The sequence below is a fragment of the Anomaloglossus baeobatrachus genome, chromosome 2, assembly GCF_048569485.1.
Source record: "Anomaloglossus baeobatrachus isolate aAnoBae1 chromosome 2, aAnoBae1.hap1, whole genome shotgun sequence".
NCBI lineage: Eukaryota > Metazoa > Chordata > Amphibia > Anura > Aromobatidae > Anomaloglossus > Anomaloglossus baeobatrachus.
The window spans coordinates 726,434,014-726,578,192 of record NC_134354.1 but is presented as its reverse complement, the minus strand read 5'-3'; the positions used below and the strand labels follow the sequence as shown (position 1 = coordinate 726,578,192).

Genomic DNA, 144,179 nt, shown 5'->3' with positions numbered 1-144,179 from the left:
GTTTAACCCTTCACGACCGGCTGATTTTGCGCTTTCCGGTGTTTTGTTTTTTTTTGCCTGCGCCGTAACTTTATTTTTCAGTCAATCTGGGCATGTGAGGGCTTGTTTTTTTTTTTTTTCTGCACGAGCTGTACTTTTAAATGAAACCATGAGTTTTACCATATAGTGTTACTGGAAAACGGCAAAAAATTCCAAATGCGGAAAAATTGCAATAAAAGTGCGATTGCACTATGGTTTTTGAGATTTTATTCACTATGTTCACTAAATGTTAAAACTGATGTGTCGCTCTGAGGCTTGAGGTCGGTGCGAGTTCATAGACACCATATATGGGTTAACTTTTATCTAAGGGGTTAAAAACAAAATCAGAAGTTTGCCCCAAAAAAAGTATCATACATTTTTGCGTACATTTAAGTTTATCACTTAACAGAATAGGTAGATTAGTGCCTGCATGATGCTGCAGTGAGGAAGCTGAACTGCTGTGTACTTGGCTTTATTATCTGTGTATTCTGAATATTGTAGCTGACCAGCCGCCATGTTTGTTTTGCAGACCCTTCTCAGTGCGAGATGATTGGGAGAGCCGCACATGATGATGGAGCACAAGTTGGGCTTGTTGTGATAAATTATTCCAGCTACTTGAATAAAATGTTCAGATTCTTTTGTAAAACTCTGAGGACTGTGTTTATTTTAGGTGTTTGAAATCGTTATTTTAGCCATTATTTGATTTTCAAGGGTTATTCCCAAGATCCTATCCCAATATATAGTAGGTGTAATAATATTAGCAAATACCTCCAATTAGAAAATTGACCTTTTTGGCATGGCATATCAGCTCTATGTTCAGACGGAAAAATGAAGCATATCAAGAACACTGTCCCTACTGTGAAACATGGAGGAGGCTCTGTTATGTTCTGGGCTGCTTTGCTGCATCTGGCACAGGGGGTCTTGAATCTGTGCAGGGTACAATGAAATCTCAAGACTATCAAGGGATTCTAGAGAAATGTGCTGCCCAGTGTCAGAAAGTTTCGTCTCCGTCATGGGTCTTGCAGCAGGATAATGACCCTAAACACCCAGCTAAAAACACCCAAGAATGGCTAAGAGGAAAACATTGGACTATTCTGAAGTGGCCTTCTATGAGCCCTGACCTAAATCCTATTGAGCATCTTTGGAAAGAGCTGAAACATGTCGTCTGGAAAAGGCAACCTTCACACACCAGACAACGGGAGCAGTTTGCTCTTGATGTTCTGCCTTCGTCCACGTGTGAGCTGTGTGGACTCCGGCATACAGCTAACCTTCATCCACTGTTTCAATAAACAGACTGTGTTGCCTTTTAAGTCTTTATTTATTAAATGATGATGGATAGGTGGATGATCATAAGAAATGGATGATTGATTGGTAAAAACTATAACAAAAGATACAGATCCAAATCAGTACAGGCATATCACAAATAACAGAATGACATACATAGTAGTACTGGTATTTACAGAATCTGCATAACATAGAGCAATGCATATGACTGAACACAACATTTACACTGCTGAAGCTTCCCTACACCTGCTCTGCATGTATCACGGCCTATGTAATCTGAGTAGAGCCACTGTCACTTCACAGTGCCTACATAACAACTGTACACATATTCTAAAATAAATATGTAGTTTAGTACAATGATTCCTACCGGGATCCACTAGTCAGGAGGAACGATTGAAGAAAAGGAACTGGAGCCAGCTAATAGCACCTCTGAATCCTATGGAGGCACCAAGACATCTGGTCTCCAACTCAGGAAGGGCAGGGAAAAGGGGCAGTCCAAGGAAGTATCTTTTCCTTAAAGCAACAGGCTCCAACCCACAGAAATACTGTAGAGAAGTATGAGGAAAACATAAGAAAGCCAACAGTGACCTCTTGTGGGCAACAAACGATATTACCCTTATCCTATTTAATGAATAGGAGTCAGAACACTTGAGGAGCGGCCAAAATACTTGTCGAGAGGAGCAGAAGTCTCATTGACAGTTACAGGAATCGTTTGATTACAGTGATTGCCTCAAAAGGTTGTGCAACAAAATATTAAGTTGAAGGAAGGGTGCCAGTATATCTCTCCAGGCCGATTTTATGTGTTATTTTATTTATTTTTTTAATTCTGTGGAAGCAGAAAAGCAGCAAGGTCTTGACTGTCCTTTGTTCATTTTCATACATTTTTTATTTATTACTTTTGTCAGATTCAAGTTATTTCTGTGACCGTGGGTTCTTCTTTCATTAAACTAGGGGAACCAAGAATTTTTACCATGTGTGTAAGATGAAACGTGCACAGCAGTAGTTATTACATTGCTGTGCATTATGTTCACTTTATGGGACTACTTTTTGCATGGGATTGTGTGCTCTCCATGTTGCTGCTTGTATGGGATTGTGTGCTCTCCATGCTGCTGCTGCTTGTATGGGATTGTGTGCTCTCCATGCTGCTGCTGCTTGTATGGGATTGTGTGCTCTCCATGTTGCTGCTTGTATGGGATTGTGTGCCCTCCATGCTGCTGCTGCTGCTTGTATGGGATTGTGTGCCCTCCATGCTGCTGCTGCTTGTTTGGGATTGTGTGCCCTCCATGCTGCTGCTGCTTGTATGGGATTGTGTGCCCTCCATGCTGCTGCTTGTATGGGATTGTGTGCCCTCCATGCTGCTGCTGCTTGTATAGGATTGTGTGCCCTCCATGCTGCTGCTGCTTGTATGGGATTGTGTGCCCTCCATGCTGCTGCTGCTGCTTGTATGGGATTGTGCGCCCTCCATGCTGCTGCTGCTGATTGTATGGGATTACGCGCCCTCCATACTGCTGCTGCTTGTATGGGATTGTGTGCCCTCCATGCTGCTGCTTGTATGGGATTGTGTGCCCTCCATGCTGCTGCTTGTATGGGATTGTGTGCCCTCCATACTGCTGCTGCTTGTATGGGATTGTGTGCCCTCCATGCTGCTGCTGCTTGTATGGGATTGTGTGCCCTCCATGCTGCTGCTGCTTGTATGGGATTGTGTGCCCTCCATGCTGCTGCTTGTATGGGATTGTGCGCCCTCCATGCTGCTGCTGCTGCTTGTATGGGATTGTGTGCCCTCCATGCTGCTGCTGCTGCTTGTATGGGATTGTGTGCCCTCCATGCTGCTGCTGCTGCTTGTATGGGATTGTGTGCCCTCCATGCTGCTGCTGCTGCTTGTATGGGATTGTGTGCCCTCCATGCTGCTGCTGCTGCTTGTATGGGATTGTGTGCCCTCCATGCTGCTGCTGCTTGTATGGGATTGTGTGCCCTCCATGCTGCTGCTGCTGCTGCTTGTATGGGATTGTGCGCCCTCCATGCTGCTGCTGCTTGTATGGGATTGTGCGCCCTCCATGCTGCTGCTTGTATGGGATTGTGCGCCCTCCATGCTGCTGCTGCTTGTATGGGATTGTGTGCCCTCCATGCTGCTGCTTGTATGGGATTGTGTGCCCTCCGTGCTGCTGCTGCTTGTATGGGATTGTGTGCCCTCCGTGCTGCTGCTGCTTGTATGGGATTACGCGCCCTCCATACTGCTGCTGCTTGTATGGGATTATGCGCCCTCCATACTGCTGCTGCTTGTATGGGATTATGCGCCCTCCATGCTGCTGCTTGTATGGGATTGTGTGCCCTCCATGCTGCTGCTTGTATGGGATTGTGTGCCCTCCATGCTGGTGCTTGTATGGGATTGTGTGCCCTCCATGCTGCTGCTGCTTGTATGGGATTGTGTGCCCTCCATGCTGCTGCTGCTGCTTGTATGGGATTGTGTGCCCTCCATGCTGCTGCTGCTTGTATGGGATTGTGCGCCCTCCATGCTGCTGCTTGTATGGGATTGTGCGCCCTCCATGCTGCTGCTTGTATGGGATTGTGTGCCCTCCATGCTGCTGCTGCATGTATGGGATTGTGTGCCCTCCATGCTGCTGCTGCTGCTGCAGTATGGGATTGTGTGCCCTCCATGCTGCTGCTGCTGCTTGTATGGGATTGTGCGCCCTCCATGCTGCTGCTGCTGCTTGTATGGAATTGTGCGCCCTCCATGCTGCTGCTTGTATGGGATTGTGTGCCCTCCATGCTGCTGCTGCTGCTTGTATGGGATTGTGTGCCCTCCGTGCTGCTGCTGCTTGTATGGGATTGTGTGCCCTCCGTGCTGCTGCTTTTGAATATAAAGACAGGAGAACAGAGATCCTTTTGTCTGCTGTGAATTAGAGACCTCATAGCGGCGTCTTCACCCACCAGCCCAGTCACCGTATAAAGTCTGCAGTGGGGAAAACTAGTGAAAATGCAGAATATGAGCTAATGCCCAGAGATAGTATTACTTTCCATGTACATACACACTACTGCTTATTCTGAAATCACAGGTACGATTTATCTAATGGGATTTGTCAGCAGTGATGATTTCTTTGTCGCTCCATTGGGAGACCCAGACAATTGGGTGTATAGCTTCTGCCTCCGGAGGCCACACAAAGTATTACACTTTAAAAAGTGTAACCCCTCCCCTCTGCCTATACACCCCCCCCGTGCATCACGGGCTCCTCAGTTTTATTGCTTTGTGTTGAAGGAGGCACACATCCACGCAAGCTCCACATTTTAGTCAGCAGCAGCTGCTGACTATATCGGATGGAAGAAAAGTGGGCCCATAACAGGGCCCCCGGCATGCTCCCTTCTCACCCCACTCTGGTCGGCGGTGCTGTTAAGGTTGAGGTGCCCATTGCGGGTACAGAGGCTGGAGCCCACATGCTGTTTTCCTTCCCCATCCCTTAGGGGCTCTGGGTGAAGTGGGATCCTAACCGGTCACCAGGCACTGGGACCGTGCTCCCTCCGCAGCCCCTGGGGGAATCTGCTGGACAGGAGACCGGGTATCGTCAGGGACAGGCCCTGCTCCTATGAGGTACTCTGTGTCCCCTTGGGGACGGCGCATAGAGCGCCTGTGTAATGGACACTGCAGCAGCTGCTGGGTGTGTTTGTGCGCCGGGACTACCGCGCTGACCGCGCTTGTTTGCCGGCCGCGCTTATAACTTTAGTCCCCGGCTTTTGCGGCCTAGTACCGCATATTCCCGCCCCCGGGCCTGCCAGTCAGGGGTAAGGGCGGGACGCTGCACTGGACGTCAGCGCTGAGGGCTGGAGCATACTTTGTATCCTCCTCCCCCCTCACTGAACACCGTGGGGCACCAGATTCCCGCACTTTCTGAGGCACGCCCACGGCTCCCTCCTCCTCTCAGAACGCTGGCAGCCATTCCTATCAGCACGTCTGACGCTGGAGAACTTCAGAGGGGAGACAACAACCGAGCTCCACAGCTCTGGGAGGCCCAGGCAGGGAATCTGGTGGTCACACAACCGCTGAGGGCGGTTGGTAAGCCGCACCTGTTACTAGGTGCTGGCCCCCCTGGGTGCCGAAGTGTATATTTATATGCTTATATTGTATACATTTACTCTGTACGGCCGCACTATTAGCTTTTGGCTATATACCCTCACTGATTGCTCTAAGAGGAGACAACAGCATGTCGTCCGCAAAAAGCAAGGGTGCCAAGGCACAGGCTTACTTTGCAACCTGTACCTCATGTGCGGCAATGCTACCTGCAGGTTCCACCTACCCTCATTGTGTGCAATGCTCGGCCCCTGTGACACTCACTCAGCCGGAGTCTCAGCCACTGGTGGGACCCCCGGCCCAGGTGGAACCACCGGCCCCCACTGTCCAGGTGACAGGGACAGAGTTTGCAGTATTCGCTGACAAACTTTCTGAGTCTATGGATAGATGGTCTGCTAAGATACTAGAAGCTTTGCAGTCCAGACCTGTAACACAGGCCCCGGGCACTGTTGATTCATTGCCCCCAGGCCCCCCTCGGTCGGAGCAGCAAAGTGCTCCTGGGTCGACTCATAGGTCCCATGGGGAGGACTCCGACACGGACCGCAGTCCCAGACCGACTAAGCGGGCTCGCTGGGAGCTTCCCTCGACTTCATCACACTGTTCAGGGTCTCAGCATGAGGACTCTCTAGAGGATGAAGCGGATGGGGCAGATCAGGGCTCTGATCCTGACGCCGCGCTCAACCTTGATACGCCTGAAGGGGACGCCATAGTAAACGACCTTATAGCGTCCATCAATCAGGTGTTAGATGTTTCTCCTCCAGCCCTTCCGAGTGAGGAGTCAGCTTCTCAGCAGGAGAAATTTCATTTTAGGTTTCCCAAACGTACACGGAGTGCGTTTCTTGATTACTCCGACTTCAAAGATGCAGTCCAGAAACACCGAGCTTTTCCGGATAAGCGCTTTACTAAGCGCCTTAATGACACACGTTATCCCTTCCCCCCTGACGTAGTCAAGGGTTGGGCTCAGTGTCCCAAGGTGGATCCTCCAGTCTCTAGACTGGCGGCCAGATCCATAGTTGCAGTGGCAGATGGTGCATCACTCAAGGATGCCACTGACAGGCAGATAGAGCTCCTGATGAAATCCATCTATGAGGCTATCGGCGCGTCCTTTGCTCCGGCATTTGCAGCCGTATGGGCACTCCAAGCTATCTCAGCTTGTCAGTCTGAGATTAATGCAGTCACACGGGCCGCTACTCCGCAGGTTGTGTCCTTAACCTCTCAGGCGTCGGCGTTTGCGTCCTACGCCATGAATGCTGTACTGGACTCTGCGAGCCGTACAGCGGTAGCATCCGCCAATTCAGTGGCAGTCCGCAGGGCCATGTGGCTACGTGAATGGAAGGCAGACTCTGCTTCCAAAAAGTTTTTAACCGGTTTGCCATTTTCTGGCGACCACCTGTTTGGCGAGCAATTGGATGAAATCATTAAACAATCCAAGGGTAAGGACTCGTCCTTACCCCAGTCCAAACCTAATAGACCTCAACAACGGAAGGTACAATCGAGGTTTCGGTCCTTTCGGCCCTCAGGCAGGTCTCAATTCTCCTCGTCCAACAGGCCTCAGAAGGGTCAGAGGAACTCTGATTCATGGCGGTCTAAGTCACGTCCTAAAAAGACCGCCGGAGGAACCGCTCCCAAAGTGGTCGGTGGCAGGCTCTCCCGCTTTTGCGACGCCTGGTTCCCACATGTCCAAGACTGATGGGTGAGAGACATTCTGTCTCACGGTTACAGGATAGAGTTCAGTTCTCGTCCTCCGATTCGTTTCTTCAGAACATCTCCGCCCCCCGAGCGAGCCGATGCTCTTCTTCAGGTGGTGAACACTCTGAAGGCAGAAGGAGTGGTTATCCCTGTTCCCCTTCAGCAATGGGGTCACGGTTTTTACTCCAACTTGTTTGTGGTACCAAAAAAGGACGGATCTTTCCGTCCCGTTCTGGACCTCAAACTGCACAACAGACACGTGAAAACCAGGCGGTTCCGGATGGAATCGCTCCGCTCAGTCATCGCCTCGATGTCCCAAGGAGACTTCCTAGCCTCAATCGACATCAGGGATGCTTATCTCCATGTGCCGATTGCACCAGAGCATCAGCGCTTCCTGCGTTTCGCCATCGGGGACGAACACCTTCAGTTCGTGGCACTGCCTTTCGGCCTGGCAACAGCCCCACGGGTCTTCACCAAGGTCATGGCAACAGTGGTAGCAGTCCTACACTCTCAGGGACACTCAGTGATCCCTTACTTGGACGATCTTCTTGTCAAGGCCCCCTCTCGGGTGGCATGCCAACACAGCCTGAACATTGCTCTGGAGACTCTCCAGAGGTTCGGGTGGATCATCAATTTCCCAAAGTCAAAACTGACACCGACCCAATCGCTGACATATCTCGGGATGGAGTTTCATACTCTCCCAGCGATAGTGAAACTTCCGCTGGACAAACAGCGTTCACTACGGACAGGGGTGCAATCTCTCCTCCGAGCCCAGTCGCACCCCTTGAGACGCCTCATGCACTTCCTAGGGAAGATGGTGGCAGCAATGGAGGCAGTTCCATTTGCGCAGTTTCATCTGCGTCCACTTCAATGGGACATTCTCCGCAAATGGGACAGGAAATCGACGTCCCTCGACAGGAACGTCTCCCTTTCTCGGGCAGCCAAGGGCTCCCTTCAGTGGTGGCTTCTTCCCACTTCCTTGTCGAAGGGGAAATCGTTTCTGCCCCCATCCTGGGCTGTGGTCACGACGGACGCGAGTCTGTCAGGGTGGGGTGCGGTCTTCCTCCACCACAGGGCTCAGGGAACCTGGACTCCGACAGAGTCCTCCCTTCAGATCAATGTTCTGGAGATAAGGGCAGTGTATCTAGCCCTAAAGGCGTTCCATCCGTGGCTGGAAGGCAGGCAGATCCGAATTCAGTCGGACAACGCCACGGCGGTGGCATACATCAACCACCAAGGCGGCACACGCAGTCGGCAAGCCTTCCAGGAAGTTCGGCGGATTCTGCTGTGGGTGGAAGCCACCATCTCCGCAGTTCACATCCCGGGCGTAGAAAACTGGGAAGCAGACTTTCTCAGTCGCCAGGGCATGGACGCAGGGGAATGGTCTCTTCACCCGGACGTGTTTCAAGAGATTTGTTGCCGCTGGGGGAAGCCGGACGTCGACCTAATGGCGTCCCGGCACAACAACAAGGTCTCGGCATTCATGGCACGGTCTCAAGATCACAAAGCTCTGGCGGCAGACGCATTAGTTCCGGATTGGTCGCAGTTTCGACTGCCCTATGTTTTTCCTCCTCTGGCACTGCTGCCCAGAGTGTTACGCAAGATCAGGTCCGACTGCCGCTGCGCCATCCTCATCGCCCCAGACTGGCCGAGGAGGTCGTGGTACCCGGATCTGTGGCATCTCACGGTGGGTCAACCGTGGGCACTACCAGACCGACCAGACTTGCTGTCTCAAGGGCCATTTTTCCACCTGAATTCTGCGGCCCTCAACCTGACTGTGTGGCCATTGAGTCCTGGATCCTAGCGTCTTCAGGGTTATCTCAAGAGGTCATTGCCACTATGAGACAGGCCAGGAAACCAACGTCAGCCAAGATCTACCACAGGACGTGGAGGATCTTCTTATCCTGGTGCTCTGATCAGGGTTTTATTCCCTGGCCATTTGCCTTGCCCACTTTTCTGTCCTTCCTTCAATCCGGAATGGAAAAGGGGTTGTCTCTCGGCTCTCTTAAGGGACAAGTCGCGGCGCTCTCTGTGTTTTTTCAAAAGCGTCTAGCCCGGCTTCCGCAGGTACGCACGTTCCTGCAGGGGGTTTGCCACATAGTCCCCCCTTACAAGCGCCCGCTAGAACCCTGGGATCTGAACAGGGTGCTAACGGCTCTTCAGAAACCACCTTTCGAGCCAATGAGAGATATTTCTCTTTCTCGCCTCTCGCAGAAGGTGGTCTTCCTAGTGGCAGTCACATCACTTCGGAGAGTGTCTGAGCTAGCTGCACTGTCATGCAAAGCCCCCTTCCTGGTGTTTCACCAGGACAAGGTGGTTCTGCGTCCGGTTCCGGAATTTCTCCCTAAGGTGGTATCCCCTTTTCATCTCAATCAGGATATCTCCTTACCTTCTTTTTGCCCTCATCCAGTTCACCAATGTGAAAAGGATTTGCACTTGTTAGATCTTGTGAGAGCACTCCGGCTCTACATTTCTCGTACGGCGCCCCTGCGCCGCTCGGATGCGCTCTTTGTCCTTGTCGCTGGCCAGCGTAAAGGGTCGCAGGCTTCCAAGTCAACCTTGGCTCGGTGGATTAAGGAACCAATTCTTGAAGCATACCGTTCTTCTGGGCTTCCGGTTCCTTCAGGACTGAAAGCCATTCTACCAGAGCCGTGGGTGCGTCCTGGGCATTGCGGCACCAGGCTACGGCTCAGCAGGTGTGTCAGGCGGCTACCTGGTCGAGTCTGCACACTTTCATGAAACACTATCAGGTGCATACCTACGCTTCGGCAGATGCCAGCCTAGGTAGGCGAGTCCTTCAGGCGGCGGTTGCCCACCTGTAGGAAGGGGCCGTGTTACGGCTCTATTACTGAGGTATTCTTTTACCCACCCAGGGACTGCTTTTGGACGTCCCAATTGTCTGGGTCTCCCAATGGAGCGACAAAGAAGAAGGGAATTTTGTTTACTTACCGCAAATTCCTTTTCTTCTAGCTCTTATTGGGAGACCCAGCACCCGCCCCTGTTCCCTTCGGGCTGTTGTTCTTTTGTGTACACATGTTGTTCATGTTGAATTGTTCTTTGGTTCATGGTTTAAGTTCTCCGAACATCCTTCGGATTGAATTTACCTTAGACCAATTTATAAGTTTCCTCCTTCCTGCTTTTGCACCAAAACTGAGGAGCCCGTGATGCACGGGAGGGTGTATAGCAGAGGGGAGGGGTTACACTTTTTAAAGTGTAATACTTTGTGTGGCCTCCGGAGGCAGAAGCTATACACCCAATTGTCTGGGTCTCCCAATAGGAGCTAGAAGAAAAGGAATTTGCGGTAAGTAAACAAAATTCCCTTCGTTGCGATGATGTTGGTGCAGAATCGGTGCGGGGCAGGTTGGTATCATGCAATGAATGACGCTATAATGAATACTTGTACGAGGACAGGACAGATCGTCAGTTTTATTTACTGTAAGTCATCACTCTATTCCCAGGAGAAGAGGACTGTTTACACTGCAGGTTTTGGCTCCGGAGCTTGTGATCCTGCAGGTTACTTATTTGCAAGCTCTGACTTTTCATGCCCAGAAACTGCTTAGTCACTGGTGCGGCTGCTGAGCGCTCGCTGGAGGCCTCGGCTGCTGCGTATGGGAAGCAGGACGTATATCTCACTGTCACTAATCAGGGAAAAGGCTAAAAATGAATCACAGTAAGCATATTTCTTTCATCTCATCATGGAAATGTATTCTGATTGAAAAAGGCACTTAGCCGCATAAAGCAATTTCCAAAGAGAAGTGGATTAGAAAAAAAAATGCTACAAAATGACACAAAGTATACAGTGAAATGAATGATGGCGCATCTACAGTGTGTCCACCCATATCCTGTCCACCATTATTAACTTAAGAACGGCGGCAGCTATAGGCATAAAAGTGGTGTCTAGGTATAGTAAAGTAGTCATGCGCTACGCAATGAAACCACCTATAGCGCCACCTGGTGGAAAACAACGGAGTTAGCATTTTTATCTCAAAAATGGAACAAGATAGAGAAAAAAGTGAATTACAAAATTGTAGGGCATCATCAAATCAATACGAATCGACACCTTGCATACAGAAATGCTATGATATGAAACCCATGACCCCCCCCCCCCCAAACATTGAATGCTGGTCACGCATATGGCGCTCATTTAACTTTGATGCTCAAAGTGGCCACCGTCAGCTGCAATGCACATCTGGAATCTGGACAGCATACTGTATCTTGCTGCACGTTGTGCAATATGGTAGGTGACACGTTTGCACAAGCTATATGCATGAGTGAAAATGTGAAAAATGGAACCTGCATTACTACCATGAACATATGAATCAAGAGAAATTTAGCTACTGAATTGATCAATGCAATAGAGCCCCAACACTACGCCAAAGTATCTCTCTACGTTGGGGTCCCTAGCTTGTGTGTGTCCTCTCATGCAGTTAAAAATTTTACCGTGTATGGGACGCTGAGACCCAGGCTATTTATGCGTATTGTATGGATTGGCAATAGGTGTGTATGGGGAGGGTTCACAAACGAAAAATACTAACAAATAGGAATAACGTTTGGAACTCCATTCTAAGTCCGAACTGGGTGCAAAAACCTAAAAAAACATCACTATGGGGAGATAAGGTATGCACACCAGTGACTATGGAAGGGGAATATATGAAATAGCAGAAACTGCTGTGTGAATACTGACTTGAAAAATCCAATAGCTATATGCAAGAGTGAAAATGTGAAAAATGGATTTTTCAAGTCAGTATTCACACAGCAGTTTCTGCTATTTCATGTATTCCCCTTACATAGTCACTGGTGTGCATACCTTATCTCCCCATAGTGATGTTTTTTTAGGTTTTTGCACCCAGTTCGGACTTAGGAATAATGTTTGGAACACCATTCTATTTATTTATTTATATGTTTGCACAAGCATCTGTGATACGTCGTCGTAGGTCCTGCAGTATTGGTGGAGAGGTCGCATACACCTGCTGCTTGATGTGACCTCACAGAAAGAAGTGCAATGGGGTCAGGTCAGGTGAGCGTGGAGGCCACTCCATATACCCACTATACCCAATGACTTGTAGGAAGGTCTCCATGAGGTATCGCTTCACATCCGCAGCCTTGTGAGTTTTACACATTCTAATCATAGCATTTCTGTATGCAAGGTGTCGATTCCTATTGAATTGATCATGCCCTACAACTTTGTAATTCAATTTTTTTCTCTATCTCGTTCCATTTTCGAGATAAATATGCTAACTCCGCTGGTTTCCACCAGGTGGCACTATAGGTGGTTTCATTGCGTATCGCATGGCTACTTTACTATACCTAGACACCACTTCTATTCCTATAGCTGCCGCCGTTTTCAAGTTAATGGTGGTGGACAGGATATGGGTGGACACACTGTATATGGTGTAGTGTATAGTGGAGATACAAAACCTTCACTGCCCAGAGGGCCATACTTGTAAGATTGAATCAATTGCAAGGGCCACATTTACCATCTGCAAAACAGTCCATGGTGTAGGGGTGTATGTGTCCAGCGTGTGCTATCCGTGTGACATCTGCATAGCACACGGACAGCATGCACTGCTATACTTACCTCTCCTTGGTGCTGCTGCTTCCGGTCCGAGGTGCAGTGAATATGCAATGAGCATAATGAGCGGCGGTCGGAAGCAAGTGACAGCAGAGACAGGTGAGTATAGAAAAGCATTTTATTTAACAGACACATGGTTTTCCCTGGTACATGTCACATTGAAGTCACATGGATCACATCAGTGTGCGCTCCATGTGACACCCGTGCTGCCGGAGAAAAACGGACACATGTATGGTCTACATGGTCCATGTGAAAACACGCATGTGTGTGCAAACTCATTGATTTTAATGGGTCTGTGTGAAAACTGACCTCACATGGATGTGTGAAGGGGGCCAGAAACAGTATGTGTCTGACAGGGTGGAGATGTGGAACCTGAAATCTGCATGTATTGGGGAAAACAGAGGCTCCCGTCATCCTCATTAATACCTGAGAAACAGAATTGCACGCGGCTCTCTTCATTGCAGGGTATGTGTTTTGTAACAATAGACAAGTACTTGGTCTCCTCATCTACTCTTTTTCTGGAGGGACACACGGGTCAGGTGAACCCCATTTTGGTGATATGTGGGGACCCCAGAGTTGGCAACACATCCATGCTACCTGTCTGGCTGCCACAGATCCTCATCCGGTCCTCTGCTGCTCGCTCTGGTCTCATTTTTAAACCCCTTTTTGTCCATAAAAAGAAATTCGTAGATAATTCAATTTTCTCCAAACTGAATGGCTCGTCTCTAAGATGGTTTAGGTCTCCCGTTGACGACCATGGAAGGTCATACTTTTCCATCTATTGTATTCACAAGGTAAATATATTCCTCTCTGGTATTCATCTTCTATGAACCTCCATCCATATGACAGCGCTTCAATGGACATGATATATCCAGCCCAGTCATCTGAATGGCTGCCATGTCTGGCCTCGTTTTCCATGCGGTTCCTGATGTAGTGTAAATGTCTGTCTGGCCTTTTTTTTTCTCTCTAGCCAAATCTGATGTAAATTTGCATTATAGTTTGGGAGAAATAGTAAAATGTTTTACTTATTTATTGTATTGATGGCAACATTTTGGCATAAATTGCAACATTACATTGTCGTAAACTCCTAAGCCAAATGTATCACCATTTTATCCGTTTAGTACTTATACCAAAACATAAAGATGATCAGAAAAGGGGGTGCAGTTAATTTTTTGTCGTAAAGTATAACATTTACTGATGCATTTTTACATAAGTCGCAAAAAAGTTGCATATTCTAGATGGGTCGTGGTGGTCTGAAAACAGTCATATATGAAATACATCTATATTGCAGCCATTTAAAACATGCAAAGAACTTTCTGTGCCAAATTGCTGTCATTTTTTCTCATTAAGTAGTGTACTAACTATAATTCACCAAATTCTATCATTTGCATGCAACAATTTGCACACTGGTGCTCTCTGCATCAAGACTTCTGTTGGAATCCCCAAAATACAGGAACAGGATTTAGACTGAAAGCCCCGGAGCCGTTCACTATTTGGAGGATGACCTAGTCACGGAGGATATTGCCTGGCCTGCCATTCTTCATTTCCAGTTATATTTTTTATATATATATATATATCTATATCTATCTCAAATATTTTATATTTCAGACCATATTTTTGTGCAGGTCTGAAAAAGATGAACATTGGGAGGACGGTGGCCATGTAGTGCCCAAAGTGACTGTCAGCCTCATAATTGTGAATGGCTTCAGAAACGCAGTGCTCAGGCTAGGTTCACACACATACAATGCTCCCTGCTAAGGATGGACTTACATTTTGTGTTGTGGGTTTCTCTGTGAATGTATCTATTTGCAATAAATGAATGAAGAAAGACCAATACCGGCTGCCCTTAGTCATCTGAGCCCGCACCCCATATTTCAGTAGAGTAAGCCATCAGATTACGGTGTCCTGATGCTCCCCGGACAGATGATGGGGTAGAGAAGTTCTGGCCCCTGTATTTCATCAGAGCCAAGCGTTCCTGTTTATGGGATAGCTGTCAACCAAGTGATCGGTCGGACATCTGCCAGCTAATGTAGATTGGGGCTTTGGCTTGCTATTGAATGACAGTGAGTGGAGATTTTGAATACCATACTTTATAACCATACAAGTTTCATTCCAGTGAGTGGAGATCGACACCTAAGCTAGTTTCATAAGATCGGATAGTGGCCATATTTTACAACCCAGTTTGGGGTCTCCAAATTCACTGTTAGTTGAGGTCCTTAAAGAGAATCTGTCACCAGGATCTTGCAATGTAAGCTGAGGACAGCATGACATACACCCCAGAGTACTACAGGAATTGAGTTCTGTAATAGACCGACCATTATTTTTAATCTTCACAGATTCCTTAATAACAGGGTCGGTACCGCAGGACTGGCGCATAGCAAATGTGGTGCCAATATTCAAAAAGGGGACAAAAACTGAGCCGGGAAATTATAGGCCGGTAAGTTTAACCTCTACGGTTGGTAAAATCCTTGAGGGTTTCTTGAGAGATGCTATACTGGAGTATCTCAAGAAAAATAACCTTATGACAGAGTATCAACATGGGTTTATGAGGGATCGATCCTGTCAAACTAATTTGATCAGCTTCTATGAAGAGGTAAGTTCAAGCCTGGACCAGGGAAATGCAGTGGATGTTGTGTATATGGACTTTTCAAAAGCTTTTGATACGGTGCCACACAAAAGGTTGGTACATAAAATGAGAATAATGGGGATAGGGGAAAATATGTGTAACTGGGTTAAAAACTGGCTCAGTGATAGGAAACAAAGGGTGGTTATTAATGGTACGTACTCGGACTGGGTCTCAGTTCATAGTGGGGTACCACAGGGGTCAGTATTGGGCCCGCTTCTTTTCAACATATTTATAAATGACCTTGTTGGGGGCATGCGGAGTAGAATTTCAATATTTGCAGATGATACTAAACTCTGCAGGGTAATCAATACAGAGGAGGATAATTTTATATTACAGGGAGATTTATGTAAATTGGAGGATTGGGCTGAGAAGTGGCAATTGAAGTTTAATGTAGATAAATGTAAGGTCATGCACTTGGGTAGAGGAAATAACATTTATCATTATGTACTTAATTGTAGAACACTGGGTAAAACAGACACAGAAAAAGACTTTGGTGTATGGGTGGATGGTAAACTTCACTTTAGTGGACAGTGTCAGGCAGCTGCTGCCAGGGCTAATAAAATAATGGGATGTATTAAAAGAGGTATAAGTGTTCATGAAAAAAATATAGTTCTACCTCTGTACAAGTCACTAGTGCGACCGCACTAAGGTGGGCTTTGTACATTACGACATCGCATGCCGATGCTGCGATGTCGAGTGCAATAGTCCCCGCCCCCGTCGTACGTGCGATATCTTGTGATTACTGGCGTAGCGAACATTGTCGCTATGCCAGCTTCACATGCACTTACCTGTCCTGCGACGTCGCTCTGGCCGGCGACCCGCCTCCTTACTAAGGGGGCGGGCCAGGCGGCGTTACAGCGACGTCACACGGCAGGCGGCCAATAGCAGCGGAGGGGCGGAGATGAGCAGGATGTAAACATCCCGCCCACCTCCTTCCTTCTCATAGCAGCCGGGATGCAGGTAAGGAGATGTTCCTCGCTCCTGCGGCTTTACACACAGCGCTGTGTGCGGCCGCAGGAACGAGGAACAACATCGTACCTGTCGCTGCACCGGCATTATGGAAATGTCGGAGACTACACCGATGATACGATAACGACGCTTTTGCGCTCGTTCATCATATCAAAAAGGTTTTACATACTATGACATCGCAAGTGACGCCGGATGTGCGTCACTTTCGATTTGACCCCACCGACATCGCACGTGCGATGGCGCAACGTGCAAAGCCGCCCTTAGAATACTGTGTACAATTCTGGTCACCCATATATAAGAAGGACATAGCTGAACTGGAGAGGGTGCAGAGAAGAGCGACCAAGATTATTAGAGGAATGGGTGGGATGCAATACCAAGACAGGTTATTAAACTTGGGGTTATTTAGTTTGGAAAAACGAAGGCTTAGGGGGGATCTAATCACAATGTATAAATATATGAGGGGACAGTACAGAGACCTTTCCAAAGATCTTTTTACACCTAGGCCTGCGACTGGAACACGGGGGCATCTGCTACGTCTTGAGGAAAGAAGGTTTAATCATAATCACAGACGAGGATTCTTTACTGTACGAGCAGTGAGACTATGGAACTCTCTGCCCCATGATGTTGTAATGAGTGATTCACTACTAACATTTAAGCAGAGCCTGGATGCCTTTCTTGAAAAATGTAATATTACCAGTTATGTATATTAGATTTTATGACAGGGTGTTGATCCAGGGAACTAGTCTGATTGCCGTAGTGGAGTCAGGAAGGAATTTTTTCCCCATTGGAGCTTGTTTGCCACATTGTTTTTTTTTTTGCCTTCCTCTGGATCAACATGTTAGGCTACGGGTTGAACTAGATGGACTTAGGGGTACTTTGCACGCTGCGACATCGCTAGCGATCTCGTTAGCGATGTGAAATGCTAGATCGCAGGTGCGATCTTTCGGGATCGCACATAGGTCATTTTACGCATGTGCGATCTCTAAAGATCGCACTTGCGATCTAGCATTTCACATCGCTAACGAGATCGCTAGCGATGTCGCAGCGTGCAAAGTACCCCCAAGAGTCTCCCTTCAACCTTAAAAACTATGATACTATGCTGCGAGAGTTAAAAAAGAAAAAACATCTGTGTTTCTCTTATTTGTGTGCAAGCTATTGTTTACTTATCCTAAAGGGTTTATTGCTCTGTGATTAACATTGGTGTGCCTCTTCTGAGCCTGTAGAGCAGTCCAGCACACCCCCTGCTGTGATTGTGCATTGACTGATGTGTCAATCTCTATTAAGACCCTGGTGTGGACAGGAAATCTCCCAGCTCTGCTATACTCAATTCTGAGATAAAGTCAGAACAGCTGCACACAGTGATCTAAGATAAACATTGTTAGGCTGGAGTCACACTAATGTATGGCATCAGATGCGTTATGCTAATAACCCTCGGCTCCCGCTCTGATGCAAATGTGAGCAGAGTGTCATACAACTATGATCCGATCTTGCAATCGGATCACAGCTGCAGAGGGAGGGAGTAATTTCTCCATCTCCTCCATTATCATTCTATGCATGTATTGCACTGCACTTAGATGTCTTCTGAGTGCAGTCCGCTGTTTTACTTACACCCATAGACTTGTATGGGTGCGAGTGATCCAAGATTCTCAATCACAGCATCTTGGAATACAAAATTCCACAATTGGATGTTTAAAAATAAATAAATAAATAAATGTTCCTGTGCTGAGATACTCTTATATGTGTGTCCTTGCTATGTACTGTGTAATGGCCGTGTCTGACCGTACAGGTACATGGTCTGATCATACCACAGCTCCTGGGCAGGGGACACAAGAGAGTATACAGACATTACAGCATGGTATCACAATTAATCCTTTCTTTGAGCTAAAACATTTAAAAAACAGGCAGAGAAATGTTTTACCTCACGAGAAGAAATCGGCTGTGACCCCGTGCTGTAATATCTGTATACTGTTACTGCCTCTCCAGCCCAGGAGCTGTGGTATGATCAGACCATGTTCCTGTACGGTCAGACATGGCAATTACACAGTACATAGCAGGGACATATATATATATAAAATTATCTCAGCACAGGAACATTTTTTTTGTAAGCACATCAAATTGTGGAAATTATTATTATTTCAAGATCTATTGCTTAAAATGAACTTTAAAATTTATTAGTGGAAAAACCCCTAAGTAAATAAATTACAAAGCTTCCCTTATATTTTGCAATGTTAAACACATACAGCGCACATATTATATGGATTTTGCACTGTTGTTATCAATGTGCTGTACATGTTTGTCACAGACCCATAAACTTCTATTGGCTCTTGTTATCCGTGATGCTGGAAAAAGCAAACAAACAAATATACGCATATCACCATAAATAATAGGTACGTGTGGAATTCTTGAAAAAAAAAAAAAGTGGACACCACACGGATGTCTGACTGAGGTCTAGGGTTGCATTCACACCTCCATCGTACAGTCCATCTCATTCTGTTTTTATAGAAGTCTGAAGAAAAAAAATGAGTTGGGGCACAGAGTTTTCTCCCACCATTGGCGACTCTTCTTTCGATTTGCCGGCCTGGTGTGATGTCACAGGTGCATCACGCCACAACAATGACATTGCTAATCAGAAGAAGAGCCGTGATTGCGGTGGAGCAACATCAAGGGGGAGCAAGGCGACACACACCAACACGAAAGAAGGAGAAGGGAAACGATCGTCTACAGACACGGACTGGAAGAGCTGCAGAGAAGCCAGGGACCCGTGATCTGGAGCCGGAGCGCTCGACCTGGGTTCTCAGACAGAAAGGGGAATCACAGGGAGTGCGACAGGCACTCGAGACCCGTTCCCCTGACCAGGTGCTGGGGTGGAGGGACTACCACAAGGAAGGACTCCGTGGAAGAAGCACCGGCCCTGACCTTCGAACTATCCAGGATCGGCTGGGACCCATGACAGCGGAGCTCAGCACCCCAGAGGCAGTGATACTTCAGCGAGTAAAGAACATGGACTGCAACGTGCGTCGTCCAATCAATCCCGCGCCCCGTCCTCGCCTTAGCTGCACGACAGCAGGAAACTATTACGCCCAACATCCCCGGGGCCGAGCTCTGCCTGTGGAGAGCTGTGCCAAACCATGCTCTGGAGGACGCTTCTCGTAGTGGCGGCTCCTATGTTAGCCGCAAACCACAGGTGGCGTCACAAATAACTACAACCCCCATCATCATCCCCTCCATTTATTGACACCGCCGGGGTCATGGAACCGGGCCTGTCCACCACGGCGGCCCAGAAGTAGGACCGCGGTCCGGTATAGAGTAACCCCAGACCACGTGGGCGATTCATTCTCCTTACTATATGGTATGGACATGTCAAGACTTGGTGCCGTTTTACATTCATCTTATATTGTTCTTCCAGGAATAAAACACCAGACACTTTTTTATTTTAAGATTTAATGAGAATATTTCCTATTTGTATTTCCATGTAAATTACAAACTATTGCTGGCCGGTATAATTCCTCGTTCACATTATTTTGTATTGTACGTCGTCATTTACCGATTTATCTTCCAGCGTTTCCCTTATTTTAATAAATATATATTTATCCCAGAAGATATTTAGAAAAAAAAATAAATTTGTGTTAAAAAGAAAATATACATTTGTATATAAAATATATTACAAATCTTTGGCAATAAATATAATTACTGTCCGAGACTCAGGACAAACGAGTGCAAATGGAAACCAGGTATTTCCTCTATTTCTACGTAAACCCAGTATGGTAATTATTAAAGCTACATTCCCATGATAAGCTTTTGACGCGGAGTATTTTCACTCAAAAAAAGCAGCGTCTTAGGTCTAGTGCACACATTGAGTATTCGGTGAGGTTTTTTTACCTCAGTATTTGTAGCCAAAACCAGGAGTGGAACAATCAGAGCAAAAGTATCATAGAAACCTGGGCACCACTGCTGGATTTATCACCCACTCCTGATTTTGGATTACAAATACTGAGGTAGAATACTCACCAAATACTCAACGTGTGAATGTGGCCTTAGTCAAGAGCAAATGTTGAGTATTTGGTGAGTTTTTTACCTCAGTATTTGTAAGGCCCCCTTCACGCATCCGTGTGTCTGGTGTGTGACGTCCATTTTCACACATACTGGAGACACGGGCACATGTAGACCCATTAAAATCAATGGGTCTGTGCACACGTGCGTGTTTTCACATGAACCATGTGGCGCATACGCGTGTCCATGTGCTCCACACGTAGACACGCCCGGTTTTTCTCCGGCAGCACGTGTCACACGGACCGCACATATGTGATCCGTGTGACATCAGTTTGACACATACCAGAGAAAACCACGTGTTTGTGAAATAAACTTGACTCACCTGTCTCCACCGCTGATGTCTCCAGCATTGCTGTCACTTGCTTCCGACTCCGCTCATTATGCTAATTGCATATTCACTGCACAGAGGGCTGGAAGCAGCAGCAGCGCCTGACACAGAAGCACCATGGACAGGTAAGTATAGAAATTCATGCTGTCCGTGTGCTAAGCGGATGTCACACGGATAGCACACGCTGAACAGACACAAACACACCTACACCATGGTCTATGCAAAATGTGTGTGTTTTCTATGGACGTGAGAAAGTGGCCTCCAGGCAAAACAAGGAGTGGGTGATAAATCCAGAAGTGGTGACGTGTTTCTATTATACTTTTCCTCGCATTGTTCCACTCCTGGTTTTGGCTACAAATATTGAGGTAAAAAACTGACCAAATACACTGTGTGTGTACGTGGCCCTAAAGTCATACTAGCACTGTACATGTTAAGACCACGTGCACACGCTGAATTTTGGTGAGGTTTTTACCTCAGTATTTATAGCCAAAACCAGGAGTGGGTGATAAATACAGAAGTGGTGCCCGTGTTTCTATTATACTTTTCCTCTGATTGTTCCACTCTTGGTTTTGGCTACAATACTGAGGTAAAAGTTCATCAAATACTCCATGTGTGCACGTGGCGTAAAACAGTCTTCATGCCTTGCCATCTTTATGACAGGTTTGCTGTCAGTGAATAGAAACATTCTCATCTACAGCCTCACAGATTGAACAGGCTCACTAATGAATCTTTTACATTTGTTCCCAGTCTTGGCAAAAATCTGTGTACTAAATATATGGACAATCACCAGTCCTGATAGTCTTCTGCGATGTATCGGCCTAGAGTTTAGGCCTTTATGTGCTCAGGGGACGAGGTCTAGTCAGGGGGCAAAGGTTTTCTTATCTATGAAAAATATGTCCGGATGCATTGTCCTCCTGTAGACAAATATGTTACCAATCATTTCCAGCAAAGTACAAAAGGAGGAAATACTGTATATCAGAAAATGCAGTTAGCCACGTGGTTACCTAGAACCACATAAATCCCTTGGACGATCAGGTTTTATATTTCTTACATATTATTGAAGTGGTTAAAAAATGCTCAAAAAACTGAGCATACACACGTGGTCAAAATTGTTGGTACCCCTCAGTTAATGAAAATAAAACCCACAATGGTCACAGAAATAACCTGAATCTGACAAAAGTAATAATAAATAATAAATCTATGAAAATGAACAAAGAGAGTCAGACATTGCTTTTCAACCATGCTTCCACAGGATTTTAAAAAAAAATGAAACTCATGAAAACAGGCCTGGACAGAAATGATGGTACCCCTAAAAATAATGTGACAAAAGGGACATGTTAAATCAAGGTGTGTAAACTAATTAGCATGACGTGTGTCTACAATTTTGTAATCAGTCAGTGGATCTTTATATAGGGCTACAGAGACCCACTGTGCTGTTTGGTGACATGGTGTGTACCACACTCAACATGGACCAGAGGAAGCAAAGGAAAGTTGTCTCAGGAGATTAGAAAGAAAAGTATAGACAAGCATGGTAAAAGGTAAAGGTTAAAAGACCATCTCCAAGCAGCTTGATGTTCCTATGACTACAGTTGCACATATTATTCAGATATTTAAGATCCATGGGACTGTAGCCCTCCTCCCTGGACATGGCCACAGGAGGAAAATTCATGACAAATCAAAGAGACAGATAATACAAATGCATAATTATAGAGGAAAGAAGAAGGATTAAAGGGTCTATGCAGTGTAAAAAAAGAGAGTAAAGGCTCCTTGTGAATAATGATAATACAAATGGTAACAAAAGAGCCCAGAAAAATTCTAAAGACATTAAGGTGAACTTCAAGCTCAAGGAACATCAGTGTTAGATCACACCATCAGTCATTGTTTGTGCCAAAGTGGACTTCATGGGAGACGACCAAGGAGGACATCATTCTTGGAAAAAAAAAAATCATAAAAAAGCCAGACTGGAATTTGCCAAACTACATGTTAACAAGCTTCTGGGAGAATGTCCTATGGACAGATGAGACAAAAATGGAACTTTTTGGCAAGGCACATCAGCTCTATGTTCAGACAGGAAAATGAAGCATATCAAGAAATGAACACTGTCCCTACTGTAAAACATGGAGGAGGCTCTGTTATGTTCTGGGGCTACTTTTCTGCATCTGGCACAGGGGGTCTTGAATATATGCAGGGTATAATGAAATCTCAAGACTATCAAAGGATTCTAGAGAGAAATGTGCTGCCCAGTGTCAGAAAGCTTGGTCTCAGTCGCAGGTCATGGGTCTTGCAACAGGATAATGACCCAAAACACACAGCTAAAAACACCCAACAATGGCTGAGAGGAAAACATTTGACTATTCTGAAGTGACCTTCTATGAGCCATGACCTAATTCCTATTGAGCATCTTTGGAAAGAGCTGAAACATGCCGTCTGGAAAAGGCAACCTTCACACACGAGACAACGGGAACAGTTTGCTCTTGAGGAGCGGACAAAATACCTGTCGAGAGTAGCAGAAGTCTCATTGACAGTTACAGGAATCGTTTGATTACAGTGATTGCCTCAAAAGGTTGTGCAACAAAATATTAAGTTAAGGAGGAGGAGGAAGAGAAGGAGGAGGAAGAGGAAGAGGAGGAGGAGGAGGAGGACGCCATCATTTCTGTCCAGGCCGATTTCATAAGTTTGATTTTTTTTTTATTCTGTGGAAACAGAAAAGCAGCAATGTCTGACTTTCATTTGTTAATTTTCATAGATTTTTTATTTATTATTACTTTTGTCAGATTCAAGTTATTTCTGTGACCATTGTGGGTTTTTCGTTCATTAAACGAGGGGAACCAACAATTTTGACCACGTGTGTATGAACAGCAAGTTCATTCTTTCGATTGTGCAGGTAGCGCTTTTTCATTCAGTGTTTGACGCAGAATCAGCTTGAAAAAGACATAAAATTCACATACTCTAAGTCAGGGGTTTTAAACACACAGGCCGCATGCGGTCCCTGATACTCCTCGCAGCCCGCAGACACAGAGACCTCTTGGTGATCGCAGCCGATGCAGGGGGCGACGCCATCAGCATTTTATGTCAGGTGAGTGTATTGCCGGCGCCGCTCTGGAATGATGTATATAAGGGATCCAGTGCTGGTGGCCACAGCCTATCAGGGAAAAACCTAGTGATAGGTTCCCTTTAAACATTAGGAAACAAAAATCTAGTTCTTGCATGTTTTAGTTCCCTTTTTGAAAAGTGTACGTAATGGGAATGTGTCATCAGAAATCTTGCCATTTTCACATTGGCCACTGAGGCTATTTTCGATTCTTGAGTCTTGTCTTTTCAGAAAGCGTTTTCAGAAGACATCTTCTCATCAGAGACAAGATTACAATAACTGGTGAGAACACCCATCACAATATGTGATGTCGCATATGACCGTTTCTTCACCATGACCTTTGCACACACTCATTAGATGCTTCAATAGAACAATAGGGCGGGGATCCTACCATTGCTGCTAATGTACACATTCTGTTCCCCTAAACAACAGGAGGTTGAAGTCCAACAATGCTCAAGTGGTTAGTGTGAAAAATGAAAGATTTCTAATTTTTAATACAGACCATAATATATTAAAAAAATAAAACTGTAATATGCCTATGAGACTGTTGAATCCGGTTTAGGAGATCGGTGCACACCGTACACAGACTTAAGCCTGCTTTACACGGTACAATTACGCATATGATATCGTATGCGATCGTACCCGCCCCCATCGTCTGTGCGGCACGTTCAATTTGTTGACTGTGTCGCACAAACGATTATTTACCGTCACACGTACTTCCCCTTCCATAGGACCTCGATGTGGGCGGCGAACGTCCACTTCCTGGAGTGGGAGGGACGTTCGGCGTCACAGCGACGTCACGCGGCAGCCGGCCAATAGAAGCGGAGGGGCGGAGATGAGCGGGACGTAAACATCCCGCCCACCTCCTTCCTTCCGCATTGCCGGCCGGAGCTGCAGGACGCAGGTAAGATCTGTTCATCGTTCCCGGGGTGTCACACACTGCGATGTGTGCTGCCTCGGGAACATTGACCAACCTCACGTGCAATTTTTAGCTTTTGAACAACGTGTATGCGATGAACGGTTTTTCGTTCAATCGCAATCGCACGTAGGTTTTACACGCTACAATATTACTTACGATGCCGGATGTGCGTCACTTACGTCGTGACCCCGCCGACACATCGTAAGATTTATTGTAGCGTGTAAAGCCCGCTTTAAACGCAGTTTGTGAAACCAACCTAAATTGGGATTCATCAATGGAAATTTCTTCTCAGTGTGGCTTTAGAGATCCAGTGTGGATATTGACTCTTTACTTGCCAGCCTTCCTTGTATGATCATGTATACACAGACCACTGTCGATCACTGAGGAGGACCACCCACTGGACCCCTTGGCCATGACTTTTACAGGTTTCAGTGAATATTATTCCGCAAAACTATACATAAATCTTATCTTGATCTATAACCTGAAGCCTGTGATGGGATAGTACATTCAGAATGACCAGTTCCCCAATTTTGGGATGATTTCCTGGTCATTTCCATTTCATGTCCTCTGCTCTGTAGACACTAAACTGTATATACTGTATGTGCTACAGTTACTACAGAGTCTTATTTCAAGTCTGTGATGATCTGCAGATATTATTATGCTAGTAATAAATAAAGCAAAAAACAACCCTGTGTCGTAATGAGAAGCCATACAATAATTCAGGACGTATTTCCCTCAAAGACAGAGATTCATGGATTCTCCTCAAGTGTCATAGATTATACTAGGATTCTGCTTCAGTGCTGGATTCTTCATTAATCAGGAGAACGTGATCCCTTTCTTGATACCCGATGCACAGCAAAAGCCTGAAAAACAAGAGAAATAAGAACTTAGCTGGAGACTTTTCTGACAGAGTCAACATGCTGCACACCCACAGGAGTGATGTAAGCCTAAGGCTGGGGCCACACGGGGACTACTGCGATCCACTTGCATGACACTCGGCTCGTGCTGGCAGTACAGCAGAGCCGAGTGTCATGCGTGTGTCCTTGCAACTGAGGTCCGTTCGTGCGAGCAGACCTCAGCTGCGGGGGGCGGGCCGGCTCTCAGGAGGGGAGGGAGGGATTTATCTCCCTCTCTCCTGCGTAGCCGGCTATTGCCATTCTCGCACTGCACTAGCGGTACACCGGTGTACCGCGAGTGCAGTGCGATTTTTCTCTCGCCCCATTCACTTGAATGGGTGCGAGAGAAAGTGTCTCGGATTACAATCGCAGCATGCTGCGATTGTTTTCTCGGTCCGATTAGGGCTGAGAAAATAATCGCTCATGTGTGCTGTCACACAGGCTAGAATTGGTCCGAGGGGAATGCGATGTTTTATCGCACTCCACTCGCACTGTTTTTCTCGCCGTGTGGCTTAGCCCTTAATGTGAGACCGCAGCCCACCATAGTACTTCAAGGGGTATTCCACTCTACATAAATGATAGATTGTGGTGTGGATCCAACTGCTGTGACCCCCAACAATCACCAGAACCTGTGCCCCCTGTTCTCTCCTGGCTACAAAACCATATCAAGGAGCAGTCTAGTAAACGAGCTGCTCATGCATGTGCCGTGCCGCTTCATTCATGCATGACCAGGCGCTCCATTCATTTCCTCCTGGCCACATTCTTTTTCCAGGGAAAAAATGAACACCCCTTTAATCAAATAAGTGCATATATAAATGTGTGTGCTTATTTGCTTCTATATTTGCACGAAACATTGAATAATCTGAAATCCCCTCTTGCAAAATGCAAGTGTAGCACAGTCGTGGTCAAAAGTTTTGAGACTGACACAAATTTTGGATTGCAAAGATCACTGCTTCATTTTTCATAGAGGCAATTTGTATTAATGCTACATTGTTAGTTCTTAAAGGGAATCTGTCAGCAGGTTTTTACTATGTAAGCTGAAGACAGGGTTAAAAGCATAGAATTCAGGGATGTCTGACTTGTCAAGGTTCCCATCTGTTGTTTATTTGCTATGTTTGTTTAAGCAGCAGAACCCTTATAATTGCAGGACTGCAAAGTCAAGCAGAAAAAATGTAATGAGAATTCAGCTTACCCTAGGCAACTGCGCTCCAGGACTTGCAGGTGCTCGTGGTCCTCCAGACCGGCCAGGCTGGTATATAACTGAGAAGAAGTGAAGAGTGGACCCAGCACCACAATTCAGTATATTAAAATATCAAAAATTTATTAGATATGAAAATATCCAATGTATCCAAAACTTGAGAGAACGCTGATGAGGGTACCTTACGCGTTTTGGACAACAAGTAAAAACAAGTCCTTAATCATAGGTGACTATACATAGATCAGACACGTTTTAAATACTCAAAGGCAAACTCCCAAATGAGCACCAGAGGACAAGGAACGCCCATGCTCCTCGTTGGGGGCAGGGTGAGACAGATCAGCTGAAAAATGTTATTAATTAGATTGTGGTGCTGGGTCCACTCTTCACTTCTCAGCTACAAAGTCAAGCGCAGGCCAGTCTGTGATTGACACCTCACTGTCAATGTACAATCTCTATAGAGAGCCTGATGGGGGCAGGGGCAGCTCTCTCAGCTCTGCTACATGCCAAATCTAAAAATTATGATTGTGTCAGAACGGCTGCAGCCATTAATCTAAGTGATACATTGTTGGATTCAGGATCTCTTTGCCTACATTATGCTGCTCTCAGATGAGTTAGCAAAAACCTGGTGACAGATTCCCTTTAAGAGTGCAATTTTGATACAAGTCATTTTATGCCATGAAAATTACCTTAAAATCACAAAGCTCCATTTCAACTGAATTTCAGCCCTGCAGCAAAATAACCCACTTACATAATTTCAGCGATCTTGTTGTTAGCTCAGGAGAAAGTGTCACGGAGGAGAGACTGTTAAAGGGGTTGTCCAGGCTTGTGATGGAAGTCTGCACTCACTCTGTCACTCTGTGAGAGTGGGGACAATTTGCATACTTTCGGCCACATTCTGACTAGTCGTGAGCTCACACAGTTCCCTTGTTTTCAGAGAGGCCAACCATGTCTAGTCGGAATGTGGCCTGAAGTATGCAAATCGAATACTTGCAAGAACATAACCACCCGGTCTCACCATCAGCACTAGAGAATCCTGACAGAGCACAGTGCACCCGCTGTGAGGATTCAGAAGTCTGAACTCACACAGAGTGACCGAAGACTTTCATCACAAACCTTTCCAACTTAGGGTAGCGTCACACTTTAGCAACGCTCCAGCGATCCCACCAGCGATTTGACCTGGTAAGGATCTCTGGTGCGTCGCTACAGGGTCGCTGGTGAGCTGTCAATCAGGCAGATCTCACCAGCGACTAGTGACCAGCCCCCAGCAACGCGTGGAAGCGATGCTGCGCTTGGTAACTAAGGTAAATATCAGGTAACCAAGCGCTTGGTTACCCGATATTTACCTTGGTTACCAGCGCACACCGCTTAGCGCTGGCTCCCTGCACTCGTAGCCAGAGTACACATCAGGTTAATAAGCAAACCGCTTTGCTTAGTTACCCGATGTGTACTCCGGCTATGTGTGCAGGGAGCAGGGAGCCGGCACTGGCAGCCTGAGAGCAGCGGGCGCTAGTAACCAAGGTAAATATCGGGTAACCAAGCAAAGCACTTCTCTTGGTTACCCGATATTTACCTTGGTTACAGCTTACTGCAAGCTGCCAGAAGCCGGCTTCCTACTCCCTGCACATTCAGATCGTTGCTCTCTCGCTGTCAAACACAGCGATGTGTGCTTTAAAGCGGAAGAGCAACGTCCAAAAAATGAACCAGCACTGTGTGTAACGAGCAGCGATTTCACAGCAGGGGCCAGATCGCTGCTCAGTGTCACACACAGCGAGATCGCTAATGAGGTCACTGCTGCGTCACACAAACAGTGACTCAGCAGCGATCTCGATAGCGATCTCGCTATGTGTGAAGCACCCCTAAGAGTAAGGCAGCTGATATCATTCTGTCATGCTGATTGGTTGCATTAAAGGAGGCGGCTGATACTTGAAATCATTGTCTTCTTCTGTTAACCATGATTACCTCCAAGGAAACATGTACAGATATCATCATTTTGCATCTAAAGGGCTTTACAAGCAAGGACATTGCTGCTGAACAAAATGTTCGTTAATCAACCATTTATCGGATCATCAAGAGTTTTAAAGAGAAAGGTTCAATTGCTATGAAGGCTTCGAGGTGTCTAAGAAAGTTTAGCAAGTGCCAGGACCATATCCTAAAGAGGATACAATTACAGGGTTAATTCACCACCAGTGCAGAGCTTGCTCAAAAATTGCAGCAGGCAGATCTGTACACACAGTGAAGCAAATACTTTTGGAAAATCAAAGACAAACTGACATTTTGCAGGAAATACGTGAATTGAACTACAGAGGACTAGTGTAAACTTATTGTCTTTGATGAAGACCTCTGCAGGATGTTTGAGACATCTGGAAAAATAATAACCCAAAAGCTGATATCCAGCATGCCAGGGCATCTTGAAAAACAAGGGACAACAGTGTAAATATTGAGTATTTGCATAAGCTTTATGTAATTGTCAATAAACGTCTAAAAACGTATGCAAATGCTTACAACTGTACTTCAGTAAATATAAAAACATCTGAGCAAAAGATCTAAAATCCTAAAAACTGAAAAACAAAATTTGTGTCAGTCTCAAAACTTTTGGCCACGGCCATACCTGCCTCCAAAAATGGTTTTTGCATGTATTGTTAGCTATTTTTGACAAACATAGCTACTTGCTCACAAGAGTCTTAGGGGTACTTTGCACATTGCGACATCGCAACTGCGATCTCGTCGGGGTCAAATCGAAAGTGATGCACATCCGGCGCCAGTAACGACATCGCAACGAGTAAAGTCTAGAAGCACCGATAAACGATCGCAAAAGCATCGAAAATCGGTGATCTGTGTAGTGTCGGTCATTTCCATAATTTCGCTGCAGCGACAGGTACGATGTTGTTCCTCGTTCCTGCGGCAGCACACATCGCTGTGTATGAAGCCGCAGGAGCAAGGAACATCTCCTTACCTGCGTCCCGCCTGCAATGAGGAAGGAAGGAGGTGGGCGGGATGTTTACGTCCCGCTCATCTCCGCCCCTCTGCTTCTATTGGCCGCCTGCCGTGTGACGTCGCTGTGACGCCAAACGACCCACCCCCTTAGGAAGGAGGCGGGTCGCCGGCCAGAGCGACGTCGCAGGGCAGGTAAGTGCGTGTGAAGCTGCCGTAGCGATAATGTTCGCTACGGCAGATATCACAAGATATCGCCTCTGCGACGGGGGCGGGGACTATCGCGCTCGGCATCGCTACAATCGGCTAGCGATGTCGCAGCGTGCAAAGTACCCCTTAGGCCTTTATGCTTATCCATGATAGCACTGTCTAGGGCAGTGATGGCTAACCTATGATGCATGTGTCAGAGGTGATACGCTGGGCCATTTTTGCTGACACGTGCAGCAGGGGCAGGCGGCAGCATCCCGACCCATAAGACAAGCCGTGGCCGCTGGTGATTTAATTAGAACTGCATGTGCAGACTAAACTGTTCCGAAATGACAGGCCCAGGGGGAGCCACACATTCAGTTCTAGTTAAATTACCGGCAGCCACAGGTCGTCTTATAGATCGCAATGTGGCCGCCGGTAATTTAATCAGGGTCTGAGTGAGGTGTGCTTATGCAGTACATAACACGCCTCACCTAACCCAGGGGTCTCAAACACAAGGGACATTACGACAGGATGGGACATAGCTAAAAGAAGGGGACAAGGATGGGCACAGGAATGCACACCTTACTACAAGGGTGACAAGATGGGCACGTTACTAAAGGATGGAGCACATTACTACAGAGGACAAGGATGGGCATATTACTACAGGATGAGAACAAGGATGGGCACATTAATACAAGTGACAGGATGAGCACATTACTACAGGATGGGGACAAGGATGGGCACATTACTACAGGATGGGGACAAGGATGGGGCACATTACTACAGGATGAGGACAAGGATGGGGCACATTACTACAGGATGGGGACAAGGATGGGGCACATTACTACAGGATGAGGACAAGGATGGGCACATTACTACAGGATGGGGGCAAGGATGGGGCACATTACTACAGGATGAGGACAAGGATGGGGCACATTACTACAGGATGGGGACAAGGATGGGCACATTACTACAGGATGGGGACAAGGATGGGCACATTACTACAGGATGGGGACAAGGATGGGGCACATTACTACAGGATGGAGAACAGGATGGGGTCATTACTACAGGGGACAAGGATGGGCACATTACTACAGGATGGGGACAAGGATGGGAACATTACTACAGGATGGGGAAAAGGATAAGGTCATTTCTACAGGGGGCATGACTTCTGGGGGGAGAGGGAGAGGAGATATTCATTATCTCCTCTCTCCCCCCAGCAGTCATTATCTCCTCTCTCCCCCCAGCAGTCATTATCTCCTCTTCCCCTCCCTCCAGCAGTCATTATCAGATAACGTTTTGTATTAGAGCTACAAATTTCAAGACGTGACACACCACCTAAGTTATGCATGTTTTTTTTATAAATTCTGACACACCAAGCTCAATAGGTGGGCCATCACTGGCCTAGGTCATGCTGTGAAGACAGGAGGGCCAGCTCCAGCTGGTCTCATTTCTCTAATAATGGGTGACAACATCAGAATTCACAAGAGGAACAAACAAATGAGGTGTAGACAACAAGGGGTCACGTAACAAGGGTAGAAAACTAAAGGAACACCAGATCCTTATTCTCTTGCCACAATGCCTACATGCATCTACTTATTCATGCTTCCGTTTACTATAATAAGCTTAATGTACGGCTCGTGCTCACCGCCCATCACAAGCCAGTTCTGCTATAACCACAGATCATTACATTACGGTAACTCAATTATGGAAGATTAGATTATGATTTAATTACTGGGGAGAAATTAAATTTATATTGAAATGAAATTCCCAAAAGGTTAATATATTCAGTACAAAGGTTGCTCTTACCAGACCACGCCAAATGGGACTAAGCTGATGATGGCCGATAACAGGAAGGAAAACCCAGGAAACCACAGCACCGTGGCTCCGTATATGCTGTTAAAGAAGGCAATGGTGAGGCTTCCTGTTAAACTCTCCAGACAGGCGATGCAAGCAAACAATGCTCCTGTAATACAGTAATGAGGTTATTTAGAGAGGAAGTTCAGAGGGTCACAACTGTGAAAGAAATGTCTGCACATGCAACCATCATGAACAGCGTTTCACTGCCCGCACTGGATAGTATAGGTGATGTCACAGGGTGTGGGGGACCAACGAGGATCCTAGACTGGCCCTCAGGTTAGGGGGGCCCGAACTGTCCCTACTCACAGAGATAGGTCTAATGGTGACGAAGTCTGGGCTGCCTTCCTTGCCCAGCACCTGGCCAACCCTGATCTAATACCCCTCTCCCTCACCCCAGGGGAAGGCCAAGGAAGGCCCACAAATATGGACAAATGGAAAAACCAAAACTCGATCACATATCTAGCACACACGGACATATAAGACAATAAGTGATCAGCACAAAATAACTAGATGATGAGAGGATTTCCAGAGCATACAGGAAATCACCAGCAACAGGAACACAAGAGCATACGGACTGGGACAACAAAAGCTATAGCTGGCATGGGAAGACAGATTCCTCCATCTTAAAAAGGCATGGAGTAACTGTGATAGGTCTCCCACAACACGTGATCCAAAAGCTAATCTGCAGACTAGCAGAAATGAACTCCTGATAGGTCAACCACTAATTAGCACTCAGCTGGTTGACATCGGAGCCTGTCGTCCAACTCAGAAGCATCAGAGAAAACATAACGTGGACTGTCAGAGTCTGCAGTCTGAAAAGTGTCTGATGCCGCCATGACACTCGGTGAGTTTAGAGCCAAACATCGTGTGGCAGGCGATGAGTAGTTGATCGCAGGGGTCTGATCCCAGGACCTCACACATTGTTGACCAGTCACTGTGTATGTATACCTGGAGGATATATGCAGTCCATATTGCAAGGGGTAAATCGGTGCATATTACAGTAGTAGACTTCAATCTGCAGCAAGTAAAATCTGTCTTTAGCTTCACCCATAGTAATCCCTTAATTTGTGCCAAGTTTTTTCTCCTATGGCCAATGGCCTGAGCTATGGTATTTATCCCCTCCATTCGCCCCAATAAGGCGTTTCCATATAGCAGCATGTTTTTATTCTTGAAGCAAAGAAAGGAATAGTTCAGTAATAAGAAGCTCAATGGAGCTTGGCCTGCCTTTTTTCTCATGTGCTCATACATTTTAATGGATGGTTTATTACAGACCTATATAATGCAGGTGCAGTCATGTATGATCACTGCCCTTTTTCCATTGTCTTTCGGAAAAGTGAAAACCTATTTATTGAGGAAAAGGAAACATTACATGCCTCTTATAAGTCAATGGAGCCCATTAGTATCACTTATATCTCTTCTGGTTAATTTTAAAATGTAAGCCTTGACACTAGTGTGATCAGAGCCTGACATCTCCGTGCATGTGAAGGGCTGTGTGATATACAGTGCCTTGCGAAAGTATTCAGCCCCCTTGAATTTTTCAACCTTTTCCCACATTTCAGGCTTCAAAGATAAAAATTTTAAAAATTTTATGGTGAAGAATCCACAAGTGGACACAATTGTAAAGGTGAACGATATTTATTGCTCATTTTAAATTTTTGTAAAAAAATAAATAAATGAAAAATGGGGCGTGAAATATTATTCGTCCCCTTTAAGTTAATACTTTGTAGCGCCACCTTTTGCTGTGATTATAGCTGCAGTCGCTTGGGGGTATGTGTATTAGTTTTGCACATCGAGAGACTGAAATTCTCGCCCATTCTTCCTTTGCAAACAGCTGGAGCTGAGTGAGGTTGGATGGAGGCGTTTGTGAACAGCAGTTTTCAGCTCTTTCCACAGATTCTCGATTGGGTTCAGGTCTGGACTTTGACTTGGCCATTCTAACACCTGGATACGTTTATTTGTGAACCATTCCATTGTAGATTTTGCTTCATGTTTGGGATCATTCTGTTGTTGAAAGACAAATCTCTGTCCCAGTCTCAGGTCTTTTGCAAACTCCAACAGGTTCTCTTCAAGAATGGACCTGTATTTGGCTCCATCCATCTTCCCATCAATTTTAACCATCTTCCCTGTCCCTGCTGAAGAAAAGCAGGCCCAAACCATGATGCTGCCACCACCATGTTTGACAGTGGGGATGGTGTGTTCAGGGTGATGAGCGGTGATGTTTTTATGCCAAACATATCGTTTGGCATTGTGCCCAAAAAGTTTGACTTTGGTTTCATCTGACCAGAGCACCTTCTTCCACATGTTTGGTGTGTCTCCCAGGTGGCTTGTGGCAAACTTTAAACAACACTTTTTATGGATATCTTTGAGAAATGGCTTTCTTCTTGCCACTCTTCCATAAAGGTCAGATTTGTGCAGTGTACGACTGATTGTTGTCCTATGGACAGACTCTCCCACCTCAGCTGTAGATCTCTGCAATTCGTCCAGAGTGATCATGGGCCTCTTGGCTGCATCTCTGATCAGTCTTCTCCTTGTTTGAGATGAAAGTTTGGACGGACGGCCAGGTCTTTGTGGATTTGCAGTGGTATGATACTCCTTCCATTTCAGAATGATCGCTTGCACTGTGTTTCTTGGGATGTGTAAAGTTTTGGAAATCGTTTTGCAACCAAATCCGTCTTTAAACTTCTCTACAACAGTATCACGGACCTGCTTGTTGTGTACCTTGGTCTTCATGATGCTCTCTGCGCTTTATACAGAACACTGAGACTATCACAGAGCAGGTGCATTTATACGGAGACTTGATTACACACAGGTGGCTTATATTTATCATCATCAGTCATTTAGGACAACATTGGATCACTCAGAGATCCTCAATGAACTTCTGGAGTGAGTTTGCTGCAATGAAAGTAAAGGGGATGAATAATATTGCACGCCCCAATTTTCATTTTTTTTATTTTTTACAAAAATTTAAAATAAGCAATAAATATCGTTCACCTTCACAATTGTGTCCCACTTGTTGTTGATTCTTCACCATAAAATTTTACATTTTTATCTTTATGTTTGAAGCCTGAAATGTGGGAAAAGGTTAAAAAATTCAAGGGAGCCAAATACGTTTGCAAGGCACTGTAGTAAAAACACGCTGCTGTTGCTTTTGAAATTTCTCTTCTTACCTTGCTCATTTTCCAAAACCACTTTGGACATCATTGACCTCAGGACAGGCAGGGGCATTGCAGAAAACACCAAAGGAAGTCTCACTGCAAAACATAAAATAAGAGAATGCTAAACACAGAAAATGCACAAAAGATTACACAGTATCCCAGCGTTATTTTTCTATTATTACTATTAAATTAAGATATAGAGGATAAATAAATCTTCTCTATCTCAGGACCTCAGCCTCGTCCTCCTCCCTATCCTGTGTGCGTCTGTAAAAGCCCCCATACACGATAGACTAAAGTCAACCAAAATCTTAAAATCGGCAGAGAGCCCTACATGTATGGTGGCCTTCCGACCTCGATAAACTATGTCATGGGAGAAAAGGATCCGGTTGGCTGAATTTCACTGAGGAGTCAACAGTCTGCAGTCACATGGGGCGCCAGAGTCCCAAGCCAGGACAACACTTAAGACAAGAGAATGCAAAACGAGCCTCCGCTAGTGGCCAGTCTGCATTACAACAAGAGATTGCTAAGCAATGCCACTTGGATAAGAAGGCGAGTCTTTAGTTCCTCAAGCTGGTGACCAAATGAATTCTGATCAGCAGGTTAATCCCTTGCTTTCTGCAGGATTTCAATAAAGGCCCAGTCACACTAAACAACTTACCAGCGATCCCAACAACGATCAAACCTGATAGGGATCGCTGGTAAGTTGCTAGGAGGTTGCTGGTGAGATGTCACACTGCGACGCTCCAGCGATCCCACCAGCAACCTGACCTGGCAGGGATCGCTGGAGCGTGGCTACACGAGTTGCTGGTGAGCTCACCAGCAACCAGTGACCAGCCCCCAGCGCAGCGTGGAAGATGCTGCGCTTGGTAACTAAGGTAAATATCGGGTAAACAACCCGATATTTACCTTGGTTACCAGTGCACGCAGCTACACGTGCAAAGAGCAGGGAGCAGCGCACAATGCTTAGCGCTGGCTCCCTGCTCTCCTAGTTACAGCACACATCGGGTTAATTACCCGATGTGTCCTGCAGCTACATGTGCACAGAGCAGGGAGCAGCGCACAATGCTTAGCGCTGGCTCCTTGCTCTCCTAGTTACAGCACACATGGGGTTAATTACCCGATGTGTGCTGTAGCTACATGTGCACAGAGCAGGAGCCGGCACTGACAGTAAGAGCGGAGGAGGCTGGTATCAAAGGTAAATATCGGGTAACCAAGGACAGGGCTTCTTGGTTACCCGATGTTTACATTGGTTACCAGCCTCCGCAGAAGCCGGCTCCTGCTGCCTGCACATTTAGTTGTTGCTGTCTCGCTGTCACACACAGCGATCTGTGCTTCACAGCGGGACAGCAACAACTAAAAAATGGCCCAGGACATTCAGCAACAACCAACGACCTCACAGCAGGGGCCAGGTTGTTGCTGGATGTCACACACAGCAACATCGCTAGCAACGTCACAAAAGTTGTTCGTTAGCAGCGACGTTGCTAGCGATGTTGCTAAGTGTGACGGGGCCTTAAGGCTGACTTTTAGGGATCAGGACAATGCAGCAAAGGTGAGAGACTAAAACAGTGAAGGCCACAATACTAACCACTGAGCCACGTGCTGCTCGTTGTGCTGTCTAACGCCCCCTTCACATATCCATGCAAAAAACGAACATTTTGCATAGTCTGTGGTATAGGAGTGTATATATGTGTGTGTATGTTCACGCGTGTCTGTGCGCGTGTGTATGTTCTGTGTGTTATGCGTGGGACATCCGGATTGCACAAAGACAGCATGAACTTGTATACAGTACTTGCCTGTCTCCAGTGCTGCTGTCTCCGGCGCTGCTGTTACACTTGCTTCCGGGTCAGTGCAGTAAATATTCATGAGCATAATGAGCAGGCCCAGAAGCAAGTGTGGCAGCAGCGTCAGAGGCAGGCAAGTATATATATTTTTTTTTTAAGTGACGTGTTTACTCCGGTATATGTCACACTGATGACATCAGTGTGCGGTGTGTGTGCCACCCGTGGTGCCGGCAGAAAACGGACATGTCGCCATGTGGAAAACACGGATATGCGTTGTGTGTGAAAATACGAACGTATGCGCAAACCCATTGATATTAATGGGTCTATGTCAGTACATGTCTCCGGTACATGCGGAAACAGACGTCATACGTACCAGAAATATGGATGTGTAAAGGGGGCCTAAGAATTAGGCTGAATTCAGAAGTCCATGAACAGATTGAACTGTACAAACCGTCCACTGGTTTCCCAACCTAAAATCAATAACCTTATATTATATAATATTTATCAATACTGTCTAAGGGCAAACTCCGACATCTGTGAAACATGGTGCGAGCACAGACCACGCTGCATGGACTTGGCACAGGTCTGTTATATATATATATATATTCAGATCAGGAGACCTGTGCCAAGTCCATGCAGCGTGGTCTGTGCTCGCACCATGTTTCACAGATGTCGGAGTTTGCCCTTAGAAAGTATTGACAAATATTGTTTAAAAAAATATTCTCATGTCACACAAACATGTGATAAGTGAATAGATAACTAAATATTTGCTGTGCGTCTACAAGTCACAAGTTGCTTCTGCCAGTGTACAGGTAAGGCTAAGTTCACATTTCCGTTGTTTTGTATCAGTCACATGCATCGCTTGACGCATGTGACTGATGTGTTGTACAACGGGTGACAACGGATGACAAAGAAAAGAATTTCATTGTCGGACTCCTTTGTGTGCGGGAGGGGGCGGAGCCAAGTGGGGGGCGGAGCCGAGTGGGGGGGGCGAAGCCAGGCGCTGAGGATGTCAGTGGCATTGCTGCGGTCTCCATGGCTGGGGACAGGTGAGAGTGTGAGTGAGTGTTGTGAGTGAGTGAGAGTGTGTGTGTGTGTGTGTGTGTGTGAGAGAGAGTGTACACGTGCGGAGTGTGGGAGGGGGCGGAGCTGAGCGGGGGCGGAGCCAGGCGCAGAGGATGTCCGTGGCAGTGCTGCGGTCTGCATGGCTGGGGACAGGTGAGAGTGTGAGTGAGTGTTGTGAGTGAGTGTGTACATGTGCGGAGTGCGGGAGGGGGCGGGGCCGAGCGGGGAAGTGTCGGCCTCCCTGCACACGTAACCAGACAAAATATCGGGTAAAGCAAAGCACCCGATGTTTACCTTGGTTACAGGCATACACCGCTTCGCGCTGGCTCCTTGCACCGTAACCAGGTTAAATATCGGGTAACCAAGCAAAGCTGGTGACGTGTGCAGGGAGCTAGAGAGCATGCGCAGCGAAATCCGATGGATTGCACTGCTCAAAAAACGTTACATGCTGCGTTCCTCCCGCCCAGCGGTCAGTCGTTCCACGACTGATCAGTGGGGCGGAGGGTGCAACGCAGCATCATCAGTCACAATCCGCCGCTCATTCAAGTCTATGGGAACAACGGAATCCGCTAAACGGATTCCGTTGTTTACCAGAACAGCGGATTGTAGCTGATACAATTTAACGGAAGTGTGAACCTAGCCTAAACAGGTAAATGTAGACTGTAAAAACAGTATATTAGTAGTATAACAGAATAGTTACATCATTTATATTATACAGCATATATACTCTGTGTGTGTATATATATATGTATATATATATATATATATATATATATATATATATATACACACATATTTTAATATATATATATATTATATACACACACATACACAATACTGTGCAAAAGTTTTAGCCAGGTGAGGAAGAAAATGCTGCAAAGTAAAAACTTTCCACAACAGAAGTGTTAATTGTAATTACTTAGTTGATGAATATAAACTAAAGGCCGCTTTACATGCTAAGACATCGCTAGCAATTGCTAGCGATGTCGAGCGCTAAAGCACCCGCCCCATCGTACATGCAATATCGTGTGATCGCTGCCGTAGCGAACATTATTGCTACGGCAGCGTCACACGCACATACCTGCTCTGCGACGTCGCTGTGACCGGCGAACTGCCTCCTTTCTAAGGGGGCGGTTCATTCAGCGTCACAGCGACGTCACAGGAGCGTCACTGAACCGCCACCCAATAGAAGCGGAGGGACGGAGTTGAGCGGGACGTAACATCCCGCCCACCTCCTTCCTTCCTTATTGCGGGCGGCAGCAGGTAAGGTGAGGTTCCTCGTTCCTGCAGCATCACACATAGCGATGTGTACTGCCGCAGGAGCGACGAACTACTTCGTACACCGAGCAGCAGCGATATTCGAGAATAGGGGGGCATGTCACCGATGAGCGATTTTGACCGTTTTTGCGACGATGCAAAATCGCTCATAGGTGTCAAACACAAAGACATCGCTAAAGCGACCGGATGTGCGTCACAAATTCCGTGACCCCAACGAGATCGCTCGAGCGATGTCGCAGCGTGTAAAGCGGCCTTTAGTGAATGGACAAGATAACTCTCACACTGGAGTTTATTCTCTCCTCCAGGAGAATCGGATGCATTGTGCAAATGACACTTGGCTCAAGCTCTTCTGGGAGTACGTCATGCAAAAGTGCCGGCATTGAGGTCCTGCGCAGGTGCACTTTGATCTGCCCTGAGAAGGGCAGATCAAAGTATTCTAGTGCGCCTGCGCAGGACCTCAATGCCGGCGCTTGTGCATGACGTAGGACGCATCCTGCACCCCGGCTTCAGAAGGAGGACGAAGATGGCTGAAAGAGGAGGCGCCGCACCGGGGAACAGAGACACCCATCTGACCCATCTGCACAGTACTGATCGTTTAGGTGAGTATTATAAAGTGTTTTTTTTTTGTTTTACACAGCGGCCTGGGCTCTTATATACAGCATGTTAGAATACTGTATATAAGAGCAGCTTATAGGCCCCAAATCTGGTGACAGGGTTCCCTTTAAAGGGAAGTAAGCATGAAGTGTTTTTCTTCTACCGCAAGTTTCTTTGGCCAACTACTAAGTCTACAATTCTTTGTTAATGGAGAAAAATATAAACTACACTTCTATTATTTATTTATTTTTTAAAAACAGACCTTCAGCACTGAATCACTATTCAAACCAAGCACAGGTGCTCGGTGCATCATGTCATGGCCAAACATTTAAGTGCACCTTCCCACCTGCATCTCCACCCTGCTTTGGCTTTATGAAGCCAGAGATGTCAAAGAAGAGTAGAGGGTGGAGATCGAGGGAAAACAAGCAGGTCGGAAGGCAAAATTTGGCGCCACTCACATCAGCTCTTTTTTGACGGAAAGCCGGATCCAAATGCGTTTCAGTTCCATTCATTTACAATGGAGGCGAAGCAAGATCCGGTCACATGCGGTTGCGCAAGTCATATACAATACCGCGCTTCCATTGTAAATGATTGGAACTGAAACGCATTTGTGCTGGATCCAGCTTTCCGGCAAAATACCACTGATGTGAGCGACGCCATATGTTTTGCCACGCCATGATGCACTGAGCGCCTGCACTTGGTTTGAACAGTCATACTTGCTTTGCAGCATTTTTTCTCCACACCTGCCTAACACTTTTCAATATTGAATTTGCAACACCAAGAAGGAAAACTTGGGGAATTATAGAAATCACAGGATGGATAGAGATGTTAAGGATTTGTAAAATTATGGAAAAAAACAATTTCCAGATAACTCGATTAATTTAATATCGATTAGGAAATGACCACCATGCCCAGAAATACACACATTTACGAGACTTGATCATTGATGTCAATAATGGCTATCAGATGAATATTCTGATATTCTGCCATGCTGAATACACTTAGGTAAATCATCAAGATCTGCTGCTGGCAGCTATCACAAGATATTGCAGCTGCGACGGGGGCGGGTACTATCGCGCTCGGCATCGCTACCATCGGCTAGCGATGTCGCAGCGTGCAAAGTACCCCTAAGCCTTTCTTTTTCCCATCATTTTGGTACAGGCTAATCTTAGTTTAATCTGTCCATAGAAAGCTTTCCAGAGTTCGGCAGCTTCTCTAGATGTTTCTTGGCAGTGTAATCTGGCCTTTCTATCTAGGCTGATAAATAGTTGCACCTTGTGGTGACCCCTCTGTATTTGCTCTCATGAAGTCTTCCCGTTATGGTAGACTTAGATACTGAAACACCTTTTTCCTGGAGAATGTTCTTCACTTGGGTGGATGTTTTGAAGGGGTTTTTCTTCAGAATGGAAAGGATTACGTGTTCATCCACCACTGTTGTCTTCCGTGGACGTCCAGGCCTTTACTCACAAGATGACTAGTTCACGTTTTTTTTCTTACAGAATCTATCAAACCGTTGATTTGGCCATCCTAAAATTTCTGCTATCTCTCCAGTTTTTTATTTTGTTTACTTTTTTTTCAGCCTGATGATATCCATTTCTCTTCCATTAAGAGCTCCTTTGACTGCATATTATAGGTTCACAGCAACAGCTTCCAAATGCAAATGCCACACCTGGAATCAGCTCCAGACCTTTCCCTGATTAATTGGATGATGGATTAATGACGGAAGAGCCCATATAGCCCATTAAAGAGCTTTTAAGATAACTGTCCAATTACTTTTGGTCCCTTGAAAAAAAAGAAAGCTACATGTAAGGCCTCTTTCACACGTCCGTGTCTCCGGCACGTGTCTAGTCCGCTTCCTCACGTACCGGAGACACGGGCACACGTAGACCCATTTAAATCAATGGGTCTGCGCTCACGTGCGTATTCTGCCATGGACCGTGTGTATGTGTGGAGCATACGTGTGCCTGTGTGCTCCACACGTAGACATGTCCGTTTTTCTCCGGCATCATGGGTGTCACACGGAACGCAAAATGGACCACACGGAGGTGATCCGTGTAACACGCGCCGGAGAAAACACACGTGTCTGAGAAAATAATAAAAAAAACTTTACTCACCTTCTCCAGCCCTCCTGTCTCTGCCGCTGCTGTCACTTGCTTCCGACCGCCGCTCATTATGCTCATTGAATATTCACTTCACTGCGGCCGGAAGCTGCAGCAGCGGGGAGTCGGCAGGACCGGAGACCGAAGATCAGCACCACGGACAACGACACCAGGGACAGGTGAGCAGAAAGTTCCCGTTCTCCGTGTGTTATCACGGATAACAAACGGAGAACACACGTGTGCCATAAACACAACTCACGGAGGGCAAAACGCACCTTTGACACGTCCGTGAAAAACGTGCGTGGTTTTTCACGGACGTGTGAAAGAGGCCTTAAAGAGCTGCAATTCAAAAAATCCTTATTCATTAGGCTGTAAGTTGTAGCCAATACTTATTATACAACAATATGTTGACTAAGTTTGGTAATCAGGTAAAATGCCAAAACCTGTGTCAATGTCCAAATATTTCTGGACCTAACACTACTATACACACACACACACACACACACACACACACACACACACACACACACACACACACACACAGTATTAATGATCCGTTCCATAGCTGAAAAATATAGTAACTGGCCTAAGGAGTATTTTGGGGGCGATAGGGAACTCCTTTTGTACTTTGATTGGGCCTTTCTTTAACCTGTAATGTTTGACTTGATAATCCGCTGAAAGCACTGATAAGTGTCAGCAGTTATATAGAAAACTGGAAGAAACTAATGTAGGTGCAAAGAGGGCAGACTTCTGTTTTGAGTAAATTATTAATAACAAATAACAGAAACCTTTAACTGGTTAATAAGCAATGATCTACATATTCTTCATTCATGCAGTCTGCACTGATCGCGGCTGTTTAAAACAGATTAAAGAGGACCAATCATCAGGATTTTCCAATATAAAGTAAAGCCAGTGCTATACTGGTTCTAGGAGGCTGAATGTAAGCATAGGTTTTGTTCTGAGATTGGATGTTTTAGTTCCAGCAATGCACCGCTATTTGATTGACAGGTGCAACAGGAAGGGAATATGTGGGTTGGGTTTTGCTATCTATTCCCGCCACTGTCTGCTGCCTGGCCTCTGTAGATGCTAAACTGTATGGGCTCTTTCCAGGTATGAATCATTTCCATCACGTGATAGGGGTGTGTTTGAAATGCAGCCCATACAGTCTAACATCTACCATGGCCAGGCAGCAGACAGGGGCAGGAAAAGATAGGAAAACCCCACTCACCTCTTAGATATTCTGTAGCAGCTATCAATTAAACAGCAGTGCATTGCTGGAACTTTAATTGCACATATTTCTGAAATAAAACATCCAATCTCTGAACAAAAGCTATGCTTACATTCAGCCTCCTATCTCCAGTATAGCACTGGCTTTACTTTATATAGGAAAATCCTGATGGTTGGTCCTCTTTAAATGCTGCTGTAAGTCTTCAGGTAACTCAAAAATGTATAACCCTGATATACAATTTTAAAAAAGATTTTCTATAGCGTGGATGGAGAATTGAAAGAGTTAACACTGCGCTGCCAAGGTCATGAATTAGACAGAAATTATTGAAAGTGATCTTATTCTACATGTTTCGGAGGCTATGCCTCCTTCCTCAGGACAAATCACAAATATACTCTAGGTATATTTGTGATTTGTCCTGAGGAAGGAGGCACAATCTCCGAAACGCGTAGGGTATATTTCTGATTTGTCTTGAGGAAGGAGGCACAGCCTCCAAAACGCGTACGGTATATTTCTGATTTGTCCTGAGGTAGGAAGCATAGCCTCTGAAATGTGGAGAATATATTTGTGATTTGTCCTGAGGAAGGAGGTATAGTTTCCAAAACACGTAGGGTATATTTGTGATTTGTCCTGTGGAAGGAGGTATAGTCTCCAAAACATGTAGGGTATATTTGTGATTTGTCCTGAGGAAAGAGGTATAGTCTCCAAAACACGTAGGGTATATTTGTGATTTGTCCTGAGGAAGGAGGTATAGTCTCCAAAACATGTAGGGTATATTTGTGATTTGTCCTGGAGGAAAGAGGTATAGTCTCCAAAACTCATAGGGTATATTTGTGATTTGTCCTGAGGAAGGAGGTATAGTCTCCAAAACACGTAGGGTATATTTGTGATTTGTCCTGAGGAAGGAGGTATAGTCTCCAAAACTCATAGGGTATATTTGTGATTTGTCCTGAGGAAGGAGGTATAGTCTCCAAAACTCATAGGGTATATTTGTGATTTGTCCTGAGGAAGGAGGTATAGTCTCCAAAACACGTAGGATATATTTGTGATTTGTCCTGAGGAAGGAGGTATAGTCTCCAAAACGAGTAGGGTATATTTGTGATTTGTCCTGAGGAAGGAGGTATAGTCTCCAAAATACGTAGGGTATATTTGTGATTTGTCCTGAGGAAGGAGGTATAGTCTCCAAAACACGTAGGGTATATTTGTGATTTGTCCTGAGGAAGGAGGTAAAGTCTCCAAAACATGTAGAATATATTTGTGATTTGTCCTGAGGAAGGAGGTATAGTCTCCAAAACACGTAGGGTATTATTTGTGATTTGTCCTGAGGAAGGAGGTATAGTCTCCAAAACACGTAGGGTATATTTGTGATTTGTCCTGAGGAAGGTGGTATAGTCTCCAAAACACGTAGGGTATATTTGTGATTTGTCCTGAGGAAGGAGGTATAGTCTCCAAAACACGTAGGGTATTTGTGATTTGTCCTGAGGAAGGGGGTATAGTCTCCAAAACACGTAGGGTATATTTGTGATTTGTCCTGAGGAAGGAGGTATAGTCTCCAAAACACGTAGGGTATATTTGTGATTTGTCCTGAGGAAGGTGGTATAGTCTCCAAAACACGTAGGATATATTTGTGATTTGTCCTGAGGAAGGAGGTATAGTCTCCAAAACGAGTAGGGTATATTTGTGATTTATCCTGAGGAAGGCAGCATAGTCTCCGAAACGCGTAGAATAATATACTCTCCAATAATTTCTATCTGATTCATGATTTGGCAGTGCGGTGTTAACCCCTTCACTTCTCGATCCATACTATATCTACTTCAAGGGGACTGCTGCGGCTGAGGTTTTTCAAGCAATTTATGGTGGTTGTGACTGATCACAGCCCATCAAGGTGAGCAATTTGATTTCTTATCCTTCTATCCCACAAGTATAAGACTCCGTAATGCGCCTCTTGTCTTTTCAGAATTTTTTTCTGGCTACTGTGGTTCCGTGAGAGTAAAAATATTTTCTACTTAGATACAGGAGAATTATCAGAGCACACGGTCAGGTCACACCATTATATAGTACGTGTCACAAAGAAACGCAATCTCTGATCTCTAGATAAGCAAAGTCTTGTTGATAGTTTCAATTGCCAAGAAATCCACCCACAGGTACAGAATTGCAACACACATGTCTGCTTCGTCTGTGCTCAGTTAGCCCTTTAACCCCTTACTGCCGAAGCCTGTTTTCATCTTCCATGACCAGACCAAATGTTATGATTCTGTCAATTTATGTAACGGGAGAAAATGGACGATACAATTTGTTGTGTAATTTCTCCTGAGTATACAGACACCCCATGTGTGGTGGAAACTACTGTTTTGGTGCATGGCAATGCTCTAAAGGGAAGGAACGCCATTAGACTTTTAGAAGCGCAAAATTGACTGAAATAAGTAGTGGATACCATGTCACGTTTGCCGAGTCCCTGATGTGCCTAAACCGTGGAAAGCCCTCTCAAGTATCCCCATTTTGGAAACTAAAACACCTTAAGGAGTTTATTTAGGGGTGGCACGGTGGTTCAGTGGTTAGCACTGAAATCTTGCAGCGCTGGGGTCCTCAGTTCCAATCCCACCAAGGACAACATCTGCAGGGAGTTTGTATTGTCTCCCTGTGTTATTGTGGGTTTTCTCTGGGTATTCCGGTTTCCTCCCACACTCCAAAGATATACAGATAAGGAATTTAGATTGTGAGCCCCAATGGGGACAGTGTTGATGATGTATGTAAAAGCGGAATATGTTGGCTCTACATAAAAATAAAGATTATTATTATTTAGAGGTTTGCGGAGCACACCCTATGGGACTTGCTTGGCAATTCATTATACCTGTCAATGTGACACTGACAGAACACCCGTTAGACCATGCTCCTGTGATGGTCTAACAGGCCACGATAGCTAGCTAACCCAGATGTCAACATTTGACTTCGGGTTGCCATGGTAAGGCTCAGGACCCTGTGATCAAGTAAGGGGGCCCTGATTTGGTGGGAGAGGAAGCGCACTCCCTCTCCTAGCCTCCTAACTGCTACGATCACTATTGATTGCGGTTTTATTGATTGAAATTAAGGGGGTTAAAGAGTCAAGGGCTGTGCTTTCAAAGGCCCTAGGTCTGACAGCCGGAGCTCAGCCATCACTTAAGCCGAGGTCCCAGCAGCAAATGCTCAAGCACAGCTCCAGGTCCCGCACAATCGCCATGACGTACCATTAGTACATTTTCACAAACGTGCTGCAATACATGACATAGCATTATAGGATGTAGAGTGCACCAACAAAAGAAGGAAAACAAAAAACAAAACATGGAAAAACCCTGAGCACCCTCCCCCCAGAAATGATCTGTTTATGGCTGGCGGTATTGGGACAGAGACTCAAACTGCCCAATCAGTGACTTCCATTGGGATTTAGGTAAAGTCCAGGTCTCAAATCAAACTTTAAAGACCAGCTGATCCCATCGAACAGAAAAAAAACAAACATAAGTACTGTATTTTTCAGACTATCACATGCACTTTTAAATAAGAAAAATTCCTGTGAAAAAGTGTGTGGGTCTTATAGCCCATGTGATGGAGGAGAATGCCGACAGCGCGTCCTCCCTGATCACAGAGAGAGCTGCCCTCTCTCCTCCTGCTCTGCACTGACCTATGTGATGGGTGCAGAGCAGCAGAGGAAGCTACCGCGATCTGAATGGAGGCTGCTCCAGTTAAGTAGATGAAAAACCTTCTATTTAGTTAACCTTAGAACCTTTCAGGTCATGTGACTGATTGATCAAATGACCTGAAAGGTCCTAAAGTTAACTCTGTGGAAGGTCTTTCAGCTGCTTAGCTCCTGGAGCCTCCGTTAAGATCACAAGCAGGCATTGCAAGATGTGAGCATATGTGCATGTTGCAGAGCTGTAAGTGTGTCTATACGTGCATATTGTTTGCATGTAGCAGAGCTGTGCGTGTCTATATGTGTATGTAGTTTGCATGTAGTGGAGCTGTATGTGTCTATATGCGCATTTAGTTTGCCTGTAGCAACGCTGTGTGTCAATATGTACATGTAGCTGAGCTTAATGTCTATATGTGCATGTAGTTTGCATGTAGCAGTTCTTTGTGTATGTCTATAGGTTACATCAAGAGGAGGAGGGAAGGAGAGAAGATCCGGCACCGACGTAATAAAAAAAAAAATCTTTATTCAAAATTCATAAAAAAGGTAATTCCAACCAAGTGCAGAGTATATTTACGCTTGACGCGTTTCGGAGATGTGACTGATTACTCCTCTTGATGTGACTGATTATTCAGCTGTGGAAGCCAAACCACTTGTTCTGTGCACCGGACCAGAAGTTGGAGATACCTGTTTTGGAGTGGTGAACTGACCTAAATTCCTTATTTATGTCTATATGTGCATGTAGCAGAGCTGTATGTGTCTACATGTGCATGTAGTAGAGCTGCGTGCATAAAATACACACTGCAAAAAGACACCAAGAATAAATTTATTACCTCCCTATTCTACCCCACTACTTTACACCACCAGAGAAGTTTGTAATTAATATGAAAAACGTTTTTCATATTTTTCCAGAAATACCTTTTTTACTTTTCTGTTGACAAAGCAGGACAAGCAGCACATTTCACGGTAGATACAAAATTTACAAAAACTCAAATACTTACGGTATATTTTATTTTCCGTTTTCATTTACATTTTTGAAGCACCACGCTAGAGTGGTGCATTAAATCTAAGCCCTCTTCCCCGTGCCTTATACTTACCCTTTGGCATCTTCACCTTTTTTTCGCCACTGCTCCGGTCCCACGGCGCCATCTTATGACTAACTTTTGACTGGCCAGAAGTCAGAAGTTACGTCACAAGGTTTCACTGCAACATTGCTACATTTTTTGGGGGACTTTTTGTTAATTCATTTATTTATTTATTTATTTTTAAGCTGGAACCCTAGTTTACGCATTACTATGGAAAACATCATAGGCCCAAGTGCAATACGAGAAATAAAAGAACAGGTAGCGCTGCCTCTAGTGAAGCCTAAGGGGCTTAAAAAAAACTGTTCTCATTATCAGTGGGTCTCCCAATGATCAATGCTACAAAAAACAAATATTGATAGTATATTCATTGCTCAAAATAATGTGATGCATAATACTATGTGGGATGTCATATTTTAGAAAAACAGGGCCTACAGTAAAACTTACCCAACATCATGGTGACTGTTGTGGTGGCAAAGGCAGCCATAGTAATGCCTCCAATGCAGGACGCTATTCCAATCAGGACGATGTAGGCATCCTTCAGACAACGGGTAAAGAGGAAAACACCAATAAAGCTTATAACAAAGCACAAAGTGGACAGGGCAGACCCCCATCCGACTCGTACTGGATCCCAACAGAGAGGAGAGTCCAACTCGTAAAGGGTGAAGAGACTCACGGCTCCAAAATTTGAAAACAGATAAGACATGAAAGCAAACATGAGCATGCTAATGGCCACCCGCTTCTTGCAGGATGCATGCTTAAAAAGCAGAAAAACTCCAGAGAAAAGCTCCTTGAAGCCTTCTTTACTCATCACGTTCTGCTGAAATTCCGATCTTTTCACAGTCTCTTCTAGTATAAAAAGGATATATAAAATATTGAGGATGTGCAGAAGAGCTGGAAGCATAAAGGACCACTTAAATCCCAACGCTCTGAGTATATACCCAGAGGTGATCCCCGCCACTCCGCTCGACACCCCAAGGACCATGTCAATAAAAGCAATGCGTATGTTCTTCTTCTGCATGTCTTTAGCTATGTCCGCTATGTAAGAGAAGCATCCACCAATAAATGTGGCAAATCCACCCAGGAATCCACTGAAGACAGCGGACACATATAAGATTTCAAGAGGCAGATCAAAGAAAGAAGCTGAGCAGTAAGCACCGATTGTCAATAAGGCACCTAGGGAGGGCAGCAGCAACGAGGCTTTGCGCCCATGTTGATCACCGTACGACACCAGGATTAACGCCATTAACAGACTTGGGATAAGTGAACTTAAATCCAGAGTTGTATAGAAGGCGGACGCTCGCTTCTGGACCTCCTGAAAGAAAACGAGAGAAAAAAAGTATTTTTAGCGTTAAAATGACTCACTAAAAAAAATCTCCAAAAATCAATAATACTTGTATGTAAGATATCATCTGGTAGAGTTCCTAACGCACGCATGTCTTGTCATACATACAGGACCCTACGTTTAGGTTGTTTTCACACATTTGATTACTTTTGATCTTTTTGTTTTTCACCACCTAGGGCGTTCATTTTTCATAAATGCTAAGAAAAAGCAATGAAGCCCAAGAGGGAGTACCCCACCTTGGCAGCTGTACTACCATGTTTACCCGAAAATAAGCCCTAGCATGATTTTACAGGTTTTTTTCTGCCACTAGTCTGTACATTAGTCTATTTGGCCTCGGCAGTTTCCATCTTCTGCCACTAGTCTGTACATTAGTCTATTTGGCCTCGGCAGTTTCAATCTTCTGCTACTAGTCTGTACATTAGTCTATTTGGCCTGGGCAGTTTCCATCTTCTGCCACTAGTCTGTACATTAGTCTTTTTGGCCTCGGCAGTTTCCATCTTCTGCTACTAGTCTGTACATTAGTCTATTTGGCCTGGGCAGTTTCCATCTTCTGCCACTAGTCTGTACATTAGTCTTTTTGGCCTCGGCAGTTTCCATCTTCTGCCACTAGTCTATTTGGCCTCGGCAGTTTCCATCTTCTGCCACTAGTCTGTACATTAGTCTTTTTGGCCTCGGCAGTTTCCATCTTCTGCCACTAGTCTGTACATTAGTCTTTTTGGCCTGGGCAGTTTCCATCTTCTGCCACTAGTCTGTACATTAGTCTTTTTGGCCTCGGCAGTTTCCATCTTCTGCCAATAGTCTATTTGGCCTCGGCAGTTTCCATCTTCTGCCACTAGTCTGTACATTAGTCTTTTTGGCCTCGGCAGTTTCCATCTTCTGCCACTAGTCTGTACATTAGTCTTTTTGGCCTCGGCAGTTTCCATCTTCTGCCACTAGTCTGTACATTAGTCTTTTTGGCCTCGGCAGTTTCCATCTTCTGCCACTAGTCTGTGAGTTTTTGCTTAGCTTTTGGGGGATTTTTATTCTTCTTTATGTTGTTGTTTTTTGGCGTATGCTTGAACTATAAGCCGTACTCCAAATATAAGCCCTAGTTACAGTCAGGGCCGGCGTTAGGGGGAATCAAACTGGGTAATTTCTCAGGGATCCCACTCTATAAGCGAGCCCAGCAGTTGGAATTATGTTAAGATTGTTTAAGGCCCTTTGATGACTTCACAGTCATGTGACATGATGTAACCAAAGGTCTCCTAATTGCTGGAGTCTAAGGCCCGTTTCACACGTCAGTGAAAAACACTGACGTTTTTCACTGGCGTGTAAAACACGCACATGTCCCTGCGTGTGCCGTGAATCACGGCACACGTGGGTTGTCTAAGTGCAATCCGGGCTCCGTTCTCCGTGGCCCGAGATTGCACTTAGAGATTAACTCACCTGCGCCCGCTCCTGCTCTCCATGGTGCTGATCGATCCCGCGGTGCAGCATCCGGCCAGCGCTGACCCCCGCAGCAGCTGCTTCCGGGTCGGCTGTGTCGCGCATCATGAATATGCGCGACAATAATGAGCCGGCTCAGAAGCAACAAGCTGCACGGGCTGCAGAGGACATCGCTGGACGCCGGGTGAGTTAAAATGTTTTTTATTTTGAAAGCACGTTTTTTTCCGGCACGTGTTTCACGGACCACACCACTGCGTGGTCCGTGGGACATCAGTGATGCCAGAAAAAAAATGGACATGTCTCCGTGCGGCAATCACGCACACGCGGGTACGCTGCACGGAGACACGTGCAGTGTAAAATCACTGACGTGTGAGCAGACCCATTCATTATAATGGGTCTGCGCATGTCAGTGATTCTGGTACGTTTAAAAAAAAAGCACAAACGTCCCAGAATCACTGACATGTGAAAGGGGCCTAAAAGAACTGAACAGGAGACAGGCATTAGTGGGAGGGGAAAGCAAACTGGGTAATTTCACAGGGCCCCCATTCTCCTAGGGGGTCCCAGCGTTTATATTCTGATCATAAGACAGGTAGCATTTGGTGTTTGCGTATTCGGTCCATAAAGCAAAATCCCTGGAAGATAGTCTTATGATTCTTAAAATCACTGGGAGAAAGAATAATCAAAATACCAATACTTGGCTTACAGTAATGGTTAATTACAAATGCAGTTGACCGAAGTGCGGCTTATGCAATTTTATGTTGAAAACTTCTAAATTTTTCTTCCCAGTATAATAAACACTTATCAAAAACGCCTTTATAAACTGTAATACGGCTTGTGATTTATTTAACAATGTCTCAGGAATGCAATGTCCAGTATGTGGGATGGACAAGTCTCAAGTTAAAAATTAGGATATTGGAACTTGTCCATGATGCCTTTCCCAACCCATTCTCCAGATTGTCAAAACATTTTCTTGAAAAACATAATTGAAATCTTTCTTCCCTAAAAATCATTTGGATTGAAAAAGTTACCAGATCATCAAGAGAGGGGGATTGGAAAAAAATATGACTTAAGGCAAGGCTGTCAAGATAGTACTGAAGTGACTGGGAATCGGGACTCCTAAAGTGACCATCAGGCTATGGGAGCCCCTAACTGTCCCTTATCCCAGGTACCAGTCACACGCATGGTTATGGTCACACGTGTGTCATACGTGTGTCTCACCTGTGGCATCCGTGTTTGCATACGTGTGACAGGTACCGGAGAAAACATGGGTCTGTGAAATAAAAAGATTTTTCATATTTACCTGCAGTCTCCCGCTCATGACCGACGCTCATTATATACATCGATTATTCACCGCACTCCGGAAGCCGGAGCATCGCGGGTACAGCACCGCCGGGGACAGCACCGCCGAGGACAGAACCGCCGAGGACAGCACCGCGGGGACAGCACCACGGGGACAGGTGAGTATTCTACAAGCACAGTGACATCCAGGAGGTCATTGGAGTTCCCAATGAACTCTGCTGACATCCTGATGACCCACCGTGACACCTGCGCTACAGCTTCACGGGTTCATCAGAGTTCATTGGGAACTGTGAGTCCCCGATGCTGTCCCCGCAGTGTTCTGGCTTCCAGGTCCTTACCACACACACACACACACACACACACACACACACACACACACACACACACACACACACACACACACACTTATACACTGAGCACATGTAAACACACATGTGTATACACACAAAGCAGACACACACACATGAATACACAGAGCGCATACACACATAGCGCACATGCATGTATACACTGAACACACACACACACACACACTCTGCTGTATACTCACCCAGCGATGCGGTCCCCAGCACTGAAGTCCCCAGCGCTGTCCTCGCTTCCAGCTCCACAGTGCACTGAATATTCAGTGAGTATAATGAGCGGCGATAAGGAGCGGGAGGCAGCAGAGCCGGAGACAGCATTGCTGGAGAGAGGTAAATATAGAAAATATTTTCATTAAAAAGACCCATATTTTCTCCGGTATGTTTTCCACTGATGTCACACGGATCACATCAGTGTGCGATCTGTGTGACATCCGTGCTGCGGAGATGCCTGCGTGTGTGCGTGCGGGGTCATGAAAGGTCCCACGGTCCGTGTGCAAACACGGACGTGTGAGGTACATCATAGAATAACATGGGTACGTGTGACATCCGTGTTAAAAACGGATGTCACACGTACCTAAAACACGGATGTCTGAAACCAGCCTAAACAATACAGAAGCACCGGTGGCATGTGAGACTCTGCAGTGTGAACAGAGTCTGAAGTCGCCATGACACCTGATACGTACAGAGTTGCTCACTGCAAGACAGAGGCTTAATGGATCCTTAAATTGAATCCTAGACATCCTAATAGTTTCAACTATATGCAGCACAGGGGCCCTGGGTTAGAATCCCACCAAGGACAACATCTGCAAGGAGTTTGTATGTTCTCCCCGTGTTTGCGTGGGTTTCCTCCGTGTTCTCCGGTTTCCTCCCACACTCCAAAAACATACAGATAGGGGCTTTAGATTGTGAGCCCCAATGGGGACAGTGTTCCTGATGTATATAATGCACTGCGGAATATGTTAGCGCTATATAAAAATAAATAAAAAAAAGAGAAAGAACCAAAGAACTCATTTATTGTACTTGTATTGAGTGATTAATTTTCGTAGTGACCTGTATCAAAAATTATTTGTTTTTTGTTTTTGTGTTATATTTCTTGTATGTTACATATACAGTGCCTACAAGTAGTATTCAACCCCCTGCAGATTTAGCAGGTTTACACATTCGGAATTAACTTGGCATTGTGACATTTGGACTGTAGATCAGCCTGGAAGTGTGAAATGCACTGCAGCAAAAAAGAATGTTATTTCTTTTTTTTTTTTTTTTTTTTTAAATTGTGAAAAGTTTATTCAGAGGGTCATTTATTATTCAACCCCTCAATCCACCAGAATTCTGTTTGGTTCCCCTAAAGTATTAAGAAGTATTTCAGGCACAAAGAACAATGAGCTTCACATGTTTGGATTAATTATCTATTTTTCCAGCCTTTTCTGACTAATTAAGACCCTCCCCAAACTTGTGAACAGCACTCATACTTGGTCAACATGGGAAAGACAAAGGAGCATTCCAAGGCCATCAGAGACAAGATCGTGGAGGGTCACAAGGCTGGCAAGGGGTACAAAACCCTTTCCAAGGAGTTGGGCCTACCTGTCTCCACTGTTGGGAGCATCATCCGGAAGTGGAAGGCTTATGGAACTACTGTTAGCCTTCCACGGCCTGGACAGCCGTTGAAAGTTTCCACCCGTGCCGAGGCCAGGCTTGTCCGAAGAGTCAAGGCTAACCCAAGGACAACAAGGAAGGAGCTCCGGGAAGATCTCATGGCAGTGGGGACATTGGTTTCAGTCAATACCATAAGTAACGTACTCCACCGCAATGGTCTCCGTTCCAGACGAGCCCGTAAGGTACCTTTACTTTCAAAGCGTCATGTCAAGGCTCGTCTACAGTTTGCTCATGATCACTTGTAGGACTCTGAGACAGACTGATTCAAGGTTCTCTGGTCTGATGACACCAAGATCGAGATCTTTGGTGCCAACCACACACGTGACGTTTGGAGACTGGATGGCACTGCATACGACCCCAAGAATACCATCCCTACAGTCAAGCATGGTGGTGGCAGCATCATGCTGTGGGGCTGTTTCTCAGCCAAGGGGCCTGGCCATCTGGTCCGCATCCATGGGAAGATGGATAGCACGGCCTACCTGGAGATTTTGGCCAAGAACCTCCGCTCCTCCATCAAGGATCTTAAGATGGGTCGTCATTTCATCTTCCAACAAGACAACGACCCAAAGCACACAGCCAAGAAAACCAAGGCCTGGTTCAAGAGGGAAAAAATCAAGGTGTTGCAGTGGCCTGGTCAGTCTCCTGACCTTAACCCAATTGAAAACTTGCGGAAGGAGCTCAAGATTAAAGTCCACATGAGACACCCAAAGAACCTAGATAACTTGGAGAAGATCTGCATGGAGGAGTGGGCCAAGATAACTCCAGAGACCTGTGCCGGCCTCATCAGGTCTTATAAAAGACGATTATTAGCTGTAATTGCAAACAAGGGTTATTCCACAAAATATTAAACCTAGGGGTTGAATAATAATTGACCCACACTTTTATGTTGAAAATTTATTAAAATTTAACTGAGCAACATAACTTGTTGGTTTGTAAGATTTATGCATCTGTTAATAAATCCTGCTCTTGTTTGAAGTTTGCAGGCTCTAACTTATTTGCATCTTATCAAACCTGCTAAATCTGCAGGGGGTTGAAGACTACTTGTAGGCACTGTACATGTAGCTATATATATATATATATATATATATATATATATATATATATATATATATATGTGTGTGTTCTATGCTTATTGGATGTTCATTAGTTGCCAAATGCCATCCTTGTTGTATTCTCCTTTTCATTGTTGTGTCAATTCATTTGTATATGTATGCGAATATAATCTCTTCACTGGCTTCCCATTGCCCAAAGACTCAGTTTCAAAACTCTAAGGGGCACTTTGCACACTACGACATAGCAAGCCGATGCTGCGATGCCGAGAGCGATAGTCCCCGCCCCCGTCGCAGCTGCGATATCATTGTGATAGTTGCCGTTGTGAACATTATCGCTACAGCAGCTTCACATGCACTCACTTGCCGTGCGACGTTGCTCTGGCCGGCGACCCACCTCCTTATTAAGGGGGCGGGTCGTGCGGCGTCACTGCGACGTCACACGGCAGGCGGCCAATAGGAGCGGAGGGACGGAGATGAGCGGGATGTAAACATCCCGCCCACCTCCTTCCTTCCACAACATCCTACGGGAGCCACGGTGACGCAGGTAGGAGATGTTCCTCGCTCCTGCGACTTTACACACAGCGATGTGTGCTGCCGCAGGAGCGAGGAACAACATCGGACCGTCGCGTCAGCATAATTATGGATTTCGCCGACGCTGCACCGATGATACGATTACGACGCTTTTGCGCTCGTTAATCGTATCATCTAAGATTTACACACTACGATATCGCCTGCAATGCCGGATGTGCGTCACTTTCAATTTGACCCCACCGACATCGCACCTGCGATGTCGTAGTGTGCAAAGTGCCCCTAACCATGACCTACAAACAAAGCCATCCTCAACCTGTCTCCATCATAGATCTGTGACCTAGTCTCCCGGTACTTACCTGCACGTAACCTCCGATCCTCATAAGATTTCCTTCTCTACTCCTCTCTGATCTCCTCTTCCCACATTCACATTCAAGATTTCTCCTATGCATCCCCCATACTCTGCAATTTTCTGCCCCAACATATTAGGTTCTCGTCTACTGTGGAAACCTTCATAAGGAACCTGAAGGCCCACCTCCTCCGACAAGCCAACAACCTGCCGTAACCCTCAGTCCAGTAGACCACTGCGCAACCAGCTCTGTCCTCACCTATTGTACCCTGACCCATTCCCTGTAGACTGTGAGCCCTCGCGGGCAGGGTCCTCTCTCCTCCTGTAGACTGTGAGTCCTCGTGGGCAGGGTCCTCTCTCCTCCTGTACCTGTCTGTTTTGTACTGTAAATGATTGTTGTACTAGTTTTTATGTATATCCTTTTCCACTTGTAAAGCGCCATGGAATTAATGGTGCTATAATAATAGTAATAAGTAATAATAATAATAATAACCCACAGTCCACTATACCACCGCACAATCTCCTCCACCCTCACTTACTGTATCCTCACCCATCCCCTGTAGACTGTGAGCCCTTGTGGGCAGGGTCTCTCTGCTGTAACAGCCTGTGCCTTGAATTGTTCACCATTATTATACTTATGTATGTATGCCTTTTTTTCACATGTAAAGCGCCATGGAATAAATGGTGCTATAATAATAAACAACAACAACCACAGCAGCAGGTGATGACATTGCTCGGACCAGCCGTATAACTAGGTAATTGTGGTTGTTGCTGTGTATTTTGCATGTTTACTACAGACTTTGCTGACAATATGAGATCAGTCCATAGCGCTGATCTTCAAGTTTAGAAGGCGCTAGCTGTTTTGTATAAAACAGCATTATTATAGAGTCGTTTGATATCAGATTTCAAACATTTTTACCAAGCAAATAACACAATGCATGAAGGCGTTAGAAGGGACCAGAACAAACCAAGTTATTAAAGGGAAACTACAATAAAAGATATGTTATTTGGCAAATTTTAGCAGCATTGGTTGGCAAGAATCCGCCCATATGTGTTTGTGCCCTTCTACCAACAAGTGATGTGAGTTCCCTAAAGACCTTGGCAAATTGTATTCATCCAGACAAAGGAGCATCTAACCAATGTGGCAGTGATGGTATATTTAAAAACTACAAAAATCTAATATATAAAGCTGAGTGTGTGTGTGTGTGTGTCACGCTCCCCGGGTCCTCTGCTCCGCTCCCCGGGTCCTCTGCTCCGCTCCCCGGCTCACCTGCCACGCTCCGCGCTCTCCAGCCTCCAGTGCCCACGCTTCCCAAGCCTCCAGGTTCCCGCTCCCGGCGCCCGTCGGCTTCCCAGTCCCTGGCCGGCTCTGCTGCGTCCTCCTCTCAGCTTCCTGCCCTGGCTTCTGGCACCCGGGCCGCGCGCATGCGCATTAGGGCGCGCGCGCGGTCACTGACCCTTTCTTAAAGGGCCCGTGTCCACTGACAGGAAATGATGCATACAGGTACAGGGTATAAAGGGGGTTAATGTCCAAGGGAGCGGGGCCTGTTCTTCGTGTTTTCCCAAGCTAGGAGTCAGGTCTCCTTGTGTTTCTGTGAGATACTCACCTCTCTGTCTTCTAGAGCCGATCCTGCATCGCCATCCGGTCCTGCTGTATCTCGAACCCCGAACGCTGCCCATCTGCCATCCTGACAGTCCGTACCATCTCGGTTCCCTGCGGTGACCCGTCATCTCGCTCCAACGGTTCCGGACCCCGCCAGACATCATCACGGCTTCCGAACCTGAGCTCCGTCACCCGGACCACCATCAGTGACCTCGTGGTCCCAGGGACTTCTCCATTGTGTTCCAGTGCACGGACTGTCCTGCTACCTAAAGTGCTCCGGCTACCGGACTCCTTTCCCTCATCGGGGAGTTCGGCCCAGTGGATCCACCTCCCGGGTCTGTCCGTCCATCTGGCCCTAACAGTGTGTGTGTGTGTGTGTGTGTGTGTGTGTGTGTGTGTGTGTGTGTGTGTGTGTGTGTCCGGGATTGGCATGTTTTGAGGGGAAATTTTAACCCCGCGCTTTACAGTTATTCACCAAAAAACCTGCCTCCATTAAAGCGAATGGAGCTGGGAGCCACAGTGCAGCCAGAACTTCAGAAGAATGCGCAGCCACGCCCTTAAATGGAATGTTGGCGTGTCACAATGCAGCCAGAGAAAGAGACAGACACAGACAGGGAAAGAGGCAGACACAGACAGGGTAAGAAATAGACATAGACAGGGTAAGAGACAGACACAAAGAGACAGACACAGACAAAGAGACAGATACAGGGAAAGAGAGGGAAAGAGAGAGACAGGGAAAGAGAGAGACAGGTTAAGAGACAGACAGACAGGTAAAGAGACAGACACAAAGACAGACACAGGGAAAGAGACAGAGACAGACACAGGGAAACAGAGAGACAGGGAAAGAGAGGGAAAGAGACATACAGGGTAAGAGACAGACAAAGACAGGTAAAGAGACAGACAAAGAGACAGACACAGGGAAAGAGACAGAGGGAAAGAGACAGACAGGGAAAGAGAAGGAGAGAGAGACAGGGAAAGAGAGGGAAAGGGAAAGAGACAGACAGGGAGTGACAGAAATAGATAGACAGACAGGGAAAGAGATAGACAGACAGGGAGAGATTGAGACAGACAAAGAAAGAGATAGTCAGAGACAGACAGGGAAAGAGACAGACAGACAAAGAGATAGAGAGAGAGACAGAGAGATATGTACAGAGGGGGAGACAGACAGAGAATGGGAGAGAAACAGAGAGACAGTTACTATCCCGGGCGTTAATATATTCTAATTATACATTCTATCCCGGGAATGTTAATACATTCTATTTTGTTAACAACAGTTATTAACCCAGGAGAAGCCGGGTAGTACAGCTAGTAATAAATAAAAATAACTAAAAATATTAAAAACTCTCCAAAAGATGTACATGCATTTTAAACCTAAAATTAACCATCCCTTTTTTGATAATTCTGCAACATCTGTGCAACTATCATGTGCAACTGTAGAGTATAGGGATGAAAGAATAGACAAGTTCACAGGTATTTCAGTGTTACCGTAACCTCTTGCGCTCATTTGTCCGCCATCGATGGGCGTGTTTTAAGCCAGATCCACATAAAAAAAAACAAAAACAAGTATTGTGTGATGAAATTCAACATGCCTGACCTTTCTCTCCCCTGATATCATCTATCAATTAAAATGTGGTGTTGTCCAGGTTTGGGATGAAAGTCTGAAGTCACTTTATGTGACTGCAGACTTCTGAATCCTCACAGTGTGCATACAGCACGCTTTAAGGATTGTTTGGTGCTGGTGGGGAAGGCGGACGGTGATGTGACCTCAAGAATGTGATCTGCATATTTCTGGCAAAATTTTAACTACATCCACCTGGCCTTACTCAGTACAGGTGAATTGAGTGAGGTGGCACACATCTAGTCAGCACGAAACTGCATGTATGCAAATCTTATCATTGCATTTGACTACCTGCTCTCGCTCCTGGCACCAGAGAATCCTGACAGCATGAGGTGTGCGTACTATGAGGATTCAGAAGTCTGTGGTCACAAAGATATCTGGACAACATTTTAAGAGTCAGATACTGTGTTTTCCCGAACATAAGCCCTTCCCAGAGAATAAGCCCTAGCAGGAATTTTTGCCATTTTCGGAGTAAAGCTTAAATATAACCCCTTCCCCGAAAATAAGCCCTAGCTGTGGTGGTTCAATAATGAAGTGTCCAAGCAGCTAAAAAGGTAAAGAATACTGCGACACCCTTAAAAGAGAGAATACAGACCCTGCAATCATACTCACCAGACCTCACACCGGATGCTGTGGAATGTGAGGACCTGCAGTGGAACGCACACACACGGTGATACCGTACTACTCGAGGGACCTGGGATGTGGTAGAGTACAAGAACCTGTAGTGGAACGCATCGAGAACCTGTAGTGGAACACATCGATGCGTTTCACCGCAGATCTTTGCGTTCCACAGCGCTGTCGGCTGGAAGCAGTACGGTATCACTGGATGCTTCTGTGTGTGTGTGTGTGTATGTATGATGTTCATGGAATCTGGTGTGTGTATGTATGATGTTCCTGCAGTGTGTGTGTGTGTGTGTGTGTGCGCGTGCCTGAGCTGGATGCAGGGGATACCACTGTGGAGCACACAAGGACCTGCTAGGAGTGCCCGCTGTAACTTGTAGGACGACCTGGGAGTGCCTGCCTTTTTTCGGGGGGGGAGAGGAGGGGGGGTAAACTTACCCCAAACCCATGTCTTTCCAGAAATAAGCCCTACCCTGAAAATAAGCCACAACACATTTTTTTGGGGGGGAAATAATATAAGACTGTGTCTTATTTTTGGGGAAACATGGTAGATAATCAATATTCTACTACATTATTTTCACCCAATTGTTCAATCTAGTTTAGATTGTTGGTAAGTTGAATGACCTGTATACGTTTTTTGCATTGTAAACTGTACTACCAATATATTGCCATTTGGACAGTGTGTGAATACTAAAACTAGCAATCCCCCAGAAAACGCCCTTATCAGCCATCAACAGCATGGCTGCTGATGAGCACTCCTCCGAGATAACCTGCAGTAAGCCTGTGCTGCCATTACATGCTCCTGGTTATACTCAATATACCCATCAGCTGCTGTGTGCAAACATTACACACCGACTTCTCAGAAATAAACTGACAGTGAATATCACATGCCGTCCTCCTCCACAGCATCATGCAACTGTAAAGAGTCAGAAAAAAGAGCAATTAAAGGAACCACAGTTATGTGTACATTACAGACACTATGAAGGAGGGACGGCTGTGTGTGGGCTCAGTACAGATAGCACTGGAGGCAGGGGATTGTATATTTCACTAAATATTGTTCATAGAGAAACATTGTGTTCTTTAAGAATAATAAAAGAGCAAGATTTGAGAAACCCTTTAATAAAGCCATATCTAGGGATACGTTAGTATTATTCTCATGGGTCTTTGACTGTTGGCTGCTGGGAATGGCGAGGTGACCCAAATCATGGACGGCTCTTCATTCACTATGGAAGTTCCAAAATTAACCAAGCAAGTGTCTGGGCTGTTTTCTGAGCTCTCACTGAAGTTAATGGATCGAGCCATAAATATAACCTAGCATGTGTTTGTGGCTAATTTTGGAACGCGCATAGAAGTGAATGGAGAAATGCATACCCAGCCACCTCGCCCCAGTGGCAGAACGATGGGGCCATGTTCTTGAGAATGGTGCAGGTCCTAGTGGGAGGATTCACATCTATTAGATATATCCTGTGGATATGCCATAAATATCCATGATGAGAATACCCCATAAGAGCTCGCAAGTGCCCAGAGTGTGAGTCTAGGCCCGTCAAGTGATCCATTTTTTCTTGAACATGATGGATGACTCCAAAGCTCTGACATGGAAGGGTCAGTATTTACTGATAATTGGATCACTTGACCACCCTCTGGTAGCCTTTGACAACTGTAAAACACTGCATTTGATAAAAACAAAAATGCATCCAAAACGCATGCATTTTGGATGCGTTTTTGACAGTGCGGTCCCACAGCAATTCAGCTCTGCTACATCCTGTTCTGTCACAGCAGCACCATAGAGCATGACTGACCGCTGGAAGCAGACAGGGCCGCGCAATGAGAATGAACTCAGGTGAACCTCTGACCTAAGTGCCACGACACAGGCAGTAGTGCAGGGCCCGCAGCTGTGACATCGAAGTTCACCCGAGTTCATTGTCATCTCGTGGTTCTGTCTCTGTGTCGCAGCCTAATTTGTGCTAACAGGTGAAGGACTCCAGCTGTGACCGCAAATCACCTGAGTGACGGCACCGCTGATCGCACGGCTCACTTCAAACTCCCGGGTGATTTGCTGTCACAGGTGGAGGACTCCAACCTGAGTGACGTCACTGCTGATAGTGCTTATAGTTGCTGTGTGGCGCTCACAGAGAGCGGTCGTGCTTTAGGGCCACTCGCTGTGAGTGTCAGATGTAGCAGTGCCAGAAGCATCGTGGGAATTCGTGTGGATTACGCCGAACCTGGAGGGGTACTTGGGGATTAATAAAGTGGTAAAAGAGGGGTTTTTTTGTCTTTTATTTCAAATAAAGGATTTTTCTGTGTGTTTATTTACTTTCACTTACAGATTAGTGATGAGATGGTGTATTATAGACGCCTACTATCGCTAAGCTAGGACTTAGTGGCAGCTTGGGGCTGCCAATAACTCCTTATTACCCCGATTGCCACCGCACCAGGGCATTCGGATGAGCCGGGCAAAGTCCCGGGACTGTCGCATCTAATGGATGCGGCAATTCCGGGTGGCTGCTGGCTGATATTTTTGGGGTGGTGGGCTCCCAATAATGTGGGTCTCCCCAGTCTGAGAATAACCGCCCTCAGCTGTGTGGCTTTATCTTGGCTGGGTATCAAAATGGGGGGGGGAGGGGGAAAATCACACGCCTTTTTTTTATTTATTTATTTATTGTACTGTACGATATAGACCCGCCCATTGGTGGCTGTGATTGGTTGCAGTGATACAGCTGTCACTCAGCATTGGGGCGCGTCTGACTGCAACCAATCATAGGCGCCGGTGGGCGGGGGAAGCAGTGAATAGGAGATGAACCTAATGAGCGGCCAGCACTTTCAGAAGCAGGAGAGGCCGCGTCAGGAGAGGGAGAGAGAGAGAGAGAGGGAGAGAGAGAGGGGGAGAGAAAGAGAGAGAGAGAGAGGGAGAGAGAGACACACCGAGAGAGAGAGACCGAGACAGGCAGGCAGATATGTTCTCCCAAGGCAATATGTTCTCGCCTTGGGAGAACATATCGCCATTGCAGCTGCACTGCTATTTCAGATGGATGACATTCGAGTGTGGTCCGATTTTCACAGACTGACACAATGGAGAAGATAGGAAAAAAAGAAACATTTTATCTTCTCCACATCTGAGAAAATGTCGTTACACTCATAAGGCCACGTTCATAGGTTTAGTTTTTTGTCTCCTTATTCAGGAGTGGGTGAATAATACAGAAGTGGTGCCCGTATCTCTATTATACGTTTCCTCTGATTGTTCCACTCCTGGTTTTAGCTACAAATACTGAGGGATAATACTGAACGTGTGCACGGGGCCTAATTGATCCAATAAAATACGCTTCCTCGCCCAAGCCTTAAAGCTACCAATAGATGATCAGATATCTGATGACGTGTGATACATTATTATACACAATGCACAAGTAACCTGACTAAGACTAAACAGAATTTCAATCACATGTTTGCCTCCTACACATCATTATATGACTAAGGACGGAGGCACACAGTAAATAAAGGAGCGACAGTTTTACTGGCCGTAGTGGTTTAAGTGGATCGTCCCTTTAATTGTAGAGGCTGATAGGTAAGAGCTATGGAGGCCGATACATTGCAGACTCTATGAGGAGACCGGCTGTGTATGGACGTAGTACAGATAGCACTGGAGGGAGGGGATTATATTTTACCATATATTATATTGCAAAAACATCTTCCTATTCATGCATAAAAGAGCAAAATTCGAGAAACCTCTTTAATAAAGCCCTATCTATGGCTACATCAGTATTATGCTCTTACCGAATGGAAAAGGAAATCGTGGATATCACCGCAACTTTCTTCATAAATCAAACCGAGTCAGACAAAGGGTTAAATCTACTACACTAACACCACATCAGGGTGAGGAGTAATCACACCCTGGACACGTGTATGAAATACCATGTAAATACCCCCTAAGACACAGACAAAGCTGTAAATTAATTTTCCTAAATATGTAATAAAAAAAAACAAAAAAACTTGCAAGTGCCATAAAGGGAAGTCTCAGGCTCGCAAAGTGCTCCAGTTCTCCTCAGTAGTTACCGACCCTTCTGTTTTGGCCATACTGGATGACTACACCACTCCAGCTCTCTTCAGTAGTCCTCAACCCTTCTCTTTTGGCCATATCAGATTACTGCACCACTCCAGCTTGCCTCAGTAATCCCTGACCATTCTCTTTTGGCCATATTGAATGACTGCACCACTACAGCTCTCCTCAATAGACCTCAACCATTCTCTTTTGGCTATACCAACTGACTTTGCCACTCCAGCTCTCTTTAGTAGTCTCTGACCCTTCTCTTTAGGCCATATCAGATGACTGCACCACTCCAGCTCTCCTCAGTAGTCCTCAACCATTCTCTTTTGGCCATACCAACTGACTGCACCACTACGGCTCTCCTCAGTAGTCCCTGACCATTCTCTTTTGTCAATACCGAATGACTACACCATTGAAGCTCTTCTCAGTAGTCCTCAACCCTTCTCTTTTGGCCAAACTGGATGACTGCACAACTCCAGCTCTCCTCAGTAGTCCTTGACCATTCTCTTTTAGGGTACTTTCACACATCCGGATTTTTGCTCTGCGGCACAATACGGCGTTCTGCAGAAAAACCGCAACCGGCTTTTGTAACGCCGATTGCGGTTTTTTTTGCATTGACTTACATTAGTGCCGCATTGTGCCGTAGGGGCTTGCGTTCGGTCCGGTTTTTGCCGCATGCGGCAGATTTAGCCGATGCGGCGGCCGGATCGAACGTACCCTGCAACGTTTTTTGCTCCGGCAAAAAACACCGCATCGCGCCGCATCCGGCCGCTGCGGCGCATTTTTCAATGCATCCCTATGGAGGCCGGATGCGGCGCGATGCGGAAAAAACCGCATCCGGTCGCCGCATGCGGTATTTTCCACTGCGCATGCTCAGTAGCATGCCGCAACCGGAAAAAACCGGACCGGCCGCATGTAAAAACGTATGCAAAGGATGCGGTGTTTTCACCGCATCCGTTGCATAGTTTTCACAGCCGGATTGAGCCGCAGGGCTCAAACCGGATGTGTGAAAGTAGCCTTAGCCATATTGGATGACTACACCACTCCAACTCTCCTCAGTAGTCCTCAACCATTATCTTTTGGCCGTACTGGATGACTACACTACTCCAGCTCTCCTCAGTAGTCCCTGACCCTTCTCATTTGGCCATAATGGATGACTGCACCACTGTGATGGTAACAGAAGGTCAGTGCCTACAGAGGAGAACTGAGCACATTCTAGGCCTTTTTCTCAACAATGCTTTATGTTTATGCATGTCTGTACAGATCATAAAATTGCAATTACTTGCGGTCATCAATGTTGTTAGTTTGCAGGGCATAAAGCGACCAGCAGACTTCTAGCACATTCTTACCTTCTGATGGGTATAGTTGGGGTTACTTTGGTTTGTTTCACAATGCGATATGTTGTCGCTGTAGAAGACGCTGGAATTGAACTCATCCTCCCAGAATCTCTGGTACACGTACTGCTGCATCAAAGGGTAACTGGCAAAGCTGGCAAAGCAGTAGATGGCCATGACCGGCTCCACCAAATACAGGAGGCCCATCTTTAGTTCTGATTCTTTCGCAGAGGGTCAATCACATGTCTATAGTGTTTCCGCTGCCTGCAATAAGAAGTATTTGTTATTACGTGCCATATAAATGCATCATCTCTTATCAATAAAAATTTGCACATTTATATCAGTTACATTAATTCAGATTTAAATCTGAAAATAAGGAGCACTAATAGTGTAATACTAGATGGATAGGTACGGTATATAGGAATATACACTCACCGAATTTGGTTGTGAAAGTCACAACCACTAGTGCGCATGAGATACTGGCGTCTGCTGCAGCTCCACGTGGATGAATATTCAAAATGGAGTAGAGAAGGGGTTAAAGCCGCGCATCAGCCAAAATGAAGATGTGGAAATGTTGATGATAATGAACTATCTTTTTATTCCATAGGTTTATGCGTTTCGAGGTGAAAACCTCTTCCTCAGGACCAGTACATCAACAGAAGACTTCTGTTGATGTACTGGTCCTGAGGAAGAGGTTTTCACCTCGAAACGCGTAGACCTGTGGAATAAAAAGATAGTTCATTTGCGTTTATGAAAATATAAAAAATTTGAACATTTCACAAATTTTCAATTTGTATGCCCTTAAATCAGATATTTATTAACTTCTTTGTGAAGCATAACTAACAATTCCCACAGGTCTCCTTTTCCTCAGCACCATTTTTGAAATATAATTTTTTTTGTTAGGAAGTTAGAAGGGTTATACATTTACTAGCAATTTCTCATTTTTCCCAAAAAAATTTACAAAACCAAGTTTTCTTTTAGGGGCACATCACATTTCAAGTGATTTTAAGTGGACTATGTGACAGATAATACCCAAAAGTGACCCAAAATTTAACTTTTACCCCATATACAAAAGTTGATGTAGCCCCAATTTTTAATTTTCCCAAGGGTAACAGGAGAAAATGGACCCCTGTGCAATTTCTCCTCAGTACAGTGATACCTCATATGAGGTGGAAACTACTTTTGGGCGCATGGCAGGGCTCAGAATGGAAGGAGAGCCATTTGAGTTTTGGAACACAAAATTACCATATTTTTCAGATTATAAGACGCACTTTTCCTCCCAAAAAATTGGGTGGAAAATGAGGGGCGCATCTTATAATCCACATGTACATTACCGGGAGGTGGAGAATGGGCGATCTGCTGGCTGTAGGTGCTGTGCTGGCTGTGTGAGGACGGTGCTGCAGGCGGTGCGGTGGGTGTCCCAGATGCTCTGTCACCTTCAAATAATGGCGCCCGGAGTTGATGCTTGTACAGATTGAGCTGTCAGCTCAAGATCTCATCCGCACACACACCGCCTCCGGCCCATTGATGTCCCAGCGACGGACTTCAGGAAAATGGCACCCAGGGGTGGCGCGTGCGCAGATGAGATCTCGGCTTGTCATTGATCCGATATCTCAATCTGTGCACCATTTCTTTAAAACCTTCACCTCCGACAGAGCATTTGGGACACCCGTCACATTGCCTGCAGCATCACTCTACTCCATCACCGCGTCTGCCTCCTGTGACCCCTCTCCACCAGTAAGACACCACCTAAGACAGACCCCTTTCTTTTTTTTAACTTTTTTTTTCCTCTAAATTTGGGGTGCGTCTTATAAAACAAACCATACGGTAGCTAGAATAGATAGACGTCATGTTGCATTTCCAGTCCCTGATGTGCCCGAACATTGTAAACCCCCACAAGTGACCCCATTTAAGAAACTATGCCCCTCAATGAATTAATCTAGAGGTGTGGTGTGCACTTTGAACCTACAGGTGTTTCACAGAATTGCATAACGTTGAGCCATGAAAACAAATGGAAAAAATAAATACCACAAAATAAATGAAGAATCCAGGAGATGTACATCTGTGATTTTCCTTGATGAAGTACACTACAATCTCCAAAACGTGTAGAATAAAACACTGTTCAAACTTCAGAAGTCTCCTGGATCCTTCATTACGGCGCGGATGGTTAACCCTTTCTTTTTCCCATATGATCAAAACTACAGCAAGCAACCCAACAAGCCAAATCTTTCTAGGGAGGGTGTCGGCTCCTACAATAGGTGGCAAAAATCTAGTGACTGATCACCAGCCTGAGCCGTTTTTATGCCCTTACAACCACTTTAAAATGATCAAAACATATAAAGGTAATCCAAAGCATTAGCAGAATATGAACTATTGAGAATGATCACATTGTAAAACCTCGCTGAGTAAGTAGAGAAATCTAATGCAGCCAATTTTGTCTGCCAACTTCCTTTAAGCATCAGACAAAAAGGGGAACTGTGAAATCTGTTTTACACGCTTTATTCAATAAAAGAATGGGGTTTGTGGAAAAAATCTGTAAGTGAAAAGAAAAAAAAATTATATAATATATATATATATATATATATATATATATATATATATATATATGTACACACACACAGTCATATTTTGCAAAAATAACAGCCTCTAGTCGCTTCCTGTAGCTTTTAATGAGTTCCTGGATCCTGGATGAAGGTATATTTGACCATTCTTGTTTACAAAACAATTCCAGTTCAGTTAAGTTTGATGGTCGCCGAGCATGGACAGCACGCTTCAAATCATCCCACAGATTTTCAATGATATTCAGGTCTGGGGACTGGGATGGCCATTCCAGAACATTGTAATTGTTCCTCTGCATGAATGCCTGAGTAGATTTGGAGCGCTGTTTTGGATCATTGTCTTGCTGAAATATCCATCCCCTGCGTAACTTCAACTTCGTCACTGATTCTTGCACATTATTGTCAAGAATCTGCTGATACCGGGTTGAATCCATGCGACCCTCAACTTTAACAAGATTCACGGTGCCGGCATTGGCCACACAGCCTCAAAGCATGATGGAACCTCCACCAAATTTTACTGTGGGTAGCAAGTGCTTTTCTTGGAATGCCGTGTTTTTTTGCCTCCATGCATAACGCCTTTTTGTATGACCAAACAACTCAATCTTTGTTTCATCAGTCCACAGGAGCTTCTTCCAAAATGTAACTGGCTTGTCCAAATGTGCTTTTGCATACCTCAGGCGACTCTGTTTGTGGCGTGCTTGCAGAATCGGCTTCTTTCGCATTTGTGGCGCCCTGGACAAGCCAGGGGCCACAGAGAACAACACCAACACACCCCACACTCCCGGTCAGGCACACCGAAGTCAGACTAAAACCCTTGTTGCGTTCCTCCAGGGGCTGATGTTCACACCAGGGGGTGGGCCAGGCGGTTGGTCCCGCCCACCGAGGAGTTCACAGTCCTAGAGGCAGGAAAAGTAAGCAGATGAGTTGAGGAGTGGAGAGAGATTGAGTTTGAGAGTGGAAAGTGAGAGGAAGGAAAGTGGCAAGTGAGCAGACTGAAGTTGGTCCGGGTGTGTGGCCCGGACGGATCAGCAAGGTTGGCAGACGGTGGTGACCGTCTGCAGGAGTGGCCTATCGGAGCTTACCGTAAAGACCGTGGACGGGCGGTGGCCCGGCGGTACCGGACCGGTACGCAAAGAGAAGCCAGCACCATCTGGCAGGGGCTTACGGACCCCGGCAAGACTGGCAGTCGCCGTGAATTTGCCGAATTCGTTAGCGAAGGGAACCTCCTGGGTTTCCCAGCAGCCAAGTCCCGACAGAAGGCAACAGTCCAACCGAGAGAGGGAGACACCGCCACCGCCAAGGCAACCGTTTCCCAGGGCCAGAGCCTGCGGGCAAAAGGGGCTCCTCCAGCCCATATCCAAGCTGGGGAGCGGGTTACCGGTGGGATCCCATTGGAACCGTTTACAGTACATAGGTGCAGGGAAAGGCAGTCACCACCAACCTGCCGGGAGAAACAACACCGCAGCCATCTGTGGGACCCGTCCATCCAGCCGTGTGTTTTACCGAGAACTGTGTCCTCATCATTGGCTGAGTGAGTACCACCGTGCCGTGCGGCACAGCGCTGCCCCCGCGACCCTGCACTTCGTCAGGCCCCGCAACCCGCCTGCCATCCATCCCTACCCCATCACCAGGCCCCGGGACAACCAACCCCCTACCCACGGAGGGGAGAACTAACAACAAAGCTGCTCCCCGTCATCACTCCCGGGATCCCCATCTAGAGCAGCGGTGATGTCACCAATATCACCACAACCGTGGGTGCCGTCACGGACAATAACCAAACCCCCACAATCAATCCCCACCCTTTTCACTCCCAGGCGAGGAGCGCCGCTCGAGTCCCCGGGATCCGGCCCACCGCTTGAGCCACCACCGAGCAGCGGCAGCCGCAGCAGCGGCCGGACCCGAGCAGTGGGAGAGCGCAGCGTCCCCTCCTCCGCCCGCGACAACTTGGCGTCACGAACAGGAACCTACCGTTCTACCAACTGGTGGAAGTGCGCCTTGTGTAACCGCCGGAGGTGTCCGGCCGAAAATTTGGAGAAGCCGCCATTTTGGGCGCGAAAAAATCCCGCTCGAGCGTCTCCTCGAGTAGTGGAGGCGCGAAGGCCAAAACCCCGCCCCTGTAGAGGAGGAGCCGGAAAGAGACTAAGGGGTACGCGGATGGAAGAATGGCGGCGTCCTCGAATTGGAGCGCGGGAGTACCCGCTACCGGAGCATCTAAGCTCTGGGGAAACCGAGGAGGAGTAGCCTTTGAAGACTGCGGCCCGGGTGAGCTCCCCGCCGGGACTGCCGCGTGGCTGGAGCGGGAGCTGGGCCGGTTCTGCTTGAAGGTGAGGGCGCAGAGCCTGCAGCAGCTGCTGGATTGGAAGGCGGAGATGCGCAGGATGGTTGCCGTAGTGGGGGCCCGGGAGCAAGGGGCCGCTGCGACCGTGCCGCGTCGCGACCAGTCCACCCAAACCCCAGAACCAGCCCTGATTGCATGGGAGTCGGGGGCCGGCACCGCATCCGGAGGTCCGGAGGGAATGTCGCTGATGGAGGAGGGGGTTCCGACCACGCTGCCCCCGCCACCGTTCTTAACGGCCGTCAGTGGTTCTGGACTGAACTGCCTGTGGAAGGAGAACCCAATGTACCGTCCGGTCCCCGAGTGGGCCGACCCCCTGCGGTGGTAGTCGCTCCGAAGTCAGCGAAGCCCCGCTGCAAGTTGTCCCCCGTTGGGACCACAAGTGTTAAAAGTACCGTTTGAAAAAGAATGAAAAAGAATGATTACCGGAGAACATTTACCTGATTTGCTGCTTGATTAGAACCGGTCGTTGACGGCAACTGGTCCCCGTTGGGACCCCCTTTTCAAATTATGCGTAGAAACTACTACGAACAGGCCCGAGAACTAGCAGGGCAACCACAAACTTGTGGCATGTAAATAAAAATGTTTTATGGCTAAACCGTAACCGCCTCCGGAGAGGGAGATTGGAGGAAGGGCCCGCAGTGGAGCAGGCTGGGGCCCAGCCACCACCGGAACCGGTGGCGATCCTCTGGGGATTTCAGGGGTTCCCCATGGACGTGGGTCCCCTGAAAAGGACAGGACCCGCTCGGGCAACTTGTGCTGGACTGGGGTCAAGGGGTGCTGCCTGTTTGCTTAGGGGCAGCATCAGGGCCAGGTTGCTTGGGTGGGAGAGAGCGGAAGCCGTAACCGTTACGCAACGTTTAAGTAAGAGTACCTCCCGATGTGGGAAGATGTTATTTTAATTGTAATCTCTGTTTTACCGTTTATCTTTTCAGTTGTGAAAATAAAACCGGTGATAGACGGGCAGCCCGCGGACTGTCTGCATTTTACTAAGGGGGAATGTGGCGCCCTGGACAAGCCAGGGGCCACAGAGAACAACACCAACACACCCCACACTCCCGGTCAGGCACACCGAAGTCAGACTAAAACCCTTGTTGCCTTCCTCCAGGGGTTGATGTTCACACCAGGGGGTGGGCCAGGCGGTTGGTCCCGCCCACCGAGGAGTTCACAGTCCTGGAGGCGGGAAAAGTAAGCAGATGAGTTGAGGAGTGGAGAGAGATTGAGTTTGAGAGTGGAAAGTGAGAGGAAGGAAAGTGGCAAGTGAGCAGACTGAAGTTGGTCCGGGTGTGTGGCCCGGACGGATCAGCAAGGTTGGCAGACGGTGGTGACCGTCTGCAGGAGTGGCCTATCGGAGCTTACCGTAAAGACCGTGGACGGGCGGTGGCCCGGCGGTACCGGACCGGTACGCAAAGAGAAGCCAGCACCATCTGGCAGGGGCTTACGGACCCCGGCAAGGCTAGGAGTTGCCGTGAATTTGCCAAATTCGTTAGCGAAGGGAACCTCCTGGGTTTCCCAGCAACCAAGTCCCGACAGAAGGCAACAGTCCAACCGAGAGAGGGAAACACAGTCACCGCCAAGGCTAAAGTTCCCAGGGCCAGAGCCTGCGGGCAAAAGGGGCTCCTCCAGCCCATATCCAAGCTGGGGAGCGGGTTACCGGTGGGAACCCATTGGAACCGTTTACAGTGCATAGGTGCAGGGAAAGGCAGTCACCACCAACCTGCCGGGAGAAACAACACCGCAGCTGTCTGTGGGACCCGCCCATCCAGCCGTGTGTTTTACCGAGAACTGTGTCCTCATCATTGGCTGAGTGAGTACCACCGTGCCGTGCGGCACAGCGCTGCCCCCGCGACCCTGCACCTCGTCAGGCCCCGCAACCCGCCTGCCATCCATCCCTACCCCATCACCGGGCCCCGGGACAACCAACCCCCTACCCACGGAGGGGAGAACTAACAACAAAGCTGCTCCCTGTCATCGCTCCCGGGATCCCCGTCTAGAGCAGCGGTGGTGTTACCAATATCACCACAACCGTGGGTGACGTCACGGACAATAACCAAACCCCCACAATCAATCCCCACCCTTTTCACTCATGGGCGAGGAGCGCCGCTCGAGTCCCCGGGATCCGGCCCACCGCTCGAGCCACCACCGAGCAGCGGCAGCCGCAGCAGCAGCGGCCGGACCCGAGCAGTGGGAGAGCGCAGCGTCCCCTACTCCGCCCGCGACACATCACTCTCCCATACAGTTTCTCCTTGTGCAACGTGCGCTGTATTGTTGACCGATGCACATTGACACCATCTTCAGCAAGATGATGCTGCAGGTCTTTGGAGGTGGTCTGTGGATTGTCCTTGACTGTTCTCACCATTCTTCTTCTCTGCCTTTCTGATATTTTTCTTGGCCTGCCACTTCTGGGCTTAACAAGAACTGTACCTGTGTTCTTCCATTTCCTTACTATGTTCCTCACAGTGGAAACTGACAGTTTAAATCTCTGAGACAACTTTTTGTACCTTCCCCTGAACAACTATGTTGAATAATCTTTGTTTTCAGATCATTTGAGAGTTGTTTTGAGGAGCCCATGATGCCACTGTTCATAGGAGATTCAAATAGGAGAACAACTTGCAAGTGGCCACCTTAAATACCTTTTCTCATGATTGGATACACCTGCCTATGAAGTTCAAAGCTCAATGAGGTTACAAAACCAATTTAGTGCTTTAGTAAATCAGTAAAAAGTAGTTAGGAGTGTTCAAATCAAGAAATTGATAAGGGTGCCCATACTTTTGCACCGGTCAAATCTTGTTTAAATGCGGATTGCACATTTTATCTTAGTACAATAAACCTCATTTCAATCCAGAAATATTACTCAGTCCATCAGTTATTAGACATATGAAACTGAAATAGCTGTTGCAAAAACCCAAATTGTTATGAAGAAAAAAGGTTAACATTAATAGGGGTGCCCAAACTTTTTCATATGACATATATATTTATATATATATATATATATATATATTATATATATATATATATATATATATATATATATATATATATATATATATATATATATATATATATATATATTACACACACACATACTGTATATCTGTATATATGGCTGTTTTATTGCAGAAATAGTGCCCCACCGGTCCACAGGATGTGTCTGGTATTGCAGCTGAGACCCATTAAGGTGAGCTGCAATAATGCCTACAGTCTGTAGACAGCTAAAATGCTGCAATGATTTTCTAATCCCTTTTAAATTTACTAATGCAGATGTTAGCAGAAGGGATGGAGTGAAATAATCCGATCCCACTGGGTGAATTTATTGAATATATGTGATCTTTTAACCAGATGCATCCTCTTAAGACAGGATGACTCCCGATAAACCCGTCCTTCCACTTCTGCCCTATTATTTACCCTGATTCATTGGTAAAAGTGATGCAAGTAGATTAGGAATCTCAGCTCTGGATACAGGTCAGTCATTTCTCCACACACCAGTGTTTCCCGGATATGGGAACCACCCTGTAGATATAGGAACACGGACGTCTGAATGAAGCCTGAGATACAGCCGAAAAAAATGTATCACCTGGTAACAAAAAAATCCTGAATGTGTGAACGCAGCCCGAAAACCTGACCGAATAATGGTATTTGTGCATTAAGTTGGGAAAAAATGTTTATTTTTACCTGCATAATTGGGGGGGTGAGCTTCGCCAATGACAATGCACCCTCACATACCTGCACATACGTGCAGACTCAGCGAGCATCATACACGTCTTATCCTAAGGCCACATTCACACTGCATCGCTCTCCCTGATCAGTGGTCCCATCAGGGCTTCCAGCCAATCCCCCGCAAAATGGGTTTCTGATGCATGCACCTACAGGAGCACTGACTATAATGGTGCAGATGGAGTCACCCTGTTCTCTGTTGTGCACCATTTTCGGGAGTATACCTTTACTGGAGGAGAACATCAGAGAACGCAGTCTGCTAGGTCTGCGTGTCCGCCTCCACTAAGCGTATACTTCCAAAAATGGTGCACGACCGAGAACAGGGTGACTCCATCTGCACCATTATAGTCAATGACCCCATGGCCGCATATGACCGAAATCCGTTTTGCAGGAGATTTAGACAGAAGACCCAACGGGACCACTGAACAGGGAGAGGAATGTGGAGCACCCCACTGGGTCTTAGGAATACTCGTCACTGGGCCGGTGAGGGTCAGGGGGTGTCACGGGTAGCCCTGCCTGGTTTCGTGACCCTGAGGTGTCCACGAAAGGGAAAGTGGAGAAGGATGAAGGGGTTGAGGATGTTGGGAGTTGTTGTCTCGTGACACCACATGTGGTACGCAGCCAGGGATTAGCCGCCGCTGCGGGTGCTGTCCTCTGCGGCGGATGATGTCGCAGCCAGGATGGTTCAGCTCCCCACAGGCGAAAGCACCCTAATAAATAGGCCGTGTGCGCAACATCTACCAATCCTGTCCTAGTGTTTCTGTTATTACCATCCCAAGAATGGATGGCCACGAGACTGTCAGCCTCAACACATCAGATTACTGGGAGATACCAACAATTCAAGTGAAATGTACGCTCATGATTATAGACATTACAAGGCACAAATAAACAGCAAACTCAGCTCTGCTACATATTTATGATCAGAAAACTGATAGCATTATGATTAGGTTGAGTTTTCTAATGCTTTTTTGGACCCAAATTATGGATTCCTCCAAAAATCAGTCAAGGAAGTATGGTGGTACAGTGGCTATGACTGTTGGCTCACAATGAAGGGGTCCTGGGGGTAGATCTGACCAAAGGCTACCTCTGCACAACGATTGTCTGCGTTTCCTCCTACACTGTAAAGATACCCTCATAGGGAATTTAGATTGGCAGCCCCATTTGGAAGACAATTTAAAGAGAACGGATCAAAAGGGCATCTTCTTGTAGTACTTTTCCCATAGCTGCCATTCATTTCGATGAGAATTAGAGGTCCCACTTTCGACTGATGCCACAGCTCCACCTCCTGTGGTGGGAGATCTTTGCAGACAGTAAAGAGCGGAGTTTAGGTTAGATCAGGAAGTTACGTACGGCAATATGTGAGCCGTTATTACAGAAGTATTTCCGGTGTGACAGCAGTAAGCACTGTACAGATCAGGGGATGGGCAGCTGGCAGAGGTGGCTCGTTCCCTCTGAGAATACATGCACGCTCAGCCCTGGGAACAGTGCATATACATGGGAGGTTGAAGTGTCAGCTGTTGGGGATCATTTCATCATTTCGGCTAGATCCCTTCCTTACGTGTATATGAGTTGCTTTCTTCAGAAGGTGCAAGATTTCCATAAACTTCAGAAGAGGACACCAGCGAGAAATGTCTCCAAGAAAGCTGCCACGTGTGTATACAGCCTTAAGCTGCTTTCACACATCCGGTTTTTGCAGTGCGGCTCAATCCAGCTCAAAAACCTATGCAACAGATGCGGCGAAACAAACGGATCCGTTGCATGTTTTTCCATGCAGCCCGTCCGTTTTTTGACGGATGCGGCTTGATACTGAGCATGCGCAGTGCAAAAAAACGCATCTGGTGGCCGGATGCGGTTTTTGGAACAGGACGCCGCATCCAGTGTCCATAGGCTTGCATTGTAAATCGCGCCGCATCGCGCCGGATCGCCACACAAAACGTGCCAGGCAACATTCCATCCGGCCGCCGCATGGGCTAAATATGCCGCATCCGGCAAAAAACAGACGCAATGCAAGGCCATGCGGCACAATACGGTGCTAATACAAGTCTATGCAGAAAAAAACACAACCGGCGGCAAAAAAAAACGGTTGCATTTTTTCTGCAAAGTGCCGTTTTGTGCCGCTCAGCAAAAACCGGATGTGTGAAAGCAGCCTTACACTGATTGCAGTTTATTTCACCACATAGATAAAGAAAGCAGCCCCCAAAGATGCCCCCCTAGTGCTGACCACACACTGACAATGCCCCAATCACTGCCTTGTATCTAACGCCAAAATGCAAATGTCATACAGATCACTGACGTACAGGATAAAGCTTGTTCCTCTCTCCGCACCTCATGGCTGACGGCCATTCCTATGAAGACACAATATGAACACAGAGTCCGAGGCTCTCTCTCAGTGGTGATCTACACTATTATATCTAGTTATAGGGCTATAAGAGTTAGGGGCCATCCTGATTAGATACACCTCGTCATGGTGGGATGATTTTTATGCGCTTAGGGTACTTTCACACTTGCGTTGAACGGCATCCGTTGCATTGCGTTGTGTAACGGATGCAACGGATGTGTTGCATATAGTGGCACAACGGATGCAACGGATGCTGCAAAACAACGCAATTCGCTTTGATTTTTTTTTTTTTTTTTACCAGCGGCAGACTATTGTGAACGATCAGCTGATCGCTCCCAGTAGCCGGCCGCCGGGTGATCAGCTGATCGCTCCCAGTAGCCGGCCGCCGGGTGATCAGCTGATCGCTCCCAGCAGCCGGCCGCCGGGTGATCAGCTGATCGCTCCCAGTAGCCGGCCGCCGGGTGATCAGCTGATCGCTCCCAGTAGCCGGCCGCCGGGTGATCAGCTGATCGCTCCCAGTAGCCGGCCGCCGGGTGATCAGCTGATCGCTCCCAGCAGCCGGCCGCCGGGTGATCAGCTGATCGCTCCCTGCAGCCGGCCGCCGGGTGATCAGCTGATCGCTCCCTGCAGCCGGCCGCCGGGTGATCAGCTGAGCGCTGTCACTTGCCGGCGCCCGGGCATGCCGGCGGGCGGGCGCTCAGCTGAGGGCTGTGACTTGCCGGCGGCCGGGCGCTCAGCTGAACGTTCGGCCACCGCGAGCCAAAATAAAGTTTGATTTAAAAAAAAAAAAAAGAGCATGCGCAGTGAAATCCAGAGGATTCCGCTGCTCAAAATAACGTTACATGCTGCGTTCCTCCCGCTGGGCGGAAGCAACGGAGCGTCGCCCAGCGGAAGCAACGCAGGTCCTTTTGGTACAATCCGTCATCCATACAAGTCTATGGGAAACAGCGGAATCCGTTAACGGATTCCGCTGTTTTCCAAAAGGGCGGATTGTAACGGAAGGAAATAAACGCAAGTGTGAAAGTACCCTTATGAACAAAATAAAGTCACCTAAGTGCCCTATGTATTATTACTATTTATCTCCTTACTGCAGGGGACTGACTCTTTTGTTTTTATCCTCGCTCCTGTCTGTTAATGGCCACAGTGTGAATGATCACCTACACATTACACTTCTACCTACAGCTGTTCCTGCTCATTTCTGTGGTTTTAATTACAGGACTAGTAACAAAAACACTTGTAATAACAGAAACAGTAAAATGAGATCCCGCCTAATATAAAAGCCAGCTCATACAATCACGGCTGTAATGTGGATCTGTCACCTATGAGTCAGCGGCGCCGCACCGGGACCGCAGGAATGTTACTTTTCTTCACTGCGTCACAAACGCAGCGTCTTACAGTTCCAGTGAAGTGGATAGGCTTCATAGAAACCTCCTGCCCACTGGGCTTCTTTTTTACGCTGTGTACGCTCAGCTGCAGGGAGTTTTTCCAATCCGCAGCATGTCAAATTTCTCTTGTGGGTATTCTCAGTTATGCCAGAATTTTCCCATAGACTTGTATTAGATGTGAATATCCGCAGATGAAAAAACGCACACGTTACTAGTAAAGTTGAGCGGATTGCTAATAGTCCGGCGGATCAGTGGCGGGTTGACAAGGAAGTCCGAGATCCAATCTTGAATCCGGGCCAATATATGACAATGAGGAGCGGAATCCGGGACGAGCGAGAGAGCGAGAGGGGGAGAAAAAAAAACCAAAAAAACCACATTATTGCCGAATCCGGATCGTGCACCCGGAATCCCGCATCTGGGTCGGACCCGGATCTACCGCTGAAACCGCGCGGATCCGGAATTTTCCAGTCCGGTTGCGCTCAACACTAGTTACTAGTGCATCAAACACGCGTGGAATCTTCGGCTAAGAATGTCAGCACCAGGAAGTTTCAAAAACAAAGCAGCTTTATTTAAAGGATGACACACCAAAGACAAAAAATAAATAAAAAGCGTAAAAAAAATTAAATAAAAATGTATGTAAAAAAAAGACATAAAAATGCAATGGAAAAAAAACGCAAGTAAACAGATATTTTGCAACATCAAAATCTCAACAAATACGGATTGTGGGAATGTAGCCTAAGGGTACTTTCACACATCCGGTTTTTGCCGTCAGGCTCAATCCGGTGTGTGCCTGGTGCACCGGATCAGTTTTTTTGACAGATCCAGATTTTCCTCAGAACGTGGATATAGAAAAATAACAAGAGAGTGAGAGAGAATTTTCTGACCAGAAAAGAATTTATAACACTTCTGGGCATGCTCAGGAGTGAAAAACCGGATGCGGCACATGATTCTGATGTTTGCCGCATGCTGCCCGATCTGGCGCCCATACACTTACATTATACACCGTGCCGCACAGTGCCGCATCCGGCGCTCTCTGTTTTTTTGCCGTTGGAGAAAAACGTTAAACTCTGCGTCCTTTCCGGCAGTCGGACTGACAAATGTCGCCGGATTTGGCAAAAACCGGATCAAACGCGAGGCCATGCGGCACAATCCGGCGCTAATACAAGTCTATGAGGCAAAAAACGCATCCGGCAGATGTGTTTTTGTCGCAAAGCGTCGTATTGTGCCTGACGGCAAAAATCGGATGTCTGAAAGCAGCCTTAAGGCCACTTTACACGCTACGACATCGCTAATGCGATGTTGTTGGGGTCACGGAATTTGAGACGCACATCCAGCCGCATTAGTGATGTCATTGCGTGTGACACCTAAATCGCTCATCGGTGACATGGGGGTCCCTTCTCAAATATCACTGCTGCAGCGTGTACGATGTAGTTCGTCGCTCCTGCGGCAGCACACATCGCCCCGTGTGACACCGCAGGAACGAGGAACCTCACCTTACCTGCCGCCGCCCACAATGCGGAAGGAAGAAGGTGGGCGGGATGTTACGTACCGCTCATCTCCGCCCCTCCGCTTTGATTTGGCGGCCGCTTACTGACGTCGCTGTGACGCCGCATGGACCGCGCCCTTAGAAAGGAGGCGGTTCGCCGGTCACAGCGACGTCGCAGGGCAGGTAAGTAGTGTGACGGGTCCGGGCGATGTTGTGCTCCACGGGCAGCGATTTGCCTGTGTCGCACAACTGATGGGGGCGGGTATGCACGCTAGCGATATCGGGACCGATATCACACCGTGTAAAGTGGCCTTTAGAGGAGGTTTTGCCCAGTTTGAAAAGCTCTTTAAAAAAAAAAAACCCTCAGCATGCATATACAATTAAAGGGATTGTCCCATCTTATCCCCTCTCAGCAGATTGTGTCACCTTAGGAAGTCCGGCTGAGTTCAATTATTGGCGGTAGCATTGGTGACACGATGTTGGCGGTACAGAGAATAACAGGCACCAGGAGTAGCAGCGGAGATGTAACGCTGGACCCGGGAGGGTGAGTAGAACCAGGTTTGTATTTTTAAAAACAAACTTCAGACGGGGAAGAAAACCAAAAAAACTCATTAAGCTTCACATATCCGCATTTCACGGTCCACCTATGGGCCGAGAGTTCTGGACCAACCGCTGGTCTTCTGACCTGAACTAGTAGCCTTATACAGTATATGCCTATTATACTATTAGTCCGGGCCAGGAGACACATGGCCCATACACTGATTGTGAAATGCGACTGATCCGTGAAGTAGGGAGAGCTGCCAGGCTTCCTTTTGGATCACAGCCGCTCACCTGAGGCCCCCGCAGGGGATCATTTGTGATACTTTGTAATAAGTTGGAACTGCCCAAATCAAAGAAGCCTTTTACAGCAGCACTCCAGCGTGTTGGATTTTTTTCAATGCTGGAGAGGTGCTTTCTACCCCTAGTAATATACTCACCTTCCGGCGGCTTCACCTTTTACCGGCACGGCTCCGATCCCAAGGCACCATCTTTGCTCATAAATTCTGACTGGATGGGAGTCAGAAGTTACATCACAAGGTCTCCATAAAAGTCTATGACAGTTAAGGGGGCTTTACACGCTGTGACATCGCTAGCGAGCGTACCCGCCCCCATCGTTTGTGCGTCACGGCCAAATCGCTGCCCGTGGCGCACAATATTGCTAGTACCCGTCACACTCTACTTACCTGCCTAGCGACGTCGCTGTGGACGGCGAACCGCCTCCTTTCTAAGCGGGTGGTTCGTGCGGCGTCACAGCGACGTCACATGGCAGGCGTACAATTGAAGCGGAGGAACGGAGAGCAGCTGAAAGTGACTCCCACCTTGGTGCCGGAGGACGCAGGTACGGTGTTGGTCCTCTTTCCTGGGGTGTCACACGTGGCGATGTGTGCTGCCTCAGGAACGACGAACAACCTGCGTCCTGAACGAGCAACGATATTTGGGATTAGAACGACGCGTCAACGATCAATAATTAGGTAAGTATTTTTGATCGTTGGCGGTCGTTCGTACGTTTCACACGCAACGACGTCGCTAACGAGGCTGGATGTACATCACGAATTCCGTGACCCCAGCGACATCTCGTTAGCAATGCAGTTGTGTGTAAAGCCCACTTAAGGCTCTCCTAGATTTAGGCCTTGTGTCCACGTTGCTTTTGCTTCATGCATTTTTCCTTGCTTCTTTTAATCAATAACAGCAATAAAAATGTATCCCAGCAAAGTCTATGAGAATCCTGACTTGCTGTGCACTCGTTGCTTCTTTTTTCCTTGCAGTTTTTGTTGCTAAAATAAGAAGCAACATGTCAATTGTTTCTGCGTTTTTTTCTTGCTTATTTCACCAATTAACTTCAATGGAGTCAGTGAAAAACGCAGGAAACAACGCATGTGTAATGCAGACGTCGCTTTTTTTGTGCGTTTTTATATGCTTGTTTGAGGTCACTGGGGTTCCTGCAGCCATTTCCTCATCTTGGGGTCTTTACCGCAGGACCTTGCTGTAGGGAACTCCGGTGACGTCACAAGGTGAATCGAGTTCATGCCGGCAGATCACCGGGGCTTCCTGCAAATCCGCTGGCAAGAACTCGCTTCACCTAGTGACGTCATCAGGGTTCCCTGCACCTAGGCCTCACAGTTTTCATTGCAGGACCTTGCTGGAGGGAAATCCGGTGACGTAGGTGCCCTGGTCTGTGAGGCGATCCGTACCTCAGTAGCCCGGGGTCATAATGGTGACGACCCAGGGTTACCATGGCAGCGATCAGCTTCCTGTGATCGCATTACAGGGACCCTATCACCAGGGAGAGGTAGGTGATTTTTCTCCCTGCCTCTTGAGAATACAGTGATTGCACTGATGGCAGCATTCAGGAAGGCACTGATCGCAGCATTCAGGAAGGCACTGATCGCAGCATTCAGGATGGCACTGATCGCAGCATTCAGGATGGCACTGATCGCAGCATTCAGGATGGCACTGATCGCAGCATTCAGGATGGCACTGATCGCAACATTCAGGATGGCACTGATCGCAACATTCAGGATGGCACTGATCGCAACATTCAGGATGGCACTGATCGCAGCATTCAGGATGGCACTGATCGCAGCATTCAGGATGGCACTGATCGCAGCATTCAGGATGGCACTGATCGCAGCATTCAGGATGGCACTGATCGCAACATTCAGGATGGCACTGATCGCAGCATTCAGGATGGCACTGATCGCAACATTCAGGAAGGCACTGATCGCAGCATTCAGGATGGCACTGATCGCAGCATTCAGGATGGCACTGATCGCAGCATTTAGGATGGCACTGATCGCAACATTCAGGATGGCACTGATCGCAGCATTCAGGAGGGATAAATTGCTGGGAGGGGCATGGGCACCGCTCCGAGCAGAGAGAGCCGGGTCACGGCTGTAACATCAGCCGAAGATCCAGTGGTGAGTGCAGGGATACAGTGCCTGAACCCCCGCGGTCGCCATGACTAAAAACAAACAACAAGAAGCATGAAAAAAAGTATGAGAAAAAATGCAAATACAATAAACCATGAGCATTTTTTCCAGCTGCTTTTTTTCCTGCCAAAACATGCATTTTTATGTGCAGATTTTCTGCACATAAAAACGCAACGTGGGCACATAACCTAAAGGCCGCTTTACACGCAGCGACATCGCTAGCGATCGCACCCGCCCCCGTTGTTCGTGCGTCACGGGCGAATCGCTGCCCGTGGCGAACAATATCGCCGGTACGTGTCACACCAACTTACCTTCCTAACGATGTCGCTGTGGCCGCCGAACAAACTCTTTTTTAAGGGGGCGGTTCGTGCGCTGTCACACAGCGGGCCACCGATAGAAGTGGAGGGGTGGAGAGCAGCCGCATGAACGTCACTCCCACCTCGTTGCCGGAGGACGCAGGTACAGTGTTGGTCCTCTTTCCTGGGGTGTCACACGTAGCGATGTGTGCTGCCTCAGGAATGACAAACAACCTGCGTACCAATTGAGCAATGATTTTTGGGAAAAGAACAACGTGTCAACAACCAACGATTTTGGGCACTTTTCGGATCGTTCGCGGTCGCTGGTAAGTGATACATGCAACGACGTCGCTAACGAGGCCGGATGTGCGTCACGAATTCCGTGACCCCAGCGACATCTCGTTATTGCATTGTTATCGATGTTGCTGTGTGTAAAGCCCCCTTTACATTGAGTTGTGAGACAATCTAGCTGCCTGCAGGTCACAAACTATAAAAGATCAACGGGAGCGACAGCGACAGAAGATGTAGATGAAGATGCCAGAGGGTGAGTATAAGACAAGGGGCAGGGGACTTAGGCTATGTGCCCATGGGACTCTGTACCCACGGATTTTGCTTTGGAAAACCTGTGGATTTATCTGGATTTTCTAGATAAATCCGCAGGTTTTAGCAAGTACAGACACTCCCCATGTTATCCTATGGGACATAGGGAGTGTCTGTGTCCGTGCTGCGGTATGTACGGCTGTGGAATATGCTGCGGATGTCCCGCAGCCGCACATAACTGCATGTCAATTATTCCTGCGGAAATATCTAGGGATGTCCCGCCTCTCCACTATTGAGCTAGAGGGCGGGAATTCCACAGGTAAGTCGCACAAATGTCCGCAGATTTACCACAGATATTTCGCTGGAATCCCGCAGCAATGGATAGCTGCGGATTCCTGGAACCAGCTGCGGGAAACCTGCAGACGTACCTGCGGATATATCCACGGGTACATTGTCCCATGGGCACATAGCCTTAAGGGTGCTTTACACGCTGCGACATCGCTAGCGATTGCTAGCGATGTCAAGCGCGATAGCACCCGCCCCCGTCGTTCGTGCGACATTTGGTGCTCGCTACAGCAGCATTACACGCACATACCTGGTCAGCGACATCGCTGTGACCGCCAAACAATCCCTCCCTCAAGGGGAAGGTGCGTTCGGCGTCATAGCAACATCACTGCGGCGTCACTAAGCGGCCGGCCAATAGAAGCGGAGGGGCGGAGATGAGCGGGACGTAACATCCCGCCCACCTCCTTCCTTCCGCATTGCCGGTGGACGCAGGTAAGGAGACGTTCCTCGCTCCTGCGGTGTCACACATAGCGATGTGTGCTGCCGCAGGAACGACGAACAACATCGTACCTGTGGCAGCAACGATATTAAGGAAAGGAGCGATGTGTCAACGATCACCATTTTTGAACGATTTTTCGATCGTTGCTCCTTGGTGTCACTGGCACCGGATGTGAGTCACTAACGACGTGACCCCGACGATATATCGGTAGCGATGTCACAGCGTGTAAAGCACCTTTTAGATTAGAAGCAGATATCCTTGGCATAAAAGCAACAAAGCTCATCACCTGAACACACCATCCCCACTGTCAAACATGGTGGTGGCAGCATCATGTTTCGGGCCTGCTTTTCTTCAGCAGGGACAGGGAAGATGATTAAAATTGCTGGGAAGATGGATGGAGCCAAATACAGGAGCATTCTTGAAGAAAACCTGTTGGAGTCTGCAAAAGTCCCGAGACTGGGACGGAGATTTGTCTTCCAACAAGACAATGATCCAAAACATAAAGCAGAGAAAAAAAAACATCTCTGGAGTGGGGCATTAACTTAATAACGTAAATGAAAACATTATTTAGAAGACACCGATTCTAGCAGACCCCACACGGGGAGCGCCAGCGAGGAGGCGGAAGACACCGGAGACGCGGATCACGTTCCGCAAGTCTTCAAAACAGAGAAGTGTAAGAAAAAGTTAAGAAAAGAGTCGCAGTCGTTTGTGTTGAAAAAAAAAATGGTGACGAAGTTTAAAATGGAAAGTTCTATTTGTTATAGAACTCCACTTTCTCGCCCTTTTCGGCCGTGTTCACACATGGAGCTTCTGGGGAGACTTTTTGTACCTATCAGCTAAATTACATTAGTTGTGTTTTTTCATTGCATTTTTTTTTGCGTTTCTATCATATTTTTTCAGCTGCAGTTTGTGTCTCTTTTGCGTAGGATGTTTTCTAAAAAAAAAAATAAAAAAAGGCTGTTTTGGAAATTTTCTGTTACTTCGCTTTGATAAAACTATTTATAACCTCATGTGCGGATTAAATTATTTTTAATTTTTTTTTTATCTGTGGATTTTCCTCATCTCATTCAGGTCTGTGGGGTATATAGTTAAAAAAAAAAAAAATAAAAAAAAAAGTGCAGAAAAAATTCACATGGTAAATATTAAAAAACAAACAAAAAAACGCACGGTAGGTCAGTTTACACAGACTTAAAAAAATAAAATAAAACCCCCGTGGGATGAGAGCTCTATAGATCCCGTCTGCGGACCTGGAATCGTACGGCGCTGCGTTTCCTTGCGCTGTGACAATACGCAGCGTCAGTATCTCGCGGTGGGATCCTGACCTCATGGATTTTACGCCACGACGAGCGTTTCGCACATCCCCTACAAATATCAGTAGCCAAAATCCTGCAACCCCCAAAACAGCCAAAGCTCCCAACATAACATAACACCCCAGAACATCACCAGTGGCCTGAAACCTCACACTGCGGCTTCTCTGCGACTTTCTATCACTTTCAATGAGTTTCCTGCTAGTTTCCACAACTCTTTCCTCTATAGTGACTTGTACACACACGGACACTGTGCAGTCATAGTAATAACAGACTTGTGAATGGAGACATGTTACACACAGTGATAATCACACACGTCACCTGTACTGTGTCCCGCACTGTCCCGCCGCCGCCGGTAAGCACAGACCGGTCCTACTATCTCCAGCTCCGCAGACCGCTCTGGTCTACAGCCGCTGTCACGCAGCCCGAGTGTTGTTGTCCCGCTGATCCCCGCCCCTCGCCTGTGCTCATTGGTTCCTTCTGATCTCCGCCCACTCAGCTCAGCAGGTGCAGCCCGCTGATTGGTGGACAGCAGTGTCACTCTATGTAGTGACCCGCCCTGTGTCCTAGTTTGGCTGTTACTAGTGACATATCTCTATAGTGAAAGCAGCAGAGGGAGGAGGAATAGGAAGAAACGGCAGTTAGTGCCGCACCGGCGGGGGCAGCGGGCACATTGCTGTACAGCGGGGCACATTGCTGTACAGCGGGGCACATTGCTGTACGACCGGCTGCAGGGTGTGTACAGGCTCCTATATCTAATCCTTCAGCATGGCCTAAACTGAAGCAGGGTATGATGGGAGATAGCTCACAAAACTGGATTACTCCTCTCCCTCCTTCCATATACTGATGCACTATGACACAGACTGACTATAGAGGGGAAGTTGTGAAGTCATTTTGTTTTCTACCTGCTCCTGACCGCCAAGACAACTTCTCCTCAGCGCACACTAAAGATTGCTGCATCGGGGCAGTGAGGAGCATGGTGGATGGAGAGACATTATAGGGGCAGTGAGGAGCGTGGTGGATGGAGAGACATTATAGGGGCAGTGAGGAGCGTGGTGGATGGAGAGACATTATAGGGGCAGTGAGGAGCATGGTGGATGGGGAGACATTATAGAGGCAGTGAGGAGCGTGGTGGATGGAGAGACATTATAGGGGCAGTGAGGAGCGTGGTGGATGGAGAGACATTATAGGGGCAGTGAGGAGCGTGGTGGATGGAGAGACATTATAGGGGCAGTGAGGAGCATGGTGGATGGAGAGACATTATAGGGGCAGTGAGGAGCATGGTGGATGGGGAGACATTATAGGGGCAATGAGGAGCATGGTGGATGGAGAGACATTATAGGGGCAGTGAGGAGCATGGTGGATGGAGAGACATTATAGGGGCAGTGAGGAGCATGGTGGATGGAGAGACATTATAGGGGCAGTGAGGAGCGTGGTGGATGGAGAGACATTATAGGGGCAGTGAGGAGCGTGGTGGATGGAGAGACATTATAGGGGCAGTGAGGAGCATGGTGGATGGAGAGACATTATAGGGGCAGTGAGGAGCGTGGTGGATGGAGAGACATTATAGGGGCAGTGAGGAGCATGGTGGATGGAGAGACATTATAGGGGCAGCGAGGAGCATGGTGGATGGAGAGACATTATAGGGGCAGTGAGGAGCATGGTGGATGGAGAGACATTATAGGGGCAGTGAGGAGCATGGTGGATGGAGAGACATTATAGGGGCAGTGAGGAGCGTGGTGGATGGAGAGACATTATAGGGGCAGTGAGGAGCGTGGTGGATGGAGAGACATTATAGGGGCAGTGAGGAGCATGGTGGATGGAGAGACATTATAGGGGCAGTGAGGAGCATGGTGGATGGGGAGACATTATAGGGGCAATGAGGAGCATGGTGGATGGAGAGACATTATAGGGGCAGTGAGGAGCATGGTGGATGGAGAGACATTATAGGGGCAGTGAGGAGCATGGTGGATGGAGAGACATTATAGGGGCAATGAGGAGCATGGTGGATGGAGAGACATTATAGGGGCAGTGAGGAGCATGGTGGATGGAGAGACATTATAGAGGCAGTGAGGAGCATGGTGGATGGAGAGACATTATAGGGGCAATGAGGAGCATGGTGGATGGAGAGACATTATAGGGGCAGTGAGGAGCATGGTGGATGGAGAGACATTATAGGGGCAGTGAGGAGCATGGTGGATGGAGAGACATTATAGGGGCAGTGAGGAGCGTGGTGGATGGAGAGACATTATAGGGGCAGTGAGGAGCATGGTGGATGGAGAGACATTATAGGGGCAGTGAGGAGCATGGTGGATGGAGAGACATTATAGGGGCAGCGAGGAGCATGGTGGATGGAGAGACATTATAGGGGCAGTGAGGAGCATGGTGGATGGAGAGACATTATAGGGGCAGTGAGGAGCATGGTGGATGGAGAGACATTATAGGGGCAGTGAGGAGCGTGGTGGATGGAGAGACATTATAGGGGCAGTGAGGAGCGTGGTGGATGGAGAGACATTATAGGGGCAGTGAGGAGCATGGTGGATGGAGAGACATTATAGGGGCAGTGAGGAGCATGGTGGATGGGGAGACATTATAGGGGCAGCGAGGAACATGGTGGATGGAGAGACGTTATAGGGGCAATGAGGAGCATGGTGGATGGAGAGACATTATAGGGGCAGTGAGGAGCATAGTGGATGGGGAGACATTATAGGGGCAATGAGGAGCATGGTGGATGGAGAGACATTATAGAGGCAGTGAGGAGCGTGGTGGATGGAGAGACATTATAGGGGCAGTGAGGAGCATGGTGGATGGGGAGACATTATAGAGGCAGTGAGGAGTGTGGTGGATGGGGAGACATTATAGAGGCAGTGAGGAGTGTGGTGGATGGGGAGACATTATAGAGGCAGTGAGGAGTGTGGTGGATGGGGAGACATTATAGGGGCAGTGAGGAGCATGGTGGATGGAGAGACATTATAGGGGCAGTGAGGAGTGTGGTGGATGGGGAGACATTATAGGGGCAGTGAGGAGCATGGTGGATGGAGAGACATTATAGGGGCAGTGAGGAGTGTGGTGGATGGGGAGACATTATAGGGGCAGTGAGGAGCATGGTGGATGGAGAGACATTATAGGGGCAGTGAGGAGCATGGTGGATGGAGAGACATTATAGGGGCAATGAGGAGCATGGTGGATGGAGAGACATTATAGGGGCATTGAGGAGCATGGTGGATGGAGAGACATTATAGGGGCAGTGAGGAGCGTGGTGGATGGAGAGACATTATAGGGGCAGCGAGGAGCATGGTGGATGGAGAGACATTATAGGGGCAGTGAGGAGCGTGGTGGATGGAGAGACATTATAGGGGCAGTGAGGAGCGTGGTGGATGGAGAGACATTATAGGGGCAGTGAGGAGCATGCTGGATGGAGAGACATTATAGAGGCAGTGAGGAGTGTGGTGGATGGAGAGACATTATAGGGGCAGTGAGGAGCGTGGTGGATGGAGAGACATTATAGGGGCAGTGAGGAGCGTGGTGGATGGAGAGACATTATAGAGGCAGTGAGGAGCATGGTGGATGGAGAGACATTATAGGGGCAGTGAGGAGCATGGTGGATGGGGAGACATTATAGGGGCAATGAGGAGCATGGTGGATGGAGAGACATTATAGGGGCAGTGAGGAGCATAGTGGATGGGGAGACATTATAGGGGCAATGAGGAGCATGGTGGATGGAGAGACATTATAGAGGCAGTGAGGAGCGTGGTGGATGGAGAGACATTATAGGGGCAGTGAGGAGCATGGTGGATGGGGAGACATTATAGGGGCAATGAGGAGCATGGTGGATGGAGAGACATTATGGGGCAATGAGGAGCATGGTGGATGGAGAGACATTATAGGGGCAGTGAGGAGCATGGTGGATGGAGAGACATTATAGAGGCAGTGAGGAGCATGGTGCATGAGGAGACATTATAGGGGCAGTGAGGAGCGTGGTGGATGGAGAGACATTATAGGGGCAGCGAGGAGCATGGTGGATGGAGAGACATTATAGGGGCAGTGAGGAGCGTGGTGGATGGAGAGACATTATAGGGGCAGTGAGGAGCGTGGTGGATGGAGAGACATTATAGGGGCATTGAGGAGCGTGGTGGATGGAGAGACATTATAGGGGCATTGAGGAGCATGGTGGATGGAGAGACATTATAGGGGCAGTGAGGAGCGTGGTGGATGGAGAGACATTATAGGGGCAGCGAGGAACATGGTGGATGGAGAGACGTTATAGGGGCAATGAGGAGCGTGGTGGATGGAGAGACATTATAGGGGCAGTGAGGAGTGTGGTGGATGGAGAGACATTATAGGGGCAGTGAGGAGCATGGTGGATGGAGAGACATTATAGGGGCAGTGAGGAGCGTGGTGGATGGAGAGACATTATAGGGGCATTGAGGAGCATGGTGGATGGAGAGACATTATAGGGGCAGTGAGGAGCGTGGTGGATGGAGAGACATTATAGGGGCATTGAGGAGCATGGTGGATGGAGAGACATTATAGGGGCATTGAGGAGCGTGGTGAATGGAGAGACATTATAGGGGCAGTGAGGAGCGTGGTGGATGGAGAGACATTATAGAGGCAGTGAGGAGCGTGGTGGATGGAGAGACATTATAGGGGCAATGAGGAGTGTGGTGGATGGAGAGACATTATAGAGGCAGTGAGGAGCATGGTGGATGGAGAGACATTATAGGGGCAATGAGGAGCATGGTGGATGGAGAGACATTATAGGGGCAGCGAGGAGCATGGTGGATGGAGAGACATTATAAGGGCAGTGAGGAGTGTGGTGGATGGAGAGACATTATAGGGGCAGCGAGGAGCATGGTGGATGGAGAGACATTATAGGGGCAGTGAGGAGCATGGTGGATGGAGAGACATTATAGGGGCAGTGAGGAGTGTGGTGGATGGAGAGACATTATAGGGGCAGCGAGGAGCATGGTGGATGGAGAGACATTATAGGGGCAGTGAGGAGCATGGTGGATGGAGAGACATTATAAGGGCAGTGAGGAGTGTGGTGGATGGAGAGACATTATAGGGGCAGTGAGGAGCATGGTGGATGGAGAGACATTATAGGGGCAGTGAGGAGCATGGTGGATGGAGAGACATTATAGGGGCAATGAGGAGCGTGGTGGATGGAGAGACATTATAGGGGCATTGAGGAGCGTGGTGGATGGAGAGACATTATAGGGGCATTGAGGAGCATGGTGGATGGAGAGACATTATAGAGGCAGTGAGGAGCATGGTGGATGGAGAGACATTATAGGGGCAATGAGGAGTGTGGTGGATGGAGAGACATTATAGAGGCAGTGAGGAGCATGGTGGATGGAGAGACATTATAGGGGCAATGAGGAGCATGGTGGATGGAGAGACATTATAGGGGCAGCGAGGAGCATGGTGGATGGAGAGACATTATAAGGGCAGTGAGGAGTGTGGTGGATGGAGAGACATTATAGGGGCAGCGAGGAGCGTGGTGGATAGAGAGACATTATAGGGGCAGTGAGGAGCATGGTGGATGGAGAGACATTATAGGGGCAGTGAGGAGTGTGGTGGATGGAGAGACATTATAGGGGCAGTGAGGAGCATGGTGGATGGAGAGACATTATAGGGGCAGTGAGGAGTGTGGTGGATGGAGAGACATTATAGGGGCAGCGAGGAGCGTGGTGGATGGAGAGACATTATAGGGGCAGTGAGGAGCATGGTGGATGGAGAGACATTATAGGGGCAGCGAGGAGCATGGTGGATGGAGAGACATTATAGGGGCAGTGAGGAGTGTGGTGGATGGAGAGACATTATAGGGGCAGCGAGGAGCATGGTGGATGGAGAGACATTATAGGGGCAGTGAGGAGCATGGTGGATGGAGAGACATTATAGGGGCAGCGAGGAGCATGGTGGATGGAGAGACGTTATAGGGGCAATGAGGAGCGTGGTGGATGGAGAGACATTATAGGGGCAGTGAGGAGCATGGTGGATGGAGAGACATTATAGGGGCAGTGAGGAGTGTGGTGGATGGAGAGACATTATAGGGGCAGTGAGGAGTGTGGTGGATGGAGAGACATTATAGGGGCAATGAGGAGCATGGTGGATGGAGAGACATTATAGGGGCAGTGAGGAGCATGGTGGATGGAGAGACATTATAGGGGCAATGAGGAGCGTGGTGGATGGAGAGACATTATAGGGGCAGTGAGGAGTGTGGTGGATGGAGAGACATTATAGGGGCAGTGAGGAGCATGGTGGATGGAGAGACATTATAGGGGCAGTGAGGAGCATGGTGGATGGAGAGACATTATATGGGCAATGAGGAGCGTGGTGGATGGAGAGACATTATAGGGGCAGTGAGGAGCATGGTGGATGGAGAGACATTATAGGGGCAATGAGGAGCATGGTGGATGGAGAGACATTATAGGGGCAATGAGGAGTGTGGTGGATGTGGAGACATTATAGGGGCAATGAGGAGCGTGGTGGATGGAGAGACATTATAGAGGCAGTGAGGAGCATGGTGGATGGAGAGACATTATAGGGGCAATGAGGAGCGTGGTGGATGAGGAGACATTATAGGGGCAATGAGGAGCGTGGTGGATGGAGAGACATTATAGAGGCAGTGAGGAGCATGGTGGATGGAGAGACATTATAGGGGCAGTGAGGAGCATGGTGGATGAAGAGACATTATAGGGGCAATGAGGAGTGTGGTGGATGAGGAGACATTATAGGGGCAATGAGGAGCGTGGTGGATGGAGAGACATAGGGGCAGTGAGGAGCATGGTGGATGGAGAGACATTATAGGGGCAGTGAGGAGCATGGTGGATGGAGAGACATTATAGGGGCAATGAGGAGCTTGGTGGATGGAGAGACATTATAGGGGCAATGAGGAGCGTGGTGGATGGAGAGACATTATAGGGGCAGTGAGGAGCATGGTGGATTGAGAGACATTATAGGGGCAGTGAGGAGTGTGGTTGATGGAGAGACATTATAGGGGCAGTGAGGAGCATGGTGGATGGAGAGACATTATAGGGGCAGTGAGGAGTGTGGTGGATGGAGAGACATTATAGGGGCAGCGAGGAGCGTGGTGGATGGAGAGACATTATAGGGGCAGTGAGGAGCATGGTGGATGGAGAGACATTATAGGGGCAGCGAGGAGCATGGTGGATGGAGAGACATTATAGGGGCAGTGAGGAGTGTGGTGGATGGAGAGACATTATAGGGGCAGCGAGGAGCATGGTGGATGGAGAGACATTATAGGGGCAGTGAGGAGCATGGTGGATGGAGAGACATTATAGGGGCAGCGAGGAGCATGGTGGATGGAGAGACGTTATAGGGGCAATGAGGAGCGTGGTGGATGGAGAGACATTATAGGGGCAGTGAGGAGCATGGTGGATGGAGAGACATTATAGAGGCAGTGAGGAGCATGGTGGATGGGGAGACATTATAGGGGCAATGAGGAGCGTGGTGGATAGAGAGACATTATAGGGGCAGTGAGGAGCATGGTGGATGGAGAGACATTATAGGGGCAGTGAGGAGTGTGGTGGATGGAGAGACATTATAGGGGCAGTGAGGAGTGTGGTGGATGGAGAGACATTATAGGGGCAATGAGGAGCATGGTGGATGGAGAGACATTATAGGGGCAGTGAGGAGCATGGTGGATGGAGAGACATTATAGGGGCAATGAGGAGCGTGGTGGATGGAGAGACATTATAGGGGCAGTGAGGAGTGTGGTGGATGGAGAGACATTATAGGGGCAGTGAGGAGCATGGTGGATGGAGAGACATTATAGGGGCAGTGAGGAGCATGGTGGATGGAGAGACATTATAGGGGCAATGAGGAGTGTGGTGGATGTGGAGACATTATAGGGGCAATGAGGAGCGTGGTGGATGGAGAGACATTATAGAGGCAGTGAGGAGCATGGTGGATGGAGAGACATTATAGGGGCAATGAGGAGCGTGGTGGATGAGGAGACATTATAGGGGCAATGAGGAGCGTGGTGGATGGAGAGACATTATAGAGGCAGTGAGGAGCATGGTGGATGGAGAGACATTATAGGGGCAGTGAGGAGCATGGTGGATGGAGAGACATTATAGGGGCAATGAGGAGTGTGGTGGATGAGGAGACATTATAGGGGCAATGAGGAGCGTGGTGGATGGAGAGACATTATAGGGGCAGTGAGGAGCATGGTGGATGGAGAGACATTATAGGGGCAGTGAGGAGCATGGTGGATGGAGAGACATTATAGGGGCAATGAGGAGCATGGTGGATGGAGAGACATTATAGGGGCAATGAGGAGCGTGGTGGATGGAGAGACATTATAGGGGCAGTGAGGAGCGTGGTGGATGGAGAGACATTATAGGGGCAGTGAGGAGTGTGGTGGATGGAGAGACATTATAGGGGCAGTGAGGAGCATGGTGGATGGAGAGACATTATAGGGGCAGCGAGGAGTGTGGTGGATGGAGAGACATTATAGGGGCAGCGAGGAGCGTGGTGGATGGAGAGACATTATAGGGGCAGTGAGGAGCATGGTGGATGGAGAGACATTATAGGGGCAGCGAGGAGCATGGTGGATGGAGAGACATTATAGGGGCAGTGAGGAGTGTGGTGGATGGAGAGACATTATAGGGGCAGCGAGGAGCATGGTGGATGGAGAGACATTATAGGGGCAGTGAGGAGCATGGTGGATGGAGAGACATTATAGGGGCAGCGAGGAGCATGGTGGATGGAGAGACGTTATAGGGGCAATGAGGAGCGTGGTGGATGGAGAGACATTATAGGGGCAGTGAGGAGCATGGTGGATGGAGAGACATTATAGAGGCAGTGAGGAGCATGGTGGATGGGGAGACATTATAGGGGCAATGAGGAGCGTGGTGGATAGAGAGACATTATAGGGGCAGTGAGGAGCATGGTGGATGGAGAGACATTATAGGGGCAGTGAGGAGTGTGGTGGATGGAGAGACATTATAGGGGCAGTGAGGAGTGTGGTGGATGGAGAGACATTATAGGGGCAATGAGGAGCATGGTGGATGGAGAGACATTATAGGGGCAGTGAGGAGCATGGTGGATGGAGAGACATTATAGGGGCAATGAGGAGCGTGGTGGATGGAGAGACATTATAGGGGCAGTGAGGAGTGTGGTGGATGGAGAGACATTATAGGGGCAGTGAGGAGCATGGTGGATGGAGAGACATTATAGGGGCAGTGAGGAGCATGGTGGATGGAGAGACATTATAGGGGCAATGAGGAGTGTGGTGGATGTGGAGACATTATAGGGGCAATGAGGAGCGTGGTGGATGGAGAGACATTATAGAGGCAGTGAGGAGCATGGTGGATGGAGAGACATTATAGGGGCAATGAGGAGCGTGGTGGATGAGGAGACATTATAGGGGCAATGAGGAGCGTGGTGGATGGAGAGACATTATAGAGGCAGTGAGGAGCATGGTGGATGGAGAGACATTATAGGGGCAGTGAGGAGCATGGTGGATGGAGAGACATTATAGGGGCAATGAGGAGTGTGGTGGATGAGGAGACATTATAGGGGCAATGAGGAGCGTGGTGGATGGAGAGACATTATAGGGGCAATGAGGAGCATGGTGGATGGAGAGACATTATAGGGGCAGTGAGGAGCATGGTGGATGGAGAGACATTATAGGGGCAGTGAGGAGCATGGTGGATGGAGAGACATTATAGGGGCAATGAGGAGCATGGTGGATGGAGAGACATTATAGGGGCAGTGAGGAGTGTGGTGGATGAGGAGACATTATAGGGGCAATGAGGAGCATGGTGGATGGAGAGACATTATAGGGGCAATGAGGAGCGTGGTGGATGGAGAGACATTATAGAGGCAGTGAGGAGCATGGTGGATGGAGAGACATTATAGGGGCAGCGAGGAGCATGGTGGATGGAGAGACATTATAGAGGCAGTGAGGAGCATGGTGGATGGAGAGACATTATAGGGGCAGTGAGGAGCATGGTGGATGGAGAGACATTATAGGGGCAATGAGGAGCATGGTGGATGGAGAGACATTATAGGGGCAGTGAGGAGTGTGGTGGATGGAGAGACATTATAGGGGCAGTGAGGAGCATGGTGGATGGAGAGACATTATAGGGGCAGTGAGGAGTGTGGTGGATGGAGAGACATTATAGGGGCAGCGAGGAGCGTGGTGGATGGAGAGACATTATAGGGGCAGTGAGGAGCATGGTGGATGACGAGACATTATAGGGGCAATGAGGAGCGTGGTGGATGGAGAGACATTATAGGGGCAGTGAGGAGCATGGTGGATGGAGAGACATTATAGAGGCAGTGAGGAGCATGGTGGATGGGGAGACATTATAGGGGCAATGAGGAGCGTGGTGGATGGAGAGACATTATAGGGGCAGTGAGGAGCATGGTGGATGGAGAGACATTATAGGGGCAGTGAGGAGTGTGGTGGATGGAGAGACATTATAGGGGCAGTGAGGAGCATGGTGGATGGAGAGACATTATAGGGGCAATGAGGAGCATGGTGGATGGAGAGACATTATAGGGGCAGTGAGGAGCATGGTGGATGGAGAGACATTATAGGGGCAGTGAGGAGCGTGGTGGATGGAGAGACATTATAGAGGCAGCGAGGAGCATGGTGGACGGAGAGACATTATAGGGGCAGCGAGGAGCATGGTGGATGGAGAGACATTATAGGGGCAGTGAGGAGCGTGGTGGATGGAGAGACATTATAGGGGCAGTGAGGAGCGTGGTGGATGGAGAGACATTATAGGGGCAGTGAGGAGCATGGTGGATGGAGAGACATTATAGGGGCAGCGAGGAACATGGTGGATGGAGAGACATTATAGGGGCAGTGAGGAGTGTGGTGGATGGAGAGACATTATAGGGGCAGAGAGGAGTGTGGTGGATGGAGAGACATTATAGGGGCAATGAGGAGCATGGTGGATGGAGAGACATTATAGGGGCAGCGAGGAGCATGGTGGATGGAGAGACATTATGGGGGCAGTGAGGAGTGTGGTGGATGGAGAGACATTATAGGGGCAATGAGGAGCATGGTGCATGAGGAGACATTATAGGGGCAATGAGGAGCATGGTGGATGGAGAGACATTATAGGGGCAGTGAGGAGCATGGTGGATGACGAGACATTATAGGGGCTGTAAGGAGCGTGGTGGATGGAGAGACATTATAGGGGCAGTGAGGAGCATGGTGCATGAGGAGACATTATAGGGGCAATGAGGAGCATGGTGGATGGAGAGACATTATAGGGGCAGTGAGGAGCATGGTGGATGACGAGACATTATAGGGGCTGTAAGGAGCGTGGTGGATGGAGAGACATTATAGGGGCAGTGAGGAGCATGGTGGATGGAGAGACATTATAGGGGCAGCGAGGAGCATGGTGGATGGAGAGACATTATAGGGGCAGTGAGGAGCATGGTGGATGGAGAGACATTATAGGGGCAGTGAGGAGCGTGGTGGATGGAGAGACATTATAGAGGCAGTGAGGAGTGTGGTGGATGGAGAGACATTATAGGGGCAGGGAGGAGCGTGGTGGATGGAGAGACATTATAGGGGCAGCGAGGAGCATGGTGGATGGAGAGACATTATAGGGGCAGCGAAGAGTGTGGTGGATGGAGAGACATTATAGGGGCAGCGAGGAGCATGGTGGATGGAGAGACATTATAGGGGCAGTGAGGAGTGTGGTGGATGGAGAGACATTATAGGGGCAATGAGGAGTGTGGTGGATGAGGAGACATTATAGGGGCAGCGAGGAGCATGGTGTATGGAGAGACATTATAGGGGCAATGAGGAGCATGGTGGATGGAGAGACATTATAGGGGCAGCGAGGAGCATGGTGGATGGAGAGACATTATAGGGGCATTGAGGAGCATGGTAGATGGAGAGACATTATAGGGGCAGTGAGGAGCATGGTGGATGAGGAGATATAGGGGCAGCGAGGAGCATGGTGGATGGAGAGACATTATAGGGGCAGTGAGGAGCGTGGTGGATGGAGAGACATTATGGGGCAATGAGGAGCATGGTGGATGGAGAGACATTATAGGGGCAGCGAGGAGCATGGTGGATGGAGAGACATTATAGGGGCAGTGAGGAGCATGGTGGATGGAGAGACATTATAGGGGCAGTGAGGAGTGTTGTGGATGAGGAGACATTATAGGGGCAGTGAGGAGCGTGGTGGATGGAGAGACATTATAGGGGCAGTGAGGAGCATGGTGGATGAGGAGATATAGGGGCAGCGAGGAGCATGGTGAATGGAGAGACATTATAGGGGCAGTGAGGAGTGTGGTGGATGAGGAGACATTATAGGGGCAGCGAGGAGCGTGGTGGATGGAGAGACATTATAGGGGCAGTGAGGAGTGTGGTGGATGAGGAGACATTATAGGGGCGGCGAGGAGCATGGTGGATGGAGAGACATTATAGGGGCAGTGAGGAGCATGGTGGATGAGGAGATATAGGGGCAGCGAGGAGCATGGTGGATGGAGAGACATTATAGGGGCAGTGAGGAGTGTGGTGGATGAGGAGACATTATAGGGGCAGCGAGGAGCGTGGTGGATGGAGAGACATTATAGGGGCAGTGAGGAGCGTGGTGGATGGAGAGACATTATAGGGGCAGTAAGGAGCATGGTGGATGGAGAGACATAGGGGCAGTGAGGAGCATGGTGGATGGAGAGACATTATAGGGGCAGTGAGGAGCATGGTGGATGGAGAGACATTATAGGGGCAATGAGGAGCATGGTGGATGGAGAGACATTATAGGGGCAGTAAGGAGCATGGTGAATGGAGAGACATTATAGGGGCAATGAGGAGCATGGTGGATGGAGAGACATTATAGGGGCAGTGAGGAGCATGGTGGATGGAGAGACATTATAGGGGCAGTGAGGAGCATGGTGGATGGAGAGACATTATAGGGGCAATGAGGAGCATGGTGGATGGAGAGACATTATAGGGGCAATGAGGAGCGTGGTGGATGGAGAGACATTATAGGGGCAATGAGGAGCGTGGTGGATGGAGAGACATTATAGGGGCAATGAGGAGCGTGGTGGATGGAGAGACATTATAGGGGCAGTGAGGAGCATGGTGGATGGGGAGACATTATAGGGGCAGTAAGGAGCATGGTGGATGGAGAGACATTATAGGGGCAATGAGGAGCGTGGTGGATGGAGAGACATTATAGGGGCATTGAGGAGCATGGTGGATGGAGAGACATTATAGGGGCAATGAGGAGCATAGTGGATGGAGAGACATTATAGGGGCAATGAGGAGCATGGTGGATGGAGAGACATTATAGGGGCAGTGAGGAGCATGGTGGATGGAGAGACATTATAGGGGCAATGAGGAGCGAGGTGGATGGAGAGACATTATAGGGGCAGTGAGGAGCGTGGTGGATGGAGAGACATTATAGGGGCAATGAGGAGCATGGTGGATGGAGAGACATTATAGGGGCAGTGAGGAGCATGGTGGATGGAGAGACATTATAGGGGCAATGAGGAGCATGGTGGATGGAGAGACATAGGGGCAATGAGGAGCATGGTGGATGGAGAGAGATTATAGGGGCAATGAGGAGCATGGTGGATGGAGAGACATTATAGGGGCAATGAGGAGCATGGTGGATGGAGAGACATTATAGGGGCAATGAGGAGCATGGTGGATGGAGAGACATTATAGGGGCAGTGAGGAGCATGGTGGATGGAGAGACATTATAGGGGCAATGAGGAGCATGGTGGATGGAGAGACATAGGGGCAATGAGGAGCATGGTGGATGGAGAGACATTATAGGGGCAATGAGGAGCATGGTGGATGGAGAGACATTATAGGGGCAATGAGGAGCATGGTGGATGGAGAGACATTATAGGGGCAATGAGGAGCATGGTGGATGGAGAGACATTATAGGGGCAGTGAGGAGCATGGTGGATGGAGAGACATTATAGGGGCAATGAGGAGCACGGTGGATGGAGAGACATTATAGGGGCAGTGAGGAGCATGGTGGATGGAGAGACATTATAGGGGCAGTGAGGAGCATGGTGGATGGAGAGACATTATAGGGGCAATGAGGAGCATGGTGGATGGAGAGACATTATAGGGGCAATGAGGAGCATGGTGGATGGGGAGACATTATAGGGGCAGTGAGGAGCATGGTGGATGGAGAGACATTATAGGGGCAGTGAGGAGCATGGTGGATGGGGAGACATTATAGGGGCAGTGAGGAGTGTGGTGGATGGAGAGACATTATAGGGGCAGTAAGGAGCATGGTGGATGGAGAGACATTATGGGGCAATGAGGAGCATGGTGGATGGAGAGACATTATAGAGGCAGTGAGGAGCGTGGTGGATGGAGAGACATTATAGGGGCAGTGAGGAGTGTGGTGGATGGAGAGACATTGAAGGGGCAGTGAGGAGCATGGTGGATGGGGAGACATTATAGGGGCAGTGAGGAGCATGGTGGATGGAGAGACATTATAGGGGCAGTGAGGAACGTGGTGGATGGAGAGACATTATAGGGGCAGTGAGGAGCATGGTGGATGGAGAGACATAGGGGCAGTGAGGAGGATGGAGAGACATTATAGGGGCAGTGAGGAGCGTGGTGAATGGAGAGACATTATAGGGGCAGCGAGGAGCATGGTGGATGGAGAGTCAATATAGGGGCTGCAAGACGTGATACAGTACATACCCCATTTAGTGTTCTATGCTGGTAACGTATCTGTAAAAAAATGGATGTCACTAGGTCAGTCCGTGTGCCGTCTGTTTCTTTTCGTCGCACCCATTGACGAGCCTCGGCCATTTTACGCATCCACTCGAAGCATGTTGCTATTTTTTTCATCAGGCCAAATACAGCTGCAAAAAAATACCCGGATCTGCGCTTTCTCATTGAATAACATTGGTCTGAATGCAGTACCTTTTTTTTTGCATTGCACTCATCCGAGTTTTTCGTTTGTGTGCGCTAACCCCGAGAACGAGTGACTAGGCCTGCTGAACCCAAGATGCCCTCATATACAGGCTTTATAGAATTTAGTCAGGATCCACCCCTGTTACATAACTCATGAGGACTCCTCCGTGGGGTCTCTTTGGACCCAAGTGTCATTTTACTACACCATGCATGGGTAAAGTGAATAATGAAAGTTTTCTCAAAGATATCAGCCTAATCAATAATCCTACATATAACTGAATAGGATAACTGAAGTGAGCACTAGTATATATATATATATATATATAATTTGAACATGTGAATAATGAATTGCATGCCTGCCATGAATATTAGGAAAAAGGAGATATTTAGCAATCGCATTGATCAATGCGATTGCTAAATATCTCCTTTTTCCTAATATTCATGGCAGGTATGCAATTCATTATTCACATGTTCAAATTAGCAAGTAGCATTTTTCATTGTATATTCCAATATTTTTCCATATGCTTGAGGCATTATACCATTATCTAAGTTTGATGTGCAGCCTTATTCTTATATAGTATGTATTTTTTGACTTGCACTCATATATATATATATATATATATATATATATATATATATATATATATATATATATATATTAGTGCTCACTTCAGTTATCCTATTCAGTTATATGTAGTTTTTTTGTTTTTTTCTGAATGTGAACACAGCTCCGCCCCTTTCGGCCATGATTTTTCCATCTCCTATATAAGAAAGTCCTTAGTTACCCCTCTCCACCCATAGCAGTTTTTAATTGCAATGAGATGACACACAGTTAGGGTCACAGAGCTAGTGACCCCAATATAGAGATATACCTTGACGAGGTCTTGGGGCTCAGTTACATTGATCAATGCAATTGCTAAATATCTCCTTTTTCCTAATATTCATGGCAGGTATGCAATTCATTATTCACATGTTCAAATTAGCAAGTAGCATTTTTCATTGTATTTTCCAATATTTTTCCATATGCTTGAGGCATTATACCATTATCTAAGTTTGATGTGCAGCCATATTCTTATATAATCAATAATCCTGGCGGACTCTCAGTAGTCACAGACGCTAGCTATTCTTCACAGTTCTAGATAAATACAAACGTTAAGACCACTTGAAGAGAATTAGGGTGAAGGACTTAAATTTTATAAGGACCTCTTGTGGTCCTTGTGCCCTGCTCACAGACGTCTAGTGCCACTTGTCTGCCATTCTTAAGCTTTCATATCTATACATTGACGTTCTTCTGCATTCCTGCCCACTCTACTAAACAGACTCTCCAGTAAAAGTCAAGGTGAAAATGACATGGAGTATTTTATGTGACGTTTTCCTGTAGAAATCGTTTATGTTAAATTTATTTCATAGGGAAAGGAATTTTAACCCCTTAAATCCATTTTTTTTTATCATTCTGCTTCTTCTTCCAATAGCCATAACTTTATTTTGTTGTCTAGATAATCATATGAGGTTAAAAATGTGCTTTGTGCCGCTATTTTAAAAGATCCTCATAAAAAAACGCTTTGAATACATTTTGCCATAATTTTTTGGGATGCGTTTTTTATTGGCATTTTCTAAACAATTTTTTTTTTTTAACTCCATTCAACAATTATTAAAAAAAATTGCCCACGGTTTTATAACAAAAACACTGGAAAAATGTTCCACCTGATAAGCGGGTTTCTCCTCACTTCTTTAGAGTCTTCTCATTGCTTCGTATTGTATTGATTGTCTTTAGTGCGGTTATTGATACAACTTTGGGGTATCAGGAAAAAAACAGCAATTCTGAAATTTAGCGGCCACATTTTCTGTAATACGTGCATTTGTTTTTCTAAATGAAAGATCCACGCACTCTCATGATGAATATGAAGAACAAGGTTCATAGACTGGCCTTCAAACTAGGGGGCTCTGGCTATCCCTGATCTCAGAGTTACTTCTGAAGGTGAGGATATCTGAGCTGCCAACACAACCCTGCTACCTCCGTACTCCTAGGAAAATCAGCCCATGGCCAGTGTTCATAGGAGACTGTGATTTCTTCTATATATGGCATATTTCTTCTTTTATTACTTGTTTCCACTTTCTGTCTCTACACAATGGTGAGAGTTGACTATGATCTCAGGTGGAGTAGCTGTCCAACCAAGTAGAAGATTAAATGCTCCAATCACCATTCTAAATTAGGTCTAAGGCCAGAGTCACACTTGCGAGTGCCTCGCGTGTAACTCGCGCGAGTCTCTCATTGAATCACCCGGCATGGACTCACACTCTCAGGACAGGAGCATCTCAGCTGCATAGACATACATGCAACATACATACATGCAACCGACCCGCTCCTGTCAGGAGAGTGCGAGTCCGTGCCAGATGATTCAATGAGAGACTCGCGCGAGTTACACGCGAGGCACTCGCAAGTGTGACTCTGGCCTAAAGGGGAAGGTATTATTCTCGCGGAAACTGACACACCATTCCAGGATGCCAGTGAGGAGACTTTAAGCTACAATGCTCCTCAGGGAAATATTTAAATTGTCTCTTCAGGTTGGAAGAAGACGAATTCTGGTTCCACCTGCTGGAGGTAGCGATCCTAAAAGTCAAAAGTGACCTTCCAACTAATCTTGTTGTAGGACTTAGGATTTATGCCAGATCAGGACCCAATTTGCAGACACGGTGTTTCCGGATGGTTGTCCCTCGTCAGTGCAAGGTATGAGATCTGACCTGGCTGTATGAGAGGCTAAGATGGGGTCTAAATTATGAAGAATGCTTCAAAAAAAGTATAAACAAATAAAAATAGAAAAAGATCTTAAAGCTGTATTTTCATACATGCGGTATGAACAGACGTGCTCTTGATGCTACTACTATTCCATAAGATTACTTCTGGTTGTGACATGTTATTTCCCTGTGTTGTGAACTGTGAAGAAAATGTCTGAATTATTTAGAAACCGGTTAATGTGGCTTTTCTGACCAGAAGTGGAGACCTATAGTCCTTGGTGTGGATGACTTCTGCCTCGCATTTGTTTGAAAACTGTTTCTTTGTCATCTAAATTAATTTAAGCTTGGTTCTTGATGAGTAGCGAGGCTTTTCTAACCTTTTCGAAGACTTACCTATGACTTGACTCTTATAAATCATTAATAGAGTTGTCACATAACATTTCCAATGTCAGTATTTCCTTGAAAGGGCTCTAGGAAATGACTGATCTTTTTCTTCAAAGCCACAATAATCTCAGTGTTCAAACAGTCCTTTTGGTTGGATGATCTCTCGTGTAGTTTAAGTGTCCTTTCTCCCCAAATACCGCATGACGAAACTAATACTTTCCAGCCCACTGCATTGAAATGATGTGTTTGTTCTGGTATCTGCTACGGGGCTTCAGTATGTTAATTCCACAAACCTTAAACCAAATAGTTAATGAAGAATCAAATTAGAAATCTGAGAATTATTTTATCGTATCTCAGATTTCTATTTTGTTACTTTACGGTTATATAGTCAACTTGGTCAAAAAAAGACTCCTCCATTAAATTTAACCGAGTAATGGTAAAGGACTAAATTGGATAGAATGTAGGTTCAATTGTAATGCACGATCCATTCTGTCCTAAAATAGCACATTTTTCTCTGTTGTTCTCCAGTGTCAATCAACAGGATCAACATTCAGAACGTCACACTGAATGTCACACATTTACATAAATAAATATGTTAATATCTTCTAACATTCTAACATGCTGTATATAAGAGCCCAGGCCGCTGTGTAGAACGTAAAAATCACTTTATAATACTTACTTAAGGGGCAGTGCGGTGCAGACTGGTTCGGATGGGTGTCTCCGTTCTCCATACTGGCGCCTCTTCTTTTGGCCATCTTTGTCCTCCTTCTTCTGAAGCCTGGGTGCATGACGCGTCCTACGTCATGCACACTAGCCGGCATTGAGGTCCCACGCAGGTGCACTACAATACTTTGATCTACCCTGCTCAGGGCAGATCAAAGTGCGCCTGCGCAGGACCTCATTGCACAAAGGCCTTGTCCCTATGGGCTTATGCCTCCGGGCCTCATGCCTATGGGCCTCATGCCTACGGGCTTGCGCCTCGCGCCTCTGGCATTGCACCTCTGGCCTTGATACTCTGGCCTCGTCCTGTGCTTCTGGCCTTAGGCCTCGTGCCTCTGCTCTTGTGCCTCGTGCTTCTGGCCAGAGGGCTTCCACCTCTGACCTTGCGCCTCTAACCTTGTGCCTCTGGCCTTGTACCTCTGGCCTCGCGCCTTGTACCTCTGGTTTTGCACCTTCTGCCTCTGGCTTTCCACCTCAGACTGCATGCCTCACATCTTGGTCTAGTCTCAACTCCGGTTACAGGCGCCTCGTACCTCTGGACCTGAACTTGGCTTAGCCTGCTAAGCAGCCATGATTGGATTGATCTAGTAATTCAGTAATGCTTGCTGCTTCAGAACAGGAGTCTGCCTTCAGCTACAGTCCATACTCTATCTAGTCGGGAGTATTCAACTGTGCTTAGTTGCTTAAGTCCGATCTCTAATTTATAACTTATGGCTAAACAGAGATTGTTTATCAAGTTCATCCTACAACGTAACATAATATCGATCCTGAGAGCTAAAGCGATCTCGTTGGGGTCACGGAATTTATGACGCACATCCGGCCGCGTTAGCGATGTCTTTGCGTTTGACACCTATTAGCGATTTTGAATCATTGCAAAAACGTTCAAATCGCTAATCGGTGACATGCCCCCCTATTCCCAATTATCGTTACTGCTGCAGTAACAATGTTGTTCCTCGTTTCTGCGGCAGCACACATCGCTACGTGTGACACCACAGGAACGAGGAACCTCTCCTTACCTGCGTCCCGCCAGCAATGAGGAAGGAAGGAGGTGGGCGGGATGTTCGTCCCGCTCATCTCCGCCCCTCTGCTTCTATTGGGCGGCCGTTCAGTGACGCTGCTGTGACGTCGCTGTGACGCTGAACGAACCGCCCCCTTAGAAAGGAGGCGGTTCGGCAGTCACAGCAACGTCGCAGAGCAGTTATGTGCGTGTGACGCTGCCGATCAACACATATCGGCCGTACGATGGGAACGGGTGCTCTCACGCTCGACATCGCTAGCATCGGCTAGTGATGTCGCAGCGTGTAAAGCCTGCTTAAATGAAGTCGATAATAATAATAGCCCCATATTAAAGGGAAGGGTCACTTTCTGACTCCATACTCCAGAACCTAGCGCAAATAACCTGTGAGGTTTTCTCATTAATCAAATAATGCAACATTTGGTGGCAGAGCGCTCCATAGTCTCCCTCATAGGCTCACTGCTCTTACAAGATAAAATCCATGGTCTCACCACTCTCAAATGAAGAATCACTCTGTGATTGGAAGAGACCATCTTTCCTGTAGCCCCTCAACGACTATGGGCAGTAAAAATGTCCTAAGCGGTCATAGGGTAAGTAATCCACAAAAGAAGAAAAAGTGGCTCCACTTCAAAGTCCATAAAAAGGATTTATTGGTACAAAAAAGTGTGCATAAAAAAGGCTGTGGCAGAGCTGGGTGCGAGCTCCCCCAGGACTATGGCCGTTTCGCGCTAGCCATGCACTTCTATGGGTCCTGCACCCGGCGGGGATCTGCACACATGTCAGCTGATTTGTACAGCTGACATGTGTGCCTCGCAGGCACAAGTGGATCTGTGTTCCACCCGTGCCTGTTAACCCCTTAAATGGCGCTGTCAAAATGTGACAGCCATTTCAATCCCCACCGCGGGAAATCTTCACTTAACCGGCTCCATCGGCATCGCAGTGACGTGATCACTGTGAGCCGATGGTTATTATGGTAGCACAGGGTCATGACTCCTGTAGCTCACATGTGTCACTTCCTGTTTCCCCCGGCCGGCTTCTGCCAGCAACAAAAGGTGAGTGCTTCTGGTGATCACAGCTGTGTAACTGTGATCAATAGAAATAAATGAGCGATCAGACTGCTGATCCTTATAGTCTCCTAGGGGGAATAGTAAAATAACCAAAAATGTAAAAAAAGTTTTAAAAAATTTAAAAAAAATAAAAAACACTAAAAGTTCAAATCACACACCCCCACCCCTTTCACCACATTGAAAATTAAAGGGTTAAAAAAATACACATATTTGGTATTGGCACGTTGAGAAATACCCGATCTGTCAAAATATGAAATTGATAAATCTGATCGGTAAACAGCATAGGGGCAAAAAAAATGCAAACGCCAAAATTGTGGTCGCCACAAATTTTGCACAAAATGTAATAACAGGCGATCAAAATGTAGCATCTGTGCAAAAATGGTACCATTAAAAATGCCAGCTCAAGATGCAAAAAATAAGCCATCACTGAGCCATAGATCCCAAAAAACGAGAACTCTACAGGTCATGGAAAATGGCGCAAAAAGTGCACCACTTTTTTTGGACAAACGTCTGATTTTTTTTTAACCCCTTAGTTAAAAGTAAACTTATATATGTTTGGTGTCTACGAACTCGTACTAACCTGAGGCATCACACCAACACATCAGTTTTACCATGTAGTGAACACGGTGAATAAAATATCTTAAATACAATCATGCAATCGCACTTTTTTTTGCATTTTTTCCACATTTGGAATTTTTTGGCCATTTTCCAGTACACTATATGGTAAAACTCATGGTTTCATTTAAAAATACAACTTGTCCAACAAAAAACAAGGCTTATAGGACAAGATTGATGGAAAAATAAAAAATCTACGGATCTCGGAAGAAGAGGAGCAAGAAAAAACAAACAAACTAAAAACCGTTCTGGGGTGAAGGGGCTAGAGGATTTCTCCTGGTCACCATTGAAGACTGTGTGGTAAGTTTGCAATAGTGACTTGTATAGTGGCAATTTCACACTAATGGAGTATAGTCCATTCCTAGTTATGCAGTCTGCCCCAGGTGGTAGGTGGTTCTTTATGTGAAGCCCCACAGGTGTAGTGTCGGTGCATTACCTTCAGGGACTCCACTCGGCTGGATCCTGTCACAGGTAGGAGATCTTCTTCTTGTCGTGACGCCACTCTCAGTATTGCGGCCAGTAGGGACCGCCACTGCAGGTTGAGGGACGCCTGGGGCTGATGGTGAGTGCAGTTAGTTGGAATAGCCTCCTGAGAGTGAGGCAAGCCCCAGGGCCCTGTGTAGGTGCGTAGAACCACAAGGCGCAGAATAACTCCACACAGGCAGAATGTCTTTCAGGGTTTTTACTCACTTCAGGTGGCAGGGTGAGTAACCCGGGCGTAGTTGGGATGAACCAGGCGGGAACCAGGTATCCTTCAGGCTGACTTCTGATGGTGACTACCAACTCGCCTTCCTTAGCCCTTGGTGGTTTGGGGTAACCCCGACTTTTAGTCCCTATGGGGGTCACCCAGGGAAGTTGCTGAAGCCTCACTCCCCTTCGTTTGCCGTTTGCTTGTTGCCTGGGCCAGATCACTCCAGCTGCTTGCCTCCTGTGAGCTATGGGCCCTAACTGTGGCTACGTGGCTGCGGCTTTTGTGGTGTTGTGGTGTGGGCTTTGAGGGCCCCACACCGGCAGGTTTAGCAAGGAAAGGTGGATCTATCCCCGCTCCGGGATCTGCCGCCCGTTTGGGCCTGGTTCTCCCTAGCAGTCTCCTTACTTCCCACTCTGTGCTCTCTCTCTAGCTGGAGATGGGTTTCGGGTAGCCCTCCTAGGTGACCGTTCTCCCCCGTCGGTAGCCACTGCGCGGACGCGGTCAGACTACAGCAGCCCAGGGGAAGGGGTCAGCTCTCCTCGGAGCTCCCTGGACTCTGCTCTGAACCGGCTCACATCTGGGACCTTCACTGCTGCTCCTGTCAGAGCTTCACTTTCCTGCTCCTCACTCCTCCACACTCTGCTGCAGACTGTTTACTCCTCCTTCTCCTTTCCCTTTTGTGCCTGCCTACGCCACCTAGCAACCAGATTCTCTTACCACACCCCTTGAGAGGAGATGGAGGCTTTTGGCCCCCTCCACTATTCCAGTGGAGGTTAAGGCTTTTCCCCCTCCTGGGATCCCCAGGGGTCCTCTCATAGGTACATGTGTGAGACCTGATCACTATGCGCCTGTGTAGTCACACCTCGGTCAGCCTTCTGGATTACCTGTATTGTACTGTCCCCAGCATGGGTGCAGTACTCAGTGGTGCCTGACCAGGTCAGGGGCGCCACATTCCCCCTTAGTTATCACCAGCACGTCCTCGGGCTGCAAGACAACATTTTAAAATGCATAAAACATTAAAACATGTAAAACATTTTTAAAAGCACCAGGTACCATACATCACCACCCTCCACCCACAAGTCCGTTAACCCACCCAAAACCCTCTCACGTTGGCCGCGCCTTCAGCCACTTCTGGCAGGATGTAGAGGCGGCTTTCATGGTCTGGTGGTCTTCAGGGTATACCTGGCCTGGTGGATCCGCGCCTTCAGCCTCTTCTGGCAGGGTGTAGAGGCGGCCTCCACAGTTGGTGCTGACCAGGTACCCTCTTTGTGGTGGAGAGCCAGGCCCCATAAACAGGCATGCTCTCTGGTTGCAGGTAAGCCAAGGCCCTATATACGGACGGGCTCCCTGGTTGCAGACGAGCCAAGCCCCTAAACAGGCTGACTCTGGTGGTGGTGGTGCCCTCTGGTGTAACTATTTACACTGCGAGAGTTTGTGGCTATAGCCAGTTCATAGCCTTAAGGTTTATTTCTCACATCAGTTTATGTGGGCACATTCTTAAACTTGTAAAACGTTGCAAAACAAACTTTTCAAACTGGTAACTTGCTTTACTTTAACTTATGCAGACTCCTCTTCACCAGGGCTTGGGCCTGTAGGGCTGCGGCACCTGTTGCTTCCTTGACCTCTTTCTTCATCTGTGGTAGTCTCGTCAGTAGGTTCTTTGTCTTTTCTTTCTTTATCGCTGTCTTTCCTTTCTTCTTCTTTAGGACATGGTGCTACATCTAGCGCGTACCAGCCTCTTTCGCCTTGATGCATGGTAAACTGCACTGTGTCTCCCATTCTCAGGTTCCTTCCAGGATGTCCTCTGGGCAAATTAGCTCTGACGTCTCTCCTATTGACAAAAATGCCTTCTTTGATACCAGGTGCAACGATGAACCCGTATCCTGACTTCAGGCTAAAGTCTTCCACAATTCCTCTACAAAGGGGTCCTCTGACCTGTGCTTTGGCTCTTCTCAGGAACCGTTTTTCTTCTAGGTCTCTGGCCGTTATGTCATCTCTTTGCTCTGGGGATGGCGGAGCAGGTGACAACTGGTTTCGGCTACGGCGCCGTGTCTTGCGGGCTTGATTCTGCTGGGTGGCTGCTTCACTGCTGGCAGACTCCCAGGTGAGGTTGCTGGATAAATCTTCCTCTTCATCCCAGCGAGAATATGGCAACATCTCCGGCTCTTGGCATGGATCCACTGCTGATGGCTCCTGAGTCAGCTCCTCAGCTTCCTGGCCTCCCCTCCCCCTTAGTTCTTCTGAGCACTCCTTTGGTGGCAGTGCTGGGGATGGACTTTCTTCAGCAGGCCCAGGCAGGGATCTTTTTGGCATGATTGCTGCAGGAGTCGTCTTGGGGGTATGCGGAGGGAGTATGTACTGGTCGACCAACCATTGTGGAAACTTGGCCTCCATGTCAGCCTTCAGCTGCCAGTATGCGGGGTCCTCCCCCAGCGTGGGCTTTCCAGCAGGGACCTCTTTGGACTGGGGAGCGGTGTCTGCTCTGGCCTTGCAGGCCGGGGAAAATGGTGATGCAATCTTGTCTCGGCGGGCCGCGCCTGGCATGGCGGCGGCCTGGATGGGCGTTTCTGGCGCAGCTTGGATCGACGTCGCAGCTGCGATGGGGTCTTTGCAGGCTGGGCTGGGCGTCGCTGCCTCGATCGGAGCTTGGCGGGCCGCACCTGGCGGGGCTGCGGCCTGGTTCAGCACCTCACTTGCGGCGCGGACGAGCGTTGCTGCTGCGGTGGGGTCTCGGCGGGCCGGGCCTAGCAAGGTGGCGGCCTGGGTCAGCGTCACACCTGCGGCGTGGATGAGGGTCGCGGTGGCAGCCGGTTCTTTGCGGGCCGGGCAGGGCATCGCTGCAGGGACCGGGTCTTGGTGGGCCGAGCAGGGCATCGCTGCGGCGGCCTGGGCTTTGCGGGCCGCACCTGGCGTGGCTGCGGCCTGGCTCAGCGTCGCCGCGCCGGGCGCCTCTTCAGGGACCGCGGGCGTGGCAGCAGGGGTCGGGGCATCCGGGCCGGCAGGGGTAATACTGGACTCACCCATCGGTGGCAGCATCGGGGTCTGAGTTGTTGCCACTCGGTCTGGCGCTCGGCGCGCGGCTCTCCCTTCATAGGCCTGAACCGCGGCAGCCATCTCCAGAAGTTCCATGCGTTCTTCTCTGATCTGCTCCACGACCCGGGTCTCCAGTCGGTCGCAGAACTGGGCCAGCTCCCGATACCACCAGGCAGCGGAGCCCGGTTCTGGGTTTCTGCGGTCAGACGCCATTTCTTCTGCGCCCTCTTCTGTACGATTTCCCAGCAGTGGACTCGTCGTTGCCTCTAGTAGCAAGCTGTTCAGTTTCCGCTCTGCCTCTTTCAGCAGCTCCTCTCCCAGCAGCAGGCTTCTGGCTCCCTTTCTGTCCCGACGTCTCTGAACGCTTCCGCTCTCTTCACAAGCGAGGTCAGAACTCTGCAGGGGATCTCTGGGTAGCCACACCTCTTCGTGGGCGGTAACTTCTTCCAGCGCGGGCTGCTGTTGTTTTTCAGCGCGCTTTTCATGGTGGCAATATGGCGGCGCTTCCAATTTTTCAAGCGGACCGCCCAGGCACATGGTCACCTGTCTGGACAGGTCTAGTCCTTATCCTGTTCGTGACGCCAGATGTGAAGCCCCACAGGTGTAGTGTCGGTGCATTACCTTCAGGGACTCCACTCGGCTGGATCCTGTCACAGGTAGGAGATCTTCTTCTTGTCGTGACGCCACTCTCAGTATTGCGGCCAGTAGGGACCGCCACTGCAGGTTGAGGGACGCCTGGGGCTGATGGTGAGTGCAGTTAGTTGGAATAGCCTCCTGAGAGTGAGGCAAGCCCCAGGGCCCTGTGTAGGTGCGTAGAACCACAAGGCGCAGAATAACTCCACACAGGCAGAATGTCTTTCAGGGTTTTTACTCACTTCAGGTGGCAGGGTGAGTAACCCGGGCGTAGCTGGGATGAACCAGGCGGGAACCAGGTATCCTTCAGGCTGACTTCTGATGGTGACTACCAACTCGCCTTCCTTAGCCCTTGGTGGTTTGGGGTAACCCCGACTTTTAGTCCCTATGGGGGTCACCCAGGGAAGTTGCTGAAGCCTCACTCCCCTTCGTTTGCCGTTGCTTGTTGCCTGGGCCAGATCACTCCAGCTGCTTGCCTCCTGTGAGCTATGGGCCCTAACTGTGGCTACGTGGCTGCGGCTTTTGTGGTGTTGTGGTGTGGGCTTTGAGGGCCCCACACCGGCAGGTTTAGCAAGGAAAGGTGGATCTATCCCCGCTCCGGGATCTGCCGCCCGTTTGGGCCTGGTTCTCCCTAGCAGTCTCCTTACTTCCCACTCTGTGCTCTCTCTCTAGCTGGAGATGGGTTTCGGGTAGCCCTCCTAGGTGACCGTTCTCCCCCGTCGGTAGCCACTGCGCGGACGCGGTCAGACTACAGCAGCCCAGGGGAAGGGGTCAGCTCTCCTCGGAGCTCCCTGGACTCTGCTCTGAACCGGCTCACATCTGGGACCTTCACTGCTGCTCCTGTCAGAGCTTCACTTTCCTGCTCCTCACTCCTCCACACTCTGCTGCAGACTGTTTACTCCTCCTTCTCCTTTCCCTTTTGTGCCTGCCTACGCCACCTAGCAACCAGATTCTCTTACCACACCCCTTGAGAGGAGATGGAGGCTTTTGGCCCCCTCCACTATTCCAGTGGAGGTTAAGGTTTTTCCCCCTCCTGGGATCCCCAGGGGTCCTCTCATAGGTACATGTGTGAGACCTGATCACTATGCGCCTGTGTAGTCACACCTCGGTCAGCCTTCTGGATTACCTGTATTGTACTGTCCCCAGCATGGGTGCAGTACTCAGTGGTGCCTGACCAGGTCAGGGGCGCCACACTTTACACCAGCTCTGGGTAGGACTGAGGTCCTGTATTAGTAGCCACGGATATAACAAGTAGTCTGATGATGAACCCGGCTTGGCAATGCCAGCAGACGTGCCTGCCAGACTAAAATTCTACATGTCTTTAGTTTTAATGAGGGCTCGTCTCTTTTCCCAAGGCCCGGGGATTTATGATCCCTATGTTTGGGATCAGGAGACTCACCAAAGCTTTTTGGAAAGTTCGAGTTTGGGGCTGGAGATAATGCAAACTTGCATCCAAACCCCAAGCTTGGACTTTACAGTTATGGGATGGGGTGGGGGGCTGTAAAATAAAGAATATAGTTAATACTAAACATTGTCATTATATTTACCGGTCCCACCACGCGTCCTGCAGACCCGCTATCTCCTGGCCACTTTTTTCGTGTGTTCATGGTAACGTCAGGGTTCACCTGAGTCCATGGCTTAGCCATGGACTCGATTGAACTTTGACTGTCACTGTCAGTGTCAGTCTGCTTCTCGCTCTGTAGAGTGGCCAAATTAGACATAGCCACCATAAATTTCAGTAAAAAAAAAACACAACACATAATATTTTTTTTTTATTAGAAATAAAACAAAAAAATATTTAGAGACCCCACCTTTATTATAAAAAAAATCCTTTGTCCGATGTAGTCCACAGGGAGAGCCATGTCAGCTCTGCTTCATCACTGTGTACAGACAAACATCTATACAGAGAGAGAAGCAGGCTGAGGGTACAGTTCCACTTGCATTTTGCACGGGCCAGTGCAATCCGATAAAACATCGGATTGTACTCATTCTAATGCAAAACTATAGATGGCTGGACCATATATGTCAAGCTTTTCTCCCCCCCATTCACCTTTTGTGTCTCCCCTATTTCCTCATAGACTGTAAGCTTACGAGCAGGGCCCTCACTCCTCCTGGTATCTTAATGTTGTTATTTTGTATTGTCTCATATTGTCTGTACATGTCCCCTCTGAATTGTAAAGCGCTGCGGAATATGTTGGCGCTATAGAAATAAAAATTATTATTATTATAGGACAATTGCTATATGTGATGGATTTTTCATGCCATAGCGGCATGCGGAATGAATCGCAGCATGCTGTGTTTGGCAGCGGTAAGTATAATCATAATCTTTTTTAATAATATGCTTTTTTACAACACCTGGACCCGAGCTGTAACATGGGTTTCCCAGGAAAACTTGTGTTCGGAACCTTGTGCACGAACACTATGTGATCAGTATGGGTCCAGAAGTTTACAGTTCGGGTTCGCCCATACCTGTTTATGAATAGAAGTCTTTGGGCTTCTGGGGAGTGAATGTGACCTCTGGTGGAACAGTAAGCTGGTCTGTAACCAGGGGTAGTCATTTTATTAACCTGGGAGAGAGGATAAAAGTAGTGTCCTGGTTTATTAAGCCCCGACAAGTTTATTGGTCTACAACAGTCATTACCATCTGGTTGTGGACTTCCTCATCTTGATGGGCTGATAGAGGACTTTAACGTCTATTCTATGATTGTGGTGTTTATAGGAATGTTTTATCTAACACAGTTTGGGCTCTTCCTTGCTGGTGATGTAAGGCTATGTGCGCACGTTGCGTATTTGCATGCAGTTACGCTGCGATCTGCACTGCAGCGTAACTGCATGCGTCCTGCGTCCCCAGCATAATCTATGAATATTATGCAGGAGACGTGCGCATGTGGCGTATTAGAGCGCAGCGCTTTGGCTGCTGCCCGAAGCGCGCGTTCTAAGAAGTGACATGTCACTTATTCCGTGCGCTCTGCATGCATGCCCCGCTCTGTCTATGGGAGGGGCTGCACTCAGAGCGCATGGAATTGGCTTTTTTTTTTTCATTACGGACTTTTTCTGCAGCGATTTTTTTTTCTGCAGCGATTTGAAGCGCACGTGTGCTGTTCAAATCACTGCAGAAATTTCTACAGGGACAGAACGCTACGTGCGCACATAGCCTTATACAACACTGGTGTAACTCACTATATCTGATGTCTGTTGTCTACCACATTTAAGGTGGTGTCACACATAGCGACAACGACGTCGCTGCTACGTCACCATTTTCTGTGATGTAGCAGCGACGTCTCGTCACTGTCGCTGTGTGTGACATCCAGCAACGAGCTGGCCCTTGCTGTGAGGTCGCCGCTCGTTGCTGAATGTCCAGCTTCATTTTTTGGTCGTCGCTCTCCCGCTGTGATGCACACATCGCTGTGTGTGACAGCGAGAGCGCGACGAAATGAAGCAAACAGGGAGCAAGAGCCAGCATCTGGCAGCTGCGGTAAGCTGTAACCAAGGTAAACATCGGGTAACCAAGGTAAGACCTTTCCCTGGTTACCCGATATTTACCTTCGTTACCAGCGTCCGCCGCTCTTGCTGCCAGTGCCGGCTCCTGCTCTCTGCACATGTAGCTGCAGTACACATCGGGTAATTAACCCGATGTATACTGTAGCTAGGAGTGCAGGGAGCCAGCACTAAGCGGTGTGTGCGGCTCCCTGCTCTCTGCACATGAAGCACAGCGACGCGTGTCGTTATGATCGCTGCTGCGTCTGCTGTGTTTGACAGCTAATCAGCGATCATAACAGCGACTTACAAGGTCGCTGCTACGTCACAGAAAATGGTGACGTAACAGCGACGTCGTTGTCGCTGTCGCTATGTGTGAACCCAGCCTTATACTGAGTGTTTAGCAGTATAGAAAATATATGAGACACGCACTATGGTGATTTACCTTTGTAGTTTTCTAGTAGACAAAAGGTATTTATCAGATTTGGTCCTTCTAAAGTTCTAATGTTTCATCAGGGTTTGCTGTTTCTGGGTGTTATGGATATAAAACAAGGCATGCTATTCCTCGATGGGAAACCTCAAGATGCTGCCGCATATATTTTCAGATGCTTGCAAATTGATCCTACTGTCCATATTTCTGATTTTACAGATTGATTACTACACTGTGTGCAGAATTATTAGGCAAATGAGTATTTTGATCACATGATACCTTTTATACATGTTGTCCTACTCCAAGCTGTATAGGGGTGTGGTGTAATGACATCAACACCCTATATAAGGTGTGCTTAATTATTTGGCAACTTCCTTTCCTTTGGCAAAATGGGTCAGAAGAGAGATTTAACGGGCTCTGAAACGTCCAAAATTGTGAGATGTCTTGCAGAGGGATGCAGCAGTCTTGAAATTGCCAAACTTTTGAAGCGTGATCACCGAACAATCAAATGTTTCATGGCCAATAGCCAACAGGGTCGCAAGAAGCGTGTTGGGCAAAAAAGGTGCAAAACAACTGCCAATGAATTGAGGAAAATCAAGCGTGAAGCTGCCAAGATGCCATTTGCCACCAGTTTGGCCATATTTCAGAGCTGCAACGTTACTGGAGTATCAAAAAGCACAAGGTGTGCCATACTCAGAGACATGGCCAAGGTAAGGAAGGCTGAAAAACGACCACCTCTGAACAAGAAACATAAGATAAAACGTCAAGACGGGGCCAAGAAATATCTTAAGGCTATGTGCGCACGTTGCGTACTGGCCCTGCAGAAATTTCTGCAGCGATCTGAAGAGCACACGTGCGCTTCAAATTGCTGCAGAAAATGTCCGTAGAAAAAAAAAAAAAAAAAGCCGATTCCATAGACAGAGCAGAGGCTGCCGGCAAAGCGCACAAAAGAAGTGACATGTCACTTCTTAGAACGCAGCGCTTCGGGCAGCAGCCGAAGCGCTGCGCTCTAAGACGCCACGTGCGCACGGCCCCTGCACAATCTCCATAGACTGTGCAGGGGACGCAGGACGCATGCAGTTACGCTGCGCTACAAAGCGCAGCGTAACTGCATGTATTTACGCAACGTGCGCACATAGCCTAAGACTGATTTTTCAAAGGTTTTATGGACTGATGAAATGAGAGTGACTCTTGATGGGCCAGATGGATGGGCAGAAGCGGGATCAGTAAAGGGCAGAGAGCTCCACTCCGACTCAGACGCTAGCAAGGTGGAGGTGGGGTACTGGTATGGGCTGGTATCCTCAAAGATGAACTTGTGGGACCTTTTCGGGTTGAAGATGGAGTGAAGCTCAACTCCCAGACCTACTGCCAGTTTCTAGAAAACAACTTCTTCAAGCAGTTGTACAGGAAGAAGTCGGTATCGTTCAAGAAAAACATGATTTTCATGCAAGACAATGCTCCATCACATGCATCCAACTACTCCACAGCGTGGCTGGCCAGTAAAGGTCTAAAAGATGAGAAAATAATGACATGGTCCCTTGTTCACCTGATCTGAACCCCATAGAGAACCTGTGGTCATTCATAAAATGTGAGATCTACAGGGAGGGAAAAACAGTACACCTCTTGGAACAGTGTCTGGTAGCCTGTGGTGGCTGCTGCACGCAATGTTGATCGTGAACAGATCAAGCAACTGACAGAATCTATGGATGGTCGGCTGTTGAGTGTCATCAGAAAGAAAGGTGGCTATATTGGTCACTAATTTTTGGGGGTTTTGTTTTTTGCATGTCAGAAATGTTTATTTCTAAATTTTGTGCAGTTATATGGATTTACCTGGTGAAAATAAACAATTGTGATGGAAATATAATTAGTTTTTATTAAGTTGCCTAATAATTCCGCACAGTAATAGTTACCTGCACAAACAGATATCCTCCTAAGATAGCCAAATCTAAAAAAAAAACACTCCAAATTCCAAAAATATTAAGCTTTGATATTGATGAGTCTTTTGGGTTGATTGAGAACATACGGTAGTTGTTGATCAGTAATAAAAAAAATCCTCTAAAATACAACTTGCCTAATAATTCTGCACGTGGTGTAGTTCTTGCCTGGGACCTGGGTCCTTAACTCTTCTGTACCCGCCCTGAGCTATTTATTGGGTATTGCTTTGTGGTGATGTCCTGAGGGACTCCTGGAAAATAGGAATTACATTTACCGGTTATCGGTAATACAGTTTCCAGTTGTCCCTCAGGACATCACCATTATTTCCTTCCCCTAAAGGCTACTTTACACACTGCGATATCGGTCCCGATATCGCTAGTGTGGGTACCCGCCCCCATCTGTTGCGCGACACGGGCAAATCGCTGCCCGTGCCGCACAACATCGCCCAGACCCGTCACACATACTTACCTGTCCGGCAACGTCGCTGTGGCCGGCGAACCGCCTCCTTTCTAAGGGGGCGGTCCGTGCGGCGTCACAGCGACGTCACTGAAGCGTCACTGAACCACCGCCCAAAAGCAGCGGAGGGGCGGAGATGAGCGGGATGTAACATCCCGCCCACCTCCTTCCTTCCGCATAGCAGCCGGGAGGCAGGTAAGGTGAGATTCCTCGTTCCTGCGGTGTCACACGGAGCGATGTGTGCTGCCGCAGGAACGAGGAACAACTTCGTTACTGCTGCAGTAACGATTTTTAAGAATGGACCCCCATGTCGCCGATTAGCGATTTTGCACGTTTTTGCAACGATGCAAAATCGCTTATCGGTGTCACACGCAACGGCATCGCTAATGCGACCGGATGTGCGTCACAAATTCCGTGACCCCAACGACTCCGCATTAGCGATGTCGCAGCGTGTAAAGCCCCCTTTAGGGTTTATCTTGCAGATGAGTTTCTATTTGTTGGTATAAACTGTTTGTATCCATCCTATTGTAAGTACTTTAAAAAACACTGGAGGTTGGAGGTGGGGAAGGGTCTTTTAAAGCGCACCAATCACAAGGATTTCCTATATAAGCTAAAGTCAGTGCTATACTGGCACTATCAGGCTGATTCTGTGCAGGTGGTACCTGCTGACTGCTGCGCTTCTGTATCCTCAGCCGGCTCCTCCAGCTCCCGTTTACTTCCATGGGCCTCGTGCCCCGTGCGCTCAGTAAGGAGACAACCACCGGGTAAAACTTTCAACACTTTACTACAACGTTTGACAGTTGTTTTCACTTTCTTAGCACAGAGCCGTCATCATCATCATCCATCATACACATTTGCTTCTGTAAGCGGCTTGGCTCTACAGGGACGGCAATAATAGGATGACTTATCTTTCCATTTTGAACCCACTACCTTAACCTGGTGGTGGATCATACAGCCTGACGCGCTAGACTGATGGACTCTCTTGATGCCCTCCCTCTGCAACTGCATTCCCTGAAGTAATAGCAGGTGCCACCCTAAGGTAGGGGTGCCCAACTTCTCCTTTTACGTCTCCATGAGTTCACTGGACTTAGAGGTACTTTGCATGCTGCGACATTGCTACTGCGAAATCGTCGGGGTCAAATCGAAGGTAATGCACATCCGGCACCAGTAACGACGTCGCAACGTGTAAAGCCTAGATGTGCCAATAAACGATCGCGAAAGCGTCGTAAATCGGTGATCTGTGTAGTGTCGGTCATTTTCATAATGTCGCACCAATAGGAGATACGATGTTGTTCCTCGTTCCTGCGGCAGCACACATCGCTGTATGAGAAGCCGCAGGAGCGAGGAACATCTCCTTACCTGCGTCCACTGGCTATGCGGAAGGAAGGAGGTGGGCGGGATGTTTACGTCCCGCTCATCTCCGCCCCTCCGCTTCTATTGGCCGCCTGCCGTGTGACGTCGCTGTGACGCCGCACAACCCGCCCCCTTAGGAAGGAGGCGGGTCGCCGGCCAGAGCGACGTCGCAGGGCAGGTGAGTGCGTGTGAAGCTGCCGTAGCGATAATGTTCGCTACGGCAGCTATCACAAGATATCGCACGTGCGACGGGGGCAGGGACTATCGCGCTCGGCATCGCATGCATCGGCTAGCGATGTTGCAGCGTGCAAAGTACCCCTTACACTCCACTGCAGACAAGCCTCTTGGAATATCTATGCTTCTCTCGTCTTACTTTTCTTTTCTTCTTTGTCTCTGTCCCCTCTCCACTGCACTCCACTCTGCGGCGTTCTGACCCTGAAGGTCCTTAGTTGCTTGTCCTGCTCTCAAATCCTTTCCCTATCTGACTAAACCAGGAAGCTGCCTTTTTCTATATCTCTTCCTGTGCTGGTGAGCCACCCTCTCACTTAACCCCTGCTGCGCTGTCACTCCCTATCCATCCCTTCTCTATAAGGGACCTGGGATCCATGACACCTGGTGGCAGCCGGCCGTATTGCACAGGAGAGATGCACATTAATACAATACCATCACCATGCAGTTTACACATACAAATACAATGCAGTTCAATTAGTCACCATAACAAAGTGGGGTCAGAAGGGCACTAGTCACTCTATTACAATGCTCTGCTGTGTTTCTTTTAGCACTAGCTGACAGGTTGTTTGACAGCACAGGATTCCATCCAGGTTCTGAGAGCTGCTTACTCAGGTGTTCCACATTCCTGGTGATTGCTCTGTTTCATTTCTGAGCATGCTCTCCCAGAATTTCGCCAGTTGTACTCTCTGGTTCTGCAGTTCTGCTCTTGGCTTGTTTTGTGCTTCTGTTCTGATCTATGTTTCTTGACCCCGGACCATTGTTTGACTCCTCTCTGCCCGCTCCCTGTTCTTGTCGTTACCTCCTGGCTTCTGACCTCGGACCGTTACCTGTCAAGAACGATAAGTTTATACTTGGCTTTTTTGAAGAATTTTTTGGGCACCAAAACCAGAGTGGTTGCAAGGCAAAACACTGCATACAATCTTGTTGTTTTTTTCTGGGCTTTTTTTACGGCAATTTTACTTAAAAGGGTTTTACCATCTTTAATATCCTATCCTAATATGTAGAAGGTGTAACAATAATAAAATTAGCAACTACCTTCTATTAGAAACCTTCTACTAGAAATGTAGTATAGTTGTCCTGATTAGCTATTTCACTTACCTCATTTGCAGGGGATTAGAGTAGCTTAGGTATCCACTAACAACTAACTGTCTCTATATGTGTGGCCATAATCATGGATACCTAAGCTACCTGTTATGCCCTGCACCTGAGGTAAGATACATGGCTACATCAGGAGAACAATGCTACATTTCTAATTGGAGGTATTTGCTAATATTATTATGACATCTACTACATATTGGTATAGGATAATGGAGATGGGAATAACACTTTAAAGCGCACCAATCACCAGGATTTTCCTATATAACCTAAAGCCAGTGCTATATTGGCACTATCAGGCTGATTCTATACATATCCTTAGTTGTCAGCTAGGATGTATAGGTTTTGAAACACAAGCAAGCAGTGTTTGTAAAATGAGCAGCTTTTTGAATGGTGTGGGTATGCATAGTGATTCCCGCCCCTGTTCCTATCCATCCTCCCCTTTTTATCTATGCGGGGAGGATGCTGTGCCTCAGCAAACAGAAAAATAATGCTGCTTCTGGTATCAGCTATGTTGGCTGAGGCCCGCCCCTTCTGGTCACATGGGTATGACATCAGCACAGGTCCTTCTAGTCACTTAAGACCCAGTCACACTAAACAACTTACCAATGATCCCAACAATGATACAACCTGATAGGGATCGCTGGTAAGTTGCTAGGAGGTCGCTGGTGAGATGTCACACTAAGCGACGCTCCAGCGATCCCACCAGCAATCTGACCTGGCAGGTATCACTGGAGCGTCGCTACACGTGGAAGCATGCTACGCTTGGTAACTAAGGTAAATATCGGGTAACCAACCCGATATTTACCTTGGTTACCAGCGGACACCGCTTAGCGCTGGCTCCCTGCACTCCTAGCCACAGTACACATCGGGTTAATTACCCGATGTGTACTCTGCTACGTGTGCAGGCAGCAGGAGCCGGCTTCTGCGGACGCTGGTAACCACGGTAAACAGCGGGTAACCAAGAAGCCCTTACCTTGGTTACCCGATATTTACCTTCGTTACCAGCATCCGCCGCTCTCAGCTGTCAGTGCCGGCTCCTGCTCCCTGCACTCTTAGCCACAGTACACATCGGGTTAATTATCCGATGTGTAGTCTGGCTATGTGTGCAAGGAGCAGGAGCCGGCACTGACAGCTGAGAGCGGCGGACGCTGGTAACGAAGGTAAATATCAGGTAACCAAGGTAAGGGCTTCTTGGTTACCCGATGTTTACCGTGGTTATCAGCGTCCGCAGAAGCCGGCTCCTGCTGCCTGCACATTCAGTTGTTGCTCTATCGCTGTCACACACAGCGATGTGCGCTTCACAGCGGGAGAGCAACAACTAAAAAATGGCCCAGGACATTCAGCAACAACCAACGACCTCACAGCAGGGGCCAGGTTGTTGCTGGATGTCACACACAGCGGCATCGCTAGCAAGTTGTGCCTCAGCAGCGATGTTGCTACCGATGTTGCTTAGTGTGACGGTACCTTTAGTAAAACGATTCTATAATAGCATTAGCATAAATAAAAGATAGGTGGAGGAATAACAGGCAGGGGGGCGGGAATCACTATCAATACCCACCCCAGCTATCAGCTGAACGGCAGCTGCTGCCACTCAAAAAGCTGCAGATTTTACAAACTTTACTTGCTTGTGTTTCAAAACCTATACATCCGAGCTGACCACTACAGGTATGTAGAGAATCAGCCTGATAGTGCCAGTATAGCACTGGTTTTAGGTTATATAGAAAAATCCATTCCTGACGATTGGTGCGTTTTAAGTTTTTCACCCATTCACTTGCAAAAAATGAAATAATTGCTGCATCTTGTCAAAAACACAGCAAGGGTCAAAATACACACAGAAATCCCATTGATTATCCTGGTACTGTGAAACGCTGAGAATTTTATGCCACAAAAATGCTGCAAAAACACTGTATATGAACACACCCTAAAGATGCAGAATTGTTGGGGAGTTTGTTCCTGAATTTGTATCACTTCAAGAGCTTCATTTTACACCATTTGGTGAAGAAGATACAAGACCCACTTTAAATGTGACACCCAATGATATATGCCTGAGTATAGGTCTAAAAACAACACCGAGCACCTCCTGCAATATGAGGAACATAGCTTTATGTGGTCTGGTTGTTGATTATGTGACATAATGAAACCTGATATTTACTTCCCTTTCTCTGTATTATTCGGTTCCTGTAAATGATACAGTTCCTGTGAGCACTACTGATAATCCTGTAATGGCCTATACAGCCACATCGTCAAGAAACCATAAAAACAGCAGGTAAGGTTCAGCAGGCCAGTTATTAATTTTGACTCAATGGTGAGGATGTGAGCATGTGCAACCACCACTCCAATAGACCGTGAATGAAGCAGCGGTCGCACATGCTCACTATTTCTCCATTCTCACTAAGGACTTAGCGACTCCTGTGTGACGTGCATCCCGCTGTCTAGAGGCCAAAAATATGCCTGCCATATTTGTTGGAGCTACTCACAATCTAATTTTATAATTTTTATGCTGGAGCCAGGCTGCCTGAAAGGTCGCCTTTGAAGCTCCTCTGAAACTAGAAATCGCCCACCCCTTCCCTAGCTAAATTACTTTTTTCACTAGGGGGTCCTGCTCTAGTCAGGCTGCTGCTTTCCTGCTTCTTTTTTATAATTACCGTATTTTTTGGATTATAAAACACACTTTTTCTCCCAAAAATTTGGGAGGAAAATGAGTGGTGCGTCTTAAAAACTGAGTGTAGCTTATCGGTGGGTATTGGAGAGGGGTCACAGGAGGCAGGGGCGATGCTGCAGGCTGTGCACTGTGGGCTGTGCTGAAGGCGGTGCGCTGTGGTCTCTGCTGCACTGTGATGTGGGGTCTGCTGCGCTGCAGACGGTGAGACAGGGGCTGCCATCCTGAATGTCGGCGGTGTGGGCTTCAAATAATGGTGCCCGGAGTCTGCACATGCGCAGATGGCGTTCCTAGCCCAATATCTCATTTGCGCATACGTCGCCTCTGGCCCATTGATCTCCCAGTGGACTTAAGAAAAATGGCGCCCGGTGGTGGCGCTTGTGCAGATGAGATCTTGGCTTGTGATTGAGTCGATAGCTCTATCTGTGCATGTGCCAACTCCAGGCACCATTTTTTTTAAGCTTACCTCACAGCACTGCCATCTGCTGCGAGTATCTGGGACACCCGCTGCACCGATGGCAGCATCGCCCTACTCCAGCACCGCCCCTGCCTCCTCCGACCCCACTCCACCACCGCGGCCACCACTGGACTATACGATGGGCACATATTTTTTTTCATTTTTTTCTCTAAATTTGGGGTGCGTCTCATAATCTGCTTGCGTCTTATAAAACGAAAAATATGGTAACTTTGTCACCTTCCATTTGTTCCAAGATCTTGGTATTAGATTTCTATCCTGGCTATGGTGACTTCTTCTTGCTGCATGTTAGGATGTGTATAAATACAGTCATATGAAAAAGTTTGGGCACCCCTATTAATGTTAACCTTTTTTATTTATAACAATTTGGTTTTTTGCAAAAGCTATTTCAGTTTCATATGTCTAATAAATGATGGACTCAGTAATATTTCTGAATTGAAATGAGGTTTATTGTACTAACAAAAAACGTGCAATCTGCATTTAAACTAAATTTGACCGGTGCATAAGTATTGGCACGTCAACATAAAAGTGACATTAATATTTTGTAGATCCTCCTTTTGCAAAAATCACAGCCTCTAGTCGCTTCCTGTAGCTTTTAATGAGTTCCTGGATGAAGGTATTTTTGACCATTCCTGTTTACAAAACAATTCCAGTTCAGTTAAGTTTGATGGTCGCCGAGCATGGACAGCACGCTTCAAATCATCCCACAGATTTTCAATGATATTCAGGTCTGGGGACTGGGATGGCCATTCCAGAACATTGTAATTGTTCCTCTGCATGAATGCCTGAGTAGATTTGGGCGGTGTTTTGGATCATTGTCTTGCTGAAATATCCATCCCCTGCGTAACTTCAACTTCGTCACTGATTCTTGCACATTATTGTCAAGAATCTGCTGATACTGAGTTGAATCCATGCGACCCTCAACTTTAACAAGATTCCCGGTGCCAGCATTGGCCACACAGCCCCAAAGCATGATGGAACCTCCACCAAATTTTACTGTGGGTAGCAAGTGCTTGTCTTGGAATGCCGTGTTTTTTTGCCTCCATGCATAACGCCTTTTTGTATGACTAAACAACTCAATCTTTGTTTCATCAGTCCACAGGACCTTCTTCCAAAATGTACCGTATTTTTCGGACTATACGACGCACCTGACCATAAGACGCACCCTGGTTTTAGAGGAAGAAAATAGGAAAATAAAACTTTAAGCAAAAAAATGTGGTCATGACACACTGTAATGGGGCGAGGATCTGCTGCTGACACTGTTATGGGGTAATGTCCCCAAATTCTCTACTAAGGTACCCCATCCTGGTAATGATCCTCCTGCCTTGTATATGATCCTGCTATAAACCCCCATCCTGCTCATATACCCCCATCCTGCTTATATACCAGCATCCTGCTTATATACCAGCATCCTGCTCATATTCCCCCATCCTGCTCATATTCCCCCATCCATCCTGTTCATATACCCCCATTCTGTTCATATACCCCCATCCTGTTCATATACCCCCCCATCCATCCTGCTCAGAAACTCCCATCCTGTTCATATACCCCCATCCTGTTCATATACTCCCATCCTGTTCATATACTCCCATCCTCTTCATATACCCCATCCTGTTCATATACCCCCATCTTGTTCATATACCCCCCATCCATCCTGCTCATATACCCCCATCCTGTTCATATACCCCCCCATCCATCCTGCTCATATACTCCCATCCTGTTCATATTCCCCCATCCATCCTGCTCATATACTGCCATCCTGTTCATATACCCCACCCTGTTCATATACCCCCATCCTGTTCATATACCCCCCATCCTGCTATATGCCCCCATCGTGCTCATATACCATCCTGGTATATGGCCTGTATCCTATAGCACAGAGAAAAAAAAACAAAACATTTATACTCACCTTTTCCTCACTCCCTGCAGCACCAATCATCTTCCTCTCTGCACCACTGACCTGTGTGTGTGTGTGTGTGTGGAGCCGTTCCCCTGCAGCACGCGATGTCTTCCTGTCTGTGCCGATCAGCTGATCAGCACAGATCAGCTGATCAGCACAGATCACCTGACCGGCACAGACAGGAAGACATCGCGTGCTGCAGGGGGACGGCTCCACAAACGGGGACGGGTGAGTGTACTGATTCACTGCACCCCGCGCTGATGATGACGCGCGGGGAGCAGTGAATACAGCCGCACATGATCACTCCAGGCTGTAGTTGCCAGGGGTGATCATGCGGGACGGCTCTTTACAATGCACGCGTCCCCGCTCGTCCTCCCGCCCACCTGTCAGCGCTGGCTTCTGCGCTGAGAAATGGGCGGGAGGATGGGCGTGCATATGTAATGAGCGGGTCCACGTGGTCACAGCAGGCTGCTACAGCCTGCTCGTGCCCCCGATGACCCGCTCCACCGCAGCACCCTCATTACCTGCAGGCACAGTCAGACCATAAGACGCACCCACAACTTTCCCCCAACATTTGGGGGGAAAAAAGTGTGTCTTATGGTCTGAAAAATACGGTAACTGGCTTGTCCAAATGTGCTTTTGCATACCTCAGGCGACTCTGTTTGTGGCGTGTTTGCAGAAACGGCTTATTTCGCATCACTCTCCCATACAGCTTCTCCTTGTGCAACGTGCGCTGTATTGTTGACCGATGCACAGTGACACCATCTGTAGCAAGATGATGCTGCAGGTCTTTGGAGGTGGACTGTGGATTGTCCGTGACTGTTCTCATGATTCTTCTTCTCTGCCTTTCTGATATTTTTCTTGGCCTGCCACTTCTAGGCGTAACAAGAACTGTACCTGTGTTCTTCCATTTCCTTACTATGTTCCTCACAGTGGAAACTGACTGTTTAAATCTCTGAGACAACTTTTTGTATCTTTCCCCTGAACAACTATGTTGAATAATCTTTGTTTTCAGATCATTTGAGAGTTGTTTTGAGGAGCCCATGATGCCACTCTTCATAGAAGATTCAAATAGGAGAACAACTTGCAAGTGGCCACCTTAAATACCTTTTCTCATGATTGGATACACCTGCCTATGAAGTTCAAAGCTCAATGAGGTTACAAAACCAATTTAGGGCTTTAGTAAGTCAGTAAAAAGTAGTTAGGAGTGTTCAAATCAAGAAATTGATAAGGGTGCCCATACTTTTTCACCGGTCAAATTTTGTTTAAATGCGGATTGCACATTTTCTGTTAGTACAATAAACCTCATTTCAATTCAGAAATATTACTCAGTCCATCAGTTATTAGATATATGAAACTGAAATAGCTGTTGCAAAAACCCAAATTGTTATAAAGAAAAAAGGTTAACATTAATAGGGGTGCCCAAACTTTTTCATATGACTGTATGTATAATTGGCAGTTGACTGGCATGTATCGATATGCCATATTCCTCACAACCCCTATTCTTGTGATCCGCGGGGACCCCCAGTGATCATCCATTTATTTTGCTTATGGTGTGAACTTTTTACATATAGAAAAGGTGTATTGTAAAAAAAATATAGCCAATAGATTAAATATACGTCATGTTTTACAGCATACTTATTCACATGCCACAAACAATAAAAAGTGTTTTGAAAGAGAAGTGTACTGAGCCGAGTGGTTCCTGTCACATATGGAAGAATCAGGACATTACAAGAAACTTATCTGCAGCAATTACACCATAAAACTAGATAGGGACATAGAAAGAGCTAGTCCCATGATCCGGTTACTCACAGATTATTCATTGGGTGAGGGAAGTAATGGTATTATTCATCCAGTTGTAGAAAAATGTGTTTCCTGACGTAGTGTTTTATAAACTATAAAACCCTGAACCATGAGGACAATGATCAAGCACAACGTTGGGATCAGTGTGATTCATATCATATATAAGTTTAATCAAGTGTGTCCTCATAACTCTGTATGCATGGGCATTACCATAAAAAATGGTAAAAAACAAATTGATTCCAACTCATATTTGGGGTAAATAACTACACTAAATAGGGTTCTTTAGTGTACTAAACCTTTCCTAACTCCTAAGTGCCAGAACGGCCCTGATAGACATGTTACAGCTAAATATAGTGAAATAATATACTGTTGAGTGGTGCAAAGTCTTCTTCTAGGTCTTAGGCGGGCTTTGCACGTTGCGACATCGCAAGCCGATGCTGCGATGTCGCACGCGATAGTCCCCGCCCCCGTCACAGGTACGATATCTTGTGATAGCTGGCGTAGCGATAATTTTCGCTACGCCAGCTTCACATGCACTCACCTGCCCTGCGACCGTCGCTCTGGCCGGCGACCCGCCTCCTTTCTAAGGGGGCGGGTCGTGCGGCGTCATAGCGACTTCACACTGCAGGCAGCCAATAGCGGCGGAGGGGTGGAGATGAGCAGGATGTAAACATCCCGCCCACCTCCTTCCTTTCGTATAGCCGCCAGCGGCAGGTAAGGAGATGTTCCTCGCTCCTGCGGCTTTACACACAGCGATGTGTGCTGCCGCAGGAACGAGGAACAACATCAGACCTGTCGTAATTATGAAAAAGTCGGAGCCTGCACCGATGATACTATAACGACGCTTTTGCGCTTGTTAATCGTATCATCTAGGATTTACACACAACGATGTTGAAAGTGACGCCGGATGTGCGTCACTTTCGATTTGACCCCACCAACATCGCACGTGCGATGTTGCAACGTGCAAAGCCGCCCTTACTGTAGAGAGCAAAGAAGTCTGACAGCCAGTCACTGAAACACTCATGATGTAGGAGCTCGGTATAAAAAACATACCCAAACTATAAATGTCATGGGTATGTCACGGGTGACAGACAGTCGTGTGGTTTCTGGCCATAGAAGGTCACAGTGTCTGGCTGTGCAGAATGCTCCCTGACTTTCCATTGTTCCTGCTGTCAGTATTCATTGGTATATGTAGCTTCCCTGCTGGATTCATCTCTCCCCCTTTTGGCCCCAGCAGGAGCCCTCCTTCCACCCAGCTGCTGATCATCAGTTTTCTGTTGGTGCTTAAATACTCCCCCTTTCTTCCTTGGACTGGTGCTGGTGATATTATTCAGTTCATTCAAGCCCTGGTTGCAAACAGGTATCTTGTACTCCTCTTTGGTATTGTTGCTGAACACTTTGCTAAACGTCTACCTGAGTCATCTGTAGATAAGAAGTTCATGCATTTTCCCCTGGTGTGTTCCCTTGTGTCTTCTATAGTTGTTTAGTGGGGTTGACGAAGAGCTCATCCCACTCGTTCCCTATTTAGGGTCCAGCACTAGGGATACCTAGGGTCAGGTATCCGGCTCGGCGCATAGGTGCTGAACCTATCTAGGGTGGTGAGGGACCCCAGGGACCAGAAGTAGGTTTGGTCAGGGGTCTCCATCTTCCCCTTCCCTAGACACAGGGATGCCTTTCCCTTTCGCTGTTCGCTTGGTACTTCACCGTACCTAGCGTCATAATAAAGTTGGGTCCAAAAGCATCTAGTGTGACCCATAGATATCACCATTCAAGTACTCCAGTAGCAATATTATTCTGTATGGTCTGTATATTAGAGTACAAGCACCTACCACAAAAAAAGTGGCTTTAATGGGCTGTAGGATGGTCATTGGTAAAATCCGGAAGGGGAGATATTTTTCACTGAGGTTATTGCTTCAGTAATGTGAAAGCCTGAATGTAAGCTCCAGCATGCTAGGTACTGAGAGGGTTAATCGGCCATGAAAAGGGCCAGGTTTTTTTATGAACAGACAAAGAGATGGGTGGGATAGCTGTTCACACATGTTCACCCTAGGTTATGATCAAGCAGCAAAAACGAAGGTCTCTGGATTCATTGAAAAGGGAAAAAAGTTCATGAGCCCACCACTATGATCAATGTCCTATTCATGAAGTAATAGCCAGCGGACCCATCAGGTCAGTGCACGGATCCAGGTGGCTAGTGTCCACATGTAGAATCAAATGTAGGAAAAGGGGGAATCGGGATCCAGCACTGTTAAAAAAAAATATTCTTTATTTCATGGCTTCTAAAAAGATTTACACCATCATAATAATAAAAACCTGAAATCCCGACGCATTTCAAACAACAGAACTGTTCTTCGTCATAGGTTAAGAATAGTGATGAGCGAGTACTAAAAAGCTCGGGTGCTCGAAGCTCGGGCCGAGCATCCCAAGATACTCGTGTACTCGGGCCGAGCAACGAGCCCAATGTTATCCTATGGGAGACCCGAGTATTTTTGTGAAATGACCCCCCGGCAGCATGGAGAAACCCTAAAAATGTCACAAAAGTCTCAGAAGAGTGCTCAAATGACATGGCAACAGCATGGGGAAGACCCCTTGAAGCATTTATCACTGAAAAGTCACAGCTGTGAACAATTTTGTCCGCGTTTTACGCCATTTTTACGGACTCACCAGAAAACCTTCCAAAATGACCCCAAAATGATTTTTCATGGCGGAAATCTTATGGGCACATACCAATAGTGAGATAGAGCTGGTGTATGTTACTTTTTGAGATTAATACGTGAAAGATTTTACGTGAAAACATTGTGTGGCACTCCGATGTCCCTGAGAAGAGACGTACATGAAGGCCTCTTGAGTCTAATGTGCCCATTTTGAGGAAGTGAGTCTTTGTAGTATTTTCCTTTGCCAGGGCAGTCCAAAATTGTGAGGTTCACCAATGCCCCTGCATACAGACGTGCATGAGGGCCTGTAAACCTGAAGTGCCCATTGGAAGGAAGTGGGTCTATTGTAGTATAGCCCTTAGGCAGGGCAGCCAAAAATTGGGAGGCTCCACGTTGTCCCTGGGTAGAGACGTGCATGAGGGCCTTTAAACCTGAAGTGCCCATTGTAAGGAAGTGGGTCTATTTCAGTATAGCCCTTTGCCAGGGCAGCCAAAAATTGGGAGGCTCCACATTGTCCCTGGGTAGAGACGTGCATGAGGGCCTCAAAACATTAAGTGTCCATTTTAAGGAAGTGGGTGTATTATAGTATAGCCCTTAGGCAGGGCAGCCAAAAATTGGGAGGCTCCACGTTGTCCCTGGGTAGAGACGTGCATGAGGGCCTCAAAACATTAAGTGTCCATTTTAAGGAAGTGGGTGTATTATAGTATAGCCCTTAGGCAGGGCAGCCAAAAATTGGGAGGCTCCACGTTGTCCCTGGGTAGAGACGTGCATGAGGGCCTCAAAACATTAAGTCTCCATTTTAAGGAAGTGGGTGTATTATAGTATAGCCCTTAGGCAGGGCAGCCAAAAATTGGGAGGCTCCACGTTGTCCCTGGGTAGAGACGTGCATGAGGGCCTCAAAACATTAAGTGTCCATTTTAAGGAAGTGGGTGTATTATAGTATAGCCCTTAGGCAGGGCAGCCAAAAATTGGGAGGCTCCACGTTGTCCCTGGGTAGAGACGTGCATGAGGGCCTCAAAACATTAAGTGTCCATTTTAAGGAAGTGGGTGTATTATAGTATAGCCCTTAGGCAGGGCAGCCAAAAATTGGGAGGCTCCACGTTGTCCCTGGGTAGAGACGTGCATGAGGGCCTCAAAACATTAAGTGTCCATTTTAAGGAAGTGGGTGTATTATAGTATAGCCCTTAGGCAGGGCAGCCAAAAATTGGGAGGCTCCACGTTGTCCCTGGGTAGAGACGTGCATGAGGGCCTCAAAACATTAAGTGTCCATTTTAAGGAAGTGGGTGTATTATAGTATAGCCCTTAGGCAGGGCAGCCAAAAATTGGGAGGCTCCACGTTGTCCCTGGGTAGAGACGTGCATGAGGGCCTTTAAACCTGAAGTGCCCATTGTAAGGAAGTGGGTCTATTTCAGTATAGCCCTTTGCCAGGGCAGCCAAAAATTGGGAGGCTCCACATTGTCCCTGGGTAGAGACGTGCATGAGGGCCTCAAAACATTAAGTGTCCATTTTAAGGAAGTGGGTGTATTATAGTATAGCCCTTAGGCAGGGCAGCCAAAAATTGGGAGGCTCCACGTTGTCCCTGGGTAGAGACGTGCATGAGGGCCTCAAAACATTAAGTGTCCATTTTAAGGAAGTGGGTGTATTATAGTATAGCCCTTAGGCAGGGCAGCCAAAAATTGGGAGGCTCCACGTTGTCCCTGGGTAGAGACGTGCATGAGGGCCTTTAAACCTGAAGTGCCCATTGTAAGGAAGTGGGTCTATTTCAGTATAGCCCTTTGCCAGGGCAGCCAAAAATTGGGAGGCTCCACATTGTCCCTGGGTAGAGACGTGCATGAGGGCCTCAAAACATTAAGTGTCCATTTTAAGGAAGTGGGTGTATTATAGTATAGCCCTTAGGCAGGGCAGCCAAAAATTGGGAGGCTCCACGTTGTCCCTGGGTAGAGATGTGCATGAGGGCCTCAAAACATTAAGTGTCCATTTTAAGGAAGTGGGTGTATTATAGTATAGCCCTTAGGCAGGGCAGCCAAAAATTGGGAGGCTCCACGTTGTCCCTGGGTAGAGACGTGCATGAGGGCCTCAAAACATTGTTCCCATTGCAAAGGAGCGGGTCTCCTGTCGTTGTAATGTCCATTCTGCAAAGAATGGGCGAAAAAATTTACCACTGGGGGTATACCTGAAACAAAGGCCTAAGTATTGCAATTTGTAACGGTCATCATCATGGTGGCGCATGAGGAGAAGGAGGAGGAGTCCAGCGATTATCCAAAGTCCAGAAGTGTGTACCCATGGGTGAGTGGAGGTACATGGCAAACTTTAAATTCCGCTCTCATTTGCTGGTGGTGTGGTGAAGTCTGGCCCAATCCAACCCTTGTTCATCTTGATCAGAGTCAGCCTGTCAGCATTTTCAGTTGACAGGCGGGTGCGTTTATCTGTAATGATTCCACCTGCGGCACTAAAAACACGCTCTGACAAAACGCTAGCAGCAGGGCAGGCCAGGACTTCCAAGGCGTAGAGAGCCAATTCATGCCACGTGTCCAGCTTGGATACCCAATAATTATAAGGCACAGAGGAATGTCGGAGTACTGTTGTTCGATCTGCAAGGTACTCCTTCAGCATCTGGGCAAACTTAGGATTTCTTGTGGCACTACCCCGCACCTCAGGGGCTGTGGTACGTGAGGGGCTGAGAAAACTGTCCCACATCTTAAAGACTGTTCCCCTACCTCTGGCGGATTGGACTTGTGCCTCTCTCGGCTGTACGCCTCGGTTGTCCACTGATTCATGACCTATGCCGCTAGCGTTTTGTGAGGGGAATGCTTTGCCTACTTCCGTGAGTATGGCCTTCCGAAACTGCTGCATTTTGGTTGACCTCTCCTCCACGGGAATAAGAGACAAAAAGTTCTCCTTGTAGCGTGGGTCTAACAGTGTTACCAACCAGTAATGATTGTCGGCCAAGATGTTCTTAACGCGAGGGTCACGAGACAGGCAGCTTACCATAAAGTCAGCCATGTGCGCCAGACTCTTAACAGCCAGGACTTCAGTAGCCTGACCAACAAGATGACTGAACATGCTGTCCTCCTCCTCCTCCTCCTCCTCCTCCTCCTCATCTACCCTGTCCTCTGGCCAGCCACGCTGAACCGAGGATATGACTGGTGTGCATGTCATATCCTCAATTTGGCCGGAGAGTTGCTCCATGTCTTCATCCTCCTCCTCGTCATAGTCCTCCACTGCACGTTGTGATGAGACGAGGCTGGGCTGTGTGTTATCACCCACACCCACTACTGTTTCTTGCTGCAACTCATCGCGCTCCGCCTGCAATGCATCATGTTTGTTTTTCAGCAGAGACCGTTTTAGAAGGCAGAGTAGCGGTATGGTGACGCTAATAATGGCGTCATCACCACTCACCATCTTGGTGGAGTCCTCAAAGTTTTGGAGGATGGTACATAGGTCTGACATCCATCTCCACTCCTCAGGTGTTATGTGTGGAGTTTGACCCATTTCCCGACGGCTTAGGTGATGCAGGTACTCAACAACTGCCCTCTTCTGCTCACATATCCTGACCAACATGTGCAGAGTTGAATTCCAACGCGTGGGGACATCACACACCAGTCTGTGAGCCGGAAGATGCAAACGGCGCTGAAAGCCGGCAAGGCCGGCTGAAGCAGTAGGTGACTTTCGAAAATGTGCAGACAGGCGGCGAACTTTTACCAGTAGATCAGACAGCTCTGGGTATGACTTTATAAACCGCTGAACCACGAGGTTGAGCACATGGGCCACGCATGGAACATGTGTCAGCTGGCCTCGCCTCAAAGCCGCCACCAGGTTCCGGCCATTGTCACACACGACCTTTCCTGGCTTTAGGTTCAGAGGTGTGAGCCAGTGATCTGCCTGCTGTTTCAGAGCTGTCCACAGCTCTTCTGCATTGTGGGGTTTGTCACCTATGCAGATTAGCTTCAGCACAGCCTGTTGCCGCTTCGCCGAGGCAGTGCTGCAGTGCTTCCAGCTTGTGACTGGTGTGGAGGGCACAGTGGATGAGGATGCGCAGGAGGAGGAGGAGGCTGAAGAGCATGACATTCCGGAGCTGTAGAGTGTGGGTGAAACACTGACTGAGGTAGGGCCTGCAAACCTTGGTGTGGGAAGGACGTGTTCCGTCCCTCGCTCAGACTGGGTCCCAGCTTCCACAATATTAACCCAGTGTGCCGTCAACGAGATGTAGCGGCCTTGCCCACAAGCACTTGTCCACGTGTCTGTGGTTAGGTGGACCTTGGGTGAAACAGCGTTGTTCAGGGCACGTGTGATGTTTTGTGACACGTGGTTATGCAACGCGGGGACGGCACACCGGGAGAAATAGTGGCGGCTGGGGACCGAGTAACGTGGGACAGCTGCCGCCATCAGGTCACGGAATGCTTCAGTCTCCACCAGCCTAAAAGGCAACATTTCCAGCGCAAGCAGTCGCGAAATGTTAGCATTTAGAACTGTGGCATGTGGGGTGTTGGCAGTGTATTTGCGCCTGCGTTCAAAGGTTTGCTGAATGGATAACTGAACGCTGCGCTGGGACAAGGACGTGCTTGATGATGGTGTTCTTTCTGCGTAGGCAACTGCAGGTGCAGGAGTGGAGGAGGCTTGTTCGCAGGCAGCATGGACAGAGGATTGGCTCGCATGCACAACCAGCGAAGACGTAGCAGTGACATCAGCAAGCACTGCTCCTCGACTCTGTTGTACTTCCCACAAAGTCGGGTGCTTGGCTGACATGTGCCTGATCATGCTGGTGGTGGTCAGGCTGCTAGTTTTGGTACCCCTGCTGATGCTGGCACGGCAGGTGTTGCAAATGGCCTTTTTTGAATCATCTGGATCCAACTTAAAAAACTGCCAGACTCGGGAAGACCTAACATTTGTACAGGCACCTTGTGTCGTCGTGTTGTTCCGGGGAACGGTTGCCTGACTTCTGCCTGGGGCCACCACCCTGCTTCTTACTGCCTGTTGTGATGCTACGCCTCCCTCCCCCTGTGCACTGCTGTCCTCGCTCTGCATATCCTCCTGCCAGGTTGGGTCAGTTACTGGATCATCCACCACGTCGTCTTCCTCTTCCGCACCCTGCTCCTCCTCCTGACTTGCTGACAATTGTGTCTCATCATCGTCCACCACTTGTTGAGACACGTTGCCAACTTCGTGAAAACGTGGCTGCTCAAATATTTGGCCATCTGTACAGACGATCTCCTCATGACCCACTTCAATATGAGCTGGCGAGAGGCCAGAATGTGTGAATGGAAACGTGAACAGCTCTTCCGAGTGTCCAAGTGTGGGATCATTAATGTCCGAGGAGGACGTGTACTCAGCCTGGTGGTAGGAAGGAGGATCAGGTTCAGAAATGTGCGGTGCAGTATCACGGCTACTGACACTTGACCGTGTGGAAGACAGAGTGTTTGTGGTGGTGCCAATCTGACTGGAAGCATTATCTGCTATCCAACTAACAACCTGTTGACACTGGTCTTGGTTCAAGAGCGGTGTACTGCTGCGGTCCCCAAGAATTTGGGACAGGACGTGCGAGCGACTAGATGTGGCCCTTTGTTGTGGCGAAATTAGAGCTTGCCCACGACCTCGGCCTCTGCCTGCACCACCATCACGTCCACTTCCTTGTTCCTTGCCAATGCCCTTGCGCATTTTGCAATGCTGTGCACTGAGTGCTGACGTGTATATTCACTACTTGTGCGTTATATCAAAGTGTGTGGAAATTGCACACAAGTGCACCTGTACGCTGCCACCAACAGGCACACACGTGCGGTTTTAAAAACCAAGCACGGACGCAATAATAACCTAACAGGTTTTTTTGGGGAGCGACAATTACAGACAAGTCAGACACTATCTGGACTGTTTTACACTGTGTACACCAGCCCCAGATATGAAGAAGGCTGGTATACGGTCACCACTACCCTGCCTGCCTGCCTGCCTGTATACTGGTACAATAGTCCTGACAAGGACTCTTTTGGTCACTAGCCTGTATTCAGACCTGGCTATACCCTGCCTGTATATAGCAACAGTAGTCCTGAGAAGGACTCTGCTACTGTACTCCGACCTGGCTATACCCTGCCTGCCTGTATACAACTAGAATAGTCCTGAGAAGGACTTTTGGTCACACTGTTTGCAGCCCTGCAACTGAAAAAGCTATAAAGGGCCGCAAAGCTTTCCCTGAATCAGCGACACTCTCCCTGCACTCACTGTCTGGATAGCTGTGAGCAGAGCACAGCGCGCCGGCCGATATAAAGGCTCGGTCACGCTGTGCAGGCCGGCCAATCACTGCAATTCCACAACTAACAGGGCTGTGGCATTGCAGTGGTCTGCCAGCCAATCCCTGCATGAGGGCTGGCTCTCAAAAGAGCGCCAACATGCAGAAATGAAGACCACGAGTACAGCACGAGTATCGCGAGATTACTCGGTCCCCGCCGAGCAGCCCGAGTACAGCGATACTCGTGCGAGTACCGAGCAGTGACAAGCATGCTCGCTCATCACTAGTTAAGAACAGTTCTCTTGCTCGAAACACAATGGGTATTTCAGTTTTTAACATTATGATGGTGTAAATCATTTTAGAAGCCATGAAATAAAGAATAATTTTTTAACTGCGCTGGATCCCAATTTCCCCTGTTTTGTGTATGGAGGTAGCAGACCTCCAGAGCTGAACCCTGTCCCTGAGGGGACTGACCCCACAGCTATATGATGTAATTGTGTGCTGTTTTATTATACGAATGAGCACTCCACTATCACCAGTGGTTCCATAAAGAATGAATGGAGTAGAGGTCTTCATGATAGACCATACGACATTCAGACAGGGCTCTTTAGAGTACTTCTTCTGAAGACTGGTTGGGATCCCACCAATCGGGAAGTTATCACTTATCCTATGGAAAGGGGATAACGTTTATTCTTGGAACATGCCCTTTAAGTTATAAAGGAACCCCTTGTGACTCTATTACGTATGGGCCTTCACAAATCTGTAGCCCGTGCTGGCTCTTTAGCTAGTCACGATGGATCTGGCTCCTGAGACCCCTGACGAGCAACTGATTTTGCCGGTGTAAGATATCGCCAGTGACATATTTCCACCGCAGATCCTGTAATGTAGTAACACTGGCTACAAACTGATGTCACAGATGATAAGAAACAACTACAGACTAATAATCAATGTGATTTCTTTACAATGAAATGGAGAAAACCCCTTCAAAAAAAGCACCTCAGTTTGTTTTATTTACAACCTGGATTTCATTTACCGGTGAAGACACCGGCATTGAGCAAAACACGTCTAAGTGTTTCTATCAGAAAGTGACAAGCATATTAGTCTCACAGCAGGCTCTTTTATATCTCACATTTCTGAATTTTAAGCAGTCTGTAAGACATATAAAGCAATTTACAGACTTTAATGTCTGAGCTGTGCACAGTAAGATTTTGACACTTCTGAGATGGTGGCACTGGAGGACAATCATCTCCATGAGCCTGGATATTCATTCATTTACCTCAGCTGTGATTTCTCTTTTATGCTTGGAAGACATCGACATGAATAACAGAGCAGTGTCATAGGCATCCATCATAAATGGATGTGTTTATATATAATTTATACAGTATATATACAGTTGAAACCAAAAGTTTACATACACTTTCTAAAAAGACACATCTGCATGTTTTTCTCACTATCTGACATGAAATCAGAATAAACCTTTCTTGTTTTAGGTCATTTAGAAACCAATCTTATTTATATTTGCCAAATGCCAAAATAACGAGTTTGAGAAGGTTTTAAGGTGTTATTATTACTTTCTGCAAAGTCAAAAGTTTCCCTCCATTTCATTAGTATTTGGTACCATTGCCCTTAAACTGTATGACTTGGGTCAAACGTTTTGGATCTCCTTCCACAAGCTTCGCACAATAGTTGGTAGGAATTTGGGCCCATTCCTCCTGACAGAACTGGTGTAACTGAGCCATGTTTGTAGGTCGCCTTGCTCGCACCGGCCTTTTTAGCTTTACCCATAAATTTTCAATAGGATTGAGATCAGGGCTTTGTGATGGCCACTCCAAAACATTGTCTTTGTTATCCTTAAGCCACTTTGTAACCAATAGGGCAGTATGCTTTGAGTCATTGTCCATTTTGAAGATCCATTTCCGCCCAAGCTTTACGATCATGGCTGATGTCTTGAGCTGTTGCTTCAGGATTTCCACATAATTTTCTTTCCTCATGATGTTATCTATTTAGCGAAGTGCACCAGTCCCTTCTGCAGCAAAACAACTCTACAACATGATGCTGCCACCCCTGTGTTTCACAATTGGGATGGTGTTCTTAGGCTTCAAATTTCTCCCTTTTTCCTCCAAGTGTAAATGTCGCGCCCCTGAGGCTTCCGTCGCCACAGGTCATTGCACCCCATCCAGCGGTGTGATGCCCCATTCTGGGAGAGGAAGAGAGTGAACTCCGGTCCCCTGGTAAATCCACACTACACCCATTGCTAGGAACACACTGGGACCAGGGAAAGTGGCAGACAACCCTCCCATGCTGCATGCTGGGAGGGGTCGTAAGACCCATCTCTGCTCCTATAGGGTAGAACAGGGCAATTGGGGAGGTGGGAGGAGCCATCTGAGAGCAGACACAGAGAGGAAGGTCAAGTTTAGGCAGTCTACCTCAGGGAGTGAGAGAGTGAGGAGCCAGCATGTAGTTGAAGAAGGAGAACGAGAGAGAGTGGCGAAGGAGGAGGAGGCCTGCTGGAGGCAGGCAAGGAGGAGAAGAGAAAGGAAAGAAAGCTCCAAGTCAGTCAGGAGCTGAAAGGAAAGAAAGAGACACTTCCTGGTGAAGATCCTGGGACTCGGAGGGTCCAGGTGACACCACACAGAAAACAGAAGGAGTCGCAGGGCCACGGGTAGTCTGTAGAGCTGTCCAGGGCAGTTTAGAGCTGCGGTGGCCTGTTCCACAAGAACATCGGTGGAGGGATCAAGCTGCCACAGGGGACGGTCCCTAGAGACTGGAGGAGTGCAAAGATCATCTCCAAACAGTAAAAACCGAGGCCCAGGGAATGTTGTAAACTCCCCGGGCCAGAACCCATAGCAGACCTTCCAGAAAAGGGGTAATCAGCCGACAGGTGACCCCCCAGCCTGGAGGCTGTAGTGGAGGCCAAGCCAGGTTTATCCTATCAAAGGCAAAGCTAAGGAAGACAGCAGAAGATAGAGACACTAAAGTGAAGGGTACCGGCTTTTACTCTCAGAATCACCCAGAAACGGCGGAGGTCCCTGACGGTGGTCCCAGCAGTCCAAGGGTCCCTGGGCCCAGACAAGAATTGTGAGTAAAGAACTTGAACTGCACCCTTGGAGTGGTCTCTGTTATTTCTGCTGCTCAGACTTCCACTACACCATAGACTCTCACGAGCACCAACAGTGCCCCGGGCATTGCTCCACCTGTGGGGAGCAGTACCATCATTGCTGCCACATCATCACCCCGGAGGCCTTACACAGCAGCGGCGGCTTAATAGCCGCGCACCACAGGTGGCGTCACGAACACAAACTTTATTCATCAAGCCACATATTCTACTGACACCCACCAGGGCAACGGAGCCGGGCCCAGCCACCACTGACTACCACCGGACTAGTCCGGCCCGGCACCGGGTGTCCCATAGCCCTGGGGTGGGCGAGTCAACTTTTGGCGTCACGAACAGGATTTCGTGCCCGGTCACACCGGGTACTGTGCGCCTGAAGAATCGTGAAATAGCCTGTGTTTACTGTGAGAAACTGCCGCCATTGAAGTCACTGAGCGCGGGAAGAAGGGGGGTGTGCAAGAAGAAAGGGCGCGAAGAGAAGCCCCGCCCCCTTGTCCAAGAAAAGAGCGTGAAGCGGTGCCCGCCATGGAAGGTGGAGGAAGAAGAAATGGCGACTAGACAAGCTGGCCGGCTGGCAGAAAGAGTTTAAATGCCAGACCAGCAGATAAAGAAAATGTACCTTATCGCAAGCGGAGTGATGCCGGTCGTGATGGGCTGGGCGCCAGTCTGGCGCCAGATACTAGTGCAGCCTCCGGCCCCGCCTCCAAGAAGGGAAAGGGTGCAGCCGAGTGGCGTGGTCGAGCACCCGAGCAGTGTTCCAGTCAGCATTCCCCAGGTCGGCAGCATGGCGGAGGAGCTGCAGCAAGGTGCACCAGGGACCGGAAGAATGGATCCTGAGCTGGACCTGCTCCGGGAGGAGATGCGAATCCTGGCTCGGAGGCTGAGCAACGTGGAAGTAGAAGCAGACCGGCAGAGAGAAACACCGCTGGTGCCGGAGGGCCTGGGTCAGTGGATGGATGCCGCGGAGCAGCAGCAGGGTGAGCACAGTGAACCCCCGACCCGTCCGGACCCATGGCCCCGCCAAACGCCATCGCCTAGCCCCTTCACCGACCCACTGGCCTTCCCCGCCAGCCCCGCTGACGTCCGGTGGGGTACCGGAGGCATGCCGGAGACCCCCGCAGACAGCGCCTGGGGTGGGGTGGACCCCGAACGGCTAGCGGGCCCCCTACCGAGTCCCCCTGTGAGCCTCCTGGGAATGACATCCCCGGGAGTGAATTGGGACGCAGCGCCCATTGAAGGTGGGGGACTCCAGCAGCCACTGCGCCCCAAGGAGACTCCCCTAGCAACCGAGCTGACTTGCCGGAGACTGGTGGTAGAGTACCAGAGGGAGCGGGAGGTCCGGGAGGAGAAGCGGAAGGCCAAAGAAGCCGCTAATCTGGCCTCCAAGGAACAGGTCAGGAAGGCCCTGAAGGGATCCGAGGGCCCAGTGAGACGGGGCCTAGTGATAGACTTTCGGCAGCAAGGAGGCTGGGGCTTCATTAGAGAGCCCGGACTGGGCAAAGATGTTTTTGTGGCCCGCCGGGATATCGAGGAGCATTTGCCCAAAGGCCACCCAGGGCGAGATGCTAAGCCGGGTGACGCTGTGGAGTACACCCGGCTGATGGGAAGCCGGGACTGGTACGCCCTGCACATACACATCCTGCGGGAGGAGACGGCCTCAGAAGAACCAGAGTGGCGCCGCACGATGCAAGCATGCAGCATCTCCCCTAGTAGCAGCACTACCTCAAGGCAGGCCCAAGCCGCAGAACTGAGCAGCGGGCCTGCAACAGCAACGCAAGAAACACAGACCCGAATCTCCATGGCTTGTGTGATGCAAGGAGCACGGCCAAAGCAGGGCTCCAAAGACCACAGTAACAGCCCCCTGCAGACGAGCAGCCCTCTGCAGCAACGCCGTATTGTGCCTGCAAGCAGCCCCACTCCAATCCAGGCGGTAGAGCAGCGCAGAAGGTCAGGGACCAGCGCCCAGGGGACCCAGACGATGATCTCGTCGGCATACCTGCTGCCAGGAGCAATGCCGGAGTGGGACCCCCGCATCTACCCTCGTGAGTAAGGATGAAGAGATGCTGAACTGTATATAGCCCCTGTCTGCCCCTCATTCTTTTTGAAGATATCCCTTGTGTTCTGCCCTAATGTTCTTTTCGAAGATGACACCCTTTCCTGCTGTACTGCCCCTCATGCTTTTCGAAGATGTCACCCCCATGTTTATGTGTTACCGGGCCACGGAACTGGAATGTGGGCCCCGGTGAATGTGATGTCTTATGTGTCCTGTGTAACCAGGCCACTGGACTTAGTGGCTGGTATGTTGTTTTTGTAGCTTGAGGAAGCTAAACGAACTGTCGGGCTACTGGACTTGTTGTAGCCAAAAATGTAATTAATTGCACCCGTTGTGCCCCCTACCAGAATTATGGGGGATGTACCCAAACTGTGCAATAGACTGAAAGTGCACCTATAGAGTTTCTTCATAAGAAAGTTGCAACGTTAAAGTGCTTGTGCCTCCCATAAAGGGAAGAAATGTTCTATTGTTTTATGTTATGCATAACAAAAATGTTTTTGCAGTTTCTCCACATTTTCTGTTGTTTTTCAGCCCGAGGACGTGCTGGGATTTGCTGTGGGGGAGTGTGGCGCCCCTGAGGCTTCCGTTGCCACAGGTCATTGCACCCCATCCAGCGGTGTGATGCCCCATTCTGGGAGAGGAAGAGAGTGAACTCCGCTCCCCTGGTAAATCCACACTACACCCATTGCTAGGAACACACTGATACCAGGGAAAGTGGCAGACAACCCTCCCATGCTGCATGCTGGGAGGGGTCGTAAGACCCATCTCTGCTCCTATAGGGTAGAACAGGGCAATTGGGGAGGTGGGAGGAGCCATCTGAGAGCAGACACAGAGAGGAAGGTCAAGTTTAGGCAGTCTACCTCAGGGAGTGAGAGAGTGAGGAGCCAGCATGTAGTTGAAGAAGGAGAACGAGAGAGAGTGGGGAAGGAGGAGGAGGCCTGCTGGAGGCAGGCAAGGAGGAGAAGAGAAAGGAAAGAAAGCTCCAAGTCAGTCAGGAGCTGAAAGGAAAGAAAGAGACGCTTCCTGGTGAAGATCCTGGGACTCGGAGGGTCCAGGTGACACCACACAGAAAACAGAAGGAGTCGCAGGGCCATGGGTAGTCTGTAGAGCTGTCCAGGGCAGTTTAGAGCTGCGGTGGCCTGTTCCACAAGAACATCGGTGGAGGGATCAAGCTGCCACAGGGCACGGTCCTTAGAGACTGGAGGAGTGCAAAGATCATCTTCAAACAGTAAAAACCGAGGCCCAGGGAATGTTGTAAACTCCCCGGGCCAGAACCCATAGCAGACCTTCCAGAAAAGGGGTACCGGGTGTCCCATAGCCCTGGGGTGGGCGAGTCATAAACGATGGTCAGTATGACCAAAAGTTCAATTTTAGTTTCGTCAAACCACAGGACATGTCTCCAGAAATTAAAGTCTTTATTCCTGTGTGCATTTTTAAACATTAATGGGTCTTTTCTATGTTTTTTTTTGAGTAATGGCTTCTTCCAAGCAGACAGACTTTTCAATCCATGTTGATGCAGCACTTGTTTCACCGTGGATAATGACACAATCTTACCATATTCTTACCAGATTCTGCCATCATCTTCACAAGATTTTTTGCTTTAGTTCTTGAGTTGATATCCACATTTCTGACCAAAGCACGTTCCTATCTGATACCCAGAAGTCATCTCCTTCCTGAGCGGTATGATGGTTGGACTTTCCCATCTTGTGTGTACTTGCGTATAATTTTTTGTACAGATGAACTTCAGCTATCTGGATATTGTACAGAAGGATGAACCAGACTTGTGCAAGCCCACAATTCTCTTCCTGATATCTTCGCTGATTTCTTTTGACTTTCCAATGATACTAAACAAAGAAGCAGTGTGTTTCAATTGTGCATTAAAATACATCCGCAGGTGTGTCTCTAATTAAAACAGATATTGCCAATAAACCTATCAGAAGCTTTTAAAAACATGACATCATCATATACGCTGTCCCATATTGTTAAAAGGCATAGTACACTTAGTGTATGTACATTTTTGACTTTGCAGAAAGTAATAAAAATGCCTTAAAACATTCTCTCTCTCATTATTCTGGCATTTGGCAAATATAAATAACTAGCTGTAGTAACTGTCTCTTTGTCTCTCTCCCAGTCTGTCTGTGTCTGTCTCTTTCTGTCTGTGTGTTTGTCTCTGTGTGTGTGTCTGTGGCTCTGTCTGTCTCTTTCCCTGTCTGTCTGTGTGTCTGTCTCTATCTATGTGTGTCTATGTCTCTATCCATGTCTGTCTGTCTGTCTGTGTCTCTCTCTCTGTCGGTCTGTGTCTGTCTTTCTGTCTGTCTCTGTATCAGTCTCCCTGTCTGTCTCTCTATCTCTCTATCTCTGTGTCTGTCTGTCTCTCTCTATCTTTGTGTCTGTCTGTGTCTGTCTATCTCTTTCCCCGTCTGTTTCATTGCAGATCTGTTTCGTTACATGTCTGTCTCGTTCCAGTTCTGTCTCTTTCCCCTTCTTTCTCATTCCCCCTCTGTCTCTTTCCCTGTCTATCTCTTTCCCTGTCTGTCTGCCTCTGTCTGTCTCTTTGGCGGGTTTTGCACACTACGACATCGCAGGTGCGATGTCGGTGGGGTCAAATCGAAACTGACGCACATCCGGCGTCGCAATCGATATCGTAGTGTGCAAATCTTTTTTGATATGATTAACGAGCGCAAAAGCATCGTTATCGTATCATCGGTGTAGGGTCCGACATTTCCATAATGCCGGTGCAGCGACAGGTACGATGTAGTTCCTCTTTCCTGCGGCAGCACACATCGCTGTGTGTGAAGCCGTAGGAGCGAGGAACATCTCCTACCTGCGTCCCGGCTGCAATGCGGAAGGAAGAAGGTGGGCGGGATGTTTACATCCTGCTCATCTCTGCCCCTCCCCTGCTATTGGCTGCCTGCCGTGTGACATCGCTGTGACGCCGCACGACCCGCCCCCTTAGGAAGGAGGCGGATCGCCGGCCAGAGCGACGTCGCAGGACAGGTAAGTGCATGTGAAGCTGGCATAGCGATAATGTTCGCTACGCCAGCAATCACAACATATCGCTGCTGCAACGGGGGCGGGGACTATCGCGCTCGACATCGCAGCATCGGCTTGCGATGTCGCAGAGTGCAAAGTACCCCTTTGACTGTCTTTCTCTCTCTGTCTCTTTGTCTCTGTCTCTTTCCCTGTCTGCCTCTTAGGCGGGCTTTGCACGTTGCGACATCGCAAGCCGATACTGCGATGTCGCACGCGATAGTCCCCGCCCCTGTCGCAGCTACGATATCTTGTGATAGCTTGCGTAGCGATAATTATCGCTACGCCAGCTTCACATACACTCACCTGCCCTGCGACCGTCGCTCTGGCCGGCGACCCGCCTCCTTCCTAAGGGGGCAGGTCGTGCGGCGTCACAGCGACGTCACACGGCAGGCGGCCAGTAGAAGCGGAGGGGCAGAGATGAGCAGGATGTAAACATCCCGCCCACCTCCTTCCTTCCGTATAGCCGCCGGCGGCAGGTAAGGAGATGTTCCTCGCTCCTGCGGCTTTACACTCAGCAATGTGTGCTGCCGCAGGAACAAGGAACAGCATCGTACCTGTCGCGGCAGCGTAATTATGAAAAAGTCGGAGCCTGCACCGATGATACAATAATGCCGCTTTTGCGCTCGTTAATCGTATCTAGGATTTACACACAACGATGTCGAAAGTGACGCCGGATGTGCGTCACTTTCGATTTGACCCCACCGACATCGCACGTTCGATGTTGCAACGTGCAAAGCCGCCCTTACTCTCTCTGTGCCTATGTCTGTCTGTCTCTTTCTGTCTCTCTCTATCGTTTCCCCACTGACATCTTATTACCTCACACATAAGCTTCTTATACTAACAATTTCTTTTGTTCCTATAGCAACCACTCAGCTGCTATTAATAAGCTATAGCTCCTATCTCCATTGACGTTTTTGGAGAGTAATTGTAAAGTGCAGGGTTAATTTTT

The 144,179-nt window shown here is 47.8% G+C and overlaps 1 protein-coding gene across 1 annotated transcript; it reads right to left on the bottom strand.

Moving 5' to 3' along the window:
• Window positions 1-23,395: 23,395 nt before the first annotated feature.
• On the bottom strand, window positions 23,396-84,962 carry SLC46A3 (solute carrier family 46 member 3). The gene is made up of 6 exons (XM_075334620.1): window positions 84,882-84,962; window positions 64,864-65,112; window positions 48,068-48,935; window positions 34,848-34,931; window positions 31,630-31,786; window positions 23,396-25,469 (listed from the first exon to the last, which is right to left on the bottom strand). The coding sequence occupies exons 2-6, from the start codon at window positions 65,053-65,055 to the stop codon at window positions 25,388-25,390; spliced, it is 1,383 nt and encodes a 460-aa protein (XP_075190735.1). The 5' UTR covers window positions 65,056-65,112; window positions 84,882-84,962; the 3' UTR covers window positions 23,396-25,387.
• Between the last annotated feature and the right edge of the window lie 59,217 nt (window positions 84,963-144,179).

Bases quoted from the DNA above. Each gene is read 5' to 3' on its own strand.
- SLC46A3 (XM_075334620.1), bottom strand. From the start codon at position 65,055: ATGGGCCTCCTGTATTTGGTGGAGCCGGTCATGGCCATCTACTGCTTT. The intron at 34,932-48,067 runs GTAAGTTTTACT...TATGTTTTGCAG, and splicing joins AACAGTCACCATGATGTTGG to TGAGACTTCCTTTGGTGTTT. The intron at 31,787-34,847 runs GTAAGAAGAGAA...ACTGTATTACAG, and splicing joins GGTTTTGGAAAATGAGCAAG to GAGCATTGTTTGCTTGCATC.